Source organism: Odocoileus virginianus, chromosome 29, assembly GCF_023699985.2.
Source record: "Odocoileus virginianus isolate 20LAN1187 ecotype Illinois chromosome 29, Ovbor_1.2, whole genome shotgun sequence".
Taxonomy (NCBI): domain Eukaryota; kingdom Metazoa; phylum Chordata; class Mammalia; order Artiodactyla; family Cervidae; genus Odocoileus; species Odocoileus virginianus.
In genome coordinates this window covers 7,009,473-7,153,651 of record NC_069702.1, presented here as the reverse complement: position 1 = coordinate 7,153,651, position 144,179 = coordinate 7,009,473, and the positions used below count along the sequence as shown (strand labels likewise).

Genomic DNA, 144,179 nt, shown 5'->3' with positions numbered 1-144,179 from the left:
AGGGAAGCCTGGCGTGCTGCAGTCCATGGGGTTGCCAAGAGCCAGACACAACTGAGTGACTGAACTGAAGAAAGTGGATAAAATGTTTGCACCTTTCATGTCAGAAAATGTGTAAATAACACCTTATACCTTCAATTGATAATTTGCTGTGTGTATAATACTAGGTTGACTATAATTATCTCTTTCAATTTTGAAAGTATTGCTCTCCTGTTTTCTAGTGTTGCTATGATTAAGTTTGAAGCCATTCTGAATTCTGAATCTTGCCTCTGTCTCTCTTTGTCTCTCTCTCATATTTATTCCAAGTGTTCTACAATTTCACACTATTGGGCCTTCAGGTAAGGTCTTCTTGCTTCCTGTGGGCTGAGCGATCAGGAACCAGTCAATACAGAAGTTCACATACTTCATTTAGGGGAGACATACTCACAGTAGACCTCTGATCAGTTAATCCTTTGCATTTTCTCTGTCTTCTCTTTCTGAATCTTCTAATGTACAGATGTGGGAGTCCCTGGGTTGAGCTTTTAATTTTCCTGTTTTTCTTCCTTCTTGTCCATCATTTTTCCTTTTGTTGGGTGACAAAGTCACCTTCCAACTTTTAATAAACTTTTTACTCTTTTAGAGATGTGTGAAATAAAAATGATGTCTTTTCCCCAAAAGAGCTCTTTATTGTTCTGTTTCCTCTTCCCAAGCATCCTACTGATATTTTAAATGCGTAACAAATTTTCCTACCTTTCTGAAGGTATTTGTTGAAGATGTTTCAAGCTTTCCCCTGCTGCCAGCATGGTTTGTTTCACTGAATTCCTTTTCATTGCTGTTTTCTGTTGGTTGGTTTGTTTCATCGGTTGGTTCTCTAGGGGATTTGGTGCATTTTTGTCACTTTCATGTGGAAGGACTTCCTTAAATACCTAGTTATCCTGGATTGCCCATTTGCTTTTTTTTTTTAAGAGCAAAACACCAAATGTTTATCTGAGGCACTGTGAGCATGGGCAGAGACTTAATTGCTGGGTTTTACTTGGGATAATGAAAGGGCACGCCATCCTTGTGGATGGAAAGCTCCATTTGTCTGTCTCTGAGAAGCTCTCCTTCGGAGCTACTTCGTTTCACTATAAAATGATCTCTCAATCTGCTGCTCGAGAGCTTCAGAATATAGGTATACATGCTGAGATGTTGGCCTTCTGGGGAAACGGGGAAGGGCGCTGGTGGCCTCACAGTTTGTTATAGCACTCTTAATCTTCTGTTCTAGCCCCATCCCATACCGCCTTGCTCGCCCCAGACCTTGGTGTCCCTGAGCACAGAGTCCCACGAGTTTAATTTTCCAAAGGTGAGGAAGAGACCAGCTCGAGGCAGGGTGAAGGAGGGAGCCAGGTCGGCCAGCCCCCCAGTTTCAGCCTGCATGCCCACCACCCCTCCAGCCTTCCATTGCTCCTGGTGCTTTTCTCGCGGAGCCTCTCGGAGGCTCCAGGGGCAAGTCATCTGCAGGCACTTAAGTGGGAACTTTCTCTGCTCTGCTAAGTGGTCTGCCACGCCTGCATCTGTTTCCTATCTTCAGAACAGTGGTTGAGCCGTTTCATTCATTGCTGTCTCTTCCTACTCATTTTGTCCTTGCAGACCAGTGTATTTTCTTTTTTTTTTTTTTTTTTTTTTTTTTTTTTTTTTTTTTAAATTTTTATTAGTTGGAGGCTAATTACTTTACATCATTACAGTAGTTTTTGTTATACATTGATATGAATTAGCCATGGATTTACATGTATTCCCCATCCCAGTCCCCCCTCCCACCTCCCTCTCCACCCGATCCCTCTGGGTCTTCCCAGTGCACCAGGCCCGAGCACTTGTCTCATGTACCCAACCTGAGCTGGTTATCCGTTTCACCCTAGATAATACACATGTTTCAATGCTGTTCTCCTGAAACATCCCACCCTTGCCTTCTCCCAGAGTCCACAAGTCTGTTCCATACATCTGAGTCTCTTTTTCTGTTTTGCATATAGGGTTATCGTTACCATCTTTCTAAAGTCCATATATATGTGTTAGTATACTGTAATGTTCTTTATCTTTCTGGCTTACTTCGCTCTGTATAATGGGCTCCAGTTTCATCCATCTCATTAGAAGTGATTCAAATGAATTCTTTTTAATGGCTGAGTAATATTCCATGGGAGAAAATAATAGCAAACGAAGCAACAGACAAAGGATTAATCTCAAAAATATACAAGCAACTCCTCCAGCTCAACTCCAGAAAAATAAATGACCCAATCAAAAAATGGGCCAAAGAACTCAACAGACATTTCTCCAAGGAAGACATACAGATGGCTAACAAACACATGAAAAGATGCTCAACATCACTCATTATCAGAGAAATGCAAATCAAAACCACAATGAGGTACCATTATACGCCAGTCAGGATGGCTGCTATCCAAAAGTCTACAAGCAATAAATGCTGGAGAGGGTGTGGAGAAAAGGGAACCCTCTTACACTGTTGGTGGGAATGCAAATTAGTACAGCCACTATGGAAAACAGTGTGGAGATTTCTTAAAAAGCTGGAAATAGAACTGCCATATGACCCAGCAATTCCACTTCTGGGCATACACACCAAGGAAACCAGATCTGAAAGAGCCACATGCACCCCAATGTTCATCGCAGCACTGTTTATAATAGCCAGGACATGGAAGCAACCCAGATGCCCATCAGCAGACGAATGGATGAGGAAGCTGTGGTACATATACACCATGGAATATTACTCTTTTCTGCCTCTATTTCAGGGGTATGGGGGCGGGGGAGGGAGAAGAGAAAGGCGTATGTGGACCTTTGCTATGACTAACTGGAAGCCTCATGTCAATTTCCAAGAAACAGTGGAACTGGTCAAGTGGAGAACCTAAATGGACAGTCCAAGCAGACTGCTATGTGCTGGGGTTCTAGCAGACGTTAAGAAGAAACTCTCCAAAAAAAAAAAAAAGAAAGAAAGAAAGAAACTCTCCATGGGTGAGATCTTTCTTCTGCCTGCTCCAGAAAAGACACTGAAGGAGCGTAGCACTCAGTTTTCAAGCTCAAGATCTGGAAGGATATAGACTTCATCCCGGGTCTCTTACTTAGTAACTGGGTATCTATCAGGGAAATTTAACCTCTCCGGTTTCCCCATCTGTCCAATAAGGAGGGTAATCTGACCTACCTCATGCCTTTATTGAGCGCATTAAATGAGATGATGCTTTGTGAAGATTTAGCACCATATATAGCAAAAGAGTAAGGACCAGACTATTGTCATCATCATCACCATTAATATCATCATCATATACCTACACAAATACACATTAATAGGGAACATCTGACTGAAGAGACAAAAGTAATTTAGATGAGCAGGGGAAAAAAAAGTATGAACAGTCAGTGATGGCATCGTGAATTCCTTACATTGAATTATGTTTACTGAGAAACCACTAGAGTTATTTGAAGGAGTAAACTCAATATGAGTATTTGTATAAGATAATACTTAGGAATCTCTCACATAGGCATTTACTAAGTGATAGCTATTATTATCACATGTTATAAGAAAGGGACAAAGAAGACACTTTGAAAGTCTGGAAATGGGAAGTTGGGATTAAACTACAAAAAAGATTGACTGGAAGGTTTAAACACTGCCTTAGAGGAACACTCTGATACATTAGACAACCCCTGGAAATGACGAGATACCCAGTTATGTTCTCCTATAGGACCAGGTACTTACCTCAGTACATCTCATTCCCTGTCTAAATTTGCCTCTATGTTCCCAGCACCCAGCACAGGATCTCACATATAATCATTTTTAATAGGACCCAAAAACTGCTTAAATTACCTCCATAACCGTTTTTAAGAGCAAACACGAAGATATAGGAAGGACAGAAAATAGCTGGTTTTGGCATGCCTTTGATTTCATGCTCATGGCCTGACAAGCTCCCAGATATTTTATATCCAATTTTTTTTTAAGTTTTGTTATGCATGAATCAGGTACATTGATCAGCACTGAAATAAACAGCTCACTTTGACCCCAACTCTTTCCACAGATCTTCACGGCTTCCCAAGTGGCACTAATGATGAAGAATCTGCCTGCCAATGCAGGCTATGCAAGAGAGGTGAGTTTGATCACTTGGTCAGGAAGAACCCCTCGAGGTGGAAATAGCAACCCATTCCAGTATTCTTGCCTGGGAAATCCATGGACAGAGGAGCCTGGAAGGCTACAGTCCATGGGGTCGCAAAGAGTCAGACACGACTTAGCATACACACACAAGGCTGGCTGAGCCCACCTGGCAAGGACGGCATTGATTTCCTTCTTTGGAAAAAGATTGATAACAAGAATTTCAGGAAAGCCCTACAGTGCTGACTGTATTTCTTTTTACCTCATACATTTACCATGCTTTTCTCATTAGCCAGACATTTTGTCACGGATTATTAAAATGAAACAACGCTTGTTAAAACAAATGGAAGAAAGATGCTGTCTGTAATGGCTTGAATTTTACTCTTTGTAGACATGCCAAATTGCAGGATTATACAATGTTTCCTGTCACCAAAGGGAATGAGTGACTTTGTCTGCATGGTCCCCAAAGTCAAGAAGCATCCTACAATGAAATCTCCTATTTTGAAGGTGCATTTATAGCTCTCAACATGCTTTCATGTGCTTATATCATTTGGTTCTATCAAACTATCAATGAGAATAGTTCCATTTTTGTAATGAAAAAATCAGGACTCAATGAGGTTTAGGTGACGCAAGTCAAGGGATTGAGAGTATATAACATGGCAGAAAAGTCGCTGGAAGAGCAGAAGTTGAGAAGAAGGAGGTCTGGGTCCCCTTCTTGGCCCTGAGTCTAATAAACTGTGCAACCTTGGGAAAGTTGCCTAATCATCCTGGGTCCCAACTTCCTAATTTGAAAAATGCAAAGGCTAAACCAAGCATGTTCCCAATACTAATACTCCGAATTGCAGAATCCGGATTTACTAAACTCTTTCCATAGTGCAGCACAAGTTAGATCACTCTCTGGGATTAACACTTTTCTGTTACTGATGAACCCAATGGATCTTTGTTTCTGTTTCTAGTTCCTCACTTTGATCAACAACAAACTATTAACATATACAAATAGATTGAGTACCTGCTATCTGTCAGGGATGATTTGTGGTTGTTCAGTCACTAAGTCATGTCCAACTCTTTGTGACCCCATGGACTGTAGCACGCCAGGCCTCCCTGTCCTTCACCATCTCCCGGAGCTTGCTCAAACTCATGTCCATTGAGTCGGTGATGCCGTCCAACCATCTCATCCTCTGTCGTCCCCTTTCCTCCCCCCCCCCCTTCTATCTTTCTCAGCATCAGGTTTGTTTTTTTTTTTTTCCCAATGAGTCAGGGATGATACAGGGCAGTAATGATGCCAAGGTGAAGAGGTCTGGTCCCTGCCCTCAAGGAACCTACTGCCTAGAGGAGACACATGAGCAGATATAAAGCTATGTTGTGGCTGCAGCAATGGAGAGATTGTGTACAGAGGTGTCAAGGAAGCATTAAAAAAAAAAAAAACATAGCCAACTCAGGTCTGTCTTCCTTCAGGAGTGATGTTTGGGTTGACTCTTGGTGATGGATTGAAACAGACATTGTGGTGACAGGTAGTAGCAGGTGCACAGTTGTGAAGGCAGGATGCATCCAGAGAGCAGCCAGTCCTTCTGGAGTTGGGATGGAGCTGGTAGAAGGAGACGTGCACAGAGCAAGGCTGAGGTTAGAAAAATGGACTAGATCCAATCATGCTGACTGCAGTTGATGACGCGGTTCACTGGTTTCATTGATTGACATTCTACCTTGCTCCCAAAAGGATTTGAGGTGGCTTTAAGGACAGTAACAACAAAACAGCAAAAATTCAGATTGGCTTAAATAATAAAGGGGTGTATTTGGTTCAGATTAAGGAGAAGCCTACTGAAGCCCTAGTCAACTAACACAGTGATCTTCAGACCCTTTGGATAACTGCCCCCCTCTATGAATATGTTTTTTTGAATCAGGCAGTTGATAAAAATGAAGTCTTCTGTCCTTTACAAGGACAGTGAGGATGGCATTGCCATCACTGTGGTTTAAACAAAGGCCAGTCCTCTGTTGGGAGAATGTAGTGTGCTCCAGAAACCGAAAATGAGGACTTCCTGCTCCCCAGGTTTTGTCCTTGTGTCTGAGATTCACACAGACTGCCTTGTCTGGTTGTCAGCGCTGATGCCAGCTAGCTGTGTGAGTTGAGGACAGTAGACCAACTTCCCTGTTCCTTCATCTGAAGGAAGAAATGATACAACATACTTAAACAAAAAGCCAAAGTAATGCATATAGAAACGTGTCATGCAGGGCCCACTAGTAGGATTCCAAAAATGTAAGTCTCCCTCCTTGCTTTCCTTAGAATGGAATATGTATTTTCCTATAAAAGAAGTAAAAGTAAGTAACCTCTAACAACTTAACAATTTTAAGATATCTTCCCTCTTTAATATTACAATCTGGTCAACTTTCTAGATCAAAAAAGACGATCAAGAACATGTTTAAGTAAAAAGATGACAAATAAGTTCATTTTATTCTGGAAAGGGTTAATTATTGTGCATTAAAAATTTGAATTTTATCTTAAAATTTTTAATTAGAAAGCAATCTCAGTCTGTGTAGTTTATTTGTAAAGTTTGGCTAAGGTTTACACTTAGAACAAATATTTTTAATTTTATTATACTACTAAGTCAACCAAATCATTGTGTGTGTAAACTCAGTATCCATATCTTGTAAATGTGTTTTCTCTAGTGCCTTTCTCTCTGTGATTTTCATTGTTTAATTTTTTTCTTTATTGCTTCTTAGCAGCTGAATGCCCCTTAAACCATGCAGAGAAAACCAAAAAAAAAAAAAAAAAAAGCACATCCTCAATCATTGGTTTGAGGTCATTTGATCCTAGTGATCTTTGGCTTTCCAAAGATTAAAGCCAAATTTAAAACAAAGTACTTTTCCAGAACTAGCAACAGAGAGATGATTTTGGCTCAAATTCATCCACTATGAAAGAATAGAGAAAATGCAATATTATTGTTTATTTCAAGTCCTAACACTTTTGCAGGAATATCAAAACTCCAGGTTAATATTCTCTTTCACTTAATATTACCCAGTGTTAACAATTATTGAACAGGGCCAAACATGATGGAGAAAGTAAAGAACGCTGTACTTAGCATCATCTATGGAGAATTCAGTATTTGCCACACATTTGGAGTTCACGTATAAATCCTAAAGTGTACAATAAATTTAAAGTAGGAAAAGGCAAGCCAGGTGAGGACATTTAGGGCGGTAGGAGTTCTAGTTAACATCCTCACAACAAATGAGGAAAATAAGAAAAACTAATCACAGGTGTATAAACCCTCAGCATTCATTTTTTTGTAAAAGGCACAGGGTGTTAACTATAACATAGGCCCCAAGAAATCACTATCAAACAACCCAACAAAAAAGATAGGGCTGTTGCAGCTTTTCTTGAATGGTACGCATTCTGGAACCACACACTCTGAAGGACCTCTGATTAGCCAGGCCATCTGGGAATCATCATTGAATCTCTCAAAGTCATTCTTTATCTCCAGAATGAAAATCATGGTTCTATCACTCCCTATTGCATGGGTCAGAGTGGAAATCAAAAGAAAAAGGGCTGCATATAGTCACTGACTTGATTTCACAACTCAACCACTTCTTTCGCCTCTCTTGGCTTCTGGGACCACACACTGTCCTATTTCCTTCTAATGCATCGACTATTCCTGGCCAGCCTCCTATGCTGGTTCTACTCTTTGATCTCTAAATTTTGGAGTGCACCAGAGTTCAATCCTCACTGTTTTCTCCGTCTCCAGGCTCTTTCTGGAAAATCTCAAAATTTTAGGTATGACTCATTTTGCTGATCATACCCACATTTGTACCTCCAGTCCTAACTGCCCTTCTGATCTCCAGATGTGTAAACTCACTGAAGCTTGACATCTAACAGGTTATCTCCAACTTTATATGGCCAACATAGACCTCTTGGTCTTCCAGCACCTTCCCTACTTTCGTCAGTGTCATCCACTCAATTGCTCAAGTCAATAAACTCGAGGAATTATCTTGAGCCTTCTCTTTCCCTCTTCTCTCACATCTAAACCATCAGCAAGACCTATCAACACGACCTTTGAAACAGATCTCAAATCTGTCCACTTCTTTCTACTTCCACCCCTTGCCCTTGTCCAAGCCACCATATTTGCTCATCTGAATATCCCCAATCAACGCTCAACTGGTTGCCCCTACTTACCTATTGGCCTATACAATCTTATTCTTTATGTTTGTTATAGTCTTAAGGCTAAGATGATGGCATCTGACCCCATTATTTCATGGTAAATAGAAGGGAAAAGGTGGAAATAGTGACAGATTTCCTCTGCTTGAGCTCCCAAATCACTGCAGAGCGTGACTGCAGCCATGAAATCAGATGATTGCTTCTTGGCAGGAAAGCTATGACAAACCTAGACAGTGTGTTGAAAAGCAGAGACATTACTCTGTCGACAAAAGTCCATATAGTCAAGGCTATGGTATTCCCAGTGGTCATGTATGCTTGTGAGAGCTGAACTGTAAAGAAGGCAGAACTCCAAAGAATTGGTACCTACAAACTTCACATGGTGCTGGAGAAGACTCCTGAAAGTCCCTTGGACACGGAGATCAAACCAGTCAATCTTATGGGGGGGAGGTCAACCCTGAATATTCACTGGAAGGAGTGATACTGAAGCTTAAGCTCCAGTATTTTGGTCATCTAATGCGAACAGATGACTCATTGAAAAAGTCCCTGATGCCCTGGGAAAGACTGAAGGCAGAAAGAGAAGAGGGCATCAGAGGATGAGATGGCTGGACAGCATCACCGATGCAATGAACATGAACTTCTGAAAACTTCGGGAATGGCAAGGAACAGGGAGGCCTGGTGTGCTGCAGCCCATGGGGTCACAAAAAGTCGGACATGACTGGGTAACTGAACAACAATGACAACATAGGTTTTATATAAATTTTATGACATATAAATAATCCATAAAAGATAGTATTTTTAATTTTAAAATCCACCAAATATTTAAAATATACACATGTATTTAAAAAACCAAAATTCAGCTAAGACCTAAAATGCCATAACAAAATCTATGATACATTTAACTGCTTATAAAGAAAATAGGATAGGAAAAGAGGACAAAATAGACTTTACTTTTATACATAGTGTTCGTGTGTATGTGGGTATGCACACTCAGTTGTGTCAGACTCTCTGTTATCCCATGGAATGTAGCCCACCAGTGTCCTCTGTCCATGAAATTTTCCAGGCAAGGATACTGGGGTGGGTTGCCATTTTCTCCTCCAGGAGATCTTCCAACCCAGGGTTTGAACTTACATCTCTTACGTCGCTTTCGTTGGCCAGCAGATTCTTTACTACTGCACCACCTGGGAAGTCTATACATAGTATATTTTTCTTTTATTAAAAAAATACAAGAACTTGAACATGTAAGTATGTGAAAATGTCCGTCTTGGTCGGACATTTGAATATGGTTTTCTGTAATTTTTTTTCCCTAATTTTCTCAAAAGAAAAAAATAATACACATAGAGAAGGGGGGATAAAGAGCAATAAAATAAGTTAAAAGGGAAAATATCCCTGAACCAAAGATTGCATTAAAATTTAAATATATTCTATGCATAAACAGCTGGAAAAATATTTTAATTTCATGAATAAAAGCCTTGCTCTAATTCTGATTTTTATCAGGATGTTTCTATTTGCCTCCACACTGTACAAAATCTGGAAAATGTAAATCATATCATGATAACCTTAAAGTCCTCCAAAGACTCCCAGGGTTTCCCGAGTGGCATTAGTGGTAAAGGACACGCCTGCCAATGCAGGAAGAGATAGGGGTTTGATCCCTGGGTTGGGAAGATACTCTGGAGGGGGGCATGGCAACCAACTCCAGTATACTCGCCTGGAGAAACTCAGGGACAGAGGAGCATGGTGGGCTACGGTCCATGCGGTCACAAAGAGTCGGATACGACTGAAGCAACTTAGCGTGGCACAATATAGCACAGTGACTCCCAACATGTTTAGAATCAAATGCAAATTGTCTGCCATGACACGGAAAGTCCTACCTGACCTGGACGCTCGCCACCTCCCCACCATCCTCTGCTGGCTCCCTAAGCATGCCCATCCCGGCCACGCCGCCCTTCCATCCGTCTGGCAACCACAGCTCCTTCTCACGTGACACCCTCTGACTTGGTCCCTCCTCTGCTTGGGGAGCTTTTGCTTCCGAACTGGACCTGGTTTGAAACTCCTTACCATGCAAGCCTTTTCAAGTACAGCAGCCTCACAGAGACTTTCCCTGACAAGCTGATCTGAAGGAAGCCTCTAGACCCTCTAGATCATATGCTCTGTTCGAACGCCTTGCACAGCACTGCCCACAGTCTGATTTTTTGCTATGTGTATTTGTATTGGACTTTCCTGGCTTAGCTCAGTCAGCAAAGAATCTGCCTGCAGTGCAGGAGACCCGGGTTCGATCCCTGGGTTGGGAAAATCCCCTGGAGAAGGAAATGGCAACCCACTCCAGTATCCTTGCCTGGAAAATCTCATGGACAGAGGAGACTGGTGGGCTGTGGTCCAGGGGCTTGCAAAGAGTCAGGCACCACTGAACAACTAACACTTACCTATCTTACCTTCCTGGTGGCTTAGATGATAACAAATCCACCTGCAAAGCAGGAGACCTGGGTTCGATCCCTGGGTCAGGGGGTGGATCTCCTGGAGAAGGGAATGGCTACCCTCTCCAATATCCTTACCTGGAGAATCCCATGGACAGAGGAGCCTAGTGGGCTACAGTCCACAGGGTCACAAAGAGTGGGACACAATTGAGTAACTAACACTTCTTCCTTGCATCTCCTTCATCCTCTACCCTCTTACCAGAATTTAAATTCTGTGAGTGAAGAAGCCATATTATGTTTCCAGCACCAAGTACTGTGCCTGGCACATAGGCACACCATAGGCCAGGCCTCCTGGCACAGGGTGGCTGGATCCTATAACCCCTTCAGTGCGTTAGAAGTTAAAATCAAAGTGTCCACCAGGCTGAGCTCCTATATGGAGGCACTGGAGAAGGAATCGCTTCCAAACTTGCTCAGATTGTTTGCAAAATCCGGCTCCACGAGGCTGAAAGACTGAGGCCTCCATTTCCCTGTGGTCAGTCAGGCTTTGTTCTTAGCTCCTCGAGGCCACCCACGTTTCTTACCACGAATCCCCCTCTATCTTCAAGCCAGTAATAGAATGTCAAATCCTTCTTGTAATTTGAATATCTGACCTCTTTTTCTCTAAAACCAGCTGGAGAACTGTTTTCAAAGGAGTCCTGTGATTCAATCAGGCCTACCTGGATAATCTCCATATCTTAAGGTCAACTTGCCAAGTAACCTGACCTATTTACAGAGCAAAATCCTTCACATTCACAATCCTGGGGATTATCTGAAACAAGTACCAGGGGCAGGGACTCAAGGGGCCCATTTAGAATTCTGCCTACCACAGAGGGCATTCTACAAACGTTTGTGGATTTAGAAAAATGAATAGCAAATGTGCTCATCTAAAAATCGTAAATAACCTCACAACGTCAGCATTAAAGTAATTGTGATTCATAAAGATGTCCCTGTGAGTCATGAAAAAGTTAAGGTGGGTATGGTTTGCCATGGCTGAGAAGTCAGTCTACCAAAGCAAGGCTATTTTTTTTCTTTCAGTTTTGGAGCTCAGAAAGGCAAACTCTAGTTGGCTGATAAAGGCAGTTTAAAACGACAAAACCATGGGCTCATTGGTAAGACCTGGTTTTCATTTGACTCACCTACTTACTACCTCTGGCTTTGGACAACGTATTTCAATGTGTCCAGTTTAGGATTCTTCTTTCTAAAATGAACAGAGATTTCACAGGTGGTTGTAAGGTTTAAACTATCAGGTACATGTACATTAGCTGTTTAGAATGACAGTTCACAGATCTGAATATGCAAACAAACTTTTCCAATGGAACTGCAGGGTAAAGGAGTGGGTATTTGCTAACATCAGAAAATTAGTGTTTGTGTGTGTGTGTAGATATATATACATGTATGTATGTATATATATATGTCTTCCCAGGTGGCTAAGTGATAAAGAATCTGCCTGCCAAGCAAGAGATGGGTTCAACTCCTGGGTTGGGACGATCCCCTGGAGAAGGAAATGGCAACTCATTTCAGTATTCTTGCCTGGAAAATTCCATGGACAGAGGAGCCTGGTGGGCTACAGTCCATAGGGTCACAAAGAGTCGGACATGACTGAGCACGCCTTTGAATCACTTTGTTACCTACTTGAAGCTAACACAATATTGGAAATATTATAAATCAACTAAACTGCAATTAAAAAAAAGTAAATACTACTCTTTAGATGCTGCCATCGGCCCAGCAAATATTCCTAACATGAGGGACAACATGGCACAATGGAAGGAAATTCCAGCCCCGACACTTAAACGCTCTGTGACATTGAACAAGTTTATTTAATCTCTCTGTTTCTTAGTGTTCTCATGTGCAAAGTGGACATGAAACTTCACCAGAGTGTTGATGCTTTTAAACTGTGGTGTTGGAGAAGACTCTTGAGAGTCCCTTGGACTGCAAGGAGATTCAAACCAGTCAATCCTAAAGAAAATCAGTCCTGAATTTTCATTGGCAGGACTGATGCTGAAACTGAAACTCCAATACTTTGGCCACCTGATGTGAAGAGCTGACTCATTGGAAAAGACCCCGATGCTGGGAAAGATCGAGGGCGAATGGAATGGAGGAGGAGAATGGAGGAGAAGGAGGAGAAGGGAATGACAGAGGATGAGACTGTTGGATGGCATCACCGACTTGATGGACATGAGTTTGAGCAAGCTCCAGGAGTTGGTGATGGACAGGGAGGCCTGGCGTGCTGCAGTCCATGGGGTCACAAAGAGTTGGACATGACTGAGCAACTGAACTGAACTGAACTGAACTGATAAGGCTGATGCAAGAGCTAAATGATTCAGTATATGTAAAATGCTTAGAGCTATGCCTGGAATATAGTAAAGGCTATAAGATATTTATTGAAAGAAAGAGCTTGAGAAATCTCCTGCTCACCCAGGGCATGCTCCCATTTAATAGGCAGCAGAAAACATGCTCAGGCCTTTTGTCACTCTTCGTCTCCCTTCTCATTTTGATGGACTGCTGCATCGACTCAGGCATGGGTGAGTTGTGCAAGAGATTTATTGGAGGATGAAGGGTAAAGGAGTGGCTATTTGCTAACGTCAGAAAATTAGCATGTGTGTGTGTGTGTGTGTGTGTGTGTGTGTGTTTAACTTCCCAGGTGGCTCAGAGGTAAAGAATCTGCCTGCCAAGCAAGCAATGGGTTCTATTCCTTGGTTGGGTGAAGGGATGAAGAAGGATGGATGAAGGGAACAGGAGGAGGCAGCGATGAGGGCTGGACACTTGAGAAAGGAGAGAGGGAAGGAAGGAGTTTGAGCTGGGAAGAGCCTCGGATCCCAGTGCAGTTTCCAGAAAGTCTCACCCAGGACGGTGGGCAGTCCACAAACACACTGCCAATAGACGAATCCCATGTCAGGCAGAAAAAGCCTAGTTCTACTGCCCGGGCCGTGCTCCGGGGCTGGCTGGGAGGCGCCCAGGGGAAATGCAGGTTCAGCACTTGCAGACATGAAAAGTGCAGCAGCTGCCATCAGCTGACTGCCCCCACAGCAGGTTCTCTTGAGGGAAGATCTGGCTGGCTTACCCCCACGGCTGCCAAAGCCCTTGTGATTGAACTTATGCAGGTGAAATGCACGTAGAATGTGATCGATGTCTGCTGAATCCTTGCTGGTTAGCCACCACTGCTGGGAGGCAGGCAATGCCCTGGGCAGCAGGCAGGCACATGCTGTTATTCTCTAGGGACCAGCCAGAAGGAGATGCCGAGGCAGGTGGGAGCCCTCTGGTGTGATCCAGCAATCAGGGAAGTGTTGCTGGCTGAATGTGTCAGGAAAGGAATACATTGAGCCCTTCCTGGATTAGGCATTTTCTGAGCATGGGCTGCAGTGGTTAACAACCTCTTTTTGTGAAGGTAACTTCAGGGACTATATGTATACATGTACGCATTATTGCATGTATGCATATATGTATATATATAGGTGTATGTGCGTGTTTGTGTGTGCATCTATTGTTGTTCAGTCACTAACTTGTGTCTGACTCTTTCTGACCCCATGGACTACAGTACACCAGGCTTCTCTGTCCTCCACTGTCTCCTGGAGTTTGCTCAGATTCAGGTCCATCAAGTTAGTGATGCTATCTAACCATCTCATCCTCTGTCCTTCCCTTCTCCTCCTGCCCTCAATCTTTCCCAGCATCAGGATCTCTTCTAGTGAGTCATCTCTTCACATCAGGTGGCCAAAGTATTGGAGCTTCAGCTTCAGGATCAATCCTTCCAATGAATATTCAGGGTTGATTTCCTTTCGGACTGACAGATTTAGAGGCCATACTTATTTTATTCAAAAAAGAAAATACCCTTATGGGATTGCACAGAAAGTTAATCTGTTTTTGGAACCAGAATTACCCATTATTGAATACAGATTGTCATTAGGAAAGTTGACATTGCTTTTTAGCCACCAAAACTATGACATCAATAAGACAACTTTCTAAGGTTTTCCTCTTGAAATGAGATCACTCACCGCATTCCAGAGCTCTGTAGCCCCAGCTGACCCTTGGCCCGTGTGTTGTCCGCATCTCTGGTCAGTACCTAGCACAAGGAGCCTGGAACACGAAGGCTCAGCGCCAAGGCTTGGAGAGCACACCCTCTTAGGTGGGACAGCTGAGGACGAGAGAGCTAGAAGAGGTGGAGAGGAGATGTTTTGGGAATTCAGGGGAATGAACCACAAATAACCATTATGGGAGTGGCACTGATAAGCTGAGACTCCCAGACAGGCTGTCAAATGCAGGACAGCCAGCTTTTTCCTGATCTTGCTTCAAACCTTGGCTTTAGCTTAACCTTGGCTTTTCCAGTGCAGATGGCTCAGTGTGATTTTTACCATCCCAGTTCCTGACTGATGTTATCATCCATCCATCCATCCATCCATCCTTAGTCAAGAACATACTGAATACAGAGTGCACTTGGATCACAGTTTCTACTAACAGAATGCCCCTTACAGTGAGTATACATTTTGCTATACTAATTTGTAATGTTAGCCAATGCAAATCACTTTGGGACGGAGGGATAAATTAGGAGTTTGGAATTAACATATACACACTACTATATATAAAATAATCAACAAGGACCTACTAGAGATCACAGAGAACTTTACTCAATATTTTGTAATAACCTAAATGGGAAAAAGATCTGAAAAAGAATAGATATATGTATACATATAACTTTGTCGTACACCTGAAACTAATACAACATTGTAAATAAATTCTATTCTAATATAAGTTTAAAAAAAAATTAAGCCAAAAAAAGAAAAAGCCAAACCAAAGCTTTTTTGACTGATTTTAGTTTAAAGCCCCCATATCTGTGACTCACCCTAGAGTAGCAGCAAATGGCAACCTAGTCCAGTATTTCAAACATGGGAGAAAGCCAGCTTGAACTGACTTAAGCAAAAAATAGGTTACTGCTGTTATCATTATACAATGATTGGGGTATTTCCCGAGTCACTATATTGCTCAGATAGTTTGGCATCAGAGACAACGGGAACCAGACACTCAATGTAGCATTTGAACTCATCTCTTTGGCTCTTTCCTGCATATTGGCTTGAGACATCTCTCTCTTGATGCTGACTTGTTTTTACCGTTTGGTGGGGAGCACAGTGATCAGAAAATTCTGAGTTTTATATCTTACAGCTTCAATCAATAGAAAATGACTGATTCAAGTCTCAAACTCCCCAAGTCCAAAAATCCTAAGAATTGGGACTCACTGGCTCTGGAAATATCCACTGACCACTCTTGCACCAATAATTGGTGATGTAAGAACTGGGGTTCCATGATTGGCCAAGCTTGAGTCTGAGCCCAGTCCTGACCCAATCCTGAGTTTATATTAACTTGGCACCTCCCACCAGAAGAATAATAGAAGGCATAATTCCTAGAAGAAGGGAATGTTATTCCCAGAAGAAAAAAATATGCCAGCCAAAAACAAAGGGGGTTAAAATACAGAGGTAAAAATTATTGGTAGAGTCAGTTGGAAGAGATATTTATCTATCAAGATTAAACATATATAATCTTATCCCAATTCAATGGATATGAGTATGAGCAAACTCCAGGAGACAGTGAAGGACAGGGAAATCGGGTATGCTTCAGTCCATGGGGTCGCAAAGTGTTGCACATGACTTAGCGACTGCACAACAACACCACCAAACCTTATCCATTGTTTCTACTTCTAGTCATTTACTCTAAAAAAATTACATATACACACACAAAATGAGATTAACTAAATTAATTTATCCAATAGATCTTTGGTGTAAACTGTATGCTCTGTACTAGTGCTGAAATACTAGTGGTAAAAAAGGAAAAGTTTCCTGCATTTGTATTGATCAAGCATTCTGTTCAATTTCTAGACTTCACAACTGCACAATGCAAATGTATTTTCTGTTTGTACCCAAGGAGTTTTCATTATCTTCAAAGTTCCATTGGTGATACCGTATATCAGATTATGTCTAATTTTTATGAAATTATACACTTTACAAAGAACTTTCTCATCTAATATCTCATTTGCAGCAACACTGTGACTGAAAGACAGGCATTACTATTACTTTCATCATCACTCAATCACTAGAGCCTAGTAGGATGCAAAGTATACAGCAGGCACCAAATAAAAGTTTGCTGGAGGAATCAAAGTCGGGAGGCATGGTTGAAAACACAGAGATAATGGGCAGCAATCTAAGTTATCCAACCCAACATCGCTACTTCAAGTTCTTGGGTTTTTCCAGCTACAGTATGTTCACAATTTCTGGAATCATCCAATCATAAGATTTTAGGTAACCCATTTTACTTTGTGGGACTTCCTGGTGACTCAGATGATAAAGAACACACCCGCAATGCAGGAGACCTGGGTTCAATCCTTGGGTCCAGAAGATCCCCTGGAGAAGGAGATGGCTATCACTCCAGCATTCTTGCCTGGAGAATCCCATGGACAGAGGAGCCTGGCAGGATACAGTCCATGGGGTCGCAAAAGAGTTGGACATGACTAGATGACTAACACTTTCACTTCATTTTACTTTGTAGCTGCCATAGAAAATTAGCTATTTTATTGATGATTGCTTCACAAAACATGAACCGTTCTAAAATAGAGAGTGCATGTGTTCTCAGTCATGTCCAACTCTTTGTGACCCCGCTGGAGCCCTTCAGGCTCCTCTGTCCATGGAATTTTGCAGACAAGAATACTGGAGTGGGTTGCCATTACTTTCTCCAGGGGATCCTCCTGACCCAGGGATCAAGCCCACGTCTCCTGCGTTGTCAGACAGGTCCTTCACTGACTCAGCTGTTTGTGCTGTGAGCTCAGTCGCTCAGTCATATCCGACTCTCTGTGACCCCAGGACTGTAGCCCAACAGGCTCCTCTGTCCATGGGATTCTCCAGGCAAGAATACTGGAGCAGGTTGCCATTTCACAAGCTCGTTTTTCTCACATAACCTAAAACCAGTAACAACTAGAGCTTAAAGACTGGAGAATAGATAGAAGTGTTGGTAACACTCAGATCTGAGCCTGAGAAGACACCTAAGACTTGTGTTTCAATCTTAACCACATATGTGTGACTTGGACATGAAATTAGGTGATTATTCTAATTAAAAGCCGACTCTTTCTGGCTGAAGTATGTGATGATACATGGACTTTTTCAGCCACACCTGCCGTATAATTATGGATAGCCAAGGTTGTGTTTTAGTTGACTCTGAAGGGCAGGGATACACATTGCAAAACAAAGTCATTTCAGGCAGTTCTCTGAGCAATTGAGCGTTTTAGGCTCCATAGGCTGCAAACTTAATTACAACAAAGAACAAGCATTAGTGCTTTCACATGATGAAATGAGTCAACAGAGGAGAGTGTGTTCAGGCGCACCCTCTTTCTTAGAGAAGTAAGACTCAGCAAATGCCATGACATGACTTTGCAGATGCCTAGTTAAAAATCAGTGCATATGGACTGCAGAAAAGGAAAGTCTGGTCTTAGGCAATCGCTTTGTACTGAAGGTCGGCTGATGAAACCAGTCCTTAGACAGGACATAGCACGATGAGTGAGAGATGGTTAGATACCCCACTGACTCAACAGACATGAGTTTGAGCAAACTCCGGGAGATGGTGAAGGACAAGGAAGCTTGGTGCGCTGCAGTCCATGGGGTCACAGGGTCAGACATGACTGAGAGACTTAGCAAAAACAACACTATCCTTTCAGATTACAAAGAATAACAAACACACAGAGTCCCTCACCTAATTTTTTTCTGCCTAATTTGCATCTTAGTTTCTTTTCTATCATCTTTAGCATCAATAATAAATACTTAATGAGTGAATATTGTATGCACTGCATGATTCTTGTACTAATCTGGTCAGAGGACCCAGTTCTAGACAGTGAATCCTATAATGGGGAAAATGTTGTACTCTCTCAATTCCACAACCAATTCAGTTCTACAACTTATCTGAGAAGAAAACCCAAAGGCATGTGCCTCACCTAATTTTAATAATAGTCTGTGTGGTAGAAAGCTAATGGATTTTAGAATGTCAAAAACCCTGGGTACAAATTCCAGCCTTTGCTTTGAATGACCTTGAAAAAGCCATTTAATCTTTCTGAACCTCAGATTTCTAATCCACAAAATCAGGTTGATAATAATATTTACCTTCCAAGATTTAAGTCACAAATGTATTTAATCACCCCAGTAGAGTCCTAACACCAAATAAATGTTGAATAAATACATGAATGTACCCCAGTTTTTTTACCATTCACCTGTTGAAGGACATCTGGGTGGTTTCCAGTTTTTCTCATAACAAATAAAACTTTTTTGAACATTCCTGTACAGGCCTTTGTGTAAACATGAATTTTCATTTCCCTGAGATAAATATCCTAGACCGTAATTGCTGGATTATATGGCAGTTGCATATTAGGTTATAAAAAATTTGCCAAGCTGTTTTCAAGAGTGGCTGTACAATTTTACATTCCCACCAGCCACAAGCACATGGACAGATCCAGTTTCTTCAATATTCTCACTAGCATATGGTATTGTCACTATTTTTCATTTGATCCATTCTGATAGCTGGGTAGTAATATCTCATTGTGGATTTAATTTGCATAGTTGCTTGGACTGCAAGGAAATCAAACCAGTCAATCCTGGGGGAAACCAACCCTGAATATTCATTGGAAGGACTGATGCTGAAGCTGAAGCTGAAGCTCCAATACTTTAGCCACCTGATATGAGGAACAGACTCATTGGAAAAGACCCTGATGCTGGGAAAGATTGAGGGAAAGAGAAGAAGGGAGTGGCAGAGGATGAGATGTTTAGACAGCATCACTGACTCAATGGAAATGAATCTGAGCAGATTCCGGGGGATAGTGAAGGACAGGGAAGCCTGGCATGCTGAAGTCCTTGGGGTCGCAAAGAGTCATACACAGCTTAGGGACAGAACCACAACAACAAGGGCTAATGATATGAAACAAGTTTTCATGTGCTAATTGCCCCTCTGTCTGTGCTTTTTTGTGAAATGCCTGTTCCTGCCCTTTGCTCATATTCTAGCCAGGTTGTTCATTTCTTTGATGTTGAGTTTTGAGAATTCTTCAAATATTCCAGTTGTTAATCGTTTGTCCGGCAAGTGTTTGCAAATTCTTCCTCCTGCCTGTATCTTGTCTTCATATCCACTTAAAAAAGCTATTCCCTATAAGTTTCTAATATTGATGAAGTCCAGTTTACCCATTTTTTAAAGAATTTTATGCATTGTGATTTTAGTGTGACCTAGTCCTGGGTCACAAAGATTCTTGCCTACATTCTCTTCTAAAAGATTAGTGGTTTTATGTTTTACATTTATGTCTATGATCCATTTTTGGTCTGCACCTGTGGCATTTTCAGGTTCTAGCTTTTCCAGCTCTAATTCTCAGGTAGATAAGGCAAAAAGAACACCCAAGAATCTCACAACCTTTTTTTCCCTTGACTCCACGTCCCTCGACAATTTGTCATCTCTCTACCTTTCAAGTGGTCTATATTTACCTTTTGTATAATGTCCAGGCCTATTAGGAGTATTATTAGCAAGTGGGAGGAAGAGGAAAAATCATCTATTCTATTGTCATGGAAGTAGAAGTTCTGAAGATTCATTTTTAATAACATTTTATTGTAAAGACAATTTTGAGTGAAATACAAAATGAAATGTTAAAGCTAGGGAAAACAAATGGTTTCTTATAATGCTTACTGATATTAGCATGGAAATTACACACAAGATTAAGATTTGCAGGCGGCATTCATTTGTCACAGTCATAGCAAAAGCAGGTACATGTCCTGCTACGGATAAAAGCTAAAGCCTAGTCTTGGTAGGGAGATAGATAGCTGCCTACGGGTGTGTGGTTTGATGGTGTTAAGTAAGCCAGACTTCCTCAAATAAATCCTCTCTCTGGCTGGTGCATAGCATTACCAGGCTTAAGCTTTATCCCCTAAGCCTATGTCTATAATACCTGTTGAAAAATAAACATCCATGGAGAATATATGGTACTATTCGCGACCCCAAGAGTGCTGTATGCCATGAGCACTCACTGTAGACAGGAACATCAGATACTTAACAGAAACAAGTAGATATGAAAACAGGTCATCACAACCTCCAAATATGCCCACTCAGGTACACACACGACAGTCACATACTTACATCTCTAACAAACAGCTGAAGGAACAAATACACATGCCCAATTTAAATGGAATTTTGGATTATAATGAATACGTTTATTGACAACTGCTTGATGTGCTGAAAAGGTCACAAGAAATTGAATATGATACATCTTTTACCCTGGCTGGAGGAGAGACTTGGTGTCCTCTGCTCTCCTTCTGCCATTCAGGAACTCAGCTCAATAAGTATTTATTAAGCACTTACTATATGACAGGCACCACATAATATACTAGAGATAAGGACTTATAAATCACTTCTCTATGCTGTCTCCTAGTTGATGGTTCTTATACCGAAAAGATGTTCCGAGGAAATTGGCTTTCTTTATCATAAATCTGTATTGCATTTTAGAAATTGCTTTCCCTTATTGCTACCCATTAATTCTTAAAATAAGGTGGACCCACAACCCATTATTGTCCTTATTTAACAAATGGAGGGAAGCGAGGCCCAGAGCCCTGTGTCTTTCCCACAGTCCCACATGGAGTTCATGCTTAGTCATTCAGTTGTGTCTGACTCTTTCCGACCCCATGGACTGTAGCTTGTCAGGCTCCTCTGTCCATGGGATTCTCCAGGCAAGATGCTGGTGTGGGTTGCCATTTACTTCTCCAGGAGATCTTCCAGAGCCAGGGATCAAACCCTTGCCTCCTATATTGCAGGCAGATTCTTTATCTGCTGAGCCACAGAGGAAGCCCCCCACAAGAAGTATTAGCCTTAAATAGTGGTCTTCTGACCCCCAAGCCCAGGATACTCTTCACATCACAGCTTAACAATGCTCAGTTCCTGAGAGCCATTTCCCCTAGAGACCTGTCATCCTTTTGTTAAAATCCCACCTTATGTTTATTTTTCTAACTCCTTCCACCAAATCAAAAACTCCATGAGAGTGGGGACTTTATTATTATGAAAGTGAAAGTCGCTCAGTCGTGTCTGACTCTTTGAGACCCCATGGACCATCTTTGGAATTCTCCAGGCCAGAATACTGGAGTGGGTAGCCTTTTCCTTCTCCAGGGGATCTTCCCGACCCAGGAATCGAACTGGGGTCTCCCGCATTGCTGGCAGATTCTTTACCAACTGAGTTATCAGGGAGGTTGTTATTATAACTCAGTGTAATTTTAAACACTTGTCCTTATTGGCATTCATTGCTATTTGTTGGATTAATTTGAATGACTACATGAGGATCTAGATTCTGAAATAAAAAAATAATCTTTGTGTTCCCCCTTGTTGTCAATCAGCCTGCTCCAGTCCCTTCCTGACTTTGTGAACTCAGATAAATCAATGGCATTTTCTTAGTGTAGCCTTCTCTTTTGCAAAGTAGGCCAAATAATAATGCTTACTTTGTTAAGTTGCTGTGAATACAGGAGATATTCAATAAATGGTAACTCTCATTCTAAAATATGTAAAATTCCTAGGTTAGCGTTTGTAATGGAGCAGGCCCCCCTCTCAGGTTACTTCCAATCTCCCAACTGGATAGGGAACTTCTTGAAGACAAGGACTTGCCTATTTAAAACCAATAGCACAGTGCTTTATATTTATCAGACATTGGAAAGAGATTTGCTAAGTGAATAGATGAATGAACATAATACTGTAAAAAAATTGCTTAAAAAATGCTTAATTGTCAGTGTTACAAAATATGTAACTTTACTAAGAGCAAGTTGATACAGTATTTTGGCAGTACAGTAAATCTATATATGGTGATGGTTTAGTTGCTAAGTTGTATCAGACTCTTGCAACCCCATGGACTGTAGCCCACCAGGCCCATCTGTCCATGGTATTTTCCAGGCAAAAATACTGGAGTGGGTTGCCATTTCCTTCTCCAAAATCTATATATATCTTTTGACTAAAAGAAAACATATGATCATCAATCACTCTGAATCTTTTCATTTTAACATGTTTACCCTATTGTTTATTTTACCTTTAAAGTTCCCATCAGCTCCCTACTATCTGCCTTTAACCTTTCCTGGGAACTAATTGTTCATCTATGCATGCAATTAACATTTACTGAGCACTCACTGTCTACCACAAACCAGGGCATAAAGATTCATAAGACTATATCTGTGTCTCTAAAGGATTTATACCCTACAAGGAAAAACCAGTGTATAAACAATTTATAATTAATGGAAGTGTTATGATAGAAGTACGAAAAAGCGCTATGGTTTATAAGAGTGATTCATCCTGCCTGGGGACTTGGCTTATGAAGCGTACGTGTGGGAAAGTGATTTTTCTTTCTGTAAACTGAATTGACTTAGCGGTAATAAAAATAGTTTCCATTTGTATAGTACTTTGCAGAGTGCTTTCACATCCATTTTTTCTTTTAATCCTCACAATGAAGGCTCTATAGTTGTGTGTGTGTGTGTGTTTTATAAATTCATCAAAAAAAGGTAGCTATGAAGCCAACAGATAAACAATATGGAAATTCATTCTAAAGCCCGTGCATGCATGCTAAGTAGCTCGTTGTGACCAGTTCTTTGTGATCCCGTGGACTGTGGCCCACCAGACTATTCTCCAGGCAAGAATACTGGAGTGGGTTCTCATGTCCTCCTCTAGGGGATCTTTCCAACTCGGGGATCAAACCTATGTCTCTTATGTCTCCTGCTTTGGTAGGTGGGTTTTTACCACTAGCGCCACCTGGTAAAGCCCCTAAGTAGATGACATAAGTTGAAACTGGAAATAAGACTCTGTTGGAGCTTCACAGATATCATTCCAAGAAAAGCTAAAAGTAAAGACCTGTTCCCCTTTATCCTCAGGGTCATTGCCTACTTCAAGCCGAAACTGCCGTCTCTCTCAAAGGTTATTATAACAACTTTCTAGCTGAATCTAGATGGATTTGTCTCATCTCTGTCCGAGCCTGGTAATTTTTAAATGCAAATCGAAGCATATCATTCTCTTGTTTAAAGTTCTTGTATCCTATAGAGCTCCCTACTTCCTCTAGAGTAAAGTTTAAATGCTTTTGTATAGTATATAAAGCTCATCCTCTAAACCTGCCAAATTCTTCAAATCCTTCATTATTCTCTTCCAATATTTTTAATATTTGCTCAGAGCTATCCACTATTTGCACTTTTACCCCTTTATAGTGTCTTTGGCCTAGAATGCCCCTAACTCCCATCATTCTGTCTGGGAAAATGCTGCTGGACACAGGAGTTGTGGCTTTTACAGTTGTTGTTTATATATGGACTCATGTAACAGTAACAGCCTAAACTTAACATAAATATGGCTCTTGCTTTTCTTTTCTTAATTCATCACTGCATAGGATACAGTTTAGGAACCACTAGACTAGCATTTCCTTTTAAGATCTCAGGAAGAGATCACTATACCTTTTATTACATATCAAAGACTTATGACATTTATATTCATTTAACCTAGAACCAAAGTGCATTCTTCTGTGAGCATATTCTGGGCTATATGCTAAAAAACCAGTCAGAGACAAGTCAAAACAAGGCAGACAGGAGTCCATCATGGATCTTACTTACACTCAATGAAACAAAGAGACAATAAGATAAGTGAATAAATTAAATCTCATAGAGGAAGATAAGGGCTAATAAGGAAATAAAGAACTGTCTGGGAAGGGAGGCATTTTGGAGAAGATGGTCCATGAAGGTCTCTATGAGGAAATTTCATTTCAGAGAAGACTTGAAAGATGAGGACCTAGCTATTAGCTGGAAGAAGAGTCTGCTGGGCCAAAGGAGGATTTTAGAGCGACTGAAGAACTGAACAACCAATGTGGGTGCACATAGTGAGAGAGGGAAGGTGACGGGAGTTGACGTAGGTTATGCAGGACCTGGTTGGTGGGCAAAGGCGAGGAAACCACTGAAAGGTTTTTTAGCAAGTGAACAATGACCCTGATTGCAATACCAGCTGCGGGGAGCAAGGTGGGGAATGAGACCAGTTATAAAACTATGACATCAGCAAGGCCATTTTGGAAGACAGCAAATAGAAACAAGGCTGAGTTCTAGGTTTTTGGCCTGGAGTAATAGGAAAGATAATGGAGACATTTACTGAGATAAAAGAGACTGAGGGGGAAAAATAGAGCAAAATTGAGAGTTTCTTTTCGGACGTGTTAAATTCGAGATATCTATGAACCAATCAGGAGCTATCAAGTAGACAGTTGGATAAATAAATTCATGCTTCAGAAATGAGTCCTGATCTAGATCTATCAGTGTGAGAGTTTTTAATACATAGATGGACTAAGATGAATTAATGCCTTAAATGTATTACTGAAATAATTCATGGAAAATAGCAGACACTTGCTTGGCATGTAGCAAATATGCTCAAAGTATATTAGCTAGAGGATGCTGCTTATGGTTAGAAAGTTCTTCACACAGTGTATGTAACCCAAATTTTTTCTACTAAGAATAAACTGCTCTTGTATCATTTTCTTCCCACTAGTAATAGAAAACACCCAGTAGTTTTAATAAGGTATGTGTGTACTTGGAGACTTATTTAGAATGTTTTATGTATTCATATGCAGGAATAGAAAAGAATAAAGAGAAAAGTCAACTACTGTAACAAATGCATGGCTATATAACAATATATCAAATAGATTGCATATCACAGAACATAATTTACTTTAAAAACTATTTTTAAGAAACTGAATGGAAAGACAGATTCTTCAGATTTTCAGAATCTTAGCACCTATGTATAAAAAATACGTTCCAGAATTTTGATAATTTATGACACAGTATATTAATTATTTTTATGCTATGGGATGCTATGTTATGTTATGGAATTATAGTTATGATTAAGAAAATGTGGCTTAATCTCAAACATCCTGTCTCTGCTGTTTACTTTATGTGTGATCTTGGGCAAATTATGTAACACCTGGGCTGTTCAATTTTCCTCTTCTACAAAATACAAATAATTATAATACCTATGGAATCAGGTTGTCAACACAATGTGTAAAATGATATGTAAAATGCATAGCACAGTGCCTAAAGTAATCAATAAATGATCCATCCATCTCCATGGTTCTCAACCCTGGATAACTATTAGAATTACCTGGGGAGTTTTCAAAATACTATGTCCAGGCTTCACCCAAGCAAACTAAATCAGAATCTCTGGGGGTAGGATTCAGGCCAAAAACAACTTAAAAAACAAAAAAAGCTCCCTAGATAATTCTAATGGGTGTCAGTGTTGAGAACCACAATCTAAAAATAAATGTTATATATGATATATGAGAATATAATTTTTGTATTGAAAAGTTTATAAAATATAGTGTGATGCTGATTAAACAAGTGGCCAAAAGAAATTCAAAACTTGTCTAATAATTTTGGGGAAAAAAAAAAAACCAGTAAACTGAAAGAGTAGATAAATGATAATTAAAGACATTGTCCAGCATCTCTGGAGTAAGATGCCCCCACCCACCTCCCAACTCCACCTCTTAGCAGCTTTGTAACTTCAGGCAAATTCCTCAATTACTCTCTCCTCGTTCGCAAAGTGGGGATAATGATGGTGCCTACCTTTCATTGTGTCGTTAGATCACTGGATGATTTAATATTTATAAAATGCTTAGAACAACACTGGGCATACAGTAAGCACTATGTATTTGGTCTTTCTATTTTAAGTACTTGGAATTAAATAATACTGGCCATTAATACTGAATCTTGGTAATGTGCTTTGGCATGGAATTAGAACTGGAAGCAGGTGCTATACGAAAGCTCTGGGGTGATCATTAAAAAAAAAAATTCTTTACAACTTATTTCAAAGATCAAACTGATCCTAAGTTCATAGCTCTCTCTCCTCCTAGAAGATGATATGTTAATCTTGCCAGGATGTGTATAAAATACCAAGAAATATGCTAATAAAAGTGGTTTCCCTGGTGGCTCAGATGGTAGAGAATCTGCCTGTAATGTAGAAGACCCGGGATTGATCTGTGAGTTGGAAAGATCCCCTGGAGGAAGAAATAGAAACCCCTTCTGACAACCTTGCCTGGAAAATCCCAAGGATAGAGGAACCTGGTGAGTACAGTCCATGAGGATGAAAAGAGTTGGACATGACTGAGCAACTAACACTTTCACTTTCACGTTAATAAATGCACCCGCTATCCCTGAAGCTCTGACACTCAAATATTATCTGGTGAACTACAGGGAATTTTTAAAACAAGATCACCAAATACAGGTGCTGTGTTGGATTTAGGTCCTGGAGGTGGATCTTCCAGCGATTTTCCTCTGTCACAGCTGGTCTGGCCCTTGTCTATTTCTCTACTTTGTTCTAATGGCCTCAGCTCACACCCTTGCCCCATGCAGGAAACCTTCTTTCTACTTCCCCCAAGTTCAGCTGTTTTCCTCCTCCAATCCTTGACTACGATGAGCCCTCCTTCTGGAAAGCTCTTCTCATTTTTCTCTGACCATCCCACGCCCAACCTGCATCTTTTAAGACTCAGTCCGGGTACCAACCTCTTCTGTGAAGCCTGTCCTGGTGCCACAGGCGGAGGTAGGCATCCCTTTTTGGTGACTGCTTATATACCATGAACACTGGGCTCCCCACGTGGCTCAGTGACAAAGAACCTGCCTGATAAGCAGAAGATGTGGGTTCGATCCCTGGGTTGGGAAGATCCCCTGGAGAAGGAAATAGCAACCCACTCCAGTGGGTTGACTGGGAAATCCCATGGACAGAGTAGCCTGGAGGTTATAATCCAAGAGGTCACAAAAGAGTGGGACACAACCTAGCAACAAAACAGCAACAATACCATGAACACATGGCCATTTTAGAGATCAGGAACTTTTAAAATGTGTTTGAGTGCCTTTAAAGGTCAGGAACACTTATCTGATTTACTTCCAAATATATGTATTTAATCATCAACACCTAGCACAGAATTGGGCTCATTCAAGTGCCTTCATTGACTTTCAGAATGGAAGGAAAGGAGAAAAGGAACAAAGAAGAAATGGTGTCCATTCGTACGGTGTTTAACGGAGAGGTGTCATCCGTGGGCACGAATGAAGCAATGGGAATTTCTGGTGGTTGAAGCTTTCAGCTCCTCACAGACCCCTGACACCACCATGCCTCTGCCGCACCGGGAGCCCCTGCTCCAGATTTCAGTGAGGCTCCGAGGTCAGAGGGAAGTGGAAGAAGTGTGACTCAGAACCACCCAAGGGACAGTGCATCTATATACATTGTAAGTTCTCTCTCTCTCCCATTTCCCAAATTGACTCCCATCTCTGGAAGATTTTCCAAAGTCCCATCATTTCTTGGAAGTGTTCCCCAGTTTTGCAGAGACAGAGTCATGAGACCCACAGCACTTTTCGCACAGTTAAATCAGAACCCCTGGGATTTTGGCTCTATGATTAGCTCTGTGGTTTCAGGCCAGCTGCTTAACAATCCTGTGCCTCAGTCCACTCACCTTTAATATGAGGACAATAACAGTATTTATCACAGGTCTATAAGGTGGATTAAATGTTTAGAATAGCACCTTGTATGCAGAGTCCTGTGCTTGTGTGGGTACTAAGTCGCTTCAGTCGTGTCCAACTGTTTGTGACCCTGTAGTCTGTAGCCCACCAGGCTCCTCTGTCCATGGGATTCTCCAGGAAAGAATGCTGGAGTGAGAAGCCATTCCCTTCTTCAGGGGCTCTTCCCTATCCAGAGGTCGAACCTGGGTGTCCTGCATTGCAGGCAGATTTTTTTCCATCTGAGCCACCAGGGAAGCCCATAAATAAACACGTCTACTTATAAAACAGGAGATTTCTCATCTCTGAGTTCTCTGTGGTATTTGCTCCTTCAGAGTCTATGCTAGCAGTGGTGAACCTTGGAAAGATAACCCATCTAGTATAACGGCAGAGAAATGACAAGCCAACATGGCCTCAGATTCATAAAATTCCAATGAGGCAGTAACTGCCAGAGGCACCAGCACCGTATTTTTTTTTTAAACTGAAATGAGCTGAACACAAATATAAAGCTTATTATGAATCTCATTTTCAGTTCTTTGGAAATCTTTCACGAGTCTCTGCTATCTAAGGAGATTGTCAAAGGAGAGTCTATGTGTAGTAGGGGATTAGGTTAGACAAATGCCTATAGAAATTCAATATCCATCTTTCTCTTTTTGATTCTGCTATGAAGAGAAGAAATCTTATCCTCCTTAGTAAATGAGCTTACAGAGACCTCTAAAGAGGCAGAGGTCATTAGACTGTATAGGGACCCTGAACATTATGCCTAAGGACAGATTCCAGGTTATGTCCCCAGCAAGGGTGAATAGCTATATCAACAGATTATTTTTCATTGACATCTAAAATCAACAAACCAATCATTTTTTACCAATCATGAGAGCTGTGCCTAAACATTGAGCATTCATGATTACTAATAAAAGAGATCATTCAGCAGTTTAACGACCCATTTTTGAACTTGAATAAAAAAAATGCTTGAGTTTGCTTTTTGTCTAACACATTTCTGTAGTCTAAAATAAATATAAAATAAAGAGCAAGTGATAATTCACTAGCAAAAAAAAAAAAGGATAAAGCCAGAGATGTGCATTAAAATGATGTATAACATAACCACATTTATTTAAGGAAGTATTCCAATATCAGAGGGCAAAGCTCAACAATGCAAAAACACAATTACTTTATTGCACCAACCTAATAGCTGTGTTTCCTCATGAATTCTCTCATTGGAAAACACCCTGATGCTGGGAAAGACTGAAGGCAAAAGGACAAGGGAGCAGCAAAGGATGAAATGGTCGGATGGCATCACTTACTCGATGCGTGTGAATCTGAGCAAACTCTGGGAGATAGTGAAGGACAAGGAAGCCTGTCATGCAGCAGTACATGAGGTCCCAAAGAGGTGGACACAGCTTAGCGACTGAATAACAATAGCAACAAGCTGTGTTTCTTCATGAGTTCATGTACTTTAACTTTCATTTACTTAACAAAAAGAATTTCCCCTCCCTCCATCTCACAAAGTTACTTGGAGGCTATTAGAATTAACTCTGAAAGCAACCCCGAACTGTCAAGGGCCAAACGGATGTCACTCTGACTCTACTCATTCCAGAATTCCGGAGAATGGGAGTTATATGCCAGCAGCCTTTGGTGTTGGACTGCTTGAGTTCAGATATGAGCTCGCACTCACTGTGACCTTGAACACGTCCATGCTTCCATTTCCCCGTCTGTGAAATATGAAATAGATGGGCATCTGTATGGCAGTTACAACAACGACTAGAACCTAGGAAAACTTTCCGTGAAAAGTGAGTAAGGGCTTTTAAATTTAGCTTTTCCTGGACTATAGTTGATTTACAATGTTGTGTTAGTTTCAGGTGTACACCAAAGCAAGTCAATCATATACATATATATACCCCTCTCTCCATATATATATATATATATAGTCTCCATCCTTTTTCAGATTCTTTTCCCATATAGGCTATTACAGAATACTGAGTAGAGTTCCCTGTGCTATAAGTGGCCACCCCTCAACTATGTATAAACTTTGAGGATGCTGAAGAATGGACAAGATCTAGTTCCCACCTTTAGAGGTCTCACAGACTTAGGAGCGGCAGACACAGAGGTAAACAAATGTTATAATGGAGATAAAATGCGGTAAAGCACAAAGCACAGAGCCCTTCCTAATCCCATGCTCTGTCCTTCTGCCTTTCTTCTGCTTCCCTGCTCTGCATAGACAAATTTCCCTGGTAACCACATCTACTTTCCAGGCTTAAGTGATAAACTGTCTTCCAGCAGGACCAAGGAATCCACAGCCGAGGACTCCACCCTCACAATCCCTGTGAGGTATCCCCTGTGAGGGTGCCTGCAGGGTATCCCCATGTGGCTTCCTCCCACCCCCCACTCCTGAATCTAACCTCTTTCAACTAATCCCTCCACCTAATTAATGATCAGGCCATGATAAGTCTATCAGAGAAACATGCCCCACTTCTCAATCCCTATACATATCTGCTGTGTTCATCTTGACTATTTTAAGAGCTTCCTATGCATTTCTGGGCCTCGAGTCTCAACTTCCCTACCCTCCACTCATTCCCCATTCAGCCACCTGAGTTCTTCGAAAGCCTGTACCTGTTTTCACAGTACTTAGTCTGGTAAATGGTTTCCCACTGCCAACCCTATTGAATTAGCATTTTCTTAGGTCTACAGGACTCTAAACTCAAATCTCAAGCTCCATTATAATTTAATTCATACTTCTCAGATTTAAAAAAAAAAAGAAAGAAACTTCATGCACCTTTCTAGAACACACATGTGCCTTCTATTCTCTCCACTTTTGCTCTTGTTGATCCTCTCTGCTATTTCAAACATCCTATCTGCCAGCTATCCATCTACTAACCTGTTTCATCCTTCAATGTCCAGCTCAAATGCCGCCTAATGCATATTGCTTTTCCGGATTAACAAGAATCCCCCAAGACTTCTCATCCTTTAACCTAGATTTACACATACCATGTAGGCTGAACCATATGATTTACCATATTCTGGGTAGGTCAAAATGGTCAAATAACAACAGTTTCAGATAATTCAACCTATAACTGAACATGTTTCTCTGACACAATTTATCCTGCTTCAGTAGACTTTCTTATACACGGTCTCCATCCGTGCATGCCCAGTGCCTAGCGGTGACAGAAAAGTAGATGCTCAAAAAATGCTTGAAGAATTCAAGATAATTGATAATTGATCTTAGTACTTCACTGAGTTCCCTTAAGCCTGTATCCATCTTGTTCTCAATCCTCTGGAGCCTGACAAGGTTAAAGTCAGTCACCCAAGACTGTCTTCTCAAGTCAGGAGTGTAGCAATGTATCCTTTCTTCATTTCCATCAGGACCTCACTCTATCTACCAATTAATAATTGCCTAACCTAGAGTGATAATTGGCTCAGAGATGGTAAAGAATCTGCTTGCAATGTGGGAGACCTGAGTTCAACGCCTGCGTTGGGAAGATCCCCTGGAGGAGGGCACGGCAACCCACTCCAGTATTCTTGCCTGGAGAATCCTGTGGACAGAGAAGCCTGGCGGGCTACAGTCCATGGGGTTGGAAAGAGTCGGACACAGCTGGGCGACTAAGCACATAGACAACCCATAGAGGGAAAAACCCACCCCCAGGGTCATCTTTTCTTTAAGTACGTGTGTGTGTTCAGTCGCTCAGTCTTATTCGACTTGTCTCGAGCCCATGGACTGTAGCCCGCCAGGCTCCTCTGTCCATGGGATTTCCCAGGCAAGAATACTGGAGTGGGTTGCCATTTCCTTCTCCAGGGGATCTTCCAACCCAGGGATCAAACCTGCATCTTCTGCGTCCCCTGCAATGGCAGGCAGATTCTTTACCACTGAACCACTTGGGAAGCCCTTTCTTTAGGCAGCAAGTGTGTAATTTGTAATGTTAATCTTTCAGGACATTCACTCATTCATTATTTAATCATCGGTGTGTGATTGGCCTTGAGAATACAGAAGTAAATGAGGCAACCAGAGATGATGAATTTAGAGTGCCTTTGTTCTTCAACTGGGTCTTCAGACATTCTTCCCTGAGAATCACCTAAAGATATTTTAAACATTTGAACAATATTTTCTATACTTAACTTTCAAATGTCTTGTAAGCTGTCTAAAATTTTTAGCATAAGCTGAAATTGTCACAAAGGGTGTGATTTTCACATATATTAATATTTTCACTTATATATTACTATATTAATTTAAATGTATCAAATGAAATTTGAATATTATAAATTAAATGCTAAAGACTAGTTATTTAACAGTATATTATTGATAAAAAGTATTTTGTAAAATTTGGAAATTTTAGGCCTTTCCTCTGCTTTTCAACTCACATTTCCATAATACTTTCTCCCTGGATTTTATACACATATATTAAATTAAAACTGTAGAACTGCATAGTTAGGTCAATTTACAAAAATATCCCTGGCAAACAAGAAGCTGAATTACACTTTCTTTCAGAAAAAAAATCTTCATTTATTATACCAGTTCAAATAGATATACTAATAAGCGCTACCAGACACATTATAAAAAACATTGAAAAATAAGTTACAAAATGAATCCTATAAAACAGATTATAAGTATTAAAAACTAAAATAATGTAGATCTAATATGAATAATTAATTCATTTTCCATAAATTATAAAAAGAAGATAAAGCAATATGTTTGCTCTCAGCAACTAATTTATAATAAAACAATAAATGTATAGTTTATGAAATAATGAAAATATCATTCCTCTAGTAAGAGTGTGTATCTCTGTCCAGTCAAAGGCAAAGAATGGTCACATGAAGCAAAGATGATCTAACTATATACCATCACAAGAGACACAAAGATGTGAAAAGTTGAAAGTAAAAGGACAGAAAAATATATCCCATATAAGGAGCATCCAGAAGTAGCCGATGTGGCGACAGTTCAGTTCAGTCTCAGTCACATGCAACTCTTTGCAATCCCATTGACTGCAGCACGCCTGGCTTCCCCATCCATCACCAACTCCCAGAGCTTCTTCAAATTTATGTCCATTGAGTCAGTGATGCCATCCAACCATCTCATCCTCTGTCATCCCCTTCTCCTCCCACCTTCAGTCTTTCCTAGCATGAGGGTATTTTCCAATAAATCAGTTCTTTGTATGGGGCAGCCAAAGTATTGGAGCTTCAGCTTCAGCATTAGTCCTTCCAAAGAATATTCAAGCCTGATTTCCCTTAGGATTGAATGATTTGATCTCCTTGCAGTCCAAGGGACCCTCAAGAGTTTTCTCCAACACCACAGTTCAAAAGCATCAATTCTTCGGTGCTCAGCTTTCTTTATGGTCCAATTCTCACATCCATACATGACTACTAGCAAAACCGTAGCTTTGACTAGACAGACCTTTGTCGGTAAAGTAATGTCTCTGCTTTTTAATATGCTGTCTAGGTTGGTCATAGCTTTTCTTCCAAGGAGCAACTGTCTTTTAATTTCATGGCTGCAGTCACCGTCTGCAGTGATTTTGGAGCCCAAGAAAATAAAGTCTGTCACTGTTTTGTTTCCCCATCTATTTGCCATGAAGTGATGGGACTGGATGCCGTGATCCTAGTTTTTGAATGCTGAGTTTTAAGCCAGCTTTTTCATTCTCCTCTTTCACTTTCATCAAGATGCTCTTTAGTTCCTCTTTGCTTTCTGCCATAAGGGTGGTGTCATCTGCATATTTGAGGTTATTGATATTTCTCCCTACAGTAGTATAAGGCAAAAAAAATCTTAGAACAAAAAATCTAGTAACAAACTTTGTTACTAGAGACAAAAAAGGACATAATAATAAAAGGGTCAGTTTATCAGGAAGACAAAATAAGTATAAACCATGCGTCTAACAACAGAGCACCCCAAAACATGAAGTAAAGTACATAAATTAAAAGGCAAAATAGAAAATTCAACAATAATATTTGAAAAGTTCAATACCCCACTTTCAACAATGGGTAGAACAACCAGTCAGATAAACAATGAAATAGAAAACATAAACACTGTAAACCAACTAAATGTAACAGACATCTACAGAGCACCCCAATCAACAAGCAGAATACACATTCTTCTCAAGTACGCATGGAACACTTTCCAGGATATATTAGGAGGCCATGAAACAAATCTCAATTAATTTAAAAGTATCTCAGGTGGCGCTAGTGGCAAAGAATCGGCCTGCCAATGCAGGAGACAAGGGTTTGACTCTCAGTTTGGGAAGATCCCCTGGAGGAGGAAACAGTGATCCAATCCAATATTCTTTCCTGGAAAACTCCATGGACAGAGGATCTTGGCAGGCTATAGTCCATAGGGCTGCAAAGAGTAAGACACGATTGAGTGACTGAGCATACACACACAATTTAAAAATATTTAAATTATACAGTGTTCTTTGACCGCAATGAAATGAAACGAAAACTCATAATGATAGAAAGAAATTTGAGAAAGGAAAAGTTAAAAAACTCTCCTAAGTAATAAATGAGTCAAAGAAGAAATCACAAGGCAAATTTGAGATAAATGAAAATAAAACCACACATACCAAAACTCATGAGATGCCACTTAAACAGCAATCAGAGGGAAACTTAGAGCCATAATGCTTATTTTTTACAAGAAGAATAAATATCTAAGATCAAAAACCTCAACTTCCATCTTAAGAAATTAAAAAAAGAAGAAGCTAAAACAAAAGCAGGCAGGATGAACATAATAAAAATTAGAGCACATATAAATAAAATAGAGAATAGAAGTACTAGTGGACATCAATGAAATAAAAAGCTAGTGCTCCGAAAAAGATCAACAAAATTAACCTTTAGTTAACCTGGCCATGAAAAAAGGCAGGGACTCAGATTACTGAAATCTGGAATAAAAGAGGGGACCTCAGTACTAACCTCAGAAATAAAAAGAACTGTAAGGGAGTAGTCGGAGAAGGCAATGGTAACCCACTCCAGTACTCTTGCCTGGAAAACCCCACGGGCAGAGGAGCCTGGTGGGCTGCGGTCCATGGGGTCTCGAAGAGTCGGACACAACTGAGTGACTTCACTTTCACCTTTCACTTTCATGCATTGGAGAAGGAAATGGCAACCCACTCCGGTGTACTTGCCTGGGGAATCCCAGGGACGGGGGAGCCTGGTGGGCTGCCGTCTATGGAGCTGCACAGAGTCGGACACGACTGAGCGACTTGGCAGCAGCAGCAGCAGCAAGGAAGCAGTATGAGTAATCTTATGACATCAAATCTGATAACCTAGATGAAACAGACAAATTCTAAGAAAAACACAAGCAACTGAAACTGAAATTAGAAAAAAAAATCTGAATAGATTTATAACAAGGAAAGAGATATCATTAGCAATTTTAAAACTTTCCACAAAGGAAAATCTAGTCCTAGATGGCTTCACTAGTGAATTCAACCACACATATAGAGAAGAACTAATACCAACCCTTCACACACTCTTACAAAAAATTTGAAGAGGAAGGAACACTTCCCAACTCTTTCGATGACACCAGTATTACACTGAGACCTAAACCAGACAAAGACATGACCAGAAAACTACAGACCAATATTCTTTGTGCATGCTGTGCATGCTACATCCCTTCAGTTGTGTCCAACTCTTTTGCGACCCTATAGGCCACAGCCCTCGAGGCTCCTCTGCACATGCGGATTTTCCAGGAAAGAATACTAGAGTCAGTTGCCACGCCCTCGTCCAGGGGGTCTTCCCTACCCAGTGATTGAATCCACATCTCTTATTTCTCCTGCATTGGCAGGCAGGTTCTTTAGCCCCCAGCACCACCTCAGTTCAGTTCAGTTCAGTCACTCAGTAAATCTGAATCTTGGCGACCCCATGGACTATAGCAAACCAGACTTCCCTGTCCATCACCAGCTCTCAGAGTTTGCTCAAACTTGTGTCCACTGAGTTGGTGATGCCATCCATCCATCTCATTCTCTGTCGTCCCCTTCTCCTCAGGACTTCAGTATTTCCCAGCATCAAGGTCTTTTCCAAGGGACTATTAAGAGTCTTCTCCACCACCACAGTTCAAAAGCATCAATTCTTCAGTGCTCAGAAGAATTATGGACCAGAATAAGAGAGTTATGGTCCAACTCTCACATCCATATGTGACTTCTGGAAAAACCATAGCTTTGACTAGACAGATATTACTTTACCAACAAAGATCTATCTAGCCAGAGCTATGGTTTTTTCAGAAGTCATCTATGGATGAGAGTTGGACCATAAAGCTAAGTGCCAAAGAACTGACTTTTGAACTGCAGTGTTGGAAAGAATCTTGAGAGTCGCTTGGACGGCAAGGAGATCCAGTCAATCCTCAAGGAAATCAGTCCTAAATGTTCATTGGAAGGACTGCTGCTGAAGCTGAAACGCCAATACTTTGGCCATCTGACGTGAAGAGCTGACTCAGTGGAAAAGACCTGATGCTGGGAAAGACTGAGGGCAGGAGGAGAAGGAGACAACAGAGGATGAGATGGTTTGGATGGCATCACCAACTCAATGGACATAAGTTTGAGCAAGCTCCGGGAGTTGGTGGTGGACAGGGAAGCCTGCCATGCTGCAGTCCATAGGGTCACCAAGATTTGGACATGACTGACTGAGAGACTGAACTGAACTGAACTGATACAGTTGCACACTATGACAAAGAGGAATTTTTCCCAGAAATGCAAGATTGGTTTAACATTCAAAACTTAATCAAACAATATTAATAGAAAAAACTGCAGAAACAACAAGGATCTCAATAGACGCAGCAAATGAATAACTTTTATATCAGCTACATGAATAAATGATAATCCTTTGCATGCATTGTACAGGAGACAGGGATCAAGACCATTCCCAAGAAAAAGAGAAATGGCTGTCTGAGGAGACCTTACAAATAGCTATGAAAAAAGAGAAGCAAAAAGCAAAGAAGAAAAGGAAAAGATATACTCATTTGAATGCAGAATTCCAAAGAATAGCAAGGAGAGATAAGAAAGCCTTCCCCAGTGATCAGTGCAAAGAAATGGAGGAAAACAATAGAATGGGAAAGACTAGGGATCTCTTCAAGAAAATTAGAGATACCAAGGGAACATTTCATGCAAAGATGGGCTCAATAAAGGACAGAAATGGCATGGACTTAACAGAAGCAGAAGGTATTAAGAAGAGGTGGCAAGAATACACAGAACTGTACAAAAAAGATCTTCATAACCCAGATAATCACAATGGTGTGATCACTCACCTACAGTCAGACATCCTGGAATGTGAAGCCAAATGGGCCTTAGAAAGCATCACTACAAACAAAGCTAGCGGAGGTGATGGAATTCCAGTTGAGCTATTTCAAATCCTAAAAGACGATGTTGTGAAAGTGCTGCACTCAGTATGCCAGCAAATTTGGAAAACTCAGCAGTGGCCACAGGACTGGAAAAGGTCAGTTTTCATTTCAATCCCTAAAAAAGGCAATGACAAAGAATGCTCAAACTACCGCACAATTGTACTCATGTCACACGCTAGTAAAGTAATGCTCAAAATTCTCCAAGCCAGGCTTCAGCAATACGTGAACTGTGAACTTCCAGATTTTCAAGCTGGTTTAGAAAAGGCAGAGGAACCAGAGATCAAATTGCCAACATCTGCTGAATCATCAAAAAAGCAAGAGAGTTCCAGAAAACATTTATTTCTGCTTTATTGACTATGCTAAAGTCTTTGACTGTGTGGATCACAATAAACTGTGGAAAATTCTGAAAGAGATGGGAATACCAGACCACCTGACCTGCCTCTTGAGAAATCTGTATGCAGGTCAGGAAGCAAAAGTTAGAACTGGACATGGAACAACAGACTGCTTCCAAATAGGAAAAGGAGTATGTCAAGGCTGTATATTGTCACCCTGCTTTTTTAATTTATATGCAGAGCACATCATGTGAACTGCTGGACCAGAAGAAGCACAAGCTGGAATTAATATTGCCAGGAGAAATATCAATAATCTCAGATATGCAGATGACACCACCCTTATAGCAGAAAGTGAAGAAAAACTAAAGAGTCTCTTGATGAAAGTGAAAGAGGAGAGGGAAAAGTTGGCTTAAAGCTCAACATTCAGAAAACTAAGATCATGGCATCTGGTCCCATTACTTCATGGCAAATAGATGGAGAAACAGTGGAAACAGTGGCTGACTTTATTTTGGGGGGCTCCAAAATCACTACAGATGGTGACTGCAGCCATGAAATAAAAAGACACCTACTCCTTGGAAGAAAAGTTATGACCAACCTAGACAGCAAATTACGAAACAGAGACATTGCTTTGCCAACAAAGGTCCATCTAGTCAAAGCTATGGTTTTTCCAGTAGTCATGTATGGATGTGAGAGTTGGACTATAAAGAAAGCTGAGCACTGAAGAATTGATGCTTTTTAATTGTGGTGTTGGAGAAGACTCTTGAGAGTCCCTTGGACAGCAAAGAGATCAAACCAGTCCATCCTAAAGGAGATCAGTCCTGAATGTTCATTGGAAGGACTGATGCTGAAGCTGAAACTTCAATACTTTGGCCACCTGATGTGAAGAGCTGACTCATTGGAAAAGACCCTGATGCTGGTAAAGATTGATGGCAGGAGGAGAAGGGGGCGACAGAGGATGAGATGGTTGGATGGCATCACTGATTCGATGGACATGAGTTTAAACAAGTTCTGGGAGTTGGTGATGGACAGGGAGGCCTGGTGTGCTGCAGTCCATGGGGTTGCAAAGAGTCGGACACAACTTAGCAACTGAACTGAACTGAACTGAACTGACTTTGCAAACTGAATTAAAGTAAATATACTACTTAAGTTAACTTCACCCTCTTGTTTTTCCTCTTTCAATGGTGCTTCATATGTAGCTCTCATTATATTTTTATTGGATTGAGATGGTCTGACTGTATCCTAATTTCAAGACCAGTGGTCTCGTGGCATAAGGTGTTTTTTGGGCATAGTTCCCTATGTTATTTATCAGAGGAGAAAACAGACTGACAAATGGTAACCTGACTAGGTTAACACACTCCACCCTTTAGGTGTTAGAACTGGTAATAGAATTCAGTTTTTCCCATAAAGTCAGAGTTTGTTCTGTTTACGTCGCCGGTTTTCCTTAGAGATTAATTAGTCAATGAAGATATTTAATATTTAACATTTAGAAGTTCTTTCTTCCTTTCAAATATAGGAAGAATTTAGTCTCCTTTCATTTTCCTATTTTTGGAGTGCATCTTGACTTTCCTCTGCATAGAATAATTTATCAGTAGAAAGAGTTAAGCTTTCGAGAATGTGAAAAAAAAAAAAGAATTAAATGCGGTATATCCAATATACACTATCATACCTCATTCTTCTAATAGGAGAAAAATGAGTAAGCATATTTGAGAATTATTTCTGAATTTTCATGGGATACAAATTTTGAAAACAGGAAGCTTTCACTCCGAGGTCACTGCTATCAACGGTTACTCTTTCAGTCCGGCGTTACTGGGAATGCTTTGAGTGTTGTCTTCTCCATTCTGTATCCTTTGGTAGCATAGCCACCAGTGTTTTTAGGGCTCATCACCATGACTGTTTTGTGCTAACATGTTGCATATTTGAGGTGACAGCCTGATGCCCAAGTAACAGAGCAGGAGTCTAAGGAACAGGAAGGTGGGGGCACTCAGTCCAGCCTACACCAACTACCTAGGCAAATTATTTTGTTCCTGGGCTTCAGTTTTCCAGATGTGAAATAGGGATATTGTTTGCTTTTGCTTTATCTACTCACAAAATATATTCTGACAAGTATGCAGGGGTTGGGGGTGGGGGGGAACGGGGCTTCCATAGGAGGTGCTAGTGGTAAAGAACCCACTTACTAATTCAGAAGACATAAGAACCTGGGGTTAGATCCCTGGGTAGGGAAGATGCCCTTGGAGGAGGGCATAGCAACCCACTCAAGTACTGTTGCCTGGAGAATCCCATGGACAGAGGAGCCTAGCAGGCTATAGTCCATGGGGTTGCAAAGAGTCAGACACAACTGAAGCCACTTAACATGCACGCACACGGAGATAACAAATGAACGTCTCATCGCAAGCCAGGATTACAATGTGTTTCAGTGTGGTTTCTCCTACCTTCTCACCGAAGTTGCCTTGCCTTACCTCAATATCCCACATGCATGCCATTGCTCCACCCATGACTGGCCTAGCAAGTCTATGCTGCAGCACATAGGACTCCAATTTAGTAGGTCAGTTTCAGCTTCGAATCTCACTGTTTAAGAATCTGTCAAGATAATTAGAGCTGCGAATTATGGTAACTAGTATCAACAGTAAACACTGATTTACAGTATCTCTGACTGCGCAGAATAATGCACGTGCCTTCTGTTTTGTCCTTGGTTGTATCCCCAGTGCCTCGTAGTGGCTGGAACATAGTAGGCACTCAATAGTGGATACATAAATGCATCAACAAAAACTAGGAAAATAAACATAGAAAGCCACTGCCTCCAAAGATTTATAATCTAGTCAAATTGACTAGATCTCAGTTCAGTTCAGTTCAGTCGCTCAGTCATGTCCAACTCTTTGCAACACATGGACTGAAGCATGCCAGGCCTTCCTGTCCATCACCAACTCCCGGAGTTTACTCAAACTCATGTCAATTGAGTTGGTGATGCCATCCAACCATCTCATCCTACATCGTCCCCTTCTCCTCCTGCCCTCAATCTTTCCCAGCATCAGGGTCTTTTCCAGTGAGTCAATTCTTCACACCAGGTGGCCAAAGTATTGGCGTTTCAGCATCAGCATCAGTCCTTCCAATGAATATTCAGGACTGATTTCCTTTAGGATGGACTGGTTGATCTCCTTGTAGTCCAAGTTGACTCTCAAGAGTCTTCTCCAACACCACAGTCCAAAAGCATCAATTTTTCAGCACTCATTTCTTTATAGCCCAACTCTCACATCCATACATGACTACTGGAAAAACCATAGCTTTGACTAGATGGACCTTTGTTGGCAAAGCAATGTCCCTGCTTTTTAATATGCTGTCTAGGTTGGTCATAACTTTTCTTCCAAGGAGTGTCTTTTTATTTCATGGCTGCAGTCACCATCTGCAGTGATTTTGGAGCCCCCCAAAATAAAGTCTGCCACTGTTTCCACTATTTCCCCATCTATATGCCATAAAGTTATGGGACCAGATGCCAGGATTTTAGTTTTCTGAATGTTGAGCTAGATCTAGTCTAGTCAAACTGACTATAATCTAGTCAGGTATATTCCAGTCAAATTGACGAAGCCTAAAGACAGAAGGTGAAACCAATGAAACTGTTAAGTCAGTCTACCCAAGTGTTCAGGAGCACCCTGGCATGAATTAGAGGTTGAAGTTTTCTTCTCTAGGCGGGAGTGCTGGACTTGAATAACAAATCTCCCAGGCTGCACAAAGGGTAACACTTCCTGGAAAACCTTTTATTTTTGTTTGGGGGCTATACTTTATCAGCAGGGGGAAGATTCTAGATATTTGCCTCTGTAAATGAATGAGTTCATCCTTGGGTGGCATAGTGAGTGGAGTGAAAACTGCAATAGAAAAATGGATCTTTCAGTTTAGTGTCATCAGAGAAAATGCAGGGAAGGTGAGTGAGATTTTCCTTTTATTTATTTATTTATTTTTCCTTCAGCAACATAACTCTTAATGCCACTATGCTGTGCTTAGTTGATCATTCATGTCTAACTCTGTGATCCCATGGACTATAGCCTGCCAGGCTCCTCTGTCCATGGGGATTCTCCAGGCAAGAATACTGAGGTGGGTGGCCACATCCTTCTCCAGGTGATCTTCCCAAGCCAGGAATTGAACTGGGGTTTCCTGCATTGTCGGTGGGTTCTTTACCAGCTGAGCCACCAGGGAAACCTGGTAGCTTAATGCTACCATTCTCTAGATAACAGCACATCCCTTTTAAATGTGCTCCAGAAACATTTTCTTCCTTCTTTTCCTTCCTCCCTCTCCCTCCCCACTGCCTTCCTTACATTCTTCTCTCTTTCCTTTTTCCTTCCTACAGCATTAATTGCATGATTAATAATTAATAATCAATAAACATTTATTGGGAACCATGCTCCAGGTACTGTGACAGAATCATGACCTATAAAGCAACGCACAGTCTAAAAGGGCAGATAGTCAAGGAAGCATATTAATAATTATGTCCATGTGACACATAACAATAAAAAATTATTACAATAATGTTCAGAGTGTAGAACAGGTCTCAACTCACTGTACCAGGGGGAGTCAAAAAAGACAGGCATTTAGGCTGGAAGGAAAGGAAGCATTAGATGATGAAAAGAGGCATTCCAGGAACTAGAAGCATCATGTGCAAAGGCCCAGAGTTATGAAATGACATGGCTGACTCAGCGAATCTGGTAGGATGGAGAGTGACAGGTGATCAAGGCAAAGTGGAAAGCTGCAAGTAAGTCCTGAAGGGACCTGTCTGCTAGCAAGTTTGGACTTGATACTGTGGAAGTTAGGGAGTGGTTATTGACAAGGACAGTGTAACAGGATCATAGTTGCTTTGAGGACTATTAGAGGGGAAAGAATCAGAAGAGGAACTGTAGGGAAGTCAGCTAAGAGGTTGTTGCACTAGGGCAGGAAAGAAGAAAGATTCAGAGCTAAAACATGGGGAGAAGGAGAGAGAGCTAAAACATGGGGAGAGCTAAAACATGAATGGGGAGAAGGCTAAGGGGTCTGCCTCTGATTCTACAGTAGAACTGACATACAGTAGCTACCAATTGCTTTTGGAGAGGGAGAGACAGAGAAGAGGACAACTCAAGTTTCCAGCTCGAAAACCTAGTTGTGTAATGATGCAATCAGTCAGATAGGGAGCAAAAGAGGAGAGAGATGGTAAGTTCAAGTACGTGCATCCTAAGTCGCTTCACTCATGTCCAACCCTGTGACCCTATGGACTGCAGCCCACCATGCTCCTCTGTCCATAAGACTTCCCAGGCAAGAGTACTGGAGTGGGTCACCATTCCCTCCTCCAGGGGATCGAACCCTCCTCTCTTGTGTCTCCTGCATTGGCAGGCAGGTTCTTTACCACTAATTCAGGTATGGACACACAGAATTCCTGGGTCTGAGATAGACGATGTTTTAAAACATGATCATAGCTTTTCCGGTAAGCGGCCTGAGCTGACCCTTAAACATGGTGCGCTATTCACTCGACCCAGAAAACCCCACAAAATCATGCAAATCAAGAGGTTCAAATCTTCATGTTCACTTTAAGAACACTCATGAGACTGCCCAGGCCATAAAGGGTATGCATATCCGAAAAGCCACCAAGTATCTGAAGGATGTCACTTTAAAGAAGCAGTGTGTGCCATTCCGTCGTTACAATGGTGGAGTTGGTAGGTGTGCACAGGCCAAACAGTGGGGCTGGACGCAGGGTCGGTGGCCCAAAAAGAGTGCTGAATTTTTACTACACATGCTCAAAAATGCAGAGAGTAATGCTGAACTTAAGGGCTTAGATGTAGATTCTCTGGTCATTGAGCACATCCAGGTGAACAAAGCCCCCAAGATGCGGCGCAGGACTTACAGAGCTCACGGTCGGATCAACCCCTACATGAGCTCTCCCTGCCACATTGAGATGATCCTTACTGAAAAAGAACAGATTGTTCCTAAACCAGAAGAGGAGGTTGCACAGAAGAAAAAGATATCCCAGAAGAAACGGAAGAAACAAAAACTTATGGCCCGGGAATAAATGCTGCAGAAAATAAATGCAAATAAAAGTAAAAAAAAAAATGATCATAGTAAAGTCATCTAGAAAGAGAATGCAGAAGTAGAGAAGAGGACCAAGAATATAAGCTAAGGACTGTAAGATAAGCGATATCTGTAAAAAGAAAGGAAGATGGAGGAGAGGATGAAAGGTTTAGAAAAGCAGCAGGAGAACCGGAAGTAGGACGAACAACCTGAAGATGATGTTACCGTGGGATGTTGTCTAAATAAAGCACCCTGAAGTTGGACAGCATCCGCGTGGGCCTTAATTTCTATTCCCTCCCACCTCCACCCCATAGCCAAGACCAATGAGCTCCCATCTGTTGACTAACCCTTTCCCACGCTGTGGGTCACAGTCACAGGCTGGGCAGCAGGAATAACGGCAGTCAAGGCCTAGCATCTGAGTCAAGGCTCAGCATCACCTCTGTCTCATTGTCCCGTTGCCTAAACTTGTTCTCTGTTTCCCCGAGCTGGAGTCATGATTCCCTGTTTTTGTTCAAGTTCCTCTACCAAATCCCTGTGTTTTCTTCTCTTTCCTCAGTAACCCAGTTTCTGGAGCCTGAATCCTTTCTAGTTTCCTAAGACAGAAGTCTTGTCCCTTGGAGTCCAGATTATCTATCCCCTAAAATTAGGAGTTGCCCTGTCTGTCTTTGCTCACGTATCCTATCGATGCCTGGAGCTATCTTGCCTTGCTTATAATTCCTCGGAGCATCGGGGTGGTGTTAGGGGAGCTCTTGCCAACCAGCAACTGATAAAGGGACTCTCATAATACTACAGTATATTTATAGCTATTAGTTCCTAAAACTATTTGTTAATTCACAATGCCTTCCTGCAGTGCATGCCTTCCACTACACTTGGCTGCCTACTGTGTGCCAGAATTATTCCAGGTGCTGAGGATGCAATGGTGAACAAAACGATGTGTCTTCTGAAAACTGGGGAGGACGGATAAACAGTTGAAGTACAGAGTGGGCCCCACGGAGAAAAATCAAACTGCCTGTGAGGGAGAAGGGGGACTTTCCAGGTGGCGCAGTAGTCAAGAATCCGCCTACCACTGCAGGAGACAAGAGATACAGGTTCGATCCCTGGGTCAGGAAGATCCCCCGGAGAAGAGAATGGCAACCCATTCCAGTATTCTTGCCTGGAAAATTCCATGGACAGAAGGGAGGGTCTGGCAGGCTACAGCCCATGAGGTTGCAAAGAGTCGGACATGACTGAATGACTGAGCACACATGAGGGAGAAGGAGGCTGGAGTGGAGGGAGGAGGTGCTGTTTTACAACAGCAGCAGGGAAGACAGACAGCACTGAGAAAATGAGCTTGAGCAGATAACTCCAAGTAGAGAGAGAGAGAGAGATTAAAAAAGAAAAAAAAAAAAAAAGTGAAGAGTGAGCCCTGCTGGTATCCAGGGGTAAGTATTCCAGACGGTGGGAATTGCAAGAGCTAACGCCCTGAGGCTAACTTGGCCTGGAATGTTAAAGAAATAAGCATTACACTGTAGGGTAGAAGTTGTCAGGAGGATCAGTGAGGGCAGGAGGCCATGACGAAGAACTTTTCAGTTATTGAAAATGTTCTGACTTTTATTTAAATCAGTATTTCACCAGAGGAGCTGATGTCGTCTGTCTGAAAGTAGCATTCCGGCTGCCTCATGGAGAGTAGACTGTAGACAAGAGAAGAAGCTGGGTCACTGGTTAGGATTTGAGAGCAACAATCCAGAGGGGACAGCATGGTGGCCTGGACCACGCTGCTTGAGGTGGGAGTGGTGAGAAGTGGTTGGATTGTGGTATAACTTAAAGGTTGGATACGCAGCATGAAATGATGGCTTGGCTATCCTGTAAAAAAAAAAAAAAAAGTCAAGAAGGATCCCAAAGTTTTTGGCCTAAGTAGCTACAATAGTAGAGGGCTATTTACCCAGATGGGGATTAATGAGGTTGTTGTTGTTCAGTTGTTAACTTCTGACTCTTTGCGACCGCATGGACTGCAGCACTCCAGGCTCTCCTGTCCTTCACTGTATCTCTAGGAGTTTGTTTAAATTGATGTCCATTAAGTCAGTGATGTTATCTAACCAACTCATCCTCTGCTGCTCCCTGCTTCTCCTGCCTTCAATCTTTTCCAGGGTCAGGGTCTCTTCCAATGAGTGGGCTCTTCCCATCAGGGGGCCCAAGTATTAGAGCTTCAGCTTCAGCATGAGTCTTTCCAATGAATATTCAGGACTGATTTCCTTTAGGATGGATGGTTTTATTTCCTTGCAGTCCAATAAGGAAGTAGGGAGTTCAACTTGGGCCATGTTAAATTCGGGATGTCTACAAAGCTGTGTCCCGAGCAAGCGTGGGAAGGATGTGGTCCACCAGTGGAGGGCTGGACTTAGACCGGAAGTGGGGTGAGGACACGCTCCACGTACCAGGGGGGGTGAGGTATCCGGGGACAGATGCAGAGACTGGAAAGGGGAGCCATGAGGACCTGAGGAAGCACACCTATAACTGCTTCTATCTTCTGAGCAAAATAGGAAGCCAAGTGAGCAACTGGGGGTGAGGACAGGAGGTGTAAGCAGGACTTAAGACAGAGAAAATGAGAAGTAGTCTTCTAGGACAGTGTTCTTCAATTTCAGCTCATGACCTAATCATGAGTCTAAAATTAGAGATTTGAAGTCATCCTGCTTTTATAACTTATATGAAGAGAACATCAGGTGAAATGCCAGGCTGGATGAAGCACAAGTTGGAATGAAGGTTGCCGGGAGACATCCACAACTTCTGATATGTATATGACACCACCCTTATGGCAGAAAGCGAAGAGGAACTAATGAGCCTCTCAATGAAAGTGAAAGAGGAGAGTGAAAAAGTTGGACTAAAACTCAACATTCAGAAAACTAAGATCATGGTATCCAGTTCCATCACTTCATGGCAAAAAGACAGGGAAACAATGTAACAGTGGGAGATTTTCTTTTCTTGGGCTCTAAAATCACTGCAGATAGTGACTGCAGCCATGGAAGTAAAAGATGCTTGCTCTTTGGAAGCAAAACTATGACCAATCTAGACAGCATATTAAAAAGCAAAGACAATACTTTACCAACAAAAGTCTGTCTAGTCAAAGCTATGGTTTTTCCAATAGTCATGTATGGATGTGAGAGTTGGACCATAAAGTAAGCTGATCACTGAAGAATTGATCCTTTTAAACTGTGGAGTTGGAGAAGGCTCTTGAGAGTCTCTTGGACAGCAAGGAGATCAAACCAGCCAATCCTAAAGGAAATCAATCCTGAGTATTCATTGGAAGGAGTGATGATGAAGCTAAAGCTCTAACACTTTGGCCACCTGATACAAAGAACTGACTCAGAAAAGACCCTGATGCTGGGAAAGATTGAAAGCAGGAGGAGAAGGGGATGACTGAGGATGAGATGGTTGGATGGCATCACCAACTCCATGGACATGAGTTTGAGCAAGCTCCGGGAGTTGGTGATAGACAGGGAAGCCTGGTGTGTTGCAGTCTATGAGATGGCAAAGAGTCGGACATGACTAAGCGACTGAACTGACTGATTAGTGATTTTAAAAAGTAAAATTTTAAAAGAGTTTGTGCCATGTATTGAGGTAAAATTGCTTAATAAAAGCTTTATCTCAGGTGCATGTGTGTATATGTGTGTCCTGGGTTGTAGCAAAATATTTTTAAAACCACTGGCCCAGGCCAGTGGCTGGAAGTGAACAAGAGACTGTCAAATTCAAGCCAGGTACTGAGTTACTGGTCATGCAACTAATATACTTTCATGTAAAAATGATTAGGATATAGACTCATAAGATCTTGGCTTCGGACTTGCTAGAGCAGCAGTCCCCAACCTTTTTGGCACCAGGGACTGGTTTTGTGGAAGACAATTTTCCCATGGATGGGGTGGGGGGATGGTTTCAGGATGATTCAAGCACATTACATTTATTGTGCACTTTATTTCTATTATTATTACACTAGTTTCACCTCAGATCATTAGACATCAGATCCTGGAGGTTGGGGACTCCTGGGCTAGGGGGCCCCAACCTCTTTCCTCCCACGCAGGTCTACCTGCACTGCAGGGAAACTATTTTCAATGATGGGACACTCATCAGCTTAAAAGTTCTAGCTTTCAGAATATAACTTGGGACCCTCAAAACACAATCTGAGATGTGACTGTGGTGAGAAGAGGACATGGCAATGGAACTTCAGGATTCAGTGCACTTAATATGAAGTTTGACCTTATTACATAATACCAAACTTGATGGTATTTTTCCATTTTGGAGAGCTCGAAATGTTCTAAACTGAAACTAGTCTCAGCACACTAAGAAATCTTGTTTTTGTTCAAACTTTAGGCCAGAATGGCACCATTTGGCTTTTAAATGTATGCTCTCTCTACATTGCACTAACTGCAATTTTAATGGATGATTGAGCTAATTTCAGTGCCTGCCTTTTCGAGATTTGTCTTGGATCCTCAGATGAGTCCAGTCAAGTATAACTTTACTTAGAAAAAAAAAGAAATTTGTTCATTTTAAGATTTTTATATGCCTCAGTTGCTGAACATTTTCCTTGCAAAATGGATTAGTGAGTATTAACAGATATGTCAACAGGTGTTATGAAAATAGCTATTTATATTTTTAATTCTGAGGAGCTCAGGTTATTTTCCAGACATTGCTAACTTAGAGTAAAAAGGAATTCTCTGGTTTTATATTTTGCTTGATTGTTGAAAATGGTTTCGAGATTACTAATTCAAACCAATTTTCTATACATCCACTGACTTCTAAACCATTTATGAGTTGTTTTATAAAAGTACTTTCTCCTTATTTGAAGGCAATGTCAAACTTACTTCATTAGACAGGAAAGCATAAACGTTATACATAGAATGTATTTTCCCCATGGAATGTTTTTCTCTCTATTTATTTTGATTTGTATAAATTTGAAACACTGAAGTAACAAAAGTGGGAATGAAATTTAACTAATAGAAAATGAGGACCCATAAAAAATGAACACTCCTGCCTACAGCAGTAAAAGTGTGCTAATTAACAATACGGAATATTTAATCTAAGTTCAGTTGCAAACCCAAACCAGGTAGAATCCAAACCCATTTCTATTGCTTTTGAGATTATCAGTCTATGTTAGTCTATTTTCTAGAGTTCTTTCAGTAGTTTTTCTCTGAACGCCAAGAAAAGTTAAAATGGCAGAAGAGGAACATAAAATTCAGTCGCTTACTAGTATGGATCACTCTGCTGTTCCTTCATGAGATGAGGGTCTACCTCATCTATCTATCTATCTATCTATCTATCTATCTATCTATCTATCTATCTACCTACCTACCTACCTATCTATCTATCTAAAATGTTTCTTTAGGAAATACACAGGTTGAGAGCCTCTTCGGTCACTTCCAACAAGAGCTCTACCTTGGAAAGCTCTCCTCTTCCCGTTTTGCAAGTCTCAACAAGTCTGTTGCTGAGTCAGAATCTCCTTTTCCTCCCTGTTGTCAAGAAGTCTTTCTCCCTAGAAAATTCATAAAGCTTTGGAAATGGTTGAGTCTCCCGGGGGAAGGGGCGGGGATGCCAGAACGAGCGCGGCTGGTCGCGCTTTCCCGACCGGGAGGGCTGGGGAGCGGGCCCAGCTTTCCCCGGGAGCTCGCCGCGGGGCCCGCCGTGTGCGCGTCTGTGTGTAAACCGCCGCGCGGGACCGCGGGGCTTGCGGGGACTTTTGTTCGTCACCACTGAAGTGAAAACGCTTGGGACGAGGCCGGGGCTTCGTGTTTCCACGACAAGGAACACTTCCCCGCGGCGGTGGGAGGGCGGATGACAGCACGCGGCGCGAGAGGCTTAAAAAAAAAAAAAAACGGAACCCCGCACGAAAAGGCGTTTTCCAAGGCAAGCCGCCCGGAGGCCTGCGAGGCGACCGAGCCCTGCACACGCGAGCCGGCCAGAGGCCTCCCGCGCCAAGCCCCGGGGGGACGCGAGGTGCCGGGGTCTCCGCGCGGCCGCCGACGCGGAGATACACTCCCGGGCCTCAGTTTCCCCCGCGGACCAGCACGGCCTAGGGCGGACCCCTATGCCGGCGGCCTCCGTGACCCAGGGCGGGGCCCTGAGGGAGACGCGGTCGGAGGGCAGGTGGCGCGCGCGACCTGCCGCAGACTCGGCCGGGACCCCGCGCCAGGAGGGGCGGTTGCCCAGGAGCCGTTCGAGCCTCGCGCACGCGCGCGTGCTTGCTCTCGTGAGCGCGCGCCGGGCGCTCAGGCGTCGCCAGCCCCACGCCGGTCCAACCGGCCGCTCCTTTTCCCGGACGCGGGGGTAGCCGGAGGAGACGCGTCGCTCGCGCTCGCGCCCGCGCTCCCCCCGCCCTCCCGAGAGCGCGAGCGCGTCCCCGGCCCTCATCTGTATATTCATGGAGGGCGGGGCGGCGGCGGCAGGGGCGGGGCAGTGGGGGGCGCGGCGGCCGCGGGCCCGCGCGTGCCGGGACGCACCGCGGGGGGCGGTGCGATTGTGAGGTGGCGCTGACGCACGTTCCGGGCTTCTTAAGCGGCCTGGGCGGCGGCGGCCGCAGCGGCCGCGGCGGCGGAGCCCGAGCCGGTCTCGGGAGGTGGCGGTGAGCGCCGCGAGGGGTGGCGGGGGCCGAAGTTGGTGCCCCCTGGCTCAGTCACGGTGTCCCTCACTCACTGACTTCCCCCGCCCCACTTCCTTCCACCACGGCCGCGCCGCCTCAGATCCGGCGGCTTCTTAGGCAGGGCGGCGGCGGCGGCGGCGGACGGGACGCGTCTCCTCCCGCGGCCGCCGGCCTGATAAATGAGGGACTTCGGCTTTGGGGTGCTGCACACCGCCCCTCTCCGAAGCAACAGCCCCGGGTCCCTGTTCAGCGGCGGAGCGTACTGTCCCTCCGCCGCGGGACCCGCCGCCCCACTGCCCTCCGCCACGCCCTTCGGCCCGCTCTCGCCGCCGCCGTTGCCTGTCACCGGCTTCTCGGAGGCCGCCTCCCCCTTGTCGATCCCCCTCGGCTGCGGCGGCGCGGACCGCTCGGCTGCCGTCGCCGCCGCCGCCGCCGCCGCCGCTTCCTCTTCCTCCCCGTTCCTGGCGCATCAGCAGACCATGCAGGATGAGCTGCTGCTGGGGCTGACACAGCAGCCGGCGCGGCCGCTCTCGGGGGCGGCGGCCACGGAGAAACTCCCCAACCACCACCCCGGCGGCGGCACGAACGCGGGTGTGACCCACCTCCTCCCCTCCCAGGACTTCAAACCGAGTCTGCACCACCCCTCCTCCTCCTCCGCCTCCTGCTGCTGCTGCCGCCGCACCTCCTCCCCGCAGGACTTCAGTAAGCGGCAGCAGCAGCAGCTGAGCAGCCAGAAGAGGAAAGAGTTCAGCCCTCCCCATCTTCCCCACCCTCCGGACTCGAAGCCGCTGCCGCCGCCGCTCCACTGCCCAGGCCGGTTCAGCCCGCCACCGCCGCCGCCGCCGCCACCGCCCGGCCAGCTCCTCCAGCCGGCGCCTCTCGCCCAGCGCCAGCAGCCGCCGCCGCCGCCGTTCAGCCTCCCGCACCCGCAGCACCTCCCGCCGCAGGACTTCGCCCCGCGGCAGCGCCCGGCCGACCTGACCCCGCTCCCGCAACTCCAGCCTTCGCCGCCCGCAGCCCCGCGGCGCCGCCACGGAGGCGCGGGCAGCCCTCGCAAGACCCCGGCCGCGGGCGAGGGCAGCGCCGCCGAGCCCCCTAATGCGGGCTTGGCCCCCTCGACGCCGCCGGTGAACCCCGCGCCGGGCTCCATGGAGTCCCCCAACCACCCTCTGCTCAACAGTCCCAGTAACCTCCTGCCCGGCGGGGCGCTCGGCGCGGGCGCCTTCAGCAGCCTGCAGAGCCCGGACCTTCCGCACCCGGGCGGCGGCGGCGGCGGCAGCAGCGGGGGCGGGGGGCCCCCCGGAGGCGGAGGGGGAGGCGGCTCCGCGTCGCCGCCGCCGCTGCCCGGCTTCGGCACCCCCTGGTCGGTGCAGACCGCGTCGCCGCCGCCCCAGTCCCAGCCGCCGCCGCCGCCCCAGCAGCCGCCGCCGCCGCCGCCGCCCCAGCAGCCGCCGCAGCCGCAGCCGCAGCCGCCGGGCTCGTCGGCCGCCACCCCGGGTGGCGGCGGCGGCGGCTCGCTCAGCGCCATGCCGCCGCCCAGCCCCGATTCGGAGAACGGCTTCTATCCCGGGCTGCCGTCGTCCATGAACCCGGCCTTCTTCCCGAGCTTCTCGCCGGTGTCCCCGCACGGCTGCGCGGGGCTTAGCGTGCCGGCGAGCGGCGGCGGCGGCGGCGGCGGCTTCGGGGGCCCTTTCTCGGCGGCCGCCGTGCCCCCGCCGCCCGCCATGAATTTACCTCAGCAGCAGCCCCCGCCGCCCGCGGCGCCGCAGCAGCCGCAGAGCCGGAGGTCGCCAGTCAGCCCGCAGCTCCAGCAGCAGCACCAGGCGGCGGCCGCCGCCTTCCTGCAGCAGAGGAACTCCTACAACCACCACCAGGTAACGGCGCACGGCTGGCGGCCCGGTTGCGTCGCGGGGCCGGGGAGACCGCGGGCGGGGTGGCTGGAGACCGGGCTCGGCCCGAGCGGCTCCCAGGAGCCGCGGCGAGGGCCGCTCCCCCGAGGGAGTGGGGCGCGGAGGGCGGTGAAGGGCCACGGGACTCGGGCCACCGGCCGCCGGCGGGGCGGGAGGGCTGTGGCCACCGTGGGCTGTGAGGCTCCAGAGGCGGGCCCGGCTGGAAGTGGTCCCGGCCGGGCGCCCCCTCGAACGCCCCGGCGCGGCTCTGGGGGCTGGGGCCGGAGCGGAATGGCGCCGGGACCGGGGCGGCGGGCGTCCGGGCGCGACGTCCCCTCGGGTCCCGCGGAGCGAGCGACCCCAGGATTCCGCCGGCGCCCCACTGCGAGGCGAGGCGGCCGGGGTTCGGGGACCGAGGGACCGGCGGGCAAGGGCGGTGGCCTCGGGTCGAGCGGCTGTGGGAAGCGAACTGGGGAAGGAGGAGAAGGATTACCGGCGGCGACGCGTGTGGGCAGCCCGTGAGCCTCCGCCGCCGTCCAGTGAGGGAACGGGCGGAACGGCCTTTTTGCTTTGGGGTTTCTTTCCTCCTGAATTGGCCGAAGGGAGCCGTCGCGGGCGAGGCGGTGACCGCCCGCACCGCTTAACCCGGCGGGACCCGCGTCGGCGAGCGGCCGCCCGGCAGCACTCCTCCCGCCGACCTGCCTCCCTCCCGGCGCGGGTCGGGCCCCGAGCTGTCAGATGCTTGAGGAGATAGATAGATGCTCCAAGGTCGTTTCACTTTCTGTGCCTTTCAAGGTTTGGGTATTATCTTGTAGGTTTTAAAACAAAATGAGACTGCGATTAGTGTGTTACCTTGAAGAGAAGACTTTTCTTTTTTCTTTTTCTTTTTCTTTTTTTTTTTTTTTGGTGGCCTTAACCTTCTCTTGAATGATAGCGTGTGTATATTTTAAGGGAGTAGTGTAACTATGAAATCACAACGCGCAGGTTATTCATCCGGGTCCTTTCTGAAATTCAAGGTCTGTGTTGTTATCCTGTCAGGACAACGTCTCAGGAGAGACCGCTGGGTTGGTTAGTTGACATTGAAAGAGTATTTTGTTGTTCTTTTTTTTTTTTTAATTTAGTCAGCATTTATTAAAGTGCTTATTCTGTCTAAGGCCACTTCAGTGATTAAAGATTGAGAAGCAAAATTGGACCTTAACCTTAAGTATTAACTTAACTGATGTAACTTTTTCCATTGATCAGTTAGTTTTTAAGGATTAACCTTTTCAAGAGGTGACTACTATCTAAATTAGCCCGAGTAACAGTTAACAGTTTATTTAAATTAACCAAAATAACAGTTAATAGCTTTTGTTGAATCACTCCACTGGTTTCTCCCTGAGAAAAGAGAATGTGGCCTGTAAGAGTTGAAATTAGGTAATCTTGAAATAGTATGCCACTTTTCCATGATTTACCTGATCTTGAAGAACTATCTTTTGGATGTCAGTGTCTTTCTTTTTTAACTAGAAACTTGTCCCGGCTATTATCAATAGGTAAGTTTGTGTTCTTGAGGCCATGGACTATTATTAGAAGACTGTATACAGAGATCCATATTTAACTGTAATCTGCTTTTTGTCAAAAAGAAGGGTCTCACAATGGAGTGTAAAAGGTCACCCAGCTATTAAATGGAATTTTAGATCACTGCAAGAGAAGTTTGAGCACTGTGTCCATGAGGAAAGTAAGGCCCTCAAGAATGAGGGATTTGTCCATGGACCCTTAGCTATGCTTTTGAAGTATGTAGAGGGGGGAAAGGGTAGTATATATTTATGGTTATATTAGCATTAAAAATTTTTTTTAAAACAGGTACTATAGACCAGGTTTACCAAAAAATAGATTTAAGAGTGCTTGACTTAACAGTAACTTATTAACTTATATAGTAACTCCATGACCCATACTCCCTTTGGCTTAATGTTAGCACAAAATTATTATAAGCTTATTGACAATATAATTGCTAGCAATTAATACTCTTCAAAATCTACAGTTATAGCCTCTTGGAGAATTTTTCATTCTTTGATGACTTAACTTGTCTTGCCATTGGTTCTGTTTTGGAATAGAATTTATTTTTGAAAATGGATGACATTAATGGAGACTTGTATTATTAAGATCTCTACTAGAACGATCAAAGTATATAGTTATCTTAGTGTATCTGCCTATGGATAATAGCAGATAATAGTTTCTTGGATAGTTAAGTGAAATAACAACTACAGAAATTTCAAAGAAAGTACTTTAAAACTGGAATAAAATTTTTTAAAAGTTGAATAAACAGTGCAAAAAAAAGAGAGAGACATTTCTTGTATTTTCTCTATCCCCCAAAGGCATTTTTATTCCATGCAATAGAATAAAGCCAAATGTTATTAACCACTTTTACAGTGATACAACTTGTTCAGAAACCTAAAGTCTAAATATTTCACTCATATGATTGGTGTATTTTAATTAATAAAACCCTATTTCTAGTGGTATGCTTAGCAGAATATGATTGCGTAAAGATCATAGTGTAAGTTATATCTTTAAGGATCTTCAAAGTTAATTTCAATTTTTATCTTTAGCTTTTTCTTCATATCTGTCATGTATATGGCTCTCTCTGAAGGGGAGAAAAAGTAATTGCATGGTTCTATTTTAGTAATCGTCGTGAAATATCTACTTGATTCATTATATTTATGTAGACGGGAGCGCGAAAAGTCACCCAGCATTAAGTGAATATGTTTTCATAGACAAGAGCTCGTCTATTAAATGCTTATTTTTTAAAAGATTATATAAATTCTTAACTCGGGCCTAAGTTTGGATTTCAATTCTAAACTCTTTAAATGCCTGTAATTTAAATAGATTTATTTTCCCCAGCCTCTTCTGAAACAATCTCCTTGGAGCAACCATCAAAGCAGTGGCTGGGGCACTGGAAGTATGTCCTGGGGAGCGATGCATGGCAGAGATCATCGTAGAACTGGAAACATGGGAATTCCAGGAACTATGAATCAGATATCTCCATTGAAGAAACCGTTTTCTGGTAATGTCATAGCACCACCGAAATTCACTCGCTCTACTCCATCACTGACTCCAAAATCTTGGATTGAAGATAATGTGTTCAGAACTGACAACAATAGTAATACACTCTTACCCTTACAGGTAAGAATGGTGTGTAAATGGCCTTGTTTCTAATGTTAATCTTTCAATATAGGAAATTGGGTGGTGGTAGTAGTCAAAGTATGATAAAGTTCATGGATTAAAATGAGAAAGCTCTAATGTTTAAGTGTCTGATTTAACTATCACAGGATGAAATACCTATACAGAGAAAATGAGACTTAAAAAAAAAATTCTCTAAACACATAATAGAAAATAAGCTTCATAAAGTGTAGAAAAACCCAGCTATATTTCTTAAATTCACATTGAAGCTTTTTAATTGGCAGCTCCTTGAGAATGCCTTAATTTATTAATCTTTAATAGGCCACCAAAATGAGTTTCTCCTCCAATATAGCTGAACTAAAATATTTAGTAATTGTTCACGAATTTGACTATGATCAGCTGTATGTATATTTAAATATAGTTAGTGCAGCTCTGATCGAGGCAAAATAATATTAGGGTGTTTTACATTGAATTCAAATTTGTTCACTGACAGTGACTTTTTCTAAATGTGGCCTAATATTTATGATGATTAGACATGTTTTCAGACCTTTAATATTTTGTTGATATTTTAAGTTAATGAAGTCCCCTTATATTATCTAAAATGAGAATATCTTTCCTTTAACACTGTTAGAGGATGGAACAAAGATACAAGATAGAACCTTTGATTGTTTTTTTTTTTCTTTTCATTCTTTGTTCCTTTTCTTTTTCTTTTTTTTTTTTTTTTTGTGGGTGGGTATGGGGAAGAGAACTGCTTGTTTCTGATGAAAACTTCTATGCTATTGAAGGTGAGATCTAGTTTGCAGTTGCCAGCTTGGGGCTCAGATTCACTCCAAGATAGTTGGTGCACTGCAGCCGGAACATCCAGAATAGACCAGGTAGGCTGCACAGTGTGTACGTACCAGGATTTTGGCTAGGGGTTTAGTATTTGTATTGTGAGTAGGATTTAGTATGTACTTTTCAATTATACTTGTTTAAGCATATGTCAGAAAGCATGAAAGCAATGTATTTTTAAAGGATTCACTTAAATTATTTAAAGTGTTTCATTTTTAAATTTGAAAGTAACTCATAATCTTTTTACATTTCCTGAACGTAATTGATTTGTTTTTGGAAAAAGGAATCATATACCCAAGTGCACCTGACTTTAAACATCAGTCAAACTGAACACCTTTTATTTCTTTTCAGAATCATTTAAACTGAACATATTTTATGTTTTCTCAGAATCATTTGCAGTTAGGTATAAAATCATATGATTGTTTAACATCTAATCGTACATTTCATAAATGTTTTATAGAATTTTTTGGCACACTGTTTCATGAAACATGCTGTATTTGTCTTGATATATGCTTCTAAGAAAACCCTTAGTTTTTCACCTTTATAAAAAAAGTTTATGGTATTTCTCTAAATTTTGTTAGTGCTATGAAATACACTTATCTTTTCCCAAATAATCAGTTCCTTATAGAAAAGAAACTGAGTCAAACATCTGAGAGTCAAGTCTTGATCGAATTGCCTTCAAGTCCTTTATGGTTACAGAATGCTATCTCTCTTCCTGCAGATGAAATTTGAATGCGAACTGGGTACAGGTGATGAGAATTGTTTGCAGGACAAGTAGGACACTCAGTCCTCACAAAAGAGGATTCTTTATTACAGAGCCCAAGTGTGAATGACCATAGACTTGACTCTGGGGGGGTCCAGTGAATGGAGCTCTGTTATCCGTAGTTACTTTATCAACATGAAATGATTTTACAAGTAAGGACTCTATAAACAGATTAATATTACATTTGAAAATACCTTTCTAACCTGTAGGGTTGGCAGTAACTTCAGTAATCAGCCATTAGCACTTGTTTTAAATAAGTCCTCCTATTTACCAAGGTAGTCCTGCCAGGATCTCCAGTTAGAAATAAGTACATATCTCATGTAATTTGTAATTTATTATCTTGTTAATGTTGCAGTGTAATCCATCTATTTCTACTCTCCTCTCTTCTCTGGCACAGTTAAGCTATATTAGTGACATTTTCAAGTAATGGTGTTCACATTAAATACCTAAATGCCTATGAGATGGTGTGCTAGAAGAGAAAAACTGGTAATTATTTTGAAGGTGTCAACTGACATGTTTTTAGACAAGAAAGGACATAATTATGTGAAGAGGTTGTACCAGGAGGAAGCAAGAGGATATGTGAGCGAGATGTGTATCTGTGGAGGAAAAAGAAGACAAAGATGTCAGTGAGGATCCATGGGGCTTTGGGGGGCAGATGTCGAGAGATTAGGTTATTAAGATGGCTTCAGTGGGTAGAAAAATGCTGCGGTAGATAGAGGTTATAATGAAAGGGAAATTTTCAAACTGGGCTCTGCAGAGGTGCCCATGAGACTCCCACATGATGAGAGTCTATGTCAGCCCTCCCATTCAGCTTCTCTGCTCCTATCTATGCCCTTAGGATTCAAGGTAAATTCACTTTAAGAAAAAGGATGTTGATGCGTAAGGATAATTTTTTTTAATTTTTATTTTTTGGTAAATTGTTGAGATATTGGCAATTCCTATGGTTCCTGCGCCCGAGATATGAGGATGAAGTTGAAGAGAATGGTGAAGAAAAAGATAGTGGAAAGTGAACTGACCTAGAAGAAAAGGAGATCTGAAACCTGAATCATCTTCCTCTCATGAGTTTTTTGACATTGGATGACACAGTTTATGGGCTTTCATCTCTTTGGGTCATAGTCTCCCTATCTGTAAGAGGAATGTCTAGAACTAGATCCTGTAAGGCCTTTGTAGCCAGCTCTTGTGCTTTCTTTCATCTACTGTGGCCATGTCTTTTGCTCCCTGCTTCCTAATCCCCCCTCCTTTATTTTTAGAATACAAGGGTCTTGCTTTATTTGGGGGGCAGGGGTAGCAATGGGCATTGGTCCCAGGCAGTGGTGGTACCCTATGACGTCCCACCTGGCCTTAAAAGCAGTGTTGTTTTTCTTTGAGTACCCTAAGGGTACTTATTATACAAAATTTGTTCAGGGTTTCTGTCTTTCCATAAAAGGTTGAGGTATTTGAAGTTGAGGTTCTTAGAAATACAGCAGCAGCTACAAACTGCAGTTGGTATCTTAAACGGTTGGGTAGTTCCTCACTATTTTGCAAAGTTAAAATTATAGAAAATACTTAGACACTTAAATACCTGGGGAGATTATTTTCATTGCTAATCTTTTTTCATCATATACAATATTTTTATACTAATGCATTTTAGTTAACAAATACATTATTTAAAAACATTAACTTTAACTTTTAAAATTTCCTTAAGTCTCAAATTGATTTAAGTCTAAAATGTAGTAAACTGTAGAACTGAAGTCTTAATTCTTGTACCTGGCCTAACCTATACCAACAATGGAACGTGTAATTGAATTTAGTAAATGGAAAAGAAATAGTTTTGTACGTTGGTTTTATTTCAGTTGTATGTAAAATTTTCACATTGGCATTTCCTTATTTAAAATACCCCCTTTAAGTTTTTTTAATCAAAAAACTTCAGATTAAAAACTTTTTAAAAACAAATATAAATTGTTATGTTCATTTCTGAGTTTAAAATGAATGTACTTTTATTAGTTTCTTTAAGGCTAAATATAATACTACTTTTGTTTAAAATGCTATTTGCTACTCTTGCTAATATGCTAAGTCATACTCAAAAGTATAAATTCTAAGTTACCTTCAACTTGAATTTTCAGGCAGATAAACAGGCTACAGTATATTTATTCATTAATACTGGAATATTTTCAATGGAGAGTAAATATACTAGGAGCTGTTATTACTTAGTTTATATATGGTATATCAGTTTTCTGTAAACAAACCAACACCATGCCTTTAAAACTGTATTATAGCCTGTAAAGTCTGTGAGAGTTGGCCTGCTCTTTAGCTGAGTGTGTGTGTGTGTGTGTGTGTGTGTGTGTTTTTTTTTTCCAGCTCTAGACTTGGGGTCTTATAGATGTTCTCCCTGCAATTCCTGGGAATGTACATAAACTACCTTGACTTAACTGAAGATATTTTTTGCTGATCTTTAATATCCAGGCTATTATGATAAATGTGATAATCTGGGGACCTCTGAGAAAAATACATTCTTTGGAGACTTTATTCACATTATACAAGAAACAAGGCCAAGTCCAAGTTTTCATTTAGTGAAACTTTCCTTAAATTGTGATTCTTAAACTAGATGAGTTATAGGGACATTGGTAGTTGTGAAACTACCTACTGAAAATAAGGTAGGATGGGATCTCTTATTATCTGTGCTTATATAATGAATCCTTTGTATGTTTCCTATCTGTGTTCAGTTCTTTACTTGTACTTGATACATTCTTACACCAGGTATTTTTTTACTTACCTTTCCATTTTATTTAACCATTGTGGATACTAAATTAGCTTTGGCTATTTGAGGCTTGATTCCACCCCCACCCCCCACCCCCCACCAAATCACTGTTACAGCTCTTTGTTGAGGATTAGAATAATAAAGGAAGGTCAAGAAATGTATATTCATTGTATGTGCAGTAGTACTTTACCCTGGAGATATGTCCGGGGAGATACTGTTCTTTGCTTTTGAGAAGATGAAAGTCCAGTAGGATGAATAAGGGATATCTCTGTGGGGAGCAACCAGAGACTTGGGTGGGAGCATATGAGGTGGAGAGCTGCATTGCGTACTGAGGCAGAGCAGCACAGTACCTGCTGCTCGGCCAGTAAAGTGCAGTAGCAGAGTGTAATCAGGAGAACTAAGCACAGAAATACAACAAAAGCTGATCTTTCTACTTAGGCAGAAGAATATATGCCCAAGCCATCTGATATAACTTTAAATATGATGTTACAGAGTTTTCTATGGGCTTCTCTGGTGGCTCAGAAGGTAAAGAGCCTGTCTGCAATGCTGGAGACCCAGGTTCAACCCCTGGATTGGAAAGATCCCCGCAAGAGGGCATGGCAACCCACTCCAGGATTCTTGCCTGGAGAAGCCCATGGACAGAGGAGCCTGGTGGACTTTCTGTAATCTGCCTCTTTTTTCATGGGGAGAATACATCATTGTCAAAAGGAAAAGCTTCTACTTACCCACTTCTTTTGAAATAAATAGGGTTTTGATTATGTCAAAGCAAAAATACAACATCCCATAAAAAAGTTCCCATTTAACCAAGTTCTAGTTCCTTTTGTTGTATTTTAATATCACTGTTGACCTCATTAGTTACCTTTCAGTGTTTATAATCTTTCCCAGGTCATCCTTTTTAAAATTAGAATGCCTTTGTTCTTTCTGTGTTTTTCAGTCTTTCTAGGAGTTCGTTGTTGCTTCCATAAGACTTTGTGGCAAATGTCTGTATTTAAAGACTAGCAAACTATTAGAATATAAGAGATAGTAGTTTTTTTTTTTACCATTGTGTTCTAATTTTTGCCTGTTCATTGTTGTAGGATACTGTAATCTCAGTTTCTGAAAGCCCATTTAGTTGGTTCTTTGCCACATAGCTTTCATATTTCTGCAGTATATTTGGATAAACTTTTTCTGGTAGATTCTTACTTTTGTGAAATGTATTGGCTGTTTTTAAATAACCATGTAGTAATAAATATAGATTACATTGCTGTGATTCCCCATCTTTTTATGATAATCAGTATTCCTGTGTTCATGGTAACTTTAAAATGGGTTCAGGATTTCCATTTAGCTTTTGAACCAATGGGAGTTTACATGAACACAATTTGTTCTAATGTCCCTATTCCTGAAGAATGCATGAGTATTTGACTTGTAATCAGATATGTTTCTGGTTTTTTTTTTTCCCAGAAGTTATATTTTAATCCCCACACTTTACTTAATGGAATTATCTGTATTTTTTTTTTTTAATGTGAATAACCTCCAGGTTCCATTACCCAGAAAGTAACTTTTGCGAGGTCATGAGCTCTTTGCCTGCTCAAGGCTATTTTGTATTTGGTGATTTAAAAATCATGTGGGCTGCAGCTGATGCTTAATAAAGTATAACTAAGTTAATAGTTTTAAAATAGCTTGCTGTTTTCTTTGCTGAAATAGGAGTTTGTTTCATGATGAAAGACTTGATATGCAAAGGAAAATAAGGGACTTTATAAGTGGGCATCTCACTGTTTCAGTTGGATATAGGCATTAAAGCTAAAGCTGCTAATCCATGTGGCTTTTTTTTATTTTAAAAATAAAAGAGTTGCCAGAGTTGATACATTTATTGAATAACTTGCTTATATATTTTCTCTTCATACCTTAAATATTATCCATGGCCCGTTGACGGTATGTATAGGATTCTGCATTAATTCTGTTGTGCTGTAAAGCAAGTTCATACTCCTTGGAATGGAAGTAGAGGCTGGCCAAATAAATACATAAACAAAAGTTGTATGGGAAATTCAAATTTGGGTGGTGTTAGTCACCATTACGGAGAAGGCAATGGCACCCCACTCCAGTACTCTTGCCTGGAAAATTCAGAGGAGCCTGGTGGGCTGTGGTCCATGGGGTCGCGAAGAGTTGGACACGACTGAGTGACTTCACTTTCACTTTTCACTTTCCTGCATTGGAGAAGGAAATGGCAACCCACTCCAATGTTCTTGCCTGGAGAATCCCAGGGATGGGGGAGCCTGATGGGTTGACATCTGTGGGGTCGCACAGAGTTGGTCACGACTGAAGTGACTTAGCAGCAGCAGTCACCATTAATTAAGTTCATAGGTTGGCTAAAGACAGGGCATGGTCTAATTCTGTTCAGAAAACATAAGCCTGAGAAAATTAGCCCTGAACCATAATACATTTCTTTGTAAGAATTTAAGATCAGTAGACTATAAAGTATCTATGTTGTATTCCATCTTAGAACCCTTTGATACAGCATACTTTTTAAAAGATTTGTTTGTGTGTTTAATTACATGAACAATTTTTGTCATGACAGTTTACTTTTTAAATTCTATATTTTAAATACATTTTGGAACTTTGAATATAATATTTAATCTTTCATTGTGTAGTTGGAAATTCTCAAGTCGACAGCAAGGTCACATTATTACCTGATACATGTCTCAGTTTAGTTACTTAACGTTTTGAGTACCTAGTCCATGGAGGATTCTCAGAAGATTTGCAGTCCTTTGTAATTATTACCTAAAAGTGCAGTCTTTGCCCTCACTGAGCTCAACTTAAACTTTTGCAAAGTTTTTATGGGAAAAATAAAGTACTGTTCATTCAACAAACATTTGAGAGATAGCTATATTCCATAATTAGCAGTTCCCTACCCCTGATTAACTTAGAAATTCATTGACAGAGGCAGGAAAGCCAACAAATTAGTTATGAACTCATACAGTAGAAGCACAAAAGATGGACTTATTTGAATAGATTACAAAAATTGCATGTCATTTCTGCCTGAGTTTTTCTGTATTCCAGTTTTATTTATTACATACTACTGTGAGTCTTTTGCTTTTCCATTATTTCTATTATTTTTAAAGTGGACTTTAGAGATCATCTAGTTTGATGCGATTATTTTATTTTCTCAAAGATGGAACAAAGCCTGAAAAGGTTAAGTAGCTTCAGGTTAAGAAGCGCAATGCTTCTAAAAGTGTGGTCTTTGGACCAGCAGTCTCGGGATCAGCTGGGTACTTAACTGGAAATAAAATTCTCAGAGGCCACTCCAGACCTATTGAATCAGTTGATGAGTCCCACCAACTTGTTTGTCTGACAGGCCTTCCACATGTTTCTGAAGCATGCTTAGTGTGAGAGTGGCTGTTAAAGCGACTGTGCCTCCATCCCCAGTCAAGGCCACTGTTCTAGGGAACACCTATTACTGGTGAGTGTGTTACATCTCAGGAGTCTAAGTAAAGCTAAGTGAGGGGCGCTAACGCAGGTAGTGATGGAGCTCCAGCAGGATCCTCCAGGTCTAGTATTCTTTCCATCATTCACTGCTGCTTTGCGCAGTTTCAAATTCTCTGACAGTGACTTGTTTAGTCTGCAGTGGTGATCTGCCCGCCCCCTCCTTCCCCGTCTCTGCAAAAAAAAAAAAAAAAAAAAAAGCCTGCAACCCTCATTGAAACACCAGAGGAGAATTTAAAAAGTCTACATACTCTCAGAAAAGCTTCTTATGTATTTCCTCGGCTTTCTAAAAGAGTGGTTCTGGATCTTCTCTGGATTGTGGACTCCTTTGGAAAACTAAGGAAAGCCATAAACCTTTTCAGGAAACAATCACATATACATGTCCATACAGAGCATTACATCATCTCACAGATGGCATGGTCCTTGAAGCTCAGGGACCTTGGTTAAGCCTCATTCTGATTTCTGTGGAGACTTGTTTCCCCCAACTTTTCTGGTTCTTCCTTTTTCTGTGTTCATCATTCTTTGAAAGTTTGGAAGTGACCTGCCTGCTCAACCTTCCCCTCATCTACATACAATGCATAAGCACCAGCTAGGGTACACACTTAAACCTGAATGAGTGGGATTAACATGGACATAATTTGGGAACAGACTGCTTGGCAATTCGGGGGCACAGGCCAGGGCTTGCTGTAGTGGCTCCCTGTGTATGTTTGTTCAAGTTTATTGAATGTATTTTGAACAGAATACAATATAAATTCATGAGCATTACAGAATCAGATTCCTTCTAGTAAGCAAGTTGAGGGGTTTGACATTCAGCAAACAAAATTTCCAACTACACAGAAGACTTTGTTCTAAGACTTGATGATATAGGAAATTTGCTGCGGTGAAAATCCTTTCACCTTTTTCTCCCCTGTTTCATTTGTTGCAACAGTGGGTAGAGGGGAGATGAGATTTGGAAGTGCAGAGATCAATATGTTATGATTATTCTTGATGTTTGTCTTTGTTCTGAAATTGGTATTTCATGCTTTTAATTTTTACTGTTAAAGATGCTTATGCATTCTTTATTATGAAATTCTGACTATTAGATAGCATACAATGTTTGATGTTTAAAGTATGGTGCATTATGGAGCCTTTTCACCCCAAATATTTATTTTTCAAGGGCCAGTGTCCAAATTCCTATATATATGTGAAAAGTTTAAAAGCTAAATAACAACTAAAAATGCTTTCTGTGTGTATAAGATTTCAGAAATATTTATAAGTTGAGACTGATAACAACAGAAATTGTTTTTATTGTATTGCATTAATACTGCTGATTAAATAAGATACTTTTGATATGTGATTTTGGAGATAAATGTATGAAATCTGTTGTTCTCCAGTACAAGAAATATTAAGCTCAAGAGATCCTTAGCTATTGATATTGTCTTGGGTTGCAAACTGACTAGTAATATTATATTAGTCAAATGTCCTAATTTATGTAAGAGATAGTACATTAATCATCACTTTTTGAAACAATTGTGTAGACTATATTCTTTTTTTTTCCTTCTTCTCTTCCAGGATCGAAGTAGAATGTATGACAGTTTGAATATGCACTCTCTGGAAAATTCCCTCATTGATATTATGAGAGCAGAGCATGATCCTCTTAAGGGTAGGTGACTTTTTTATTTTCTTATGTCGTCCAGCATTTTGTCTGCTTACCTTACCATTTCTCATATGAAAATGAGCACTAAGTAACACCTGTCTCATCTATAAAATTCTAAATTTGTTAACAAGAATCTTTATTTTTATGAAAGATCATATTTTTACCTTGGTAGCTGCTTTAACTTTATGCTGATTTATAGACAAAGATGGAAAAACCTAAATCTCTTGACTTGTTATTTAAGAAAAAGCCACTTTTTAGAGATAACTCAGTTCACCCAAGGATGAAGAATGGCTCTGAAGGCATTATAGTCACTATTCAAGAATTCTTTCAAATACAGAAATATTAAAAAAGAAAAAAAACTTTTTTGGAATACTTGCATTTGCAGTTTGCAGTAATTCCAGCCTAAAATTGTCATAAGTTAACTTCCTTTCTCATTTTCCTTCCTGCTGTCATGTTGTAGGAATTTGAAAGGGTTTTGAGGTAGAGAAGCTATTCATAAAAGTTAGGGCAAATTAGGTAAAAGAATCAGCGCACGTAAGGTTATACTGTCAGCCTTATCACAGTTACAGTTAATTGTAACTGAAGAAATTGTGTTAACAAACTTGTTTTCATTTGTCTGCATGTTACATGTTAATGATTATATTTATTCCTACAAAATATATTCTTACCTTTTATATTAATGATGAGAATCTAGCAAACTGTGGTGAACTTGAGTCATGAGAAGTACTAGTGTCTGTTGCTGCATAATGAATAGTCCCCAAACTTAGCAGCTTCAGACAACAATAAACATTTATTACCTTACACAGTTTCTGTGGGCCAGGCAGGAATCAGGGACACTTTAACTGGTTGGTTCTGGCTCAGGGTCTTTCAAACCGTTCTCTTTTTAATTCTGTAAAGCCGAGGATTCCCTTGTAAGAGTCAGCCTAAAAACTCTGGAACTCAAGAGTTGGCAGCAAGGCGATGGCTCTGGCTGAGCTGGCAGTACTGACCAGCTATCTCAACACTTTTTGTTCTGCCTCTGGGTTTTGCTTGTAAAGTAGTTTCTTATCTTTCTGTTTCCTTTGTTGGTGAGGACTTTGAGAAGCTCAGGGGATTTTGGTAATTGTCGATGATGTGTAACGATGCTAATTCTCCTCAAACTAATTAAGATAGTTTTACTTTGATTATTATTTTTTTTTTTTTTGAGGGAAATTGCCTCTAACCAAATTCAGCCTATTTTTTTGAGTATTTGAGGTCTTGTTTTGTTTTTTTTTCTTTTTAGCCCAGTTACTCCAACAGTTCCAGGGACATTTTCCCTGGATCCACTGTTCAAGAATAGAACCTGGCAAGCAGCTTATGATTATGAAGACCTTCCCTCTGTTGATTTCCTTGCCTTCTATAGAAAGAAAATGCTTAGAAATTCTAATACTGATAAAGTCAATATTAACTGTAACCAGTGGATAATTAAAACTTTTTTTCATCATTGTTTCTCCCAGTCTTCCTTAAAGAAGCCCTTTGACTATGTTAAGAGAAAACATTGATTATATATTCACTATTAATTATCCCAGTTTTTCTGTTTTTCTAGCCTATTTTATAATAAAAGTGGAAGGGAAAAGACTTTGAAAGACTAGAAAGAAGACTTTGAAAAAGAAAACAAGCAGTATGAGGCTAAAAGGAATTTAATATCAATAATTGAAATACTCAAATGAATTCAGAATTCTTCTGTTAGGGGAAAAAAAAGGCTCATTAACCACCTTTAGGAATCATGGTAACACATCTCTGTTTCTAATTGGAACATTTTATGTTCCACATTTTTTATGACAGGGAATAGAGAAGAAAACAAAAGAAAGCATTTGAGAATGCTTCTCCATAGAACTGAGAAATAAGACTGGTACTTTTGCCAAATTGCTGTCATATGCCTTTCTAAAATTGGAGCTTCCCAGATGGCCCTAGTGGTAAAGAACTCACCTGCCAATGCAGGAGATGGAAGAGACGCAGGTTCTATCCTGGGTCAGGAAGAGCCCTTGGAGGAGGGAATGGCCACCCACTCCAGCATTCTTGCCTGGAGAATCGCATGGACAGAGGAGCCTGGTGGGCTGCTGTCCATGAAATTGCGGAGTTGAGTGCAACTGAAGCGACTTAGCACACCCACACACATGCATCTTTCTAAGATTATCTTGATATCCAAGTGCTGTCACCTAGTTTTTTCTTTTATTACTAGTACAAATTTTCTCACCTCCTGGAATTTGTCATCCTGGGTATCTTACCCCCACACACTGATCATTACACATTTTCTTGGGGCTGGGCCTCAGTAAAAATGTAGGAAAGCAAGGTTGTGACATACAGAAGAAACCAATCCCTGAATTTATTTCACCTCCTTTCCGTTCCTGATCTTTAGGGCATCATTTCAACCTCTGTCCCATCGCTCGTATCTCATCTTTTCATCACCTTCAGAAAGTTCTGTTCTCTACTTAGCATATGAAAATTCTTTTCTCTAAAAAAGCAGAATGAATCTTATTTTATCCTTCTAAAATATTTTTCAATAACCCAACCAGTTGCTATGTCTTCCTTATGGAATCTAATGAACAGAGAGGTGAGACTTGTGGGGTAAATGAAAAACTGAAAATAAAAATGAATTTCTTATTTCCCTTTGTGTAAGTGGTGACAGTTTCTTGAAAATTTTCTATGCAAACTTGAGTGGCAGAAGATTGTATTAGTTATACACTGTTGCATAAAAAATTACTCCCAAATTTAGTAGCCTGAAGCTGAATGAACCTTTATTATCACCTGCAGTTTCTGTGGTTTAGAACTCGGAAGCTCTTTAGTAGGTTAGTTCTGGCGAGGATCTTAGGAGGTAGCAGTCAGGAGAGCCATGAGGCGGCAGTCATCTGAAGGTCTGATTAAGGCAGGGGGATCCTTTTCCAAGATGACTTACTTATGTGGCTGGCAAGTTCGCACAGGCTGTTGGCAGGAGAACACAGTTCATCACAGACCTCTGCTCAGGACTGCCGAAGTGTCCTCCAAGTGTGCCCCCCCCCGCCCCCACCCCCACCCCCAGAGCAAATGATAAAGCTCGAAGCAGGTGCCCCAGTGTTTTCTAGGGTTTAACTTCAGTAGTCTCATGCCATCATTTCCATGACAGCATACTAGCCATGTAGATCACCCTGCTCAGCTCGGCAGAGTCTGTTGCCCAAGAGCTGTGAGTCCTGGGAGGCAAAGAGCAGCAGAGGCAGTCATGGAGGCTGCCTTCCACAGAGATGAAAGGCAGAAACAAAATTTGCATTGGGTTCTGCTGTTATAAAGGAAAAGAAAAACTGCTTCAGGCAAGAGTTTTATGTTGGTAGACAGAAAAGCAATCTGGCAGCCCTCTGGAATCCAAAAAAGTCCATGGCCAGTTACTGGCATGACTGTTGACTGATTAGACTGACGGAAGGACCCTCCTGCCCCCACTTTAGCCCAGAATGCAAGCCTGGTAGTTTTTACAGGTCAGTAGAGAACCTCCATTGTTTACTATTAAGGTCTTTCTAGTCTAGCATGGCAGGGGGAATGGTCTTGTCATGGTTCTGAGGATGTGAAGTGATGACAGCCATAGGTGAAACCCTGGATGCATTCTATTCCAGAAAGTGCTTACTTCTGTACTACGCAGTATCCAAGAGCCCACTATGTGTTATATGAAACAGACATGGTCTCTGTTCTTGTGGAATGTACAGCCGAAGAGGAAGAGAGACCTTCTAGTTACATGTGTGATATGCATAGATACATATAACACATTAATATAACATAATATAAACATACAGTAGGGTTTCCCAGGTGGCACAGTGGTGAAGAACAATCCGCCTGCCAATGCAGGAGACATTGGAAACTCGGATTTGATCCCTGGATAGGGAAGATCCCTTGGAGGAGGAAATGGCAACCCACTCCAGTATTCTTGCCTGGGAAATCCCATGGACAGAGGAACCTGGTGGGCTCGATTATGTACACATATAACAGTAAGGATTAGAATACTATAGAGGGGAGGCTATGAAGTGTTTGGAGGTAATAAGTGGAGGTACCTAAGGTAGATGTGGAGCAGGTTGTGTTCAAGAGCTTGTCATAACTGAGGAACTGACAGCAGACTTGTCCTGGCAAAGCGTTTTCGGGCTGCCTGACGGTGACTGGGTGTGACGCTGCTCAGCCAGCCCTCTGAGGGTGGGGGGAGGCTTTTGCTCTGGACTGTGAACACTAACACACTGTTTATGCTTTCTGTAGTACGAATGGCACTGGCGGGTCTGTCTTATTGATTCTGCAGTGACTTCTCACCATGAACATCCATTTTCTGGTGACTGTCTTGATTTGTGACAAATACTTTCCTTTTCATAGGAAGGACAATTATGAATTCTTTTAATGGTTAAAGTAAATCATGCTTTGCCAAGTAAAGTTTTGTGATTTTGCAATTTTGTGTTTGCATACCTATGTTAAATAATCTGTGATCTTTTTTCTGTATGTGTGGGTCAATTCATTCCCCTTTAAACAAAAGAACAAGTCAGTGATTATTGTTAATCTCTCTCCCCTCTCTGCCCTCAGCAGTTTACAAAAAAGGTCTTACTGTGTAAGCATTTTTACCCCAAATTGCCTACCCCTCCTCCAAATCATAAGGGCAAACAAAAAATTTACGCACATAAAAGATTATTTGAGAACAGCAGGAAGAAATGTAGTTTATTTAGCAGTCTTAGGAGGTTCTGTGTCAGCAAGTCACAATGCCTTTGCTAATGTTCTCTGAACTATTGGAATTCAAGAAAAAGGATTTAGAGCATGATTTTTCAATATTGACATATTTTTAGAAGTGGATGCCTTTAAAATGTTTTTATTTACTGTGCTTTTGTATATCGTAGCATCATTTTTATCACTTGATTGCTAAAGTCCTGAAGAAAAAAAATCTCTGCTTATTTTAAGGAAAATAATCCTTGAGGAAATAAGGCATGACTTCTATAAATGCCAAGTGGTCCTGGTGGTATCAACTAAATTCTTGCCTCTTTTCAAGACATTTCTTTTCCCTCTGATATTCTCCTCACTTGCCTTAGTATACAGTGGAAGTTGTTGCTTAGTTACTAAGGCCTACCCCACTCTGCAGTCCCATGGACTGCAGCACACCAGGCTTCCCTGTCCACTATCTCCCAGAGTTTGCTCAAACTCACGTCCATTGAGTCAGTGATGCCATCCAGCATCTCATTCTCTGTTGCCCTCTTCTCCTGCCCTCAATCTTTTCCAGCAGCAGGGTCTTTTCCTGTGAGTCTGCTCTTATCAGGTAGCCAAAGTTTTGGAGCTTCAGCATCAGTCCTTCCAATGAATTTTCAGGACTGGTTTGCTTTAGGATTGACTGGTTCGATGTCACTGAAGTCCAAGGGACTCTCAAGAGTCTTCTCCAACACCATACCTTAAAAGCACCAATTCTTCAGCTCTCGGCCTTCTTTATGGTCCATCTCTCACCTCCATACATGACTTCTGGAAAAGCCATAGCTTTGACTGTTCAGACCTTTGTCGGCAAAATGATGTCTCTGCTTTTTATTTTTTTATTTTTTCATTTATTTTTATTATTTGGAGGCTAATTACTTTACAGTATTGTAGTGGTTTTTGCCATACATTGACATGAATCAGCCATGGATTTACATGTGTTCCCCTTAATATGCTGTCTAGGTTTGTCATGGCTTTCCTTCCAAGGAGCAAGCATCTTTTAATTTCATGGCTGCAGTCACTATCCTCAGTGATTTTGCAGCCCAGGAAAATAAAATCTGCCACAGTTTCCACTTTGCCCCATCTATTTGCCATGAAGTAACGAGTCTGGATGCCATGGTCTTGGTATTTTGAGTGCTGAGTTTTAAGTCATCTTTTTCACTCTCCTCTTTCATCCTCATCAAGAGGCTCTTTAGTTCCTCTTCACTTTCTGCCATTAGAGGGATATCATCTGCATATCTGAGGTTGTAGATATTTCTCCCTGCAATCTTGATTCCAGCTTGTAATTCATCCCACCTAGCATTCCATGTAATGCACCCTGCATAGAAGTTAAATAAGCAGGTGACAGTATACAGCCTTGATGGACTCCTTGCCCGATTTGGAACCAATCTGTTGTTCCATGTCTGGTTCTTACTGTTGCTTCTTGACCTGCATACAGGTTTCTCAGGAGGCGGGTCAGATGGTCTGGTCTTCCCATCTTTTTAAGAATCTTCCACAGTTTGTTGTGATCCACACAGTCAAAGGCTTTGGCGTAGTCAGCGAAGCAGAAGTAGATGTTCTCCTGGAATTCTGTTGCTTTCTCTGTGATCCAGTGAATTTTGGCAATTTGATTTCTGGTTCCTCTTATTTTTTCTAAATCCAGCTTGTACATCTGAAATTTCTCAATTCATGTACTGCTGGAGCCTAGCTTGATGGAATTTGAACATTACCTTGCTAGCATGTGAAATAAGTTCAACTGTGTTAATTTGGACATTCTTTGACAGTACCCTTCTTTGAGATTGGAGTGAAAATTGATTTTTTCCAGTCCTGTGGCCACTGCTGAGTTTTACAAATGTGCTGACATATTGAGTGTAACAGCATCATCTTTTAGGATTTTAAATAGCTCAGCTGGAATTCTGTCACCTACACTAGCATTGTTGGTAGTAATGCTTCCTAAGGCCCACTTGACTTCACGTTCCAGGATGTTTGGCTCTAGGTGAGTGATCACACCATTGTGATTACCTCGGTCATTAAGACCTTTTTTGTATAGTTCTTCTGTGTATTCTTGCCACATCTTCTTAATATCTTTTACTTTTGATAGGTCTTTGCCATTTCTGTCCTTTATTGTGCCCATCCTTGCATGAAGTGTTCCCTTGGTATTTCCAATTTTCTTGAAGAGATCGCCAGTCTTTCCCATTCTATTGTTTTCCTCTGTTTCTTTGCATTGTTCACTTAAGAAGACTTTCTTCTCTCTCCTTGCTGTTCTGTGGAACTCTGCCAGTGCAGGAGATGTGAGAGACCCAGGTTCAATCCCTGGACCAGGGAGATTCCCCTGGAGGAGGAAATGGCAGCCCACTCCAATATTCTTGCCTGGGAAATCCCATGGACAGAGGAGCCTTGTGGGCTACAGTCCATGGCGTCGCAAAGAGTGGGACACGACTCAGCATCTGAGCACATCAGTAGCTATCACATTGTACTCATCAGGTGAAGCCACAGTTTAAAATTGAAGTACAGAGTCACAAAGTAACTTGTATCAATTTCTAAAAGTCTGGTGTGAGAACTTACATTTTTGAGCTTAAGAGCTTCTAGTGCCTTGCCTGGTTGTCCAGCAGTTGAGACTTCACCTTCCAGTGCAGGAAGTGTGGGTTCGATCTCTGGTTGGGGGGCCAAGATCCCACCTGCCTTGTGGCCGAAAAAACCCAAACATAAAGGAGAAGCAATATTGTAATAAATTCAAAAAAGACTTGAAAAATTTTCCATAATAAAAAAAATCTTAAAGCAATCAAATTTCATAATTAAAAAAAAAACAAATTATTACTTCTAAGCTGGACAGAGCTTCTCAGAGTTGGAGAGCATGTTTAACATGTAGCTTTCAGGGCCCTGCTCCTAGAAATTAGGCATGGCAGGTTATGTGAAGAGTACACTTTTGAGAAACTCTCCTCTAATAGAACAAGATCAAAGAAATCTATAAGCAGTTTAAAAAAGTTGAATGGTATTTATTAAAATAGAGCAGAGCGAAAAATAAAACTGATACCAGCAATATCCATGCCAAAGTATAGTTACCTTCCTCCTCTTAAACTGCCCTCACTAATTAGTAGCTCTGATAGAGAGTATTTCCCAGAACCATTTTGCTTTTCTTCAGCCACCTGTGTTGCTTGAAGTCAAAATTTTCACGTGTGCCGAAAAACAGTATAGATGAAAATCATTTTATTAGAATGTTTTCCAAAACAAGATAATAGATTGCTATGTATGCTTTCAGTTTTTAAGTAGAATGTTTCTTTTTATTTTAAAAAGGAGTAATTAGAATTTACACATTCTTTCCCTTTTACTTCATTGACTTTGTGTTCTTTTTCCTGTAGATCACTAGCCTTTGATAAAGAGGAAAAAAATAATCATCTTTGGACTAAATTATATAGAAGCCATATACACTTTATTAAATGTGTTCTGATTTTAAGAGGTGGTCACTGTTGTGATATACTTGATACCTTTACCCCCAACTACTCTGAATTTAGTTCATCTAAAGGGTACAATTTATTAGAGTAGAACTTCTGTTGTCAGTGTTACCTGTAGATTGAAAGGGAAATTTTGAAAGTATGATTGTAAAAGTTCTTGTTGTAGAAGATTCATTTGAAATATGATATCATGGATAGAGATTTTAAACTTATTTCAGTTCAGTTCAGTCGCTCAGTCGTGTCCGACTCTTTGAGACCTTTGAGGCACGCCAGGCCTCCCTGTCCGTCACCAACTCCCAGAGTTCACCCAAACCCACATCCATCGACTTGATGATGCCATCCAACCATTGCATCCTCTGTCGTCCCCTTCTCCTCCTGCCCTCAGTCTTTCCCAGCATCAGGGTCTTTTCAAATGAGTCAGCTCTTTGCATCAGGTGGCCAAAGTATTGGAGTTTCAGCTTCAACATCAGTCCTTCCAATGAACACCCAGGACTCATCTCCTTTAGGACGGACTGGTTGGATCTCCTTGCAGTCCAAGGGACTCTCAAGAGTCTTCTCCAACACCACACTTCAAAAGCATCAATTCTTCGGTGCTCAGCTTTCTTTATAGTCCAGCTCTCACATCCACACATGACCACTGGAAAAACCATAGCCTTGACTAGATGGACCTTTGTTGGCAAAGTAATGTCTCTGCTTTTTAATATGCTGTCTAGGTTGGTCATAACTTTCCTTCCAAGGAGTAAGCGTCTTTTAATTTCATGGCTTCAATCCCATCTGCAGTGATTTTGGAACCCAGAAAAATAAAGTCAACCACTGTTTCCACCGTTTCCCCATCTATCTGCCATGAAGTGATGGGACTGGATGCCATGCTCTTAGTTTTCTGAATGTTGAGATTTAACCCAACTTTTTCACTCTCCTCTTTCACTTTCATCAAGAGTCTCTTTAGTTCTTCTTCACTTTCTGCTATAAGGGTGGTGTCATCTGCATCTGAGGTTATTGATATTTCTCCCGGAAATCTTGATTCCAGCTTGTGCTTCCTCCAGCCCAGCATTTCTCATGATGTACTCTGCAAATAAGTTAAATAAGCAGGGTGACAATATACAACCTTGACATACTCCTTTTTCTATTTGGAACCAGTCTTAGCAACAATATTATTAAATTTAGAGTTGTTATTTCTTCCAAGCGTCTTTGAATAGTCAACTAAATGAGTTGACTTACATAAGATTACAGTTTCTTTTCTAAAAACTAAAAACTATTGCACAGAAATGACAATTTTCTTAAAAATCACATTTATTCAAAGCATATGTGTACTTATTAAAAATTTATTACTCACGCAAAGCATCTATCCTAGAACTTTAAATATGGGCTTACAGCCCTTATTTTTAAATTGAAAATAAAATCATAAAGAATATTTTTTATATAGAACCTGAAGTGATAGAACCAAATACATGGGATAACTGGGCCTATGAATTTTAGCAGCATATAGTATTTGAAAAGTATCTGAGAATCTCTAATGAAAAGTTTCCCTGCAAGATATAGGACATTATTCTTTTAAATGTTTTTCTTATTTCAAAAAGTAGTGTACATTCATTAAAGGAAATTTGGAAACACTTGGGGAAAAAAGTTTTAAAATTATCAATAATTCCACAAGCTAAAATAACCATGTTTAATATTTTTGGTATATAATTTTTGTCATTTTTTTCTTTTTAAATATATAAACATAAGATATTTGAGATATTCAAATAGTTACCTTCCCTCTAACCTTGTTAACTTTCAAAAAGTTAGTTTAATAAATATGTGTACATAGATTACAAGGTAAAATAGTGCCATAAAGTTTATAGAAGGAAAAATAGAAGTCTTTCTTCATTCTTTTCTACTTGTGATTTCTGTTCCTTGGATGTAGCCACTTCAACTGTACCTATTCTTGGTGTAATTATTTATAACTAATATGCTTATGCTTTATAGTTCCTACATTTTAGGTATTGTCTGTAGGCTGTCTACTTTGATTTACCCATACCCCCAACATTCACTGCTTTGTCCTCTGAACATTATTTTAGGACCACTTTTGTTTAGAGGTTGCAATTACTGTGATATTACAAATGTTATTTACAGGTGAACCTCATATGTTTTGTACTGTAACATTTTCTTTCTCATATAACTTTGTTTTTCCTGGAATTTATCTCTGTCTCTTTTGGCTTGTTTGCTTAGTTTTCTAAGTACTTACACTAATTCATCCCAGAATATATTTGTAAAACAGTGAAGCTTCTCTTTTAACATGTAAAACATGTAAAAACATCAAATAGTCATATAAGTTGTCTTTTTTCCACCCCCCCACCCCCCACCCCGGTGGTGTGAGTATCCTTGTAGCCCATCATAACTGTCATTTTAGGGTTACCCTAAGCCCAGGAATTCCTTTTTCCTTTGGGATTCATGTCCTAGTATCCATGTTCTTTCTTAATGGTTTATATATGTTTTATTGGGCCTATCTTACAACCTTCTTTCAGATGGGATATAAATTTTGAGGCTTGTATGTATGAAAACATGTTTATTCTACCTATATAAGATGATAGGCTCGTGTGGAATTATGTATTAGTGATTTAGAATGTTGAAAGCAATGCTTCATTACTTCCAGGGTTAAATTTAACACCATTCTAAAACCTGTTCATTTGTATGATGGTGTTGTCTTCTGTATTTAAATTTTAATTTTTTTACTGGAAGCTTTTAGAATATTTTCATGCCTGTGGTTCTGAAATTTTGTACCAATGAATTTGGTCTTCCCATGTATGATGGTGGGGGACTTTACCTATCTGTCTTCTTCCTCTTTCTTCCATCCATCTTTCCTTCTTTCATTCCATTTTGTTGTTTTATTTCTTGTACTGCACATTAGTTGAGTCCTCCTATTTCAGAGATTAATTTCCTTCAGTTTTGGGGAATTTTTGGTACTTTTTTAAAAATAATTTCTTCTCTTCTATTTTTTATATTACCCCTCTCTGAAATTGCTTTTCTTGAAATATTAAGTCTCCTATACTCACCATTTGGTTTTCTAACTTTCATGACTTTATCTTTTGTTTTGTTTTTGGAAGGGTTTCCTCATCTCTTACTTTCAATCCTTCTAATGATTTTTTTATTTAAAAATTTTTCTCTGAATGACTTTTAAGACCCTCTTTAGAAAAATTCTCAGAGCTTTCTTATTTTTATTCTTTGGTATTATTTCCCTGGAGTATTTAAACAATTATTTTTCCAGTTCCTTGTATTGTCTATGCTTCTTTTAAGTTCCTCTTTTGTAATTATTTGGTTTTGTTCTTTTTTTTTCTCATGCTGGAGACTTTTGTTAAGTATCTTATGATCCTTTGCTGTCCATTCATTTTTAAAGATAAACAGAAATGGTTATTGGAAACTGTGTGTAGTTCCAGCTTATGATCTAGTGAGCATTACTGTAAGTGGATCTTCATGTCACAGTATCTGTGTTCATGTATTTTCTTTTGATCTGGGGAATGGACTTGGATGTCTGTTTTCCATTCTTCTGCCTGGAAGCTGTAGTCCTGCCTAGTTAACCTTAGAAGAGCCAGAGAAGGGGCTGCATTTGTCTCTGCTGAACCAATCATCCACCTCCCAATTTTCAATTCTAGTCATATCTACTCTGAGTGATAACCAGAGCTGCTTATTTCTCAGCTTTTGGGGGCTTTCGCTGTAGTAAATGGCTTATTTCTTGATAATCTTCCCCATGTACACACCAGGTTGCCTTTAGTGTTTTCGGTGATTTCTGGTCTCCACAGTCAACTACCACTCAGCCATTCACGTTCACAGCTTTTGAAAATGTTGATATGATTCTTCTGTGATCCTGTCCAATTCTCTTTGTCCTAATGGTGGTTATGCCTCTTTAAAACTTCTATGCTGTCATTTTAGGGGTTTCAGAAAGCAGCAGAAATATTCAGTCCTCCGTGTTCAGTTGGAAGACTCTGTAACCCCTGGCTCAGGAACCTCCTTAGTGAAGCCTCTCTGACACTCTGGTCAGTGGTGGGTTACTTTGTAAGAATTGCTGAGCAACCATGTTGATTTTCAGTTGGAGCACTTTTCTCATTTATTTTTGATTCAGTTATTTTTTTTTCAGTGTACATTTCTATTCACATGATAGTGTATCATGGGAGCATTGACCACTTCTGTTTTTGCTTTATCTTGAATCAGCATCTGTATTAGTGCCAACCAAATAGAACAAGCTCAGTAAATTATTGGTTGAAAGATTAAACATTGCTCCACAAAATTTTTTTATCAATATTTATTTAGAACTTTTAAAATCATTTACATGCATGCAAAATAGTTTGTATAACCATTCCCCTACAGTTGTACATTTGGGTATTTGAATTTTTAAATGAAAGTTAATGAGCTTTTTCTGAGTTTATTTCCATAGAATAGACATTACATTTGTTTTCAAGGCACTAGACACATGTCGCCAACTTTTTTTTCCCCCAAAGTGTGAAAGTGTTAGTCACTCAGTCTTGTCCGACTCTTTGCAACCCCGTGGACTATAGCCATCTGGCTCCTCTGTCCATGGAATTCTCCAGGGAAGCATACTGGAGTGGGTTGCCATTCCCTTCTCCACTGGATCTTCCTGACCCATTGATTGGACCAAGGATTGAACCTGGGTCCCTTGCATTGCAGGCAGATTCTTTACTATCTGAGCCACTATGGAGGCAAGGTTTCTTTTGACTCCTGCTACAGCAAAAGGGAGTGAAAACAAGTAACAGGTTTTCAGTGTTCCCTCCCATGCTCCCTGAGGCGGGGTGAACTGGTCCTTTAAGTGGGGTGAAGGTAGGGGTGGATCTGTGGGTCAGGCCAGCAGGTGGCCTAAGTGGTCTACCCACCGTTGGTGGCCCTGGAGGTGCTGTGTGCAGGGATCGATCATGCACAGGACCCTGCTTTTGGTCCTGAAGCCTTAGAAGTGGCAGTTGAGTTTTTATATTTTTGTATCTTATTGTTTACAATGTGCTGCAGCCCCATATGTAGGCGCTTTATTTTTAGTTCCGTACGGTTTCTCTGTACTCTGATGCTCAGAGGCCTTTGTGCAGGTGAGCTCACTGCAGCAAAGGGTCCCAGGTCCCAGCCTATCTCAACAAGCATAAGGAGGAGGGAACTCATGGATCCTCCTGGGTGAGGGGCAGAGTCTCGGTTTGGAAGTGGGAGTCTTCTTTCTCTGGCTCTAAAACAGTGGCTTTTGAAAACCCGGTTGCTGCTTGACCTGTGGTCGTTGGTTGATGCTGTCTCTGCTACTGGGAGACTCTTGTGTTCCTACTCTTGTGGGATCAGACCATGGTTGTGACCAGCAGTCTTAATATTCCTTCAGTGTGACTAAGTTTATTGTTTTATTAATTTTTATTGGAGTATAGTTGCATGACAGTGTTGTGTTAGCTTCTGCTGTAAAGTGAAGTGCATCAGCTCTGTGTATACACATACCCTCTCTTTTTTGGATTTCCTGCCCTTCTAGGTCACTGTGGAGCGCTGAGCTCCCGGGGCTATGCAGTAGGCTCTCACTGGTTATCTGCTTTATGCACAGTAGTGTGTCTGTGCCAGTCTAATCGCCCAAATCATCCCACCCCCACTCTTGCCAATTTATTTAAGTTTTATGTCAGTTTATACTACCACTGATGATGTTTGATTGCCCATTTGTCATTCTCAATATTCCTTTTGTTAATAAACCCTTTTATAATTTAAAGTTTTGTGACCATTAGTGCAACATGATTTTAACATTTAATCGCATATATCAATTAGTTACCAGTTTTACTGAAGTGATTTTACAATAATACATTATCTTACCAGATGATTAACGACTTAAGTTTAGGCCTTTATTGTTTTTGTCTTTCTCTGTGGTTATACTTGAAAGAAAGTTATTCATATTCTATGTTCCTTGGTGTTTACAGACCCCAGGGACTGTAGCCCTCACAAGTCTCCTCTGTCCATGGGGATTCTCCAGGCAAGGTTACCATGCCCTCCTCCAGGGGATCTTCCCCACCCAGGGATCAAAGCCAGGTCTCCTGCATTGCAGGCATATTCTTTACCAGCTGAGCCAGCAGGGAAGCCCAAGAATACTGGAGTGGGTAGCCTATCCCTTCTCCAGGGAATCTTCCCAACCTAGGAATCAAACCAGGGTCTCCTGCACTGCAGGCGGATTCTTTACTAGCTGAGCTACTGGAGAAGCCCTCCTAATGTATGGTCTAGTATTAATTGGATAAAGGTTTTGAAAGTTATTAGGTGAAGAAAATTATGATGGGATCCTTATTTAAGAGTGAATTAGCTTGATTAATTTTCCTCGAAACTAAAGTAGACTGGTGGCTTTTATTAGATGAAGGTAAGGAATGATATCTGGGTCTAAGGGTCTTTCCTATGTTTGTATGATCTTATTCTTAGGCTTTTATGAGGCATGCATTGAGATTTGGGAGTGAGGTCAGGAATGACTGACCTGCCCTTTGGATCTGAGCAGAGATTGAAGTTATTCAAGTTTGGTAATGACCACATTCTGAGTGGCTTTTACCAGGCTTCCTGTGAACCATTTTTTTTTTCCTAATTGGATTTCAAAATAAAGTTGAAATGTAGATAATGAAAGATACATGAGAAGAGTCTATCAAAGCAGTGGGAGCAATGCAAGAGTGTTGTGTATGTGTTGGTTTAATATATGTACCCAGTATGTAACATATCATACCTGTCATTTGTTGATCACTTGATATATGCTAAGCTCTGTTCTGAGGACTCTACATGTATGTATTAATTTAGTTAATTATCACAACTAAGGGTAGATATTTAGCCTTAATTTACAGTTGGATGATTGTGGTGGCTTACTAATAATACATATCTAAATTTCATTGCTAGTAGTTGGTGGAATTTAATAGTTCTTGAGTTTGTGCTTTGAACCACCACACCATACCACCTGTCTTACTAGTTGGTTAACTATTCTAACTCAAACTCTTTACGTGTGATTTTTTTTTTCCCCTGTTTAAAAGAGTTGGCAGAACGTGTGGCATTGTTGCTCAGCAACTTTCTCATCACTAATGAGAAGTTGGTCAGCATCATTAACTGTGAATATTGGGGCTTTGAAGATCATTTTTTGGATGCATTCATTAAAGAAAAAGAAAACAGTTGTGGAGACGGGAAAAATTAATCTTGGCAAAGAGCAAAATTAGGACTTGTCTTTTTCTCTCCCCTCCCCATATTTAAGGGGTTTAGAAATGAATTGATAAAAGCTTGTTTTGTGATTTTTTTTTTTTTCAATTTACTGAGAGAATGTCTTCTCCATGCCTCACATACAAATGCATATTTAGGTCCTGTGCTTAAGATCGAGCTCATAGTTCACATAACAGAATGAGATTTTTTTCACCCATTTAATAAATATTTGAATCTGTTATGTACCAAGCTCTGTGTTACATGCTAGAGAGAGAGTAGGGAATAAAAAATGACAGTCTTGCCCTCATGGGTCTGTTTAATGAAGGACAGAGACAACAAAAATCACTGTTGTCAATCAGTCTGCCTGCTGTTTGAAGGCAGAAGCATAGTGTCAAGGGTACAGAGAAAGAATGAAGCTGCTGCTTTAGACAGGATTGTCTGTGATGGTATCTGTTAAAGACCTAACTGAAGTGAGAGGTATGACTTTGGTCATATGTAGGCAAGTGGATTTTGGATCAAAAAGGGGAGGAAGTATACAGATCCTGAAATGAGAATGTTCCTGGCATGTTTGAGCAATAGCAGAAGCCACTGCGGTTAGAATGGTAGACGATGAGGGGCCAGATAAATGGGGGAGGGTTTTAAGCAATAGAGCAACATAAGCCGACTTAGATTTTAGAAGGATCACTGCTGAGTGGAGACAAGACCGTGAGGTTATTCTGGCCGTCTGTGAGGAGATGGAGATGGCTTAGGCCAGGCAGACAGTGAAGGAGCTGGTGAAGAGTAGTCAGGTTGGGCAGTGTGTTGATAAGAGAAAAAATACTGTATACTAATCTGAGGAAATACAGAGTTAGGGTAGAGAGTTGCAGTTAAGAGGTATAATATGAGTGTCATCTGCTTAGAGATGACATATGAAGTTTTGGTAGCAGATAATGTCATCCAGGGAGACAGTGTAGAGAGAGAAGTCTGAGCATTGACCACTGGAGCGTTAGCATTTAAGGGTTGAGAAGAGGAGGAAGATAAATTACTTGCAAAGAAGACCTTAGGAGTGGCTGCTGATAGAGGAGAAGCAAGAGAATATGGGATCCGGGACAGGAAGTAAGACGGTTCGTTGAACAGGCTTCCCTCGTGGCTCAGTGGTGAAGAATTTGCCTGCCAATGCAGGAAACGTGGATTCAACTCCTTGGTCAGGGCCATCCCCTAGAGTAGGAAATGGCAACCCACTCCAGTATTTTTGCCTGGAAAATCCTATGGACAGAGGATTCTGGTGGGCTACAGTCCATGAGGTCACAGAAGAGTTGGATACAACTTAGCAACTAAATTCATCAAATGGGTATCTTCTCATTAACTAGAAGCTTTAAATTTGAGAATACACAATCATTAAGAGATGTTGGGGAAATGATTGCTTCATTCTATCCTTCCTAATTCATATTTCTGTAGCTTTAAAAGAATGTTTATAAATCTCAGGAAACATGAAATAGATGTTATCATTTTATCACTAATAAGTTGTGTTGGTAGTAAGTGTTAATAGTCTAATGGCTTAACTTATTGCATGTCTTTAAATATTGCCTTGTGAATAATTTATCTTTATAGTTGGTAAGTTGTATGCAGTTGTCATATTTGTCAGTGTTTTTTGATGTGGTAATATGCATCTAAAATGGCTAACATGAATTGTCTTTTTGTATATGTATTACGAACATTGTTAAAAATCAGACTAATAAGACAATTTTTAAGGTACTGTAGGTCTTCTAGTTATTCACCAACACCTAAGAATACAGATTTTTTAAAATTATGTATTTTCAATTTTATAGTATTTTAATGTAAAAGAGACCAAGAGGGAGTGTATACCCATTTCTTTAGATGTGTTAAAGCCATCATAACACTGCTATATTGTCACATTTTTACAGTCATAAATAATAGCCCAATTAACTAAAATTCACTTTGCTCAAACTCATTGCTGGAGGACTTTATCTGTAAAGTTAACTTCTTCTGGTATGACTGAGAACTCCTAAGTATCTTAACTGTGATAGGCGTTTTCTCTTTTACATAAACAGAAGACTCCGAGAAGTAGTGTTGTGGCTCTCATGGGTCTGGGGTCCTTCAGTCTGGGAGTCTTCACACCCAGCTTCTGCCTCAGGATCTAAGACAGCTGGTTCGGTTGAGCCATTGCATATGCATTCCAGAAAGCAGGAGAAACGGTGAAGAAAAGGGAAGCGCTTCCCTTTTAAGGATGCTTGCCAGAAACTTCAGTTACCAGTTTCGTTTTGCATTTGTTGACCACACATTAGATATGTGGGCACACTTAACTACAAGAAAGGTTGGGAAAATCTATACTTTTTTTCCCTGTGGGCAGCTCTCTGTCTGCCCATTTGTGTGTCCTAGTATTGACAAAACAGGTGTTAATCTCCAACTGCCTCTGTGCCACAGGCACAATAGGAGGAGACTGGTTTTATAGCAACGTGGCTTTTTTTCTGTTTTTTTTTTTATTTTATGTATTAAAGGATAAGTTATCTATGCTGCATAATCATTCTGTAAATTTTTTCATTGAATGAATTTTTTTGTACAACCAACCATGCATACTTTGATCCAGGTTGTTATTAGCTAGGAAGTCATTGTGAAGATAGTGATTAAGTATGTAGCTAATCTGCCTGGATCGAATCCTGCCAGTGCTATAATCTTGGGCTAAATGTTTTATCTTTTTGTGGCAAGGTTTATGTTCAAGTGGGAAGATAATGGTACCTAAGTCAGGATTGTTGTGAGGGTTAAGTAATTTGTTGTAAAGAACTTAGAAAAGCTCCTGCTGCTGCTGCTGCTAAGTCGTGTCCGACTCTGTGCGACCCCATAGACGGTAGCCCCCAGAATCCCCCGTCCCTGGAATTCTCCAGGCAAGAACACTGGAGTGGGTTGCCATTTCCTCCTCCAAGAAAAGCTCCCGGTACATCATAAACCCGCCAAGTGCAAGTGTTAGTTGCTCAGTTGTGTCTGACTCTTCACAGCCCCGTGGACTGTAGCCTGCCAGGCTCTTCTGTCCGTGGAATTCTCCAGGCAAGAATCCTGGAGGGGGTTAGGCCAATCCCATTCTCCAGGGAAGCCCATAAAACCTCCAGTGTTAGTTATTACTGTCGATGGGCAGGTTCTTAACGAGAGTAACTTTAACACTATCCCTCGTAAAAGAGATGGGCTCCCCTCATGGCTCAGATGGCGAAGGATCTGCAACGCGGGAGACCTGGGTTCTGCCCCTGGGTTGGGGAGGTCCTCTGGAGAAGGGAATGGCCACCCACTCCAGTATTCTTGCCTGGGAACTCCCATGGACAGAGGAGCCTGGCAGGCTACATGCAGTCCAACATGACTGAGCAACTCACACTCACTCACTCACATGTAAAATAGAGCTGTGAAATTTACTTGTAAAGATGTATTAGTATTTCACTATGGTAGAGGAAAAGTAACTAGGTAATTTTAAAACAAATCTAAATCTGCTTATTTCAACTTGGAGTATTTTATTAATTATCTCGAGAGATTTTCTTCTTTGAAGAATTATATTTTAGAATATATTTATGCATATCTATCCATTTGCAAATAGGATATCTGTTTATTGAACTTTCCACGTAAGATATGCTTTTTAAGTCCATTCAGAGCCAAGAAATCAAAAGACTATTAGTAATGAAAATATCTTGTTACCTGTGTCTTGGGATAAAAAATAAAGTGAACAGTAAACCTATTAGAGGATAATTATGCAGGCAGTTGGAAGTTGAGTGTCTTTTGAAGTGGAACTAGGCTTAAGGCTTTGCTTAGTTTACTTTTCTTGGAAATTTTGCTTGAATCCCTGGACTTGGTTAAATACTCATTTGTGGTTTTGTTTTTTTTAATATAGGCTACTGTACATAACTCTTTACCCTTGGCTAAGTATATTGGAATTGTTTATTTGTGTCTGTCTCACCTACCGCGTCATAAGCAGAGACTATCTCGCTAGTGTTTGTATCCTTAGTATCAGTGTACAGACTAAAGAACTTGCTACACTGAACAGAGCAATACAGGTTGCCACTTTGTTAGGGGTTTTGGTTTTCAGTCTCAAGTATAATGGTGATTTTTTTTGTAGCCTTAAATTGTTCTCTAAATTTGGTCATCTGCAACAAGATGTTTAGAAATAGGCATATTTCCAAAATAAACTATGATCCTTCAAAGTAATGTTCCACACTGTTGAAATATCCAGTTCAAGAGAGCTCTGCTTCCTAACTCTATCTTATGCCCTTTGTACTTACTCTCCTGTTTCTCATTCTATACTAAAGTATCACATCAGTAAACTTATCTGTATGGTATTCCATTAACTAATGTCATGCTGCGTGAAACTTAGGCATCAGTAAGGGCTGGTAAATTGTCCTTTGAAGGTCAGAAACATTTAGTTTAAGTTCAGTGTGAAAACGAAGTGTTTAGTTAAATTAGAACTCAGATGACGTGTGTGTGTGTGTGTATATATAGGTGTGTGTGTGTGTATATATATATACACACACATACATTCACACACATACACACACACAAATATGTATATATCTGCTTATCTGTTTTAACGTCAAAATTGGATTACCTTTGCCACTTGCTCTTGCACTGGAGATGATAAAATTCTTTAACTTTATAATTAAAAGCCAGTAGAAAATATCTGTTTTGTGTGGGATATTTTGGAGAGGACCCTCAGAATATAAAGCACTTGCTGAGGCGGTAAAGGTAGATGCAGTTACTCTGTACTCCTTACAAATCATGTCAGGTTCATTGACAGTCATTGGTTTCTCCTTCTGGTATCAATACACTGCACTGTGTCATAGTGTCTATTTCAAGGGCTGTGCTAAAAGTTGCTAAAATGCAATCTCACAGATATTTAATTTTTCAAAGTTTTCTGAGCAGATTTTAATGTACGTTTCTAATAGTCTATCACAGATTCAGTCATTCAAGGAAAATCCTATATTTTCATGGACTACAAAAAAATGATCATCCTCACTATTGGGATTTAATCAAATAAATGTTATGATATAAAACTGCAGCAGTTGTTCATGTACAACTTTTTTCTCTTCCACAGCAGTATATAGTAGTTGTCCCTTCTGCATTTTTCTAAATGCAAAATTCTCTAAGGAAGGATGACTTAAAAAGAAGTATTCATGCTCCTAAGCTTTAATATTTGCATTTTTTATGTTTTTATTTTTGTCTCATTTATAAAATTTGAATAATATCAAACAGTATTAAATTTCTAATACTATTTGTAGTAAAACCTTTAAGATGTTTTTATTAAGTTTTATTTAAATTCAGCTTATAAAATCATATTGAATTCAAGAGCAAGTTGAGAAGAGTTTTTGCTGCTTATTTTTTTGTTGTTGTTGTGTTTTTTTAAGAATATAAGTTTCTGTCCTTCAAATATGATTTTTGGGAAAATAGGCCTTTAGAGAGAATTGCAAACAGATTTGAGAATTTTTTTTTTTTAATTTTCACATCCTGTATTAAGTTTGAAAGACTAGGATACCTACATTGTTTTTTTATTCCAAAAAAAGAAAACTTGATTCCATAAGGGTTGCTCCCAAATCACATTGTGCTCTTATATTCTGAGAACTAAAAGTTCACTGTTTTCATTTTCAACTTCCAAAGGTAGTTTCAGTTAATACACTTTGAACTAAACATTAATTTTTTATTCCTGAAGAACTGTACTATGCTCAGTAAATTTATTCTCCTTACTCCCCTTCCTTTTTTTTTTTTTTTTGCTTTTCCAATAGCTCCATAATCTTCAAACTTCCCTTTCCCATCTTTTTAAAGGTCGATTGAGCTATCCACATCCAGGAACTGACAATCTATTGATGTTAAATGGTAAGTTTTTATAAAACATTTTATGTTTTCAATTGATTTATATAGAGATGACTGAATACATGTTTCTCTAAACCTTCCCTGTACATACAAGCTAATCATTTTATAAGTATAAAAATGAAGCTGCAGTTCTTCCTGTACAGAAAGTAGGACTAGGCGTTTGAGCATATTCTCACTGGCAAAGCAGCCTTTGAAGCCTGCTGTGACAGCGTGATTTAAGTCGATGGTTATGACTACAGAAGCGATCCTGAGTTTGAATATCAGCTTTCCAGTTTATTGTATTGACTTGTTTAAGTGACTTCCGTGAGCCTTAACTTCCTGTCTGTGAAATAGGAATAACAGTCTCAAAGTTCATTATGAGAATGAAATGAGGTACTATTTACAAAGTCTGTAGAACCTGTTATTATATACTATAACACTTGTGTTTATGTTCAACTAGGAAATATACTGGTGATTCTCTAAATATGGTAGTCATACTTAATTTTTTTCTAGTTAGAAAGTTTACACAGTGAATTTTACTCTCATGAAAAAGAATAAATAGACTTTCATTAAAGTTGTTTTCTTTCTGTTGGACAAATATTGCATTTGGAGTCACAGTACCTAGCACTTCCATGACCTTGGAGTAGACATGGCAGGATTAAAATACCCTTCGCAAAGGTTGCTTTTATTTATTTATTTTTAAATTTTAAACAACACTTATTTATTGTAGAGCATGTGCAAGGGGCAGGTCTGAGAAGAGGGAAGAAGGATGAAGAAGGAATGGTAAAGATAGTATAGGACCTCCTTTAAAATACATAATTAATTGCTAGAGTGGCTTGACACTTCTTCAACTAAAGCTTTGCTTAAAAAAGTTGGCAATGAAGTTGAGAAACAAAGAGTGAAAAAACAGCCAGTGTGAAGCTAGACAATGTGAACTCTAGTGTTAACTAAAAATTAATATTAAATAAAGAAGGAAAGATAGGAAGAAAGTCTAGGCTACCTAGGAGATAGTCAGTGTAGATAGGATGATGGAATAAAAGAAGAATTGAAGAAGCAAAGCATTAAGTGAGGTGACAGGTTGATTTGTTCAACAGTTGACCCTTTTGTACTGAGTACCCACCACATGCTAGCCTAGTCTAATCACTGGTTTATTTATTCCTGAGGATCTTCTAGGATGGTTAGAAGTAGAATTGTCACAGCATTAACAGACTCTGCACTCTAGACTGAGGTCATGTTCATGCCAGGCCTTACAGAGGTCTAGCAGTCCATAGACTTTGACCAGAAAGGCACTGGAAATTACATCCCAGGACTTCTTCATGCAGCCTTTTTTCTACCATGGAATTAACAAACCATATCATCATTTAAGCAGCTGGTCTCTGAATTCTTAATCTGTGATTGAAAATTATGTTTACAAAACAGAAAATAGACCATAGTCTTTATTACTTTTATGGCTTGATTTATAAAATAATAACTTTAGGTAATGATACATTTTTAATGTGCTGATCCTGACTTCCTTAAATCCTTTTCTTTTGGAACAGTCTGTGTGGTAAATAAAGATCATTCACATTTCTATTTTTAACTTCTAAGAAAAGCTATTCAGTTGAAAAGTGAATTTGCATATGTTTCACGTATTCTGTTAAAACCTATCTAAAGGAAAGTGCTGTATGAGATAATTTGTTAGATCATTCGCAGATGTTCTTAGACTGCTGAATACATAGTAAAATAGAATGATTCAGAAGTGTATCGTAATCACAATAGAATGTGTTGGTTCTATGTGAACAGAGCTTAGTAGCCACACTATTTTTACAGTTTGTACTTTCGGTTGCACTAAACATTATTAAACTAATTGACTTCTTCAGTTGTCTCAAACCTTTATAAGTAATCTAGATGTTGAGTGTTTCATCACATAGTAGACCTAATCATATTTTATTAAATATATATATTTTCAAAAATGACTTTGAAAGAGTAAAAATCATGTCCTGTGAATAGATGAAAGACTTGGATTTGTTTGGAGAATAATAAAATTAAGGCACGCAGGAGTTACATCATATGGACAAATCTGTTTTTTATGTTAGCATCCTTTACAGAATTCCATTTTAGGGTTATAGTACATACTCAGTGCAGTAAGCCATCCTGGGAATTCTGAACTTCTGGCAGGGACTAGGAGAGAAAAATGGTGATGAATCTAGGACATCAGAAGTGTTTAGGCTAGTTCAAACAACTGGATCCAGAGAGGGACAAAAAAACCAAAACTTTGCTTATCTGGGATCCTTGGTTAAGAGGAAAAGCAAGAGCAGAAAATAAGGTATATTTATGGGGTAAGAAAGTATTAAATGTTAAGAATGTAGGGTTTTTTGTAGATGTCAAGGTTATTGAAGAGAGAAGTGAGAATTAAGTGATAGTAATATCAAACTTCTGCCTATACTGAGTTATTATGCAATATTACTGATTGATTAAAGAAATTACAGCATCTCAGCACATAGACCTGCTTTTGAAATTGTTAGTCTTTTTAGTTTGTCACAAATTTAACTCACCATTAGGCAACTGATTTAGTAATATTATTTAACCAACAAGCATAGCTGATATTATTGACCTTTAAAATTAACATTAGTAATAAATTCTGCATCAGTATTCCTTCCATGTGGTGGTTTAGCAATAGTTGGCAGTGGTTGGAATTACAGACTCTGGAGCCAGGGTATCTGAGTTTAAACCCAAGTTTGCTATTTCTAACTGTGTCACCTTGGGTGGTTTACCTAGCTTTCCTTTGTCTCTGAGTCCTCATGTGTAAAAGAGAGACAGCATTCTGCCTGCCTCAGAAGGATCTTGTGAGAAGTGAGTGATTTCGTTCACATGAAGTATTTAGAACAGTTCCTGACAGTAAAAGTCGGTTGTGGTAACGGGTGATGAACAGTGACAAAATAACTTTGAAAGAGTAAAAATTGTGTCTTGTGCATAAATGAAGAAGCTGGATCGGTTTGGGGAATATAAAGTTAAAAGAAGACTTAACTGGAATTTTCAAGTGTTTGAAGGAAGGTTATTTATAGTGGACAAAGACTTAATGTTACTTCAGAAAGCCTGGCTAGAACCATTTTGAAGAAGCTCAAAGTTGGAGTCAATGAAAGTAAAATGATTTCCTCAAGCAGTGTTTCTCAAGTGTGGTATACTTGCCCTTTGTGGCACCCAAGATGACTTTTGGTGGTGCACAATTGCACATTAAAATAAACACACGCCTCTTACAGTTTAAGATCATTCCTTAGCTAATACAGGAGTGGTGGAAATCTGTGATGTTCTAGTGGTGCTAGGCTTGAGTCCATTAAAAGATAATATATAAACTCAGGTCTAGGGGTTATGAAGATAAGGCAGATGATGTAAAGGTCTTGTGATTCTGCTTTCCTGAGTAATTAGCATGATAGCTAAACATGTAAACACTCCTTTTAAGTAAGGGATAATAAAGGATAAACAGGGACTGGAGTAAAGGTCAGGAAGTTGGTCAAAATTGGTGAGACTCTGAAGTACCCCTGGCAAATCCGTTAACTCTGAGCCTCTGTTTACTCAGATAAAAAAAGTTATAATCCCATACCTGTATGTCTCATGAAGTTGTTCTTTAGATTTTTTTTTTTTACAGATTTTAACAGTAAAAAATGTCATAGAGATATAACTGCAAATAGGCTCCTACAGTAGACTGTGTTCCTCAATTCAGTTAGAAATCCAGTTGACTAGTGAACACTGCCATTGTTGAATAATTCAGATATTATAGAAGAGTCCAGCTTTAACATCTAGGAGTACCTTAGGGAAGTTGCATTATATAACAGTGGATAGATTGTCGTAAAACCAAGTCTGATGTTAGAATGACAGCTTTAATGTTTGTATTTCTAAGTGTATAAATCTTACATTTTTAATTAACAGTAGTAAAAAAAATATTTTCTAGGAGTAATACAAAATGTTGTATCATTGGAGTATTTGTTTCTCTTACTGTACTCCCTTCACATGTCTCCCAAGGAAAATGGCTTACATTTTTATTAGTACATGCGATTTTTCAAAAGGGGAACAGCAGAAGTATGTGTGTGGGGGAGAGGGTAGCAAGCTGGTTTGAAATTCAGATTTGTTGTGATTAACCACATACACCAATGTTTGTAATCAAGAGTTTGCTCTATTTTAGGAGGAAATTATGTGTATCTTTTAATTAAGAAAATGTACTCAGTAATGAAATTGTTTTAAGTATATTCAGTCATGAAAATAGGAAACTTGAGTATGCAATCAGTTCTTTTTTGATGCTGATGGAAGTGAAGTAGATCATAGCAGATTTATTTTGTATCTTGAAAAGGATTGTGATGGGAGGGAGGGATATTTCTCTCCTTGGTTTTGGCTTTTTAGAACAAAACATAATGTCTTTAGCTTCACACCAAGAAAATGTTAACCTTTAAATATTTCCAGCTGATTTGGTATGTTTACCTATCCCTTCCTCCAGTTGCAGTAATTCAGGCACCACAGACTGTTGCTGAGAGTAAATACCTAAGGGCACAAAAGTCCTAAGGAGAAGGTTAGAATTATTCTGTTTCTTTTTAAGTAGCTACCGGTTAGAATCAAAACAGATTATTGGTAACCAGGGCCAAACTGTAACATCCCTTGTATAGGAAGGATCTTCAGGCTTTTCTCACCTCCTTATTACCTTCATTGAAAACAAAGAAATATATATGTGTGTGTCTATAATATATATTTTAACACACATACATACATACATATATATATATATATATATACACATGTATGTTAAATAGCCAGTTCCTCACTTTTTATGATGCTTTATAAATCTATGTACCTGAAATTTAATACTCTTAAGTATAGTGTTTTTATACTACAAATTATTTGCTTTTTTTTTTCTCTAAATCATATTCTAAATGAGTTTGGGAGGGGCATACTGCTTAAAGAAGTCTGTTTTAATTAAAACATAATGATTACTAGACATGTAATGATTTTCTTTTCTCACTGAGGATTTCTGATAATTCTGATTCGGTTACAGTGGAACATATCCATGAAATTCACATAGAAATATTAGTAGGAAAGTTGAGTACACACACCATTGTTTAGCATAATGGTAGGAGATTGGTTATTTCCATGACAGGGAATAGGGAATGTTTCACGTGGTTTAGCTTCATCTGCAGTCAGTTCTATTTTTGGTAATGTAGAGACTTGGAATCTGAGAGTTGTCCAAGAAATAAGGGCAATAGCCCTTTACAGGATTCTAAAATTCCTCAGGTATGAGATAGTTGGAGAAACTTTCTAAGTAATGTGTTCAAGCCTAGAAATGAGATGAAACCTAAGATGCTGTGAACATTTGTGCATATTTTCACTATTTTAGTGTTGACTAGCCTCAGCTAAGAACATAAAAGCTAAGACCATAAGCTGGTTATGATGTCATTAATTTTCTCAATAGATCATGATTTATGTTGTACAGTTGCTAAGTCATGTGACCCATGGACTGGCATGCACCAGTCTTCCCTGTACTTCACTGTCTCCTGGAGTTTGTACATTATTACTTAGTCATAATTTTATAATATAACATTAAATTTGATGAAAAGTTTTATTTTCTTTTGAATATTTGACCCTCTACAACCATGAATGAAATTCCCCAAAGCAAATTTATATTAGATTAATGCCTTTAGATAAGCAGGAAGCCCAACTTTTGATTTAAGCTGTGACGTGCTTTGGGGCCTATTGACCACTTTGATGCTGAATACAGCTATGAAGACTTCAGGGAATTCATCCTTCCATAGCCTGTTCTTGATAACTCCTTTTATAATTCCTAGTGTCTAATTTTCTGTAGTTGATCTTCAGTCTCTTTGAGACCCTGTTTTTCTTAAGGACTATATGTCTCAGAAGACCTATATGACAAAATTCCAAATGCCACTTCCACTACTACCCTCACCCTAAACTAATATATAGATCAGTTAAGCTATATATTAATATAATCTGTATATATACATAAACACACACAGAGGTAAGCTACGTATAAATGTGTATATAGGTGAGGTAAATCTGCCAGGTTTTGAGGTAACTGGAGCTCATGGACAGGTTAAGTCTGCATTTATATAACAGAAGACAATAGTCTGTACATATAGTATACGTAACTAAAGACAGTAAAATGCAGGGATGTTAATGAAGTTGCTTTATATAAAAGACTAATACAACCCTTACATTTACTGGCTTATTTCTTGAAATAAAAATGATTAAGACTTTTCCAAGTTTGGTTCTCTCCTTTTTATTATAGGGGAACTAAGACTGTAGCCCCACCCTGTAGACACACTTCTTTATATTAAAGCCTTAGTATAATTTTTTTTTGAATTTTGTAAAATCTCTGCAATAGAATGTGTTTAATGATGTAACATGTTTTCCTTTGATCTTTAAATTTTATCCTTTGGAGAGACTACATTTCTGACAACCTTTAATATGTATTTTGACTTGAAATTTTTCAATAACAGGTTTTTCCCAGACCTAAAAAAATTGATGAATATGAATTAAGATCTTGATTTTGACAGTCATTTTTGGTTTACTGCTAATTCTAGAGTAGAAATACTCATAGTATACTCAAATTTGGGAGCTAAGTTATTTAAAAACAAGTTATAGATTTTATCACACTGGTACTCTTATGAAAAATAAGTTGCAGTGTTTTTTCTCCATGAGGAATCTGTAAACTGCTAGTAACATAGGTTGAAATACTTTCTGCTTTACACTTTTAAAGGTTTAACATATGTACTATTCTTTGAAGATACTAATAATAGTTTGTATTGGAATCCCTCTTACTCCAGATGTGGAGACAATATAACTTAGCTGTTATAAAATGTACCAAAAAGATTGAAAGCATTATTAGTCTATCATTGATCATTTCTTCACTTAAGCAAGTTTGAACACACGAGTCTTGTATTCTGTCTATCTAAGCTCTGTAGACTTCAGTGGACCAGTTCAATATTGTTTTATCTTTTCACTCTTCTGTGTCTTCCAGTTATTTTTCCATGCAGGGCTTTGCATAAAAAGTGATGTTGACCTGAATTACTAGTTGAACATTATATACTGTATCACTTTTTATAATAAGTAGAAAAGTAAGGATTCAAGTTGTCTACATTCATTGGGAAAAATATTTAGGATGCTGTTTAACCATAAAGTGTTACATATTCCTATCCCAATTAGATGAAATAAATATTTATTCATGAGTTTTAACATAATTGAGAATAAATTTTGTATTTCCAGTTAATTTCACAGTTTTTATATGGTTCAGATGGCACATAAAAGAGTGCTTTGTAAATATTAAAATACCATACACATGTTGTGTGATGATATTGAGGTAGCTTTTAAGACAAAGTAGTTTGAATTTTCAGATGCCCACATAGCTTTCCATGTCACAAATGTTTGTCTATGTGGGCTTATTTTTAGTTCTGACATTTTACAATTTGTCCTTTGTTTACATGCAGCGAGGAGTTATGGGCGAAGACGAGGTAATTCATTTCTGTTTGCTATGGTGTAACTGTTTCTAATTGGGTTTTACTGATCAATGTTGTAATTATCCCACATTTATTATGCAATGTCTGGAAACTCACCGAAAAATTGTGTTTTGATTTGCACACTTACTTGTCCAAGTTTTGAACCCTAAATATCTTAACCTTTAAGGTACATTTTCATACTAATATGGTTATTTAATAAATTTTTCCATTATAAATGTCTAGATTTTAACCATTTTTAAGGTCATTTGTGTATCTTTTAAAATCTTCTGTTTATAGTTTTTTAAGAGATGTGTTTAATAGATACTACTGAAGGTGACATGCAATATGAATTTTTTGCTCTCTCAATCTGTAATTGATTGTCTTATCTATGGTATATAATTTATAGCTCTAGTTTATTAGTTTTATGTTTGATCCAGTTGAACATGGCAAATACCAAACAGATTACTAGTAACACCGACATATAGAAATCATGTTGCTCATACTTATCTGTGTCTTAAAATAATCCTTTCTTTCTCTGTCTTAACACCACATGCACTTGCACTTTCTGTCTGTCTCTTTCTCACACACACACACTTTCTCTCTCACACAAGAGTCTTCCCCTTTGGGTTCTTGTTTTCTTAAGGAACAGACTAGGACTATGCAATGCTGCTCTATTCAGCTTCCTAGGAAAGCAGCTAACATTTTCTGTGGTTTAAACTTTGCTTTTCTTTTTCATGTGCAGAAATTGATAGGAAGAAAAGTAGATGTGATGATGGGATGAGAAGAAGCAAAAGTAACTTTACACTAGATTATCCTCTAAGTGGTGAATAGCCATATTACTTATGAGCCAGTAACCATAGTTCTCATGTAAAAGGATTTTCCTTAGCTTGCAAACTCTTCCTTGAGCCATGGAGAATAGACAGTAACAACAGTGCCTTTTGATAAACTTTATGTGTGTGTGCCAGTGCTTCAGATTCTTTTTATCTAGTCATGAGTGTGTACTTTGAAAACAAACATGCAAAACTGTCACCATTGACGACAGAAACTAGTATTTTATACGTGTCAGTAGTAGTTCCAGTTTTGTATTTCAACGCTGTCTGAATTTAACTTCATCTTCAGAATCTAGTTTCTTGAAATGCTTCACTGAATCTCTTGGTTCTTTATTTTTCTAACTAAAAAATTGAGAGGATTTAGAGACTAATGACTTAGAAAACTGAAGCTGAATAACTTTCTAGAGATTGTTACTAGCAGCTGAGAAGAGGAGAAAAATTGAGAATTTTAGTACCTATTTTCAGTTCTGTGGACTATCTTATTTCACTGTGGTATTCTAATATGGAAATTTAGTTCTCTTGAAAAAAGTGCATTTACTAAAGCAATTTAGGATTCTTGTCTTTTTATATACGTTTCATCTTAGTGTGATTTATACACCTGATTTGGTATATGCCAATGTAAATGTCATAATCTAGGAAGTTCTTTGAAAGAAGGTATAGGAAAATAATGTTGTTTATCTTCTATTATCTTAATTTAATCATTGTAGACTGTGACTGTATTAAGAAAAAAACAAACATTTGTGCTTTACTCAAATATCTCTGTCCTCTGGGAGCCACAAAGACTTCTACTTCAGAGCTGCCTCCCAGCTTTGGAAAAAAGAAGACTCTCACTTGGCTTTAAGGCTTTTGGTAGAAGCTTCTGTAGCACAGAGCTGACAGTTGTCATACTTACTCAGCTTAGTTTAGCAGGAGGTGGAGTGTGGCAGGTAGGGCATGGTGGTGGATAACTTTTCCTCTCATGCTGTATAGCATTAGTAATTTTTCTAGTTGTTCCTCCTAGGAGTCTGCTTTTAAAATTTTAAATTTGATGGTCAGAGGAAAATATCCTGTGATAAAGCAGAATGGAAAAGAATATGAAAAAGAAAAAATATATATATGTGTGTGTGTGTGTATACACACACACACACACATACACACACATATATGTATAATTGAGTCACTCTGCTGTACAGCAGAAAATTAGCACATTGTAAATCAACTATACGTCAATAAAATTTTTAAAGTATACCCATTAGAAATAATTGAGGATCTTATTTGAGTTTGAAAGTACTTTTAACACAGTAAGTAATAAAATATATTAAAAAAAAAAAGCACATACTAAAGGAGTGACTCAACAAGAAGTAGCCTGGCTTTCTTCCTATTTTCTACTCACTTTTTCCTCTTCCTGTGCTAGATGTTATAGCAATATCACATTGATAACCTTTTAACTATAAAAGGATTCCTTTTGTGGGTTTCATATTTTAGATTTGGTCCATCAAAGGAAGTCCATTTATTTAGTCATTTTTCTTTTCTAAAAAAAAAAAAAAAACTCATGCACATTAGATCTGTTGATGTGGATTGTGTCACAGTGAGCTGATACAATTTTTGCCAAAAAATAAGACATTGCTGTTTACCAGTGCATGGTGGGTGGACAGTGTTGTTTTCACAAGCATTTTGACTTTATAGACTAGTTTAAGAATAACTATTTTTTCTTCTTCTGTCACCTTTGACTCACCTTTAACCTCAGGCACAGAGTAGCTGTTTTCATTTAAAAGATTTCCCACTTGAGTGCAGTAAAAAGCAAATTACTACCAAAAGTGTATATTTTAATATCTTTAATAATGTCAGTATAAGAACTTTAAATCAAACTGCCTGTGGATATGTGAAATATACCTTCAGTTCAGTTCAGTCACTTAGTCATGTCCAATTCTTTACAACCCCATGAATCGCAGCACGCCAGGCCTCCCTGTCCATCACCAACTCCCGGAGTTTACTCAAACTCATGTCCATCGAGTCGGTAATGCCATCCAGCCATCTCATCCTCTGTGTCATCCTCTTCTCCTCCTGTCCCCAGTCCCTCCCAGCATCAGGGTCTTTTCCAATGAGTCAACTCTTCACATCAGGTGGCCAAAGTATTGGAGTTTCAGCTTCAGCATCAGTCCTTCCAGTGAACACCCAGGACTGATCTCCTTTAGGATGGACTGGTTGGATCTCCCTGCAGTCCAAGGGACTCTCAAGAGTCTTCTCCAACACCACAGTTCAAAAGCATCAATTTTTCATTGCTCAGCTTTCTTCACAGTCCAACTCTCACATCCATACATGACTACTGGAAAAACTAGAGCCTTGACTAGACGGACCTTTGTTAGCAAAGTAATGTCTCTGCTTTTTAATATGCTATCTAGGTTGGTTATAACTTTCCTTCCAAGGAGTAAGTGCCTTTTAATTTCATGGCTGCATTCACCATCTGCAGTGATTTTGGAGCCCAAAAAGATAAAGTCTGACACTGCTTCCACTGTTTCCCCATCTATTTGCCATGAAGTGATGGGACTGGATGCCATGATCTTAGTTTTCTGAATGTTGAGGTTTAAGCCGAGTTTTTCACTCTCCTCTTTCACTTTCATCAAGAGGCTTTTTAGTTCTTCACTTTCTGCCATAAGGGTGGTGTCATCTGCATGTCTGAGGTTATTGATATTTCTCCCAGCAATCTTGATTCCAGCTTATGCTTCTTCCAGCCCTTAGGAATAATCAGAATTTAAATATGCTAAAAGTAATTAAGAAAAGCAAAGATTTCTTCCCCTGCTTTTCGTTTGTATCCTGCCCCTACTCCTATGTATTTCTGTACCCTGGGAGCCATAAAAAGTTCTACTACAGTGCTGCCTGAGGGCCAGGATTAGAAAGGAGAAAGACTCTTATGTCTGTCATATATATTCAATGTTTATTTCTTCTGAGAGTGAACATACTGGTCTGAGCTTGGCGTAGGTTTGGAGGTTGTGAAAGAAGTGTACTTAAGCACCATCTCTCAATCTGAAATACTTCTGTCACTGTAGCCTGTACTTTTAATGCAATAACAGGCACAGGATTAAAATGCTGCTCTACTCCAGTGGAGGAAAACTTACCGAATTATGTTAAATGACAGAAATGAAGAATCTACTTTAGTTCGTGAAACTAAAAACCACAAAGCAATCTTTTCTAGCAGGCAGGCCCAAAGCTTTACTCAGTAGACTTTAATATATTACATATGAAATGGGAAGATGGGAGAAATACTTTTAAAGGGAGTAAAATTACAGAGCTTTAATTAGAGTGGTTGGATTTATTCATACTGTGTATGTAGCCATTCATATTCCTGTGCCATAATGAATAAGTATTAATAATACATTATTCTTAAAATATTGCTTAAAAATTGATCAGGATTTTCTGTGATTAGATTTAATTTGAACTCATTTGACTCTTTAACAATCTTGTAAAATAGCCAGAGTAAGTATATACTCCCTGACATCACCACTACCAAATCCTTTCATGATGACATAAAGGCTGACAACTTTCATCTTTGATAAATACTTTTTTCACCTTTTTACTGAGTTATAATTTGCATGCAATACTATTGGAGGAGGAAATGGCAACCCACTTCAGTAGTCTTGCCTGGGAAATCCCATGGACAGAAGGAGTCTGCCAGGCTGCATTCCATGGGGTCACAAGAGTTGGACATGACGTAGCAAGTAAGTAACAGCAGCATACAATATGACAGTAGTTTTAGGTGTGCAGCGTGGTGATTCAGTATTTTATGGAAAATGACCACCATGATATGTTTAATAACCATCTGTCACCATACAAAATTATTACAGTGTTATTATCTGTATTTCCCATGCTGTCCATGATCGATAGATCTCTGTGTATACACTGGAAATTTAAACCTCTTTACTCCTTTTACCTATTTCTATTTCATTTATTCCACCTACCTCCTCTCTGGCAACCTCCAGTTTATTCTTTGTATCTATGAATATGTTTCTGTTCTGTTTTTGTGTATTTGTGTTGCTTTTCAGATTCCATATATAATGGAATATATATTTCATTTAATGATATATAATGATATAATGAAATATAATGATATATTTCATTTAATGTAATTAATACCTTCTAGGTCATCTGTGTTATTGCACATTGTAAGATTTCATCTTTTTAATGACTGAGTAATATTCCAACAACATTGCATGAGTTGCCTTTTCTTCACATCCATGCCAACACTTGTTATTTCTTGTCCTTTTGTTATAGCCATTCTGACAGGAGTGAGTTGGCATCTCTTTGTGGTTTTGATTTGCATTTGTCTATTAATTAATGATGTTGAGTATCTTTTTGTGTATCGTTTGGCCATCTGGATGTCATCTCTGAAAAAAGGGCAGTTCAGGTCCTCTGCTTATTTAAAATTTGTTTTGTTGTTGATACTGTGTTGTGTAAGTTCTTCATATGTTTTGGATATTAACCCCTTACTATCATCTGTAGATGTCATCTCCCATCCAGTTGATTGCTTTTTTATCTTGTTGATTTCCTTCACTATGCAAAGCTTTTTATCATTTGATGTAGTCCCATTTATTTGTTTTTGCTTTTGTTGTCTTTGCCTGAGGAGACATATTCAAAGAAATATATTGCCTAAACCAGAGTCAGCTTACTGTCTATGTTTTCTTTGAGGAGTTTTAGGTCTTAATATTTAAGTCTTTAATCCATTTTGCCTTTTTTTGTGTATGGTATGAGAAAGTAATCCAGTTTCATTCTTTTCGTGTAGCTATTCCATTTTCCCAGTACTGTTTTTTGAAGAGACTGTCTTCCCTTTGTCTGTTCTCACCTTCATTGTCATGCAGATTAATTGATCATAAGCATGTTGGTTTATTTCTGAGCTTTGTTTTCTGTTCCATTGATCTATGTGTCCTTTCTTTGTCAGTACCATACTGTTTTTATTATTCTAGCTCTGTTGTATAGTTTAAAATCAAGAAGCCTGAGACCTCAAGCTTTGTTCTTCTTACTTAAGACTGCTTTGGCTATTCAAAGTTTTGTTTTTTTGTTTTTTTGGGGGTTCTATGCAAATTTTAAATCATTTGTTCTAAACATGTGAAAAATGTCATTAGTATCTTAATAGGGAGTGCATTGAATCTGTAGATTGCTTTGAATAGTATGGAAATTTTAACAATATTACTTCTAATCCATAACAACAGTCTATTTTTCCATTTATTTCTGTCCTCTTCAATTTCTTTAGTTAGCACCTTATAGTTTTTAGAGTATAGGTCTTTCACCTCCTTAGTTAAGTTTGTTCATTGATATTTTATTCTTTTTTATGTGATTATAAATAGGATTATTTTCTTATTTCCTCTTTCTGATAGTTTATTAGTGTGAACTCAATTTTAAGCCAAATATTGTTTAGCAGTTAGTTTACAAAGACATATGGAGTACTAAGTTTTAACTGATTTTTTAAAAAAATTAAATATCTTATTCCCTGTGAGAAAAGGACAAACATATTATTGGGACAAAATATTTTTAAGTAATAAGTATAGCTCCTGCCTCAGTTTTTTGGAGAAACATTCCGGATAGTGATTCTATCTAATTCCACAGGTGGTGCTTGAGAGAGATCAATTCCAGACCTATTTCTGTTGTTTTGATAGTTTTTTTTAATCCTTGCATATTAAATAAAATTCATGCCATCACACTTATGGGTTATTTAACCCAGTGGAGTGGCTGCTAGGATCTTAAAGAATGGGAGGAATATTCTTTCTTAATAATTAATACTTTGTTTTGCATTTGCTTTAATTTTTAAACCAACAATCAGTAAATAAAAGTACAGGATATACATTAAAATCAAAGAACCATGCTTACCTTTAAGCTATAAGTTGACTAGTTTTGCACAAATATTTTGTTTTCCTCTCCTGCCTGTCCCTGCTGTGTTTCTGTGTTGCAAAATGTCTTTATTCTGGGCATCTAGAATAAGGTTACCATCTGAAAAGCCAAGTATAATGATTAGTTTTGGGCATATTAGCATAGTCGCCAGTGTCCAAGTTAGTAATTGCCCATTACTTCTCTACCTGCATCCATTTGTGCTACACATACACCTGCACACACAGAGGACCAGATAGTGAGGCGCAACTGTCAGTAATACAAGCACGTATGTAAGTTTGTCTTTAGTTCTGTCTTCAGTTTAGGATGCTCATAGTAGAGTTTTTATTATTGCTTGTATAGAACAACAGTTTTTATATGGATATAGAGAAGTTCCATGCATTCTCTAATGATTTTTTTAAAATACTTTAAAGTGAGTAATTTGAACCATGATTGTATGGGTATGTGTTAGTCGCTCAGTCATGTCCAACTCTTTGCAACCCCATGGACTATAGCCTGCCAGACTTCTCTGTTCATGGAATTCTCCAGGCAAGAATACTGGAGTGGGAAGCCATCTCCTTCTCCAGGGGATCTTCCCGACCCAGGAATCAAACCCAGGTCTTCTGCTTTGCAGGCAGATTCTTTACCATCTGAGCCACCTGGGAAGCCCCAGAGAATCATGAAATCATGATTAACATCATAAATGAGGCTCATATTTGTGGTGGCTACAGTTTTTCTAACTACAAAATCTTTGCTGATTTCCTGGTTTTGGAAGTGGTGTACTTTGAGTCCTGTTACAGGAATATGCATTCTGTTATGTTGCTTTCATCTTGAAAGGAGATCCTGGTGACCTGTTGAATAGGCCTGGTAACATGGAGGCCATCTCACACTCTTTCACTGGCAGTGATTGGCCAACGTTATATAGTCCTATTTTGCTCTTTCATCTCTTATTGCTTCTGTCTATAATATTTATTATAACTACCATATTTACTTTTTAAAATTTTATTGTACATTTTAGATATCTTAGTGTAAGCTAATTTGCTTGCATTTGTGTTTGTAAGTAGAGCTTTTCCTAACTTATTTTATAACCCTGATACTAAAACCTGACAAGAATATTATAAGAAAACTATATACCAGTATCCCTCATGAAATAGAGGTAGAAATTCTAAAGAACATATTGATACACTGAATCCAGAAATTTATAGAAATGGAATATGTATCATGATTAAGTGGGATTTATCCCAGAAATGTAAGATTGACATTTGAAAATCAGTTACTATAATTCACCACATAAACAGAAGGAATTAGAAATACCGTGCATATATGCATGCAATAGAAATAACACAGTTATAGTAAGCATATCTGATAAAATTCAGCAGCTATTCATGATTAAAAAAACCTCTGAGGAAACTAGGAATAGATGGGAATTTCCTCAGTCTGTTAAAAACCATACATTTTGTGTTGATTAATGTCTGCTTTTTCATACTTAGTGTTGGTAATTTTAGTTTTCTTTTTTATTCATTCTTAGAAAGTATTTTTGAAGTACATGGAAGGCATAATTATTTAGTGGTTCTTCTTTTATAGTCATGTTAATTGGGTTACAGGGAAGGATAATTGGAAAGATGAAAAACAGTATTTTTGTTGATGATGTATGTTTAGTTAACTCCTCTTTTAAATGAGTATTTAACTCTAGAGCTTTTATGGCTTCTAGAAGGAAAGTGGTCATGATTTCCCAGCAATAAAGATGATCATGAGTATGGCCAGTATATGACATGTTCCCAGCCTTTTCATTGTATCTTTTGTTCATCTGAACTTTTGATTAATAGATTTTAGACATAGATTACACTTAGATCTTTGATAGTTACTATATTAACTGCAGTATTTATTTTAGACAGTATCTATAGTTAAAATTCTATAGTTAGTAATACAGAATAGGGCTTACCTTGTGGCTCAGCTGGTAAAGAATATGCCTGCAATGCAGGAGACCTGGGTTCGATCCCTGGGTTGGGAAGATCCCCTGGAGAAGGGAAAGGCTACCCACTCCAGTATTCTGGCCTGGAGAATAATTCATTAGTATATAATGAGTATACTTAAAATATTATAGTTAAGAGAAAAATTTTAAGTCATTTTGGGTCACCTCTCTGATATTGCTTATATAGTGATTTTCTTTATCACTGCATTCAGTATTTCTGTTTAAGTATTGGCATGTCTGAAATAAGTATAAAATTTGGATTTATCATTTTAGCCAAAAACTAAATATCGATGTTGTCTCTTTACCTCATCTTATCCTTCTTAAAATATAGAATTATTCATTTAAAGTCCAACCCTAGAAAGTTGAACTAGTTATTCATAGTTAGTATTACTTGTGATGGTTCTTGATGAGGTTCTCTTTAAGGAAAATAGTTTCATTTTGAATAGCTTTCTTTCTGTTGATCACGGGGAATATTAACATTTGTTTTTCATGGTCCTTATTCCTGATAGCAAAGGTATTGGGAAAGTTAAATATTCATAGACTTACTCAGTGAATATGGGTATATTTCAGAACATCTTGTTAAATTGAATTTGAATATGCAGAATAATTTGTTTCCTCTATCAAATATGATCTTTCCCCCTATTTTTGATCTTATAAAATTAAAATTCTTATTTCTAACATCGCACTATCTATAGCTCACAGACATGTCACCCCGTCATCAGCCCAACAACCCCAGTTCAGTGCAGGCCATCACATTTCAGATTGTCTGTGTTACATCAGTTGCATCGTTATGTACCATACTTTTCAAGGTGATAACACATTAATGACACTTTATGTTGAATATTTATAACTTGTATATACTAAGACATACTACAGATTATATGCATTTTCTCCTCATTTAAAAAAATCCTTTACTCCATCTTGGGGAAAAATAAACCTTGCCTATATCCTTATTTTCTTTTTCTTTCTGTAATAAACTTCTTTGATGTCTGTACTTCACAAAGCTCTACCTGCAGCTTTACTAATGCTACTACATTCAAAGATCATGCATGTCTTCAAATTGTCATTTTTCTCAAATCATTATCTTAACATCTCACATAGTTCCTTCATTGCTTTTTTTATTCTTTGATTTCTCCCTTGTAAGTTTCCTGAGGTGCTCTCCTTATCATTTCTCACTGGGGTTCTTATCAGTGATGTTATAAAGAACATTGAGCTCTCACCAGTTTACTGGTGAGTTGACCCCAGATTACTGTCTCAGAAATGTGACTCTTCTTCTTTCTTCACATTTCTGAACATCTCAGATATTGAAGCTTCTGAACTTTCACATGTCTAGGACACATTTCCCTTTCCTGTCCCAGTTTCAGGTCTTTACTGTCCTTATATTTATTTAGTTAATGATTTTTACCATTCATATTCTAAAACCTTTTGATTCCTCCTTTCCATTCTTTTTTTGTTGTTGTTTTATTTCCCATCTACTTTTCACTGCTTCAGGTACCTCCAGCTTTCCATCCTTCCTGAATTTTTGAAAGACTTCTCATTGGCTCATTTCTCACCATGTTAACCATATTTGCCAAGAGGAGTCTTCCTAAAATATAGGAAAAGTTATTATCTTGCTTGAATGCCTGTATTCAGTTGTTTTTTGTTTGTTCCTTTTTGTTTTTTTACTGACTAAATAAAATATGTCCTTTAGCCTGGCATTCAAGGCTAAGTGTTCTGTCTAGCCCAGGGTGCTTTTCTAGCTTTTATTTTCCTTTTTTCCAACATGTTTCAGCCAACATGACTCTTATTTCTTAAATAAATTCATTTTTCCCTTCTCTCTCCTATGTTTCTCCTTCCACTTGAAAAATTTATTCAAAACCATTTTCTTACAAATATTCTACTAGCCTGAAGTGAAGTTGCTCAGTCATGTCCGACTCTATGCGACCCCATGGACTGTAGCCTACCAGGCTCCCCTGTCCATGGGATTTTCCAGGCAAGAGTACTGGAGTGGGTTGCCATTTCCTTCTCCAGGGGATCTTCCCAACCCGGGGATTGAACCCAGGTCTCGTGCATCGCAGACAGATGCTTTCCCATCTGAGCCCCCAGGGAAGCCCCCCATTCTACTAGCCTACCTTCTGTTAACTCCCCAAGTACTACTGTTTTCCCCTTTTACCACAGCTACTGTCCAGTTTCACTTGGGTATTTAAGAAACTGCCTGCTGATTAGCCAGGTTACTCCCTTCCTCCAGCACACTTCCTCTGAAGCACTTTAGAGACTGTTTTACTAGGTCATCTTATTTATTTATTGTGAACCCCACAGAATCCAGCATCAGGATTGCTGCAGAGGGTTATATATTCTGTTCCTGTACAAGGGTGTGTCCTGAAGGGTGGGCTCAGGTTGGGACCGAAGCCCTGGAGGGGAGCGTCTCCTGTTGTGCACATGTGCAGAATCTCTGTCCACCTGTCATGTAGCTGACGCACATGCAATGCATCAAGATCTCATATGCAAGTACAACTTGGCACTTTCATCCTGCATTACTGTCGTCCACAAGTGTCTTTTTTGTTTGTTTGTTTTCTTATCTGTTTAGTCTGTGTTGTTTCTTTCTGCCACCAATTTCTAAAAGGTTTCTCCCATTACATATCCAGTCTAACCATCCCTATATAGCAGATTCTTGCCATTTTCCGTTAAAAACTCGAAGTGATCTACTGTTTGCCCATGACATAATTGTTGTCATATGACCATGTTTGTTTCTAAGTCATCCTTCAGACAACGTCTCTCTTGAATTCAAGTAATTGAACATTTAAGGTATCTGAATGTTCCTTAATTTTTGATACCTATGTCACTTTCTTTTTTATTTTTCCACTTTCATTTTTAAGCCTTTAATTTATTGTTTCTCTTTTTATTCCTGACTTTTATCACTTTCTTAGATCTGAGATTCAGGTTATATTTGTTCTTATATTTTAGGTCGTTCTTCCCTCTTTCCAATAGATGATGGCTTGCTGGATGATGGGCATAATGATCAAGTTGGTGTTTTAAATTCACCCACATGTTATTCAGCTCATCAGAATGGAGAGCGAATAGAACGTTTCTCTCGAAAAGTTTTTGTTGGTGGTCTTCCTCCAGACATTGACGAAGGTAAAATGATGACTTGTGATACTAAGAAAAAAACCTAAAATATAGTGTGAATGGGGATATGTTTGTTTCTTTACTTTTTATCTTTTACCTATTGTTACTATGAGCATTTTTTATAAATCAGATTTTCATGTAGTTCATATCTGTTATTTTTTTAAATATAGAACATGTTTAAATACATTAAACTTTTTGTTTTATGTATTTATTTAAAACTTTTTGTATGACTATAACACATATGACCAAACTTTTTGTATGTATGTAACATAACCATACATAAAAACTTTCCATATGATGTAATGCATGCGTGCATGTGCACACACACACACACACACACACCACACACAATGAATTAAAGGTAACCAACCATAAAACTTTAATGTATAAGAATCAAAAATTCAACTTGTGTAAATGTAGTTTTAGAAATAGAGAGACTATACAACCTAAACAAGGAATGGAAATAGTACATAAACAGAAAATTCAGATTTTATAAAGAATAATAAGTATGTGTAAAAATTATCCTGTGTTATAATAACTAAAGAAAGATAATTCAAGATAAATTTAAAATACTGAAACTAATACTTGTGAGACTGTGGGAAATCTGCCACTCATTTACAATGCAATAATGGAGAAAATATTACTACATTTTGGGAGTTTTTTCAGTTATAATTCAAATGTCCACAAACTCCATCTTAGGCTATTTGGTACTTTAAAATATTAAATCTTTTAAAATAACGTAAAATACAGGATTTTTTTAGAATGAATCATTAAAATTAATTCCTAATGCATGTTATTGTACTTTCTTAAGATGAAATAACTGCTAGCTTCAGAAGATTTGGACCTTTGGTCGTGGATTGGCCTCATAAAGCAGAAAGCAAGTCCTATTTTCCACCAAAAGGTAAGAGGGGTTTTTTTTTTTTTTTTTTTTTTTGTTATTCTTTGCTAGGGAATAAGTTAAATGAGAGCTGAAGAAACAATTGGTCTTCCCTAGTAGCTCAGACAGTAAAGAATCTGCCTGCAATGCAGGAGACCTAGGTTCAATCACTGAGTGGGGAAGACCCTTTCCCTTTCACAAAGAAATAGTATCAGTTACTCTCTGTTTTCTTTTAGAATTGAATATAAGTACATCTTTGTATAAAAGCTAATAGAGTAATTTGTAGAGGTCGGTAACAATGTATCGAGTGAGGCAGAATGTTTCTGAAAACTATTTCAGTTTCACTTCAAGCTGGTCAAGAATCATCAGAGACTTGCTATGCCTTCTCTATAATGATTTGATAATGCTTTCAAAGACTTGTATCAACAAATATTTGAGTCTTTTTTCTGCCTAAGGTGTACTTCTCAGTAGCTTGGGCACAGACATTTAAAAAAATTTCTCTGCTCAGTGAAATTAAGAAGTGTGTCAATTCAGTCGCTCAGACCTGTCCGAGTCTTTGCGACCCCATGAACTGTAGCACGCCAGGCCTCCCTGTCCATCACCAACTCCCGGAGTCCACCCAAACCCATGTCCATCAAGTCGATGATGCCATCCAACCATCTCATCCTCTGTTGTCCCCTTCTCCTCCTGCCTTCAATCTTGCCCAGCATCAGGGTCTTTTCAAATGAGTCAGCTCTTTGCATCAGGTGGCCAAAGTATTGGAGTTTCAGCTTCAACATCAGTCCTTCTAATGAACACCCAGGACTGATTTCCTTTAGGATGTACTGGTTGGATCTCCTTGCAGTCCAAGGGACTCAAGAGTCTTCTCCAACACCACAGTTCAAAAGCACCAGTTCTTCGGTGCTCAGCTTTCTTTGTAGTCCAATTCTCACATCCATACATGACCACTAGAAAAACCATAGCCTTGACCAGATGGACCTTTGTTGGCAAAGTAGTCTGTCTGCTTTTTAATATGCTATCTAGGTTGGTCATAACTTTCCTTCCAAGGAGTAAGCGTCTTTTACTTTCATGGCTGCAGTCACCATCTGCAGTGATTTTGGAGCCCCCAAAATAAAGTCAGCCACTGTTTCCATTGTTTCTCCATATGTTTGCCATGAAGTGATGGGACCAGATGCCATGCTTTTAGTTTCCTGAATGTTGAGATTTAACCCAACTTTCTCACCTCCTCTTTCATTTTCATCAAGAGGCTCTTTAGTTCTTCTTCACTTTCTGTCATAAGGGTGGTGTCATCTGCATATCTGAGGTTGTTAAATGTATGAAGTGAGAATAAAATATAAACCCATGAATATTTTAAGTATTGCAAGATGTCCTTAAGTGTTCCAGAGATGACAAGAGATCAGTATATGCTCTGTTGGTAAATTTAGATAGAGAAGAAAATGAATGGTCAGGAAAAACTCAGTTACATAAAGAGATAAGGTGTGCAGAGTTACATAGTGCTAGGATACTGTGGTGACTGATCCAGAGAAGAGGCGTCACAGATGGATCTAACATTCCTTTGAGCAAAGTGATGCCACCATCAGTGGGCAGAGGACGAATCACCTGCCTGGAGTGATCAGGGGGAGAGAATTTAGCCTGAATCCAGCCAGTCATGGCAGATCCTTGTAGGTGAATAAAAGAAAGGAGGAGATTGAAAGACTTTACTTTGAATATCATTCAAATGTAATTTTAGAAATGAAAAAGTACACCATTATTCTCATGGCTGAGTGGATTTTTTCAAGCCTGGGAAAAGATTCCAGTACATCTATTGAATAAGCTGATTTTGACTCTGGGAAAGGAAACACGTCAGAGTTATTGGCATCCAAAAACCAGCTCAGGGTTTCTGGTGATCAATTGTTCAGGCCATCTCTACTTTTATTATTGAGAATTACAGAACTCCCATGAGTGGTTGATGTCGTTTTTTAGAGAAATGGAATAATGCAGTGATTTTTATATATGTGATTTATATATATATATGTATATAAGATGTGTATATATATATATATATATATATATATATATATATATACACCCTAAACTCCGGGAGTTAGTGATGGACAGGGAGGCCTGGCATGCTGCAGTCCATGGGGTTGCAAAGAATTGGACACAACTGAGCGACTGAACTGAACTGAACCTTTAAATCTTATGGAATCCTTGATAATATACATGTTTCAATGCTATTCTGTCAGAAACAGATTGCCAGTCCAGGTTGGATGCATGAGACAAGTGCTCAGGGCTGGTGCACTGGGATGACCCAGAGGGATGGGATGGGGAGGGAGGTGGGAGGGAGGTTCAGGATGGGGAACACATGTAAATCCATGGCTGATTCATGTCAATGTATGGCAAAAACCACTACAATACTGTAAAGTAATTAGCCTTCAACTAATAAAAATAAATGAAAAAAATAAAATAAAATTCTAGAGATTACCAGGAAAAAAAGGGAAAAAATAATCTTATGGAATCCTTCGAGCCGGGATCTCAGGCAGCTTTTAGAATCTACTTCTAGCTATGGACCTCTCTCCATGTACTCTAAATTTTCGCATGATTTTGGACTTTGCTGGACCTGGAGGTCTTGCATCCTTGGTTTAAAGAGAAAGCTAGCTTCGTATTGATGTAGGTGTTCCTTTCTTAGCTTGGTTTTAATCTGTTGTTCACAGTGTTACGACCCTGTCTTTTATAGTTTATTTTACCAAATGTTCAATAAAAATGCCTGTTAGTTCTGGGTGTTTCTGCCTAAATCACCATCATCCTTTGTCTGGACTATGTCAGACATGTGACTTAGTCTGTCCACATCTCTGGATATCCCCAGTGTTTCTCCCACAACACAGCTAGAGTTATGTCTATTAATGTCAGAACCTATTAATGTCAAATTTTTCCAGTAATCTGTCAGACTGTGTCTTTACTCACCTTTGTATCCTCAGTAATTCATGGGTTGAAAGTTGCCTGATAAGGAATATAAACAACTAGAAATACTGTAGGATGGTTTATCCTTTGACCTGAAGTAGGTATAAGAAAGCTTCACTGTTAAAATTTGAACTAAATCTAAAGGAGACTATGCAATTTATATAGATTAAAAAGTTGTTCAGTAGAGTTACAGGCAGGAATTGAAGTACAAGTTTAGAAAGGTACTGGAATTAGTTTCTATCAAGACACACACACATTTTCTGCATGAACTTCTTGTTCAGATAAAGGGGTGGATTTAAGCCTAGTGAAGTAGGTTGACACTGATTTCATGAAACAGAAGAGTTGTTGTCATTGTTGCTATCGCATTGTTATTGTAGTTTTGTGATGGTTATTTTCTCAAACCGAAAACAAGAAAAAAAGTCAGCAGTGGCAAATCATAGTATTTGGTACAGTTATAGTTGATTGTACCTGTTGCCAAAGACCAGTGTTCCTAAAGCTTTCATGTTCATGCATTTTTGTCATTGCTGGAATTCATCATTCCGTGGTTTGGTAAACACTGGTGTAGAAACATCCAGTTGATGAAGTTGCCTTGTAATTGAGGTAGTGACTTGAGCCCTTGAATGCTGAACCACACTTATACACACCTGTCCTTTAAAGTGAATAAGGTTCACCCTGTGTAAACATTGTTGTTCGCTAAGTCATGGGGGACTGTTTGCAACTCCATGGATTGAATGTAAACATTAGTTTGCACTAATAAATTCTAAAGAACGTTAGGTGGTATTTTTGCCGAGACTATTTTAATATTTAGTGGCTTGCCTTAGCTAGATCAAAATTTACCTGCCATATTGCTTAATTAATTTTTGTGATACAAATGTTTCCTAATAATCATAAAAATTATTTTGCAATTTAAAATATTAATATAAAAACTAGCATCATAAAACATAACATAAAAAAATCAATTTAAAATTCTATTTTAGTAAATTGATCTTATACCCCTCCATTATTACAAAACAGTTATAGCTCTTAGAACCATAGCTTGTATCAAAATTAATGCCTTCACATATAGAAAGCCAGTCTTTATTTTATCATTTTTTCAAGCCTACTTAAGTTATTTCTAGCAATTATAAAAGTCTAAGATATGTTTCTGATCTTGCATAATCATACATATGGAAGTTTCTATTTGTGTAGAAATAGAAATGGTTAGATTGCTTATTTGTGCAATCAGATATAGTAAATTTATTAAAATGAAGTATTTCTTTTGTGTATCATATCAGATCTTTGTGGCACTAAAAGTGATTATTGGCAATGTTGTTTTTTTGACTTCTAGTAAGACATGCCCTCACTCTTGCTGTTGTTTAATGGAACAGACATGGATGGCCTGTTTGATGGCATTTTCATACTGGGGCTAGATTTCATTGCTCTAAATTTGTTTGCATAGAAATCTTGTCAAGGGAAAGGGGTCACTTACAGTTATCTGCTACTGGGAATAATCACATAATAGTAAACTTGTAAATTTTGATGCCTTCTTTTTATAATGAAGTCTGTTCTGCCTGCTGGATACATAATATTTGATTAAAGTTTGACAACTGGTTGTCACAAGGAGAGGAGGAAGGGCATATTTCCAAAAAAGCATAGGAATCTAAGCAAGAACTTGACTCCAAAGTGCAAACCCAGTCTCCAGACTGTTTGGAAAAAGTGTTCTGCTGCTCAGCCACTTTGAGACTTGATTTAAAAGTCTGACCCATCCTGAAGGAATCTGTTTCATTCCAGCCTCCCTAAGGGAGTTTTCTTAGTATCATTTGGAAGTGGTCAGGTTGACTGTGGAATTTTCCTCTACTTACAGGAATTCCAGGGCCTTTCCACATGTGCTCCTTCCACCTGCCCAAAAGTATGCTCTAGAATTTGTCTTTCCCTGAGGGCACATGAAGAAAATTGTAGCTTCTGCTGGGCTCAGCTGGTTAATCCAGCCAAATTCTTCAAGGAGACAGTATCACGGGAGACCTTAGAGCAGACCTAGGTTTGAAATTAATCAGCCAACTGCTTGCTTATGTGACTGACTTTGGGCAAGTAATTCAACCACTTGACACCTCAGGGTTTGTTTTGTTTTTCTTTTTCTTTTTTTCTGTAAATTGGGAATAAAGTTTGATAGATTTACCCTGAAAATCAAATATTTATGTGAAGCTCTTAGTACAGTATCAGATACTAAATGCTCTATACAAAGTAGCTAATTTACTGAGTATTTGTATTGTGTATATTCTATAGGATGTTGTGTTCTCCAATAGAAACATGATGATTGTAGTCCTATTTGATAGTTCATTTTTTATCTACTTCAAAGTCATGTGTTTTCTAAACAGTACTGAAGTTTGGGATGAAATCACTGACCTTGACTTACTGCCTCATTTTCATGGCTGTTATAGGCTATGCATTCCTTCTCTTTCAAGAAGAGAGCTCTGTTCAGGCACTGATTGATGCTTGTATTGAAGAGGATGGAAAACTCTATCTGTGTGTTTCCAGCCCAACCATCAAGGACAAACCTGTAAGTAAATGCTACTCGAACTTGAAGCTACAGATGAAAGTTTTCCAAAAACTGTTTTGAAATGATTATTAGTGAAAAAACTACTGCGTTAAGAGTTCAGTTTTTAAAAGTTCATATAACTTACAGTATCTAGATTAAAATATTAACAATTTGTTTCCAAAACCATCTATCCAAAATTCTGAATTATGAAAGCACCACAATTGGCAGAAAGCTCATCAGCTATTAAAGAAGCGAGACCTTAGACGGTAATGTCATCTTCTTCACAGGTTCAGATCCGTCCTTGGAATTTGAGTGATAGTGATTTTGTGATGGATGGTTCTCAGCCTTTGGATCCTCGAAAAACAATTTTTGTTGGAGGTGTTCCTAGGCCATTACGGGCTGGTAAGTAGAATGTGAACAAATTTTGTTTCTTTACAAAAATCATTTAAACATGAATTGATTCAGTAAACATTGGTGTGTACATGTCACCACTGGATCAGCGAAGGGCAGATTCTCCGCCAACAGCTGCTGCTGCAGAATTGAGACAAATTCTAAAAACTGCTCTTGAGACCATTAAGGAACTGGAGAATAATACAACCATCTATCAATATGTATAGTTAACTCCAGATAGACTCTATAAGGAGAATCCACTCAGGCCCTTAAGTCCGCTTAAGTGTAACTCTCCAAGATGTGAGAATTTGGGGTCTGTTTATTTGATGCAAGTTGATTCTGATATCTGAAAGACACTTTAGATAATTTAATGATAAACTTCTGTTCATCAGGCATCAGAATCCAGAGATCTACCAGAAGATGTCATATGGTACATAATTATAGACATAAATGCCCACAGTACAAGCAGGTCTTATGATAGTGTGCACCCTTGTGAAGTGTGTTAGCTCTTCGCATCACTGAGAACACCCTCTTCCAGCATGGGAGGTGCATGTTAAAGGACTGTTCACATGTGTAAATACTTAATAGGTGTACCTGCTACAGAGACGCACTGCAGGAAACAGAATGGCATAAAGCAAGGACATGTGATGTGGCCTAATATTTTCAAACTACTTGTATTTGAGCTGACATATGAAGATCGAACAGAAGGAGACTGTGTGGAGTGTGTTTCAGACAAAGGGGTCAGCATACTCAAAGATGTTTGGTGGAGTGAGGCCGAGTGCATCAGAGGGACTGAGGGGAGCCCAGAGTCACCACCTGGGGTATAAGGAATGAAAGGAGAGACAGAAGACACTGAAAAAGTAAAAGCAGTCCGATCATAAAAGTCTTAACAGCTAATTTGATATTTATCCTCAGAGTAGTGGGAAATGAAGAGTTTTTAAGTAAAGGTGAGAGACATATCATATTTGCGTTTTTGAAAGACTAGTTTAGCTGATGACTTGTGGAGGGGAGAGTCGAGTTGAGAGTAGATATAGGTGGACCAATTCAGGAGCCTGTTATTACAGTCCAGGAGACAGTTAGCAGTGGCTTGAATTAGTGGTGGTGGTGGTAGAAGAGCCAAGTGAACAAGGAGTGTTACAGGTATTTATGAGGTAGACACAGAGGCTTAATCTCAGTTTTCAGTCTTAAGCTACTAGGTGGACAATGGTACTATTACCGAGAAGATCAAGAACACTGGAGTAGGTTGGAAGAAGATTGTGGTTTTGAAGACTAGTTTGTGCCTCCATTAAGAGTTCCAAAGCAGAAATTACAGTTAAACCATTGGTATCTGCTATATCTTCAAGAGAATCACTCTTGGTGCTGTTTCGAAAATAAACTGGGGAGTGGGAGGAGCACGGATCAGAAATGAAGTGATAAAGCTATTGCCATGATCTGATAAAAAATAACGATACCTTGAAACAGGATGTTAGTCATGGAGGGAGAGTGGTTGGATTCTAGATAATGTCTGAAAATCAAGTTCATGGGATTGCATGCACCATGGGAAACAGATAAAAACAAGAAGGATGAAGCCAAGCTTCTTGAGTTGGCAGCTTCATCTTTTCCATATTTTCCATAAATCAGTAATGAGTCAGTGAAAACACACTGGGGCATGCTTAGACAGATGGCGAAAGGCCAAGAACACCATGTAGAACACAGTGTGTGCTGCAGTGTCTGTTAGATACCAGCGTGACTGGTCCAGTGGACAGCTGAGTGCTACACACTTCTGTGGCGAGAGCGGATGGGCTCCCGTGTACAAGACAGAGGACTGGGTCTAGAAGAGAGCATTATCCTATTGACTTTCACTTAAAAACATACTTTAACTGTTGATTCACTGTGTTCTCTCCCATTTGATGTGCACTTCTTTTCGTTTTCCAGTGGAGCTTGCTATGATCATGGACCGGCTGTATGGTGGAGTGTGTTATGCAGGGATTGATACAGATCCAGAGCTGAAATATCCAAAAGGTGCTGGTCGAGTTGCTTTCTCCAATCAGCAGAGCTACATTGCTGCCATCAGTGCTCGGTTCGTTCAGCTTCAGCACGGTGATATTGATAAACGTGTAAGTTGCATATTGGAAAATCATTCAAGTCCTGTAATAAACTGCTGATCCAGAGCTTACTGGGCTTCCCTGGTAACTTAGATGGTAAAGAATCTGCCTGCAGTGCAGGAGACCTGGGTTCGATCCCTGGGTCAGGAAGATCACTTGGAGAAGGTAATGGCAACCCACTCCAGTATTCTTGCCTGGAGATTTCCATGGACAGAGGAGCCTGCAGCTACAGTTCATAGGGTCACAAAGAGTCGGACACAACTAAGTAACCAACACTTGCACTTTCACACTTTCCAAAGCTTGCTCTCCTACAAAGTTAATAATGCAATTCAGAAACTGAGTGCTTATTTTTATACTCCTTTAGCTGTTAAAGAGTATTATATCAAAAGATCCCTGAATTGTGAAATTCTTGACCAGACATTAAACTTTAGGTATGATATACAGAATTTAAATATCATTTTAAAGCCATTTCAGAAAATATATCAGCCAACAAGATGTCTTAATATCTTTCTAACTGTGGAGGCAGAGCTTGTACTCTGGGGCCAGGCTCCCTGGGATCCCATTTCCACCCTGTGCTCAGTAACCCTGGGCAAATGAACCTTCTTCACACCTCTTATTTTTCACGCACAAGATGGAAAACAATAATAGTATCTCTTTCACAGTTATTTTGAGGAATAAATGAATTCACATCTGTAGAAGCACTCAGAACAGAGATAGGCACTAGTGTTAAATGTTACTTACTTTTCATTTTTCATAAAATCTAAAGTAAAACCCATTGTGTATATTTCCCTAAATATATGCAATAACAAATGTAAATATCTAAATAAGCCAAATATACAGATAAACTAAATACACAGGTGATTGCTCTAAACTTTAAAACATTTACTGTCTAGTAGCAGTGCTAGGTCATCATAGTAAAAATTTTCAGGACATCCTATGGATTATAAATGAAAGCCCCCCTACTGAATAATTTCTAATACTTATTACCAACCATTTAAAATAGGAAGAAGAAGTGAACAAAACTCAATTGATTATTTTCAAATCTATTTCATGCTATAAAATTGTGGGTACTTCCTGAATAATCAGGAAGTACAAATGTTTACATTTGTAGTACAGATGAGATATACTAAAAACATGTGGTAAATTAACTTTCTTATATCCATTACAGTAGATATAACTTGAGTGGGTTCTTGTTTTCCCAGTGTAAGTTTCTTGAAGCTTATTCTCTGGGGCTGTTTGCAAATTGAAAGACTATTTTAGGGGCAGAGGAGCTGGTTAATTAATACCTGTTGACTAGACCATAGACTCTAGGAGTAGTCACAATTTAATTATGAAGCCATGCCGTTTAGGAGCAAAGTACAGCATCAGTTTAGTTCACATGTACAAAGTGGCATGCTTGTTTGCCATTGTTACTTAAAATATTGCCCCCAAAAAAGAAAGAAAATAAGTAAGTATCTAAGAAACGGAGCTCTGCTTTTATCTAGACATGCTATGAAAATTTTTCTTAACTGATTTGAACCTTAGAGTCCCTCTCATCCATTGGTTTTCAACCTGCACTGCACAGTAAAGTTGCCTGGGAATGAGGACAGCCTCGACGTCTGGGTCCCAGCCCTCGGAGGTTCTGTGGTAGCTGTCTGGAATGCACCCAGGGCAGGAGTGATGTGTAAAGCCTCTGGGTGATTCTGAGGCTCAGCCGTGCTTTATGCCACTCCTCTAGTCAGCTGTGCTTTAGACCACCAAGCTGGTCTCAGCTGATCTCACTTGCTTTTTCAGACAAGTGAGAGGGTTTCATACACAGAAGCAGGAAAACAATTACTGTGCTGTCGTACCTCATTCTTTGCTTCCAAAATGATGTTGTCGAACAAAATTACTTCGGGCAGAGTATTGATTCTTAAAGAGAAACCTCGATGCAAAGCAAGTGAATTGAGAAACGCTTCTTAAAAAGGCCTTGAACTACTGAGAGAAATGTTTGCTTTTTAAAAATATGTGCTACTAAGGTATGATATGCCTTCAACTTTATTGGAAAGGATTTGAGCCTTAAATATTTTATAAGTCATTATACAAAAAAATTGAATTACTAATCTTTATACCTTTCATCTCACTAATTGAACCATAAAAGCAGATTACATTTAAATTTATCTGAAATACAAAGATAGTATATTTATTTGGAGGGAATTAAAATTGTTTATTCAATGCATTTTTAGGCTCATGAGTACTTTGAAATTTAGTTTCATCTTCCCAATAGCTGTGAAGAACAGTCACCACAAATGTATAAATCATTTTTATTTATTATATTTTATTCAATGGGTAGTATAATTCACTCTGGCTTCTGGTAGTTACTGAAATGAATTGTGTGATACTTCAGATTGGCTAATTATTAGTTATTTTGTTAGTTATGAATCTAGGTGATGGTGTGTCACAGTTCTTCTGTAGTGGAAAAGGGAAGACATTCTAATGAAGAAACAAAAAGCATGAAGAATCATTGAAACTCCCTTTCACACATTCAAGCATTGATAGAGATTATGAATCACAAATAGGTTTTGATTATATTATAAAATCATAGATTTGAAATCCATTTTTTCATCTTTGTAGGTTTTAAATTAAGTAGATTGGTTGTTTGTCATTCACTCACTGAGTCTTACTTAATCCAATTTGTTGTGACCCCATGGACTGTAGTTCGCCAGATCAGCTGTATAAAATAACATCTAGAATTTAAAAATACAGATAATTGAAATCATTTCTGTAGTTTCAGCTTTGTGTTATATGTGCTGCCAGATAGTACTGACCACTGAGCAAATGCAGGCGGTCCTCTCGCTCACAGTTTACCCTCCAGTGAAGTGAGACCCGAGTTCCGATGACGCCTTGACCTCTTCTTTGGTTACAGTAATGCGCTTCCTTAGTTATAGTTAAAATGAGGTAATGAGCCAAAAATAATAGCCTGCCGATCAAGGTAGAATCTGTAAAGGAAAAAGGTAGGAGACCAAGATGGAGCATACGAATTTTAGAATTTGTGTCAAAGATCATTTTAAAAATCAAAAGCCAATGGAAAGAAAGATTAAAAATCCTTAACTGGCAAAAAGGACTTATAAGTTAGTTTTAAAAAAGAAAACACCAGCAGGAAAATATGCAAAAAATATAGACAGTTCAGGAAAGCAAAGTGTCCAATATATATAAAATATACAGTCTAGTGGCTCAAACGGTAAAGAATCTGCCTGCAGTGCAGGAGACCTGGGTTCGATCCCTGGGTTGGGAGGATCCCCTGGAGAAGGGAATGGCAACCCGCTCCAGTATTCTTGCCTGGGGAATTCCATGAACAGAAGGGCCTGGTGGGCCACAGTTCATGGGGTCACAGAGAGTTGGACATGACTGAACAACTAACTTTCACTTTTTTTTTCATGTTTTTCCTAACCCTAACCATAAAATATTAGGTTGACCAAAAAATTCCTTTGGGTTTTTCATAAGATCGTACTGAAAATGTACTTTTTGACCAACACAATACAAATACAAACAAAAATGTTATTTCATTACTTTTCTATCAAATGTTTTATAGTTCTTTTCATCAGTCAACTAGGTGGTTTCCAGTTTCTTGTTATTGTTTTTGTTCAAAATAATGCTGAAAAAATACCCTTATATATTTATTTTCTATACACATGCAAGTATTTCAGTAGAATACACTCAAAATAGAATCAGGTCATTATTTTTTTTTACGTTGGGCAAACTAAGCCATTTAAACACTCAATTTTCTCTCCTCTCAGGAAATGCAAAGATCTTAGACTGCTTGGCACTATTCAGTCAGATAAAAGCAGTAACCTGTCATTCATAAAGTTCTCATAAGCCAGAAAGTAAGGCCATTGCAGCTAATAGTGGCCAGTGCTAATTTACAGAGTATTTACCAGGTACCAAGCACTGTCTTACATGCTTCTGCTTGCATCATCTAATCCTCACCACTCTAGGAAGCAGGGTCTAGTGCCTTTCTCATCTCACAGGTACGGAAACTGAGGTCGAGAGGTTTAGCATCAAGAGCTGACTTAAGTGAGACCTTCTCCTGAGTCATGCTTTCACAGTGGGACTTTGACTTCTGTGTTACTAGTTCTCAGAAGTCTGGACATGCCCTTCATAGAGTCATCCACAGCTCTGGTTTGTTGGCACCAGTAATTTTTGAGCAGGGCTTCAGCTCACCTGCAGGAGAGCAGCATTGCCAGGACCAGGGGCTGTTACGGTTTTCCATCCCACCGGTGGGGCTGGGAAGAGAGAACAAAGGTGCAAGTGCATTTGTCTTACATGCCCTGCTCATTTTGACTCACAGTTACCCTCATCTCTGAAAAGATCAACACACAGGCGTTTTAAAGATGTCAACTTCAAAAAAGGTGAGGGTGGAATGTTTTGTGAATCAATTAGGATTTTATAGTTTTTATAAATTATTTTTTGTCTTTGGGGAGTAAAGTTATGTAAACAGTATGCAGTTAATAGTTCTCAGAAGAAATATATCAAAATACAATAAAATTACCACACTAAGTGCTTATTGAATCACATGGTCAATTATGAACCTAAGACGTATAAAAAGATTACTACAAGAACAAAATGATGTACTTTGTTTAACCTACAAGGTGGTAAAGCTGGGCTTCCCTCATAGTTCAGTTGGTAAAAACTCTTCCTGCAATGCAGGAGACCTGGGTTCGATTCCTGGGTCAGGAAGATACTCTGGAGAAGGAAATGGCAACCTACTCCAGTATTCTTGCCTGGAGAATCCCGTGGACAGAGGAGCCTGGCAGGCTACAGTCTATGGGATCTCAAGAGTCAGTCATGACTTTGTGATTAAACCACCATGGGAAGCTATCGCCCTAGGAAACTGCCTCCTCCCTTCAGCATTGAGTGCCGCTCCACCTCTCTAGAACACTGCATGAACCTCTTAAATCAATGCTAAAGCAGCATCTGAGGTGACTTGACGGGACTTGTCTTCCCTCTCTTTCTAGGTGGAGGTGAAGCCATATGTGCTGGATGACCAGATGTGTGATGAGTGCCAGGGCGCACGCTGTGGCGGCAAGTTTGCTCCCTTTTTTTGTGCCAATGTCACTTGCCTGCAGTATTACTGTGAGTTTTGTTGGGCAAATATCCACTCCCGTGCAGGACGTGAGTTCCATAAGCCATTGGTAAAGGAAGGCGCTGATCGCCCACGTCAGATCCACTTCCGCTGGAACTAAGAACAGCTGACCGGCCTCTGTTCAACAAGGAAAGAAAGGGTGCATGTGGCTTACTGTGTCTGAAGATACTGACATGCAGAAGAAATAAGTGCATTCTTCTGCTTTCACCCCAGCTATCAATACATGCATCTTTATCAGCAGCCAAAACACTACAAGCCTCTTGTTTTTCACCAAAACCCTACATCTCAGGCTTACTAATTTTTGTGATATTTTCATGTTAAAATAAAATGTTCTTTTGTATTTTCTCCAAGTTATTTTTATATGTAAAGTTAAAGTTAGATATGAGAATGTTTTGCGTAGGGGCAAACAGTCTGCTGCTATATAGTGGGTGAAGCGTGCACTTATTTCTAAACGTGGGTTTTTAACTTTAAGATCTGCCCCAGTAATTTACCAAAGGTAGCAAAATAATAGTGAAGATGGAATATGTCTGCTACAAAGGCTTATTTTTATTGTTGCTATTTTCAGTGTATACATAAACTAAAAAATTAGGGTTGTTTTTTTGCTCTCCATTTTGACTTGCAAGAAATAATACCTCAAGATAATCTGATTTATTAGCTATTTTTAAACATTTTTAATCACAAGCTGTATTAGCTTTGCTGCTATATAGGTGTTATGTGTAAATGCCACCTATTAATACGGGATTGAAAACGTTAGAGACACACTGCATTGCAGATAAAATGCAGGCAGCACAATATGGCCTAAACTGCCATAGTTTTAGAATGTGAAAAAAAAAATGCATGTTTACTTACCTGTATACACCATATGCATGCACTAGAATTATTAACAAGAGGTGAGGTATTGCAAATGTTCAAAAAAGCTCTCTTGAACTAGGTAGCATGAACAAATTATAAAATTTGTTTAAAAAAAGCAAACTTGCATGCATTATTGTGACTTCAAGTTAAAAAACAATGTCCTACATGTGTACAATATGCAAATTAGTTTTAGATTAGAGAGTGCAGCCATTTTGTGATCTGGTCGGTAGTGGAATTCGATTTTATGCAGACTGGATGTAATATTTGTAATCCCTGTGCAATTTTGTGATGTGCGGTTCTAATTCATGTGCAGTGATATAGTATAGATAAAAGATTGAGTAAAAGAACAATACTAGAATTTTAAAGAAAGTTGATTTTAGCCCCTTTGATAGTTCATGGTTAAGACATCCTTTATAAACCAAAGATGGCCAGCACACTGCTAACCGGTCACCAAATGTAAGGCCCACAGGAAGCCCATATTTAAACAAAGGAACTTTATCAAAGAATGCAAAACTATAATAAACCTAAGTAAAGTCAAAATGGAGATGGGGAAATATACAGATGGCTAGTTGCATAAAATTCAATTTAACCTTAAAGATAATGGTGAAATCTGGCTTAAACTTGCTTATGTGTTTGACCTATGTATATTGGGGTCTTCTGTCTAAACTGGGGTCACTGTTGCATGGAAATTGTTGTTCTTAATGGTTAAAAATTGCTTTTTTTAAATTTTGATGAAGGAATTTTGGTAATGACTTTGCTTGCAGTTTTTTTGAGAAAGTGGCATGGAAACATGCAATAGTTAGTTTCTCTTGGTACTGAACACTATTAGAATATCATTAGTGATATTTTTTCTCTTTAGAGCATTTTTAATGCAACTAGCCCCTATATTTTAATGTAAGAGTTACTCTGCGATCTAAGCAAAGCATCCAACAATGGTAGATGTTTTTTAAAATGCTGAAATAAGATTCTTGACTCTAAAGAGAGAAAATTACAAGGGTGTTGCCTTATTGCAGCCCCTTGGGACAATCCTTCATGTGAGCAAAGTGTTGATCTTAATATTGGTTGTCTATGGTGTGCTTTTTTGTACTGTAAAAATATGTGGTTCATGTCTAACTCTGCTGTTTTATTGTGGTTGTGGTTCAAGTTTTTAATGTTTAAAGTTGATGCTGTTTTCAGAAGAGCTTTTTACTAATTTATTTGTCAATGTTCCCTATTTGTTACTTAACCATGATCCTCCAGATTTTTGGAGTATTCTTTTCTAACCTTAACCCTGCCAACCTTGATCCATTTGACATTTGTTATGCACTATTTTTATATCTCTGTGAGAGATTTTTTCCAACAGTCAGCTATTTTATGGCACACTTTTTTTGACTGATGACATCTCCTTTGCTATACCTCAATTTTTGGAATTTAGAAAAGAAATCAGTAGTTTTGCAATGTTAATTATTTAGATATTTAATTTCGCAGATTTTTTAACTTTATTTTCATAATTTCTGCTTAATGTTTAAAATTGAAGAGCCTTTTTGTGTATTAAATAATGAACACTAAAATAAATTATATGATGAAAATAATTGGAGATGTTGGAAATCAGTTTCCCTTCTTAAACAGAAATAAATATTGAAAATGAAGGGAAATGTAATAGAACACCCTTTTCACCATGGGTGAAAATGACAGAAATGTATGGTTTGTTTTACCTTCATTTCTGTTACAATTAAAGCTTGTTAGTCTAATCTTTTACTGCTCCCCACCTCACCCCTACCTCTTTTTTTTTTTTTTTTTCGTTTTACGTACTGCATTCTTATTTTCTGTTAAACACTGTATTGGAGTTTTTTTTTTTTTTAATTTACAGATCATATTTATTTTACTATTTTTGTAGAAAATTATTAATTTTGATTGTATTTTTGTATTTTCAAAGCTTCTTCACTTGTGTTCCCTAAATGTTCATATTGCTGCCCAAAAGTATGACTGTGGAGGAAAAAAAAAACTTTAAAAATCCACACTTTTTGTTAAGAAGGAGACATTTAACATTTATATATTTGTGTATGGAAGACACTTGACATTTTACCCCTGTTGCATCTGGCTGCACAGAGCCCCTCCTCAAAGATGCTACAAAACTTGAATATAACACATTTTGGAAGGCTGACTAACCTCGATTCTGTGTTGTGATGTGCAATACTGTTTCTAATGTTTGTATAAAAAAAAATAACAGTGTAAACCTTTTTAATGCAAATTTATTTTTTTCATTGCATATTTTGCAGATTTTATCCACAGTGTCATTTTTTACTGTCAGAAAAGATACCCCTTTTGTCATTGCAACTATTTTTTAAATCCAGAAATCTTTGTACTGATGTAAATGATTGTAGTTATTTTGGATAGTGTTTTGCTAACAAAAGGAGAGACTTTTTTCATGCATATTTCTATTTTGTTTTTTTGGGTTTTATTTTATTTTAATAGTAGTAAAATATACTTGGAATAATTTTTCATATTCTTGTCATTAATATTATTTTGTATTTTTATGTGGAAATATATAATTTTATGACACTAATTGCTAAAGTTTATTTTATGTTGAATTATTTTTGGAGCTGAAATCTTTGTAATATTAAAGCAACTAGTTTCTAATTCCCAGTTTCTGTATAGAATCGCACAAGTGGTTTATGGAGTGTTTGGATTGTAATTATAAATGGTTCTTTGATATGCAAATTAATATTTTCAGTTGATTTTATTTTATATTCCTAATGAGGTGTTAAAGCCGTTTTTTATTTTTTTCTAAATAAAAAGAGAACCCATGCTTTTATGGACACTAGGTAAACGCCTTCAGCTTAAATTTTTTTGTTAAAATATTTTAGTTTATTTTATTGTTATCTTCCAGGTGTCTAAATCTCCAGTCTGTCTGTTGTACTGGTAATTTAACTCTGTAATGGAATAGTTTGCTGCCAACTATTTATATTAAGTAATTTTTAAATATTTGTAATATTGTTGACTGACTAATAAACTATTAAGTTATTGGCATAGTTGTGGAATCTTTACTCTTCAGTTCAAATCTATCAAAATACCCATCAACACCAGTAAAATCTTTTTCAGAGAGCTGAGTGACATGGCTGCCCTATATGGACTACAAAAGAACCTTGGAACTGGTTCAGCCCCAAAGACCTTTGGCCTCAGTTCTTCTCCACACCTCCCCCTAAACCCCCACACACATACCATAGAAATTTTGGTATTAATAGTCATCACCAGATAGTGCAACCACATCCAAATTGATGCTGCACTTAAAACTGAGAAACTTGACCATTTGCAAAATGCACAATTTCCATGACACCTTCTCAGATACCATCTAGTTGAGAACTGCTGTCATAAAATTTTCCTACTTATTTTCTGTACAGTCTGAGTTGTTCGGCCACCACCTTGTAGAGGGAGAAAGAAGGACAGATTCAGAATAAGTGGTGTGGGATTGAGGTCCTCAGCCTAATGAGGGTTAGGACAGATCTCCTTTTGACTTGAACAGCTTTGGCATTCTACTTGAAAACTAATGTTCAGGCAGGGCCCGGGGAAGGAAAGGATCCATTGCTTTTTCAGAGAATGTTTTAAAAAGTACTGAGTGCAACCAGTTTTTTTGTTTTACCTACAAAGACTTCCCTGTAGTTCAAACAGTCAAGAATCTGCCTGCCAGGCAGGAGACGGGGGTTGGAAAGTTCCTCTGGAGAAGGGAATGGCAATCCACTCCAGTATTCTTGCCTGGAGAATTCCACAGGCAGAGAAGCCTGGGGGCTACAGTCCATGGGATCACAAAGAGTTGGACAGGACTGAGCAACTAACACAGTCCACAAGGACACAGGTGTCCCAGAGAGGGTAAAACTACTTCCTCATATTCTACAAGACCTCACAAAAATGCCTTAACCGGGTTAATCCTGACACTGCAAGGAAACCGTGCCTCTTCATACGTATGTGGCCTGTGCTGCCATTTTGCTGTTAAGAATCTTAGTTTCTCTCGTGAACCCAACAAGTTCCCTTCCACAGCAAAAGTAGAGAGCCTCCTCTCCATTCTGGTCTACTTTTAAGACTTAGCAGGAATTTCTGAACCTCTTATCTCTTTTCCCCACTGCTGACGTAAAGATCATTTTATCTTTCTGTGCTGCCCTATCCTGTTACTTAAGAATAAACTTCGAATACCAGCTAAGGACTGGACACTCACCAGGTAGGATCCTTGGATGCCAGGCCTTGTAAGTTGAAAGGTTAATTCAAGCTCATCATAGTCAACTCACATCAATTGCTATGGGAAACAATTTCTGCTGAAACGACTTCTTCAGAATGGTTTTACTGGATTAAGAATTTCACTTAGGGGTCAGCATTTGACTTGAATTTTTGTATGACCAAAGAATTTAAAGAACTCAAAATTTAATGTAAACCATTTCTGAGAGAAATACTTGAAGATCTATTTCAACAAAAGGAAGGAACAACAAAATACCTAGGGAACAGAAAGATGTATGATATCATGACATATAATAAGAGATACATATCTGATCCTCATCTGGTTTCTGGCACAGAACTCAAAACTCTTGGAATTTCCAAAATGAGAAGAATGATGAAGGTGGTGAATATTCATAACAAGCTACTTTGAACCACACCTGAGCTTGTTAATTAGGTGACTTTTGGAAAGCAACTAAGGATGGGAAACCACCCTGTGATTAGAGGATTGGAACTTTCAGTCCCCTTCACCCCACCTGCCCCCAACCTGGCCCACATCCAGGAAGGGGAATGGGACTGAGTTGAATCGATCGCCAGTGGACTGCAATTTAATCAATCATGCCAAAGTAAGGAGGCCTCCATAAAAAAGCCAAAAGACAGGGTTTGGAGAGCTGTGAGCACCTTGGCAGTGAGCTCAGGGAAAGTAGCTGAGTCCAGAGAGAGCTTGGAAGCTCTGCGCTCTTTCCCCCACCTTGCCCTGGGCATCTCTGTCATCTGGCTCTTCCTAAATTATATTCTTTTATAATAAACTGGTAATTATTGAAACCCAAGGAGGAGTGGTTGGAACCTTCAGTCTGTAGCCACTGGGTCAGAACCACAGCTGACAGTCTGGACTTCGCCTGACGCGGAAGGAGGGGGACCGTCTTGTAAGCCCGAGCCTGACTTCATCTGGGGGGTCTGGCACTATCACCAGGGAGATAGTGTCCGAGCTGAGCTGAATTATAGGGCATTCATGTGGTGTCAAAGAATTGCTAGTGATGTGTTGGGAATAAAAAGTCCCCCAATGACTCAGCGGTAAAGAAGCCGCCTGCAACGCAGGAGACACAGGAGATCCCTGGTGAGGAAGATCCGGTGGAGGAGGGCATGGCAACCCACTCCAGTATTCTTGCCTGAAGAATCACATGGACAGAGGAGCCTGGCGGGCTGCAATTCTTGGGGTTACAAAGAGTGGGACACGACTGAAGTGATTTAGCACGCACACATACACACGTGTTGGAAAAAAACACATTGTCATTGATATCAAAGTCATAAGATGGGTGCTGGACACTGTTGTGGGTCTAATGTATAGTTAAGTCCTAAAGAGTCACTCAATCATATCCGACTCTCTGTGACCCCAAGGACTGTAGCCCAACAGGCTCCTCTGTCCATGGGATTTCCCAGGTGAGAATACTAGAGTCATTTGCCCTTTCCTTCTCAAAAGTCCTAAAGAATAGAGACGTAGTCTAAAATAACATCATTAAGAATAAAACTCAATTTAAACAAAGCCGAAACCTAGATGAACATTTGAAATGATAACAAAGGCCTTGTTTGGGGTGAGGAAGATAGATTCTAGATGTTGATTAATTTATTGTAAACAAACTATTTGCAAATTGTAATATGAAATATGTATCTCTTTTAAAAGTCAAATACACAATTACCAGAATAAAACATTGGCCCACCACCTTTTCATCCCCACTTTTCATTCCTGAGAAGCAACGACCTTAAAGTGTTAACACTTTTACAGTATCATGCTATTTACCTCCTTCCAGCTAAGTAACACACTTCTGCTCTTCTCTTTCAGCTTAAGACCTTGTTGGCTTCCTAAAATGACTGTATGTATGTTTGTTTCCAGACACACACCCCGCATGTACCTAACATACACATCCAAACAGGCTGTTCATTTTGTGAATAATTCACCACACTGATGATTATCATTTTGCATTTTTTCTGTAGCTTTTATGCCTCACTTAAAAACTTATTTTTAAATGAGCAAGGAAACGCCGTTTGCTTTAGTAGGACAAGAGCGAGAGTTCCATAGGAAGAAATGCAAAATCAAAACCAGAAACCGAGATTCCATGGTACCCGAATCCCAGATCTATAGGATTTTTTTAAAAGCTGCCTTGTGAACTGTTAAGTACATATAGAAAATATTAAGCATCAATATGCACTATGAGTAATTTTAAAACTCAAAGAAAATTGTTAAAAGCAGGGCCTTGGATATCTGTACAACAATGTTCACAGCAGCGTCTCTCACGATAGTCAAAAGGTGGAAACAGCAAAAGTGACCACTGACAAATGAACGGATAAACAAAATGTAATACAGACATACAATGAAGTATGATTCCCACTTACGAGGAAGGGAGGTCTGACACATGCTACCATATGGATGAACTTTGAAGACAAGATACTAAGTGAAATAAGTGAAGTAGCTCAGTCGTGTCCAACTCTTTGTGACCCCATGGACCATAGCCTACCAGGATTCTCCATTCATGGGATCTTCCAGGCAAGAGTACTGGAGTGGATTGCCTTTTCCATCTCTAGGGGATCTTTCCGACCCAGGGATCAAACCCAGGTCTCCCACATTGCAGGCAGACACTTTACCGTTTGAACCACTGTAGGCCAGTTGCAAAAGGTCACACTGTGATTTCATCATATGAGCTACCAAGAGTAGTCAGCTTCTGAGAGACAGAAAGTGGAATGGAGATTGCCAGGATCTGAGGGAAAGGGGGTTAGTGCTTAATGGGGACAGAGTTTCAGTTTGACATGATGAAAAAATTCCAGAAATGGGTAGTGGTGATTGTACAATGATAAGAACATACCACTGAACCACACTCTTAGTTCATAAAGGTACATTTTATGTTAGGTATATTCCACTACATTAAAAAAAAGAAGAGGAAGAAAATTGACAGTATGCAAACTGACAGGATCTTTCTTTGTCCCCTCAGTCATAACCACCCTTCCCATCCTCTCTGAAGCAACCACTTTTGTAGCCTTTTATATTTCGGTATAGTTTACCACCCAAGCCTGAATTCCAAAATGACATCACTTTTAAACCTTCAGTAAATGGAATTAAAACAATGCATGCGTCTACTTTTTGCTCTCCATTATTTTGTGTCAGATACATCTGTGTTGTCTGTAGCTACAGTTCATTTTCACTGCTGGATAGCATTTTATCATATAAATATCTGTTATTGATGGGCATTTAATTATTTTCAGGTTTTGGCTATTTCAAACAGTGCTGCTATAAATGTTATTGTATCTCATTATTATTGTTATTGTATGCATGCATGCCTCAGTTTCTACAGTATAATACCCAGGAGTGAATCACTTGGGTCAGAGGGATACAGGAGCTTCTACACGCTCAGGAATGTGATGTTTTTTAAAGTGGTTATCCTGGCTTGTGCACTGTAACAATGTATGGAAGCTTTGATTTTCCACATCCTAGTCCCTACAGGTTTGGTCCATCTTTATTGCCAATCTGCGGTAGTTTTCATCTCTTGGATTACTGATGAGTTTGAGCAGGGCTGAGTAGTCGCAACGGAGGATGGTGTGGGTACTACCTAGTCATTTACAAAAGCAGGGTGTCCCAGTCTTAGAGAACAAACTTCCTGTGTCCGGGGGCAGGGCGGCGGAGGGAAGGATGAGGAGAGGGATGGCTGGGGAGTTTGGGATGGGCATGTACCACTGTTAGGTTTAAAATGGATAACCGAACAAGGTCCTGCTATGTAGCACAGGGAGCCTTGCTCAGTGTTATGTGGCAGCCTGGCTGGGAGGGAGTTCAGGAGAATGGGGACATGTATGACTGAGTCCCTTTGCTATCCACCTGAAACTATCACAACACTGTGAATGAGCTATACTCCAATATAAAATAAAAAGTTAAATAGAACAGGGTGCCAACTCCTAGACTGTGGGCAACATGTCTGCTCACTTTTATAACCAGCATCAGGTACCATGTCTGGCTCATTCAAAGGTAATTGCCACAGAAAATTATCTACAATTATAATTTTCAAGGGTTGAATATATCCTTTAGACCTTTTATTTCTATTATTGTCAATCATGTGAAATGTTTGATTATAACCAGTAGTATGAGCCACTCAATAAACATATTGAGGAACCCATTTAGCACAGATGAACTTGAGAAATTTCCCACACAGCATAGCCCCAAAGACCAGACAGGAACTGTTCTCGTATATGTCTTTTTTTGATCTCATCCTTTAAAGGAATATGTAATTATGTACAAGCTAAGCTGCCAAACGGAAACTTCTGTTAAGTAAAATACATTCACAGTGCCAATTTACTTAATATTAATCTCGACCATGTTAATGTTTTTAACCCTCCCTACCAGATGACAGGCTTCCCAGCTGACTCAGTGCTAAAGAATCTGCCTGCCAAGGTAGGAGACACAGGAGATGCAGTTTTGATCCCTGGGTCGGGAAGATCCCCTGGAGAAAAAAAAGACAACCTACTCTAGTATTCCCACCAGGATAATCCCATGGATAGAGGAGCCTGGTGGGCTACAGTCCATGGGTTTGCAAAGAGACAGACACGACTGAGCAACTGTTCACACACACAAACACCAGATGATGAATGATTCAAGATGCATTGCCTTCCAGAAACAGGATCGTGCACCAGCCATGATGTGGCCAGATGTGGTTGCAAGTAGACCAGTATGGCTTAACCACCAGGACCGTCCTGCTGTATTCCATTGTCATCACCCAGATTTTCTCCTTTTCATATGTTATTTTGCCACTTATGTTAATTTTTGCAGCAAGCACTAGCTTGTAATGTTTTGTTTCTCTTTTTCACATTGGTATTTATAAAATTCACACGTTTTAAAATATGCAGCTGGATGAATTTGGGCAACTGTATACAATCACAATCACCATGACAACCAAACTACAGAACCGCTCCCTCTCTCTGCAATGTTCCTTGTGCCTATTACATGATACGCGTCCTTCTTCTCACACCCCAGCCTCCAGCAACCACAGTTCTACTTTCTCTGACGATAGTTTTGTTAAAATCTCATATAATCAAAATCACGCAGTACATAGCATTTTGTGTTTCACTTTTTCACTTAGAGTTGTTTCTGAGATTTATCCCTGTGTTGTCCATAATAATATATCATCCTCCTCTTGTTTCAGATTACTATTCCATCCTACACAATTTGTTTCCCTGCTCATCAGCTGATGGACCTTTGGATTTCTTCCAGTTTTGGGCTGGAATGGTCACACATTTTTATGGGAATATATGAAAAAGATGGGAATACCCAACCACCTGACCTGCCTCTTGAGAAATCTGTACAAAGGTCAGGAAGCAAAAGTTAGAACTAGACATGGAACAACAGACTGGTTCGAAATAGGAAAAGGAGTACGTCAAGGCTGTATATTGTCACCATGCTTATTTAACTTATATGCAGAGTACATCATGAGAAACGCTGGGCTGAATGAAGCACAAGCTGGAATCAAGATTGCCAGGAGAAATATCAATAACCTCAGATAAGCAGATGACACCACCCTTATGGCAGAAGGTGAAGAAGAACTAAAGAGCCTCTTGATGAAAGTGAAAGAGGAGAGGGAAAAAGTTGGCTTAAAGCTCTACATTCAGAAAACTAAGATCATGGCATCTGGTCCCATCACTTCATGGCAAACAGATGGAGAAACAGTGGAAACAGTGGCAGACTTTATTTTTCTGGGCCCCAAAATCACTGTAGATGGTAACTACAGACATGAAATTAAAAGATGCTTACTCCTTGGAAGGAAAGTTATGACCAACCGTATTATAAAGCAGAGACATTACTTTGCCAACAAAGGTCTGTCTCTTCAAGGCTATGGTTTTTCCAGTAGTCATGTATGGATGTGAGAGTTGGACTACAAAGAAAGCTGAGCACTGAAGAATTGATGCTTTTGAACTGTGGTGTTGGAGAAGACTCTTGAGAGTCCCTTGGACTGCAAGGAGATCCAACCAGTCCGTCCTAAAGGAGATGAGTCCTGGGTGTTCTTTGGAAGGACTGATGCTGAAGCAGAAACTCCAATACTTTGGCCACCTGATGCAAAGAGCTGACTCATTGGAAAAGGCCCTGATGCTGGGAGAGATTGAGGGCAGGAGGAGAAGGGGACGACAGAGGATGAGATGGTTGGATGGCATCACTGACTCAATGGACATGGGTTTGGGTGGACTCCGGGAGTTGGTGATGGATAGGGAGGCCTGGCATGCTATGGTCCATGGGGGTCGCAAAGAGTCAGACACGACTGAGTGACTGAACTGAATTGAACGGATGTTTTCATTTCTCTTGGATGAATATCTAAAAGTGGAATTGCTGAATTACATTAAATATATGTATGTTTTGTAAGGCGCTGCCATATTCTTTTTCAAAGTGGCCTTACCACTTTGCATTCCACTAGCAGTGCATGAGTTTCAGTTGCTGTATGTTCCCACTGGAGAAGGGAATGGCAAGCCACTTCAGCATTCTTGCCTTGAGAACCCCATGAACAGTATGAAAAGGTAAAAAGATATGCCATTGAAAGATGAACTCCCCAGTTCGGTAGGTACCCAATATGCTACAGGATAAGAGTGGAGAAATAACTCCAGAAAGAATGAAGAGGCTGAGCCAGAGTGAAAACAATACCCAGTTGAGGTTGTGATTGTTGATGGAAGTAAAGTCTGATGCTGTAAACAGCAATATTGCATAGGGACCTGGAATGTTAGGTTCATAAATCAAGGTAATTGGAAGTGATCAAAGAGGAGATGGCAAGAGTGAACGTGGACATTTTAGGAATCAGTGAACTGAAATAGACTGGAATGGATGAATTTAATTCAGATGACCATTATATCTACTACTGTGGGCAAAAATCCCTTAGAAGAAATGGAGTAGCCCTCATAGTCAACAAAACAGTCTGAAATGCAACACTTGGATGCAGTCTCAAAAATGACAGAATGGTCTCTGCTCATTTCTGGGAGAACAGAGATTATTGCCAGGAGAAATATCAATAATGTCAGATGCCAATGATACCACCCTTATGACAGAAAGCAAAGAGCAACTAAAAAGTCTCTTGATGAAGGTGAAAGAGGAGAGTGAAAAAAGCTAGCTTAAAACTCAATGTTCAAAAAACTAAGATCATGGCATCTGGGCCTATCACTTCATGGCAAATTGATGGGGAAACAATGGAAACAGTGACAGACTATTTTGGGGGGCTCCAAAATCACTGCAGATGGTGACTGCAGCCATGAAATTAAAAGACGCTTGCTCCTTGGAAGAAGAACTATGACCAACATAGCATGTTAAAAAGCAGAGGCATCACTTGACCAGCAAAGGTTCATATAGTCAAAGCTATGGTTTTTCCAGATGTCATATATGGGTGTGAGAGTTGGACCATAAAGAAGGCTGAGTGCTGAGGAATTGATGCTTTCAAACTGTGGTGCTGGGGATGATTCTTGAGATTCCCTTGGACAGCAAGGAGATCAAACCTCAATCTGGAAGGAAATCAACTCTGAATTTTCATTGGAAGGACTGATGCTGAGCTGAAGTTACAATACTTTGGCCACCTGATGGGAAGAGGTGACTCATTGGTAAAAACTTTGATGCTGGGAAATATTGAAGGCAGGAGGAGAAAGGGATGACAGAGGATGAAACGGTTAAATAGAATCACCGACTTGATGGACATGAGTTTGAGCAAGCTCTGGGAGATAGCAGGGAACAGGAATGCCTGGCATGCTGCAGTCCATGGAGTCACGAAGAGTCCAACAAGACTGAGCCACTAAACAGCAACAACAACGTTCCCACCAAAGTTTGGTCTGTTGTTGATTGTTGGGGTTTTTTTGTATCATTTAGTGAATATTAACTGGTATCTTTCTATTCATTTGCCATTAGTTCTTGATGACTAGTGACACTGACATCTTTTCATCTGCTTATTACATGTATGCATGCTAAGTCACTTTGGTTGTGTCCAACTCTTTGTGACCTTATGGCCTGTAGCCCGCCAGGCTCCTCTGTCAATGAAATTCTCCACTCAGGAAGATCCCCTGGAGAAGGAAATGGCAACCCACTCCAGGATTCTTGCCTGCAAAGTCCCCTGACAGAGGAGGCCCGTGGGCTACAGTCCATGGAGTCACAGAGAGTCGGACACAACTGAGCGACTAAGCACAGCAGCAACTAAACAAGAACAATTACTACAACTTCAACAGTGACTGAAACTTCAAGTTAGACTTCCATTAACGTATAAAACAATTCCTGACTTAGACTAAAATAAATTTTAACCAGAAGGAATCAAGCACCTCAGATTTTAGAAAATATAACTTTGAACATTGTATAATGCTTCAAGTATGTTTAAAAAGTGTTTCCTACTGAACAGTGAAGTTGAATCTTGCACCTACTGCTCATTCAATTATCTCTAAACTGAGTACTTACCGAGTAAGGAATGCCATCAATGGAGTTAGATAATGTTAGCAATCCAACTGTCAGTTAGTTCAGTCACTCAGTTGTGTCCGATTCTTTACGACCCCATGGATTGCAGCATGCCAGGCCTCCCTATCCATCATCAACTCAAACCCATGTCCACTGAGTCGATGATGCCATCCAGCCATCTTATCCTCTGTCATCCCCTTCTCTTCCTGCCCTCAATCTTTCCCAGCATCAGGGTCTTTTCCAATGAGTCAGCTCTTCACATCAGGTGGCCAAAGTATTGGAGTTTCAGCTTCAGCATCAGTCCTTCCAATGAACACCCAGGACTGATTTCCTTTAGGATGGGCCGCTTTGATATCCTTGCAGTCCAAGGGACTCTTAAGAGTCTTCTCCAACACCACAGTTCAAAAGCATCAATTCTTTGGCGCTCAGCTTTCTTTATAGTCCAACTCTCACATCCATACTTGACTACTGGAAAAACCATAGCTTTGACTAGTAGTCAGTTTTCCAGAGGCAGAACCAATAGCATATGTATAGATATATAAGAGGTGGAAAAGCGCATGGCAACCCCCTCCACTATTCTTGCCTGGAGAATCCCATGGACAGAGGAGACTGATGGTCTACAGTCCACAGGGTTGCAAAGAGTTGGACACAACTGAAGCGACTTCGCTCATACAGAGATCCATTTGGGAAATTGGCTCATGTGATTATGGAGGCTGACATAAGCCCCAGTCTGCCATCTGCAAGCCAGAGTCTGAAGACCTGAGCCAGGAGCTTCAGTGCCAGAGAGCAGGAGAAGAGGGACACCAGAAAGGGGTCCAGGGGACTTCCACTGTGGCTCAGTGGGGAAGACTCCACCGGCCAAGGCAGAGGACATGGGCTCCATCGCTGGTCTGGAAAGACCATGCCTCGAAGCAGCAAAGGCCGTGTACACAACTGTTGAGCCTGTGCTCTGGAGCTCGTGAGCCGTGACTGCTGAGTCCACGAGCTGCGACCACTGAGGCCCACGCGCCTGCAGCCTGTGCTCCCAACAAGAGAGGCCGCTGCAGTGAGAAACTCACGTGAGCAACAGAGAGGAACCCACGCTCGCCACAACTAGAGAAAGCCCATGCAGCAACGAAGACCCAGGGCGGCCAAAAGTAAGCTTAGATAAATACATAGGAAGAAAGTGGGGTGGCCATGTCCCTCCAGCGTGACTTCATAATCTGAAATAGACAGGGTGTGATATAGCAAGGGGATCAGGAGTGCATCGGGGTTAAAGGACAGCTGTTCCATGTGCGGTCCCGTTGTCTTGGGTGCCCCTTCGCTTCCCAAGGCCACGACAAGCTCTTTCTGACTCAGGTCCTTCTCGTCACTTCTTTCCTCTGCCTGCCGTGGTCTTCCGTATGTCTCTTCTCAGGCTGTAGCCTTCAGCTTCCACAGGCCTCCTTTGCTCACCCATCCTGCAGTGGGTCCCTCCTTTTCACCTTCATCCCGGTGTCTTCTCTAGTTCCTGGGTAACCCAGTGGGAATCCATAATCGTTGTGTTGACCTGATTGTTTCCATGCTTCTGAAGTCAGCACCCTTGCCTACCTCGGTCACTCTCACAGGCCCAACATTTGGAAGGGTGCCTGTCATGTAGTAGAAATTGTTATCCACAATTGTTAAGGGAATAAATACAAGTGGTGTGGATGCATAACAAGTGGTGGTGATAGAAAAGGCAATTTTTTTAAATTAAAAACTGTGTGGAATCAAGTGTCAGGTGTGTTCAAGTCATGTTTGAGTTTTATAACTATATCTCTCTTAGCTAGACAAATAATATTATTAAAATTCCTAAAAAAGACTTTATTATTGTACATCTGAGGCTTCCCCAGTGGCTCAGTTGGTAAAGAATCAACCTGCAATATAGGAGACCACCGGTAATACAGGAAATGTGGGTTCAATACCTGGGTCAGGAAGATCCCCTGGAGAAGGAAATGGCTACCCACTCCAGTATTCTGGCCTGGAAAATTCCTAGGGACAGAGGAGCCTGGCAGGCCACAGTCCATGGGGTCGCAACAGTTGGACATGGCTTAGCAAGTAAGCCACGCCATCATTGCACTTGTGAAACACTTTAGTATATTACTCCCCCTCCACATAGGAATAATAATTTCTATCATGACAGGAGTTTCACCAAGAATGTAACATTGTTGCAGAATGGAATGTAATCCACCTGAAATCCTTTCAAGATGCTCCCTTTGTTTTCTAAGTGAATTAGTCCTCTGGATTTTACCCGAAGAGAGGGATTAGATCTGCTTCTATTTAATTGGGCTTAAAATCCTATTTCATGAGTTTGGGGCATCAGTGGGTAGATATAGACTTATCTCACCACAATTCATCAAATGTCACTTTGCACAATCACTGTTGTGGTGAAAACTTGTGTATATGTTGGCATTGTTCAACTCAAATCATCTAACTCTCTTGGTAACAGTTCCCTATAGGGAACTGCTGTGGGCAAGATTCATGCTTTTTCTAATTTGTTTGGGCGTGTGTACGTGGGAGGAAAGAGGGGGCCCAGATGGAGTGATTGGAAGCATTAGAGTTATCCCTTGTGTTTTATAGTTCTTCCCTCCATACTTTTTGCAATGGATTTCATTTCATGCTTTCCTGGACACTATATGCTGAAATAAATATCAAATAATTGATGTTTTCCTCCAAGCTCTCAGAGTAGTTGGGGGAAGGCAGACCTCATGTAACCTGGGAATGTATCATGAGTGAATCCTTCTCCATAATCATTTACAGATTTTTTTATAGCGTGTATCACTTCTAAGTATACTGATCTTAAGAACAAGAAATGCAATAATAACAGCTACCCTTCACTGAGTCCCAGCCTCTGTTCCAGACATTCTGCGTAAGAAAGAAGAGGGCCAGACTTCCCTGGTGGTCCCGGGCATGATTAGGACTCCACACTGCCATTGCAGGCGGCATAGTTTCGATCCCTGGTCAGGGAACTAAGATCCCACATGCCCCGTGGCATAGCCAGAAAATAAAATTAAATAAATAAGACACTTATAATTTCTCTAAAAGAATACGGAAATAAATGCTTATTATGCACAAGGCTTATTATGCACAAGGCTTGATATACGCTATATCCTGCTTTCCCATTATAACCCCATGATGTAAGTACTGTTATTCCCACTTTGCAAATGATAATACTGAGGCACAGAGAGCTCAAGCTCCCTACTCAAGGTCACACGGCTAATAAATGAAGGTGCAGGGTCTTAAGGTGCAGGTACATCTGACTCCAGGGATCATACTTCTAAGGGATGCACCGTATTAACATTTTCCACAAGATGAGAAAACAGCCTCAGAGACACAAATCGTCCGAGATCACAGTGTTCAGCTGACATGGAAATGATCCTGAATCCAAACCTGAGACCTGAGCACATGAGAACAGAAGAAAAAGCAGGAGATGTTCAGTGACCACGGGCATGTGTGCAAGGCTGACTCCAAGGTTGTGGTCCAGGTTAGGATTTCTTAGTTATAGAAAGGGCAACATTTAATAGGGGTATATATATCTCAGAAATCATGTGAACTTTATAGGATTAGCCAAATGAACCCTCACACCAACCCTTTAGGGCTTCCCTGGTAGCTCAGATGGTAAAGAATCCACCAGCAACGTAGAAGACCCGGGTTCAATCCCTAGGTCGGGAAGGTCCCCTGGAGAAGGGAATGGTTACCCACTCCAGTATTCTTGCCTGGAGAATCCCATGGACAGAGGAGCATGCAGAGCTAAGGTCCACAGGGTCACAAAGTGTGGGACACGACTGAGTGACTAATACACACACATGTTTCAGAAAACATACAAATTTTGTAGGATTAGCCAAATTAACCCTCACACCAACCCTTTAAGACAGACAATACTTCTGCCCATTTTACAGATGAGCAAGCTGATATTTAGAAGTTTTAAGCACCTGTTCAAAGCCACACTCTTTGTACCAGCATTTACTTCTACACCATAGCCTTCAAATTCCTTATCACAAATAACATCATTTGTTGAGGGTGAACATTGGAATGGAAATGTCCAAAAGTTCCAAATTATGAGACAGTGGGACAACATATGCTGAACAGTGCCGTGTACATAATAGGTACTCACTTAACATTTAGTGAGTGAATGGTATTGAACAAAGAAAATGCAGAATGGGCAAGTTTCTCTTCAAATACACTGCAGAAGAAAAGGGAACACCATTCAAAGATCTGAATTTGGGTTGCAAAATCAGTCCCTGCTGAATAGAAATGCAAAGACAATGTTTCCCATCTGTATCTTCTGGCCCATGCTCCTACCTCCCCTGGGCCCCAGCCCTTGCTGTGATTTTCTCCCAGTCCTGCTTCTCATCCCAGTCTTATTCCATCCCAAGTCCTCAGGCCACATATTCCAATGGAAGTCCCTTCTTCCACCTACCTTCCTCTCGAGTATGTCCCATCCAAGGTTGCCTACAAACATGATGATGATGATGTAAATGAGATGGTGTTTACTGAAATGCTTGCTCTATGACAGGGACTATGGTAAGCACTCCATATTTACAATGAAAATAAATCCCATTGATAGATGAAGAGACCAACAAATAGAAAGGTTCAGTAACTTGTGCAATATCACACAGCTAGAAAAGGCTAGAGATCCTTCTGCTAAGGTGCTGGCGTAGCAAGACTCTTTTTTTTTTTTTTTTTTGATGTTTCTGGATAGTTTATTGGCAGACTTATAAGACAATCCAATTGCTTTTCCTCCACATCAAACAAGGTCTGGGAGTATTGAAGTGCAGTTGCCTTACAATACTATATTAGTTTCAGTTTTACAATATGATGATTTCATATTTCCATGGATTATACTTCACTTTAGTTTATTAAAAAATAATGGCTGTATTTCCCTGTGCTGGACCATATATCCTTGTTGCTTATTTGTTTCGCCTATCGTGGTATCTATCTACTAATCTCCTACCCCTTTCTTGCCCCTCCCTGTTCTCTCTCCCCAGTGGGAACCACTAGCTTGTCCTCTATATGTGTGAATTTCTGTTTTGTTATATTCATTCTTTTATTCTATTTTTTAGGTTCCACATACAAGTGATAACATAGAATATTTTTTCTCTGTCTGACTTATTCCACTAAGCAGTATACCCTCTAGGTTCATACACGTTGTTGCAAGTGGCAGAATTTCATTCTTTTTTAAAGTTGAACAGTATTCCATTATATATATGTACATATATATTGTATATATACACCGTATCTTCTTTATCCATTCATCTGTTGATGGACATTTAGTTTGCTTTTTATATCTTCACAATTATAAATAACACTACTATAAACATTGCACTGCACACATCTTTTTGGATTACTGCAGTTCAGTCGCTAAATTGTGTCTGACTCTTTGTGACCCCATGGACTGCAGTATGCCAGGATTCCCTGTCCTTCACTATCTCCTGGAGTTTGCTCAAACTCATGTCCATTGAGTCATCCAACCAACTTATCCTCTGTCACCCCTTTCTCCATCTGCCCTCAATCTTTCCCAGCATCAGGCTCTTTTCCAATGAGTCAGCACTTCGAATCAGGTGGCCGAAGTATTGGAGCTTCAGCTTCAGCATCAGTCCTTCCAATGGAAGTGATGTCTATGCTTTTTAATGTGCCATCTAGGTTTGTCATCTTTTTGGATTAGTGTTTCTGTATTTTAGATATATTCCCAGCAGTGGAATTGCTGGAACACATGGTCACTCTGGGCTTCCCAGGTGGTGCCAGTGGTAAAGAACATGCCTGCCAATTCGTGAGATATGAGAGATGTGATTCAATCCCTGGGTCAGAAGATTCCCCCATAGAAGGGAATAGCAAGCCACTCCAGTATGCTTGCCTGGAAAATCCCATGGACAGAGGAGCTTGGCGGGCTACAGTCCATGGGGTCACAAAAGGGTCGCACAGAGCTGAGCACACGTGCACAGTGTTACATAATATGGATGTACGACAGGTTGTTTAAACAGTCACCCACTGAGGGGTATATCTGTATTGTTTCCAGTTTGGGGCTATTACAAAAAAAGATGCTACGAACATTCTGCTGTTGATTTCTACTTTGATTCAGTGGAAGCTCAAGAACACACCCTGTATATTTTAATTCTTCTCAATTTGGTAGAAAGAAAGAAAGTGAAGTCATTCAGTTGTGTCCGACTCTTTGCAGCCTCACGGACTGTAACCTACCAGGCTCCTCCGTCCATGGAATTTTCCAGACAAGAGTACTGGAGTGGGTTGCCATTTTGGTTTAATGGCCCAGAAGATGGTCCTTCTTGGTATATATTTGGCTGATACTAGTCAGATCTATTTTAAGAATGTTAAAAACAAGCCACAACACCTGAGGCTCCCTGGCATGGTTCTCGGCTCTTGGCTTGAGGAAAGTAGCACCTCCGTCTGGGCCCACCTGGCTCAGAGCTCCACTTCCATTGGCACCGTTTCAGGGCCCCGGGAGCCAGCAGAACCGCTCTGCTGTTTCTCTGCCTTTTAAGTATCCTCTGAGTCAGCGTATAGCCTCACTGAGCTGCCTTACAGAGGCGACTAAGGAAGCATGACTAACACATGTCATGTGATATCCTGGATTGGATTCTGGAACTGAAAAAAAAAAAAAAAGACATTAGGGAAAAACTGAGGACATATAAATAAATTATGAACTTGACTTCATGTATTAAGTTGGTTCATTAATGATGACACGTGTACCATGATCATAAGATGTTAATAATAAAGGAACTTGGATGTAGAGTGTAAGGGGAACTATCTTTGCAATCATTCTATATAGACTCTAGAACTCTTCTTTTTAAAACATTCATTTAAAAAAGACATCCCCCCTTCAAATTCCTGTTGTTCTTGGTTCAGACCTGCCTCTTTCTGTTTCATAATTTCTTGTTATTTTTTTTCCTTTAAGGATGTGATGTCTTCCTTTATTGTTTTGCGGATTTAATCCATATTGTCTAAATGCTTTCTGAGAAGATGATCCTAACACCTACAATTTCTCAACGATAAAGTCCCTGTCCACTGAGTTTGCAGACAATCTTTTGTGATAATTTTTTCGAGTACAGGCTTTGTCATTTCTGTTTGTGGATTCATCTTGAGTAGGTGTTTCTTATGTCTCCCCCTCACTGATGATACCTTCTGAGTCTGGTGGTTTTCCAGTTGATGCACCTGGGGCACTGAATTTCCCCCAATCAGTACCAGATTTTTCATATTGGTGTCTCTTGCTCTATAACACTTTCAGAGATGGAACTATTGGCTTAGATCTCAATTTGAGGGGAGCCACCCAATAGGAACTGTAACTTTAGAAAGAGTGAAACAAACAAGCAAAGAGGGAACCAGGGGGAATAAATACACAATATAGGAAACCTTTGGTTCACCAGCTCACTCACACTTGCCCTCACCTGGAATCCCAGCCACAGCTCTGGTGATCAGTTCCATTCAGGTTTCGACTTGCTTCCGGCTGATGGTGCCTCCACTCACGTACACACCACTCTGCCTTTGTTCTTTGCCCCAGATCTTCTCTGATGCCTGTGACAGCCTGTTCAACACCCATCCATGAGAAACATAGAAATATGGGGGCAGTTAACAGCCCGTGGGGCGAACTTCAGGGAACGAAGACTGGAGGCAACGGTTAATCACTTCTCCCCAGCAGCCTTCTGCTAGAAAACGCTGAGGCACATTCGTCTTCGTCTCGGGATCGCTGGACCACCAGGAGTAGAGGTGAGTTGTTCAGTGCAGCAGACCCCACTGAGGCCCTGGTATTCACTTCGCCGCCTCTCATTTCACTCTCCCTGAGTCTTCACTTCCAAAACAAACTACCAACACATAAACCTTATTCTGCTTTGTGAGAAAACTGGGATGACACTCCCTGACCTCATTAAAAATCAACAGGATATCAGAGGGCAATTGTGCCCACTGATGAAGTCCCTAATAGTCAGCATCTTGAATCCCAAAGCAGGGCAGAGGAGGGCTGAAAGTGAATCTGATAAAACAGATAACCAATGAGAGCCTACTATATAGCTCAGGGACCCTTACTCAATGCTCCGCAGAGACCTAAATGGGAAGGAAATCCACAAAGAGGGGATATATGTATACGAAAGGCTGATTTGCTTTGCTGAAAAAATAGGAACAAACATGGCGTTGTAAAGCAAACACACTCCAATAAAAATTAATTTTTAAAAAGTGGATCTGAAGGGTCAAACAGAAAATGAAAAGAATACTTCCCCAAAACTTATTACTCTCAATCTTAGCGCCAAATAAAATTTTGTCAGCCTGCCAAAATGCTCTTTGCATACAAATACTCCAATTCAGATGTAAAAGGACTAGTCTAAGAAAGTGATGTGACTCCCAGGTGCAAAGAACTTTCAACCAAAATGAGATGACTTGAAATTATAAAATATACGGAGGAGAGCTGAGGCAGAGACCAGTCACCACTTGGCAGTAACATTGTCGGGCACTCTGAAGCATCAGAAAGGAGATCCATAAGATATTCTTCAGTGACTGTTCCAATTTGAAGTCAGGGCCTTGCTGTTGTTGAGTCATTAAGTCGTGTCTGGCTCTTTTGTGACCCCACAGACTGTAGCCCACCAGGCTCCTTTATCCGTGGGATTTCCCAGGCAAGAATAGTGGAGTGGATTGCCATTTCCTTCTCCAGGATACCTTCCCCACCCAGGGATCGAACCCGTATCTTCTGCATTGGCAAAATTACCGCTGAGCCACCTGGGAAGTCAGGGCATAGCTTTCTACTGATAAAAGGGAAACGCCCGCCCTCCATGGGGTGAGGTGAGCAGTGATCACTGAGATATACTCACATGCGTTGGAAATGTGCTTCCAATCAGGCACCACTAACAAAGCACGTCCTTCCACCCACAGGAAGGTCCAGTACGCTAGGGCAGAGGGAGAGACGTTCCAGAACAGAGCTGTGGTGTGTGTGGCTAGGGGTGGGGTGGGGAGAGGTTTGTAGTCTGTAGTCTCCAAAATTAGGTGCTCAAGTGAGCAGCCATGCAACCTGGAGGCCCCAGATGGAACATGACCCTCAGTTCAGCCCTCCGGGGGCAGACCTAAACAGAGCATTTGTTGGATGTTTGGCACATTGTTCCCAAGGCAGCCGTGGTCTGGTGTGGGGACACTTACGACACCCTCAGGGAAAACTGCGCTTGGAAGAAGCAGCAGGTCCAGCCCATGCAGGAGAAACAGAGGGAATGGTGTGTTCTTTCAGCGGACAAGGCTGCTCCCTACACACCAGGATGCTTCTACCAGACCAAGGTCCTTTTGGAAAAGGAAGAGCAGCTCTCCTGGCTGGTCCTGGCTATGAGCAGACCTTTTATATGCAAGGTTGTTGTGAGAAATTGGCTCCTATTGATTGTCAGATGACTGCTTTGATTTGATTTTGTGGAGTGGCGTAGTTTTGTAAGAAGCCATGTAAGTACCGAGACAGTACGTTTGCTTCCAGCCAGAAGCCTCGGCAGGACTTGAAGCTCTAACAATAATAACGTCAGTTCTGCTCGTTATCTCATTTAATCCTCAGAGCCTCCCCACGAGGGAGGTGCTACTATTGACCCCAAATCACGCTTGTGCAAATTGAGGCACCGAGAGGTGGGGCCCTGTCCCCAAGGCTACAAAGCCGGCAAGTGGCCCATTTGGGATTCAGACCAAAGCCTCTCGTTGAGTTTTATCAACATTAGCTGCAGGACCTCAGCAAATCTCCTTACTCCTTTGAGGGCCAGTCTCCAAATGTTTTACATTGTACCTCATGATGTTTATAGGTTTTAGGGGAGGATCACGTTAATTTTAATAGTCATTTCTAGAGAACCCACTGCATTCATTCAGGACATTTCATATCAAACAGAAATTGCGCAGAACCATGCCTGGCACCAGATGGGTTTATTCAGCTGAGTATGAAAGTGAATATGTCAGTCTTTGCCTTTCACAACACCCAGTCCTTTGTGGCTCACTGGTAAAGAAGTAAAGTGAAGTCGCTCAGTTATGTCTGACTCTTTGCGACCCCATGGACTGTAGCCTACCAGGCTCCTCAGTCCATGGAATTTTTCAGGCAAGGGTACTAGAGTGGGTTGCCATTTCCTTCTCCAGGGGATCTTCCCAATCCAGGGATCGAACCCAGGTCTCTCCCATTGCAGGCCAACACTTTACTGTCTCAGCCACCAGGGAAGCCCCAGTGGTAAAGAATCTGCCTGCAATGCAGAAGACCTAAGAGACATGGGTTCAATCCCTGGGTTGGAAAGATCCCCCGGAGAAGGGCATGGCAACCCACTTCAGTATTCTTGCTTGGAGAATCCCATGGACCAAGGAGCCTGGCAGGCTATAGTCCATGGGGTAACAAAGAGTCAGACATGCCTGGAGTAACTGAGCATGCACGCACTGTTCACTGGACCCCAAGGTGCTCAGAGTAAATTCCAAACTGCTCCCCAAGCCTATGAGGCTATACCTGCCCTCATTCCTGCCCACTCTTGACCTTATTTCCCAACGCCTCTCTCCCACTCAGCTCCAGTTACCCTGGCGAGCTGTCCTCCTTAAGATCCCCAAGTAACGTCCCATCTGCCTGGCACCTTTGTCACTGGGATGACTCCCTGACTTCATTCAGGCTTGTGCACAAATATCTCCTCAAGGAGGTTTTCCCTGACAATGTCACTGAAATAGAACCCTCACCGCATATTCCCTATAATTTTTCTTCCTAGTATGTTTCATTGCCTAAAGTTTATTATTTATTTATTAAATAATAAATTGTTGTTTTACAATTATAAATTTATTAAATAAATAAATTTATTTATTATTTTCCAGTCTCATCTGTTCGATCTCTAGACTGTAAGCTCTATAAGGCTGTGGACTTTGTCTTGCTGCTTCTCTAGGGTCTAGAACTATGCCTGACACATATGAATCAGATATATTTACACACACACAAATATACATGCACACATACAAATATATATACAGAGGACGAGATGGTTGGATGGCATTACTGACTCAATGGACACAAGTTTGAGCAAGCTCCAGGAGATGGTGAAGGACAAGGGAAGTCCGATGTCCTGCAGTCCATGGGGGTCACAAAGGCTCAGACATGACTGAGCAACTGAATAACAACAAATACACACGCACAGTGTAGATACCTGTATAGATATAAATGTGTACACGTAGAAAGCTGTATCAAGAGACACCTATATATAAACGTATGTGTGCATTTATTGAATGCTTGAATGAGATAATTAATATTAATATAATGCTACTGTGATCACAAATTTAACACAGTTCAGTTCAGTTCAGTTCAGTCGCTCAGTCATGTCTGACTCTTTGGGACCCCCATGGACTGCAGCACACTGGGCCTCCCTGTCTATTACCAACTCCTGGAGCTTACTCTAACTCATGTCCATTGAGTCAGTGATGCCATTCAATCATCTCATCCTCCAGCATCCCCTTCTCCTGCTGCCTTCAATCTTTCCCAACATCAGGGTCTTTTCAAATGAGTCAGTTCTTTGCATCAGGTGGCCAAAGTATTGGAGTTTCAGCTTCAGCATCAGTCCTTCCAATGAATATTCAGGACTGATTTACTTTAGGA

General features: G+C 40.0%; 1 protein-coding gene and 1 long non-coding RNA gene across 10 annotated transcripts; one reads left to right on the top strand and one right to left on the bottom strand.

Annotated features, from left to right (window-relative positions):
* Positions 1-32,679: 32,679 nt before the first annotated feature.
* Positions 32,680-53,180, bottom strand: LOC110135887 (uncharacterized). 4 transcript variants are annotated; one of them, XR_011484559.1, is made up of 5 exons: positions 52,841-53,180; positions 49,258-49,354; positions 45,365-45,702; positions 37,415-37,622; positions 32,680-34,519 (listed from the first exon to the last, which is right to left on the bottom strand). It is a non-coding gene; the product is annotated as an uncharacterized lncRNA (long non-coding RNA). The 4 variants fall into 4 exon arrangements; XR_011484558.1 differs by lacking the exon at positions 52,841-53,180 and adding an exon at positions 52,193-52,245; XR_011484557.1 differs by lacking the exon at positions 52,841-53,180 and adding an exon at positions 51,649-51,727.
* Positions 50,400-123,000, top strand: CPEB2 (cytoplasmic polyadenylation element binding protein 2). 6 transcript variants are annotated; one of them, XM_070458111.1, is made up of 13 exons: positions 50,400-52,332; positions 55,222-55,503; positions 56,286-56,375; positions 64,842-64,932; positions 85,989-86,039; positions 93,482-93,505; positions 105,071-105,241; positions 106,044-106,133; positions 111,467-111,585; positions 111,852-111,966; positions 113,869-114,050; positions 118,345-118,405; positions 119,012-119,138. In XM_070458111.1, the coding sequence occupies exons 1-13, from the start codon at positions 50,638-50,640 to the stop codon at positions 119,038-119,040; spliced, it is 3,000 nt and encodes a 999-aa protein (XP_070314212.1). In that variant the 5' UTR covers positions 50,400-50,637; the 3' UTR covers positions 119,041-119,138. The 6 variants fall into 6 exon arrangements, with proteins under 6 accessions (XP_070314212.1, XP_070314210.1, XP_070314211.1 ...); XM_070458107.1 differs by lacking the exon at positions 118,345-118,405 and having other exon boundaries at positions 50,403-52,332; positions 119,012-123,000; XM_020891233.2 differs by lacking the exons at positions 50,400-52,332; positions 118,345-118,405 and adding an exon at positions 53,487-53,876 and having other exon boundaries at positions 119,012-123,000.
* Positions 123,001-144,179: the final 21,179 nt, after the last annotated feature.

Bases quoted from the DNA above. Each gene is read 5' to 3' on its own strand.
- CPEB2 (XM_070458107.1), top strand. From the start codon at position 50,638: ATGAGGGACTTCGGCTTTGGGGTGCTGCACACCGCCCCTCTCCGAAGC. The intron at 111,586-111,851 runs GTAAGTAAATGC...TCTTCTTCACAG, and splicing joins CAACCATCAAGGACAAACCT to GTTCAGATCCGTCCTTGGAA. The intron at 111,967-113,868 runs GTAAGTAGAATG...TTCGTTTTCCAG, and splicing joins TCCTAGGCCATTACGGGCTG to TGGAGCTTGCTATGATCATG.